General features: G+C 45.8%; 4 protein-coding genes across 5 annotated transcripts in view; 1 reads left to right on the top strand and 3 right to left on the bottom strand.

Annotated features, from left to right (window-relative positions):
• Nucleotides 1-8,195: 8,195 nt before the first annotated feature.
• Nucleotides 8,196-9,272, bottom strand: RNF227 (ring finger protein 227). Its single transcript, XM_069986098.1, has 2 exons — nucleotides 8,919-9,272; nucleotides 8,196-8,739 (listed from the first exon to the last, which is right to left on the bottom strand). Exons 1-2 carry the CDS (start codon nucleotides 9,205-9,207, stop codon nucleotides 8,681-8,683), a joined length of 348 nt encoding a protein of 115 aa, XP_069842199.1. The 5' UTR covers nucleotides 9,208-9,272; the 3' UTR covers nucleotides 8,196-8,680.
• A 27,929-nt stretch (nucleotides 9,273-37,201) lies between these two features.
• Nucleotides 37,202-75,758, bottom strand: KCNAB3 (potassium voltage-gated channel subfamily A regulatory beta subunit 3). 2 transcript variants are annotated; one of them, XM_069985896.1, is made up of 14 exons: nucleotides 75,538-75,758; nucleotides 69,554-69,597; nucleotides 62,184-62,221; nucleotides 61,968-62,047; nucleotides 55,328-55,372; nucleotides 55,201-55,245; nucleotides 54,215-54,258; nucleotides 52,389-52,475; nucleotides 44,125-44,210; nucleotides 43,287-43,407; nucleotides 43,085-43,179; nucleotides 38,449-38,569; nucleotides 38,239-38,327; nucleotides 37,202-37,485 (listed from the first exon to the last, which is right to left on the bottom strand). In XM_069985896.1, the coding sequence occupies exons 1-14, from the start codon at nucleotides 75,756-75,758 to the stop codon at nucleotides 37,396-37,398; spliced, it is 1,206 nt and encodes a 401-aa protein (XP_069841997.1). In that variant the 3' UTR covers nucleotides 37,202-37,395. The 2 variants fall into 2 exon arrangements, with proteins under 2 accessions (XP_069841997.1, XP_069842076.1); XM_069985975.1 differs by lacking the exon at nucleotides 52,389-52,475.
• A 37,899-nt stretch (nucleotides 75,759-113,657) lies between these two features.
• Nucleotides 113,658-125,549, bottom strand: TRAPPC1 (trafficking protein particle complex subunit 1). Its single transcript, XM_069985764.1, has 5 exons — nucleotides 125,067-125,549; nucleotides 116,795-116,893; nucleotides 116,005-116,075; nucleotides 115,572-115,710; nucleotides 113,658-114,291 (listed from the first exon to the last, which is right to left on the bottom strand). Exons 1-5 carry the CDS (start codon nucleotides 125,145-125,147, stop codon nucleotides 114,163-114,165), a joined length of 519 nt encoding a protein of 172 aa, XP_069841865.1. The 5' UTR covers nucleotides 125,148-125,549; the 3' UTR covers nucleotides 113,658-114,162.
• Nucleotides 125,550-127,786: 2,237 nt separating this feature from the next.
• CNTROB (centrobin, centriole duplication and spindle assembly protein) overlaps nucleotides 127,787-144,179 on the top strand; it is a 17,140-nt gene continuing 747 nt past the window's right edge. Inside the window, exons 1-17 of the mRNA XM_069985630.1 lie at nucleotides 127,787-128,167; nucleotides 130,175-130,262; nucleotides 130,346-130,403; nucleotides 131,015-131,159; nucleotides 131,483-131,599; nucleotides 132,507-132,623; nucleotides 133,407-133,505; nucleotides 133,586-133,792; nucleotides 134,426-134,572; nucleotides 134,720-134,853; nucleotides 134,971-135,096; nucleotides 135,288-135,429; nucleotides 135,640-136,945; nucleotides 142,154-142,263; nucleotides 142,473-142,539; nucleotides 143,516-143,570; nucleotides 143,657-143,744. Coding sequence (XP_069841731.1) covers nucleotides 127,805-128,167; nucleotides 130,175-130,262; nucleotides 130,346-130,403; nucleotides 131,015-131,159; nucleotides 131,483-131,599; nucleotides 132,507-132,623; nucleotides 133,407-133,505; nucleotides 133,586-133,792; nucleotides 134,426-134,572; nucleotides 134,720-134,853; nucleotides 134,971-135,096; nucleotides 135,288-135,429; nucleotides 135,640-136,945; nucleotides 142,154-142,263; nucleotides 142,473-142,539; nucleotides 143,516-143,570; nucleotides 143,657-143,744 — 3,369 coding nt within the window. The 5' untranslated portion in view covers nucleotides 127,787-127,804. The remainder of the gene's footprint in view (nucleotides 128,168-130,174; nucleotides 130,263-130,345; nucleotides 130,404-131,014; nucleotides 131,160-131,482; nucleotides 131,600-132,506; nucleotides 132,624-133,406; nucleotides 133,506-133,585; nucleotides 133,793-134,425; nucleotides 134,573-134,719; nucleotides 134,854-134,970; nucleotides 135,097-135,287; nucleotides 135,430-135,639; nucleotides 136,946-142,153; nucleotides 142,264-142,472; nucleotides 142,540-143,515; nucleotides 143,571-143,656; nucleotides 143,745-144,179) is intronic.

Raw genomic sequence — 144,179 nt, 5'->3', positions numbered from 1 at the left:
ATCTCGCCTCCCTTCCTGGCTTACCCTGACTATAGTCAGCCCTTCCCTCTCTACACCGACGCCAGCTTCCAAGGCCTAGGGGCTGTCCTGTCTCAAGTCCAGGGTAATCAAGAAAGAGTTATTGCCTATGCCAGCCGAAGTTTAAGAGGTGCTGAAAAGAATGATAGTAACTACAGCTCGTCCAAATTGGAGTTGCTTGCTCTGGTGTGGGCCGTTACGGAAAAATTCAAAGATTACCTCGCGGCTACACCGTTCACTGTCTATACAGATAACAACCCGCTAGCTCACCTCAATACCGCGCGACTGGGCGCTCTGGAACAGCGTTGGGCCTCTAGGTTGGCCAACTTCAACTTCGAAATCAAGTATCGAAGCGGCAAGGCCAATGTGAATGCTGACCTGCTGTCTCGATTGCCTAGAGGTGAGGAAGCCCCGGAGGATGACGACTGGGAAGATGTAGAGATGCCCCCTTTCTATCAGAGATTCGCTACCCAGAGTACTACCACGGCGGTCAAAGCAGGCGAGACGTCCCCTGACCCGGGGCCCTATCAAGATTTGTCCCGATGGCAGACCATCCAGAATGAGTCCAGAGTTTTGGGGGAAATCTATGACTACTTGTCTACTGGGAGAGTCCCCATGAGAATTAAGAGGCCCTATCCAGACGTTGAACTGAGACGTCTCTGGAGACAGAGGAATCGGCTCTTCCTCCATAAGGGCCTACTTCTGAGGAATTCATTGGACCCCGTCTCTGGAGAACGATGCAAATTGGTGTTGGATGCCTACCACGACCGTTCCGGCCATTTCGGGGTCCATAAGACTGAGGCGACCATCCGTCAACGGTTCTATTGGATCGGGATGCGGGCTGACATTGAGAACTGGTGTGCTGAATGCCCCGCCTGTAACATCTCCAAGGCGGGAGGAAGAGAGGCTCGAGCTTCCTTGCATTCCATTGTGTCTCACCGGCCAAATCAGCTTGTTGCCTTAGACCATGTGAAGTTGGCCCCAACGAGATGTGGATACACCTATGCCCTGACCATGGTCGATCACTACTCCAAGTGGGTAGTCGTGGTACCCGTCCGAGACTTGACTGCAAGGACCACAGCCATCACTTTCTACAAAGAATATGTGAAACACTACGGCTGTCCTGAGTCCCTGCTCACAGACCGAGGCCCGGCTTTCGAATCTCAACTCTTCCATGAGCTGTGCACTTATCACGAGTGCAAAAAACTTTGTACCACGGCCTATCACCCGCAAGGCAATGGTCTCTGCGAGAAGATCAACCAGGTCTTCATCAATATGCTAAGAACAGCTTCGGTGGCAAAGCGGGTGGAATGGCCTCACCTGTTGGATGAGCTGGTGGAGATCTACAAGAACACCACCCATTGCTCTACAGGCTACTCCCCTTTCTATCTGATGTTTGGGCGCCAAGGTTAGCTTCCTCAAGACCGCGCGCTTGGAGTTCAAGTAACTGACACTGTCAACCCTCTGCCTGATACCGACTGGGTCCAAGAGCATCAGAGGAGGATTCAAGACGCCCGAGAGATTGTCGACCAGAAGATGGGAGAGGCCCACCAGCGTCAGGAAGATGCTTATAATCAAGGGGCGCATGCCACACCACTGAGAGTGGGGGACAGAGTCTGGCTAAAAAAATATCACCGCACTCACAAGTTGGAAAGTCTATGGGAGCCTGAACCCTATATCATTTCTGCTATTCCATATCCAGAGACTGACGTGTATGAGGTCAAGAAGCCACGTCTGGCCCCTCAAACTGTACACCGGAATAGGATAAAGCGCTGTGTGAGGGAGGATCTGCAAGGCCTCACGGCATTCTGTCCAGCACCTGTACAGGCACTTCCGCCAGCCTCGGAGGCTCCCTCTAAACCGGCCTCTCTTGAAGATATGTTCCAAACTGAACCATTCCTCATGGCTATTGGCTATCAGGGGATTCCGATGAACACCCCAGTTGTCCCGCCTCCTGCGGCTCCGCCTCCTGCGGTTCCTCCTCCGCAACCAGTTGCTGTCAATGACCCCCAATCTGTTCCAGAGCAAGCTACTCATGAAGCCAACCTCATGCTGAGACGGTCTGAGCGCTCAACTCGGGGAACACCACTGATCCGCTACAGAGACCAAAGTCCTTAAACTGTTTTCCTTTCCAGTTTTGTTTGCTGTGTGAAGTTTGCAACATTCAAGGTTCGTGCCTGGTCCTCCTGACCAAGTTTCCTTATTATCACCCAGCTATGTGCTGATGGACACTCATTGACCAAACTGTTCTCTAGTGCCTGTCCCAGAGCCTTTACATGGACGATGGTGTATATTGCCTAAAGAGACTCTACCACACAGAGACACTTACCCAGTTCTTCCTAAAGCACTTTTCATGATTATGTGATTGTCAGAGGTTTATTATTGTATTTCATGATTGCACTTCAGTAGTCAAAAGTCTATTTTCTTGTCAGAGTCATATATATATATATATATATATATATATATATGTTTTCCTACCTCTGAGTAAGCAGAAAAGTCATTTAGATGGTCTCAGAGTAAAGTGTGTCTTTTGAAAAAAAAAGTATTATTTTTCTCACAGTGTATATTTTCATGTCAGAGTCAGACAGTTTCCTCCTCTGAGTAAAGAAGTCAGTCTACATATTTATATCTATAGCCTCAGAGAAAGTGTATTTTCTAAAAAGTGTATTTTCAGAAGGATCTTCTATTTTCTCCATGTATTGTATTATTATATCTACAGCTGGAAAGATTATTTGAGCCAGTTTTCTTCAGATGTCTTCAGAGTTATTCGAGCCAGTTCTCCTCAAGACCTCGCAGTGTTTGTTGTCTTCTGTATTTCCCTTCTTTTTGTTTCCAGTGTTTGTTCACCTCTGTCTTGTCCCAACATAGTAGTTGCTACACAGTCATACTCAACCTTTACACTTGTCCATACACATTGCACCTTGGATACCTTTTCGTGTGTTCGGCCTATGGAGTGCTTGTGTGGTATGATTGAGTGGTGTGTATGAGGGTACCCAGATGTGTCCTTGCTTTTGTTATTTTCTTCTTTCTCTTTCAGGTGTCCAAGTCACTTCACACAGACGCCCAAGGCAGTACACAGGTCTTCACAGTTTTCTTTCCAGTAGGGTAACTCATTTCCATTGGAAACCTGTCAAACTGACTGGAATATTGAGGGTCCCCCGCCAGCAGTTAAGTTGTCCTGGCTTCCATGTCAGATGGTCCACGCACTAACTACCTGTAACCAGAGTACGTTAGGCACCCCTAGGTGAAGTCCTGCCACTAGGGTTTTCTTTCTCTTCATATCTCTTGTCACCTGTGCCTTGAGCGTGGGAAACACACATCTACATATTCACCCACACTAACATTCCTTCCTCTTGTCTTGTTGTCCTGGTCCTCTATGTTCATTCGGCCACATCTACCTCAACTTGTGGTTCGCCGAGGTCGGCTCATTTCTAGTAGGGAGGTATGCAGTGTCCCAGAACAGCCCTTCTTATGCTCATACTTTTATTATAACCAGTTCTGTTCTGGAAAGCTATGGTCCACTGCAAACTGCGTGTATTGTGTCACCCCTGCAGTATTCAGGTCTGCTATTCCATTCATTTATTGCATGTGTATTCAGGTATCAGTGCCTAATGGTATTATATCGCCTCCTAGTGTTCAAGTATGGTACTTCTCATGTATATTTCTCTGTATATGCCTAATGGTGTGATGATGCAATGACTGGATGTCACGTGACTGTGCCCTGCTTCCATGGTAACACCAATGGTCATCGAGCTTTTGGCTGGGGTTACCATGTGACTTCCTGTGCTACCTCAGTCTATCTCCTGTCCCAGAGGGGATAGGGTGTGTTGCTCTGCTGTTCCTGTTCAGTCGAGTCTTGTCCTCCACCTTCAGGAGACAAGTTGTGGTGTAGTCTATCTCCTGCCCCACAGGAGACCAGTTCTGTGTCCTTCCTTTCTCCCTGCTAAGAGAGAGGCCTGCGTGTGCTCTGCTGCTCCAGGCCACTGGCTGTGTTCTTGTCTCAAGCCTCAAGATTCTCGACTGGGTGTCGATTCTTCAGTCATTCCTCAGTTCACCTCCTCATCGTCTTCTCAAATCATCAACAGCAAGTATTTCATTCAAGTCTCCTTCCATCCAGCATCTCAACTTCAATTTCACTACTACTCCCATCATTCAGCACGCTACTCTCACAGCCTATTGCAGCATCACCCATTACTCTGCTTTATTCAAGATTGCCTTATTCCCGGTTGCATCCGGAGAGACTGTTGCTACTAGTTACCACCGTTACAATAAATATACAACTACCGTTGTTTCTGAACCTTGGCATTGGTGTGATAATTGGTGCCCTGACTAAGGACAACGAAGAATCGCATGCCCAGTATTCCCGCAGGGTCAGGAGCCCGGTTTCGAACTGTATCACCCTCGTGCCTACACCGTGACAACCCTATATCCTACAGCTACCCCGGGTCCTGCCTGGTAGCACCATCTATACTGCGGAGTGGCCCTTAGGGGCCAGGGCATCGCAAAATGACGTCACATGTCCGCAGCGTAGGAGAGAAGTCCGGGCGCCGTGGGGCTACAGCGGTGAGCTTCCAGGCCGGTGTGTAGCCAGCGGCCTGTGCCGGAAGCTCACTGTACTTGCAAGATCAGCTGCCAGACAGAGGGAGATGCTGCTGCAGGATCCAGGACTGGTGAGTGGGTTTTTTTCCCCCTCATAATTGCGGCAATGTGGGGGCTACAAAGGGGCCAATACTATGGGGGGCTACTCAGGGGGAGGGCTATACTATGGGAGGCTATTCCGGAGGAGGGCTATACTATGGGGGGGCTACTCGGGGGGAGGGCTATACTATGGGAGGCTATTCCGGAGGAGGGCTATACTATGGGGGGGCTACTTGGGGGGAGGGCTATACTATGGGGGGATATTCTGGGGATGGCTATACTATGGGGGGCTATTCCAGGGGAGGGCTATACTATGGGGGACTATTCCGGGGCAGAGCAATACTATGGGGGGCTACTCGGGGGCGGGCTACACTACGGGGGGGGGGGGGCTACTTGGTGGGAAGGCTATACTATGGGGCGCTACTCGGGGGGAGAGCTATACTATGGGGGGGCTACTCAGGGGGGGAAATACTTTGGGGTTCTACACAAGGGGAGGGCATTACTATGGGGGGCTACACGGGGGGAGGGCTATCCTATATGGGGCTATTACTATCTGGACTTCTGAGCTTAGGTGGGATTATTACTATGGGGGAGCACAGGGGGGATTATAACTATGGGGGGAAGGACAGCGGGATTGTTACTATGGAGGGGAACTCAGGGAGATTATTACTATGGGGGAAGCACAGGGGGGGTAATTATTATGGGGGGAGCACAGGGGAATTATCACTATGGGGGGAGCACAGGGGGGATTATTACTATGGGGGAAGCACAGGGGGGGTTATTACTATGGGGGGAAGCACAGGTGGGATTATTACTATATGAGGGCACAGCAGGGGATCCTACATACAGGGGGCAACTCACATACCTACTGACTTCACTGCACATGACACAAAAAAAGTGGAAGTTGTCAAAGTGAGGAGCCTAAAATGTTTGTCTGGCAGGTTCAAGAGAAGAGATGAATTATAGCTGGAAGAAATCATCATGGAGGTCTGTGCCAGAAGGAGAGGAAAAGAGAAGTGATGCCTCAGATCAAAGAAGACGTCACCTGTGAGTCACAGAATTACTTTTTTGTGTGTGTGTGTGTGGGGGGGGGGGGGGGGGGGGGCTTTTAGCAAGATTCTCCCTGTAGTCCAAATTACCTAGAAACGGCCCTGTGGGGGGCAATACAATACTGTAATAAAAATTTTCGCTGGACTTCTCCCTTAAGCCACCGTTGGTCCCTATGTTGTGCTAATATTTCCCTGTGTGAGCCCAGCTTCATGTGATGGGAAACTCTGGCTGTGAAATCCCCAGAGAGTGAGGAGAAATCCCCCGTACAGAACATGTTCAGGCCAAGTGCTCCAAGCAACAGTTTTCTGGTGAATAATAAAGTCAGCTGGTTGGCAGCACGGGAGCGGTGAGGTCAGAGGTCATCATAACTAATAGTGACAGATTGTTTCATGAAAGTATTGCAGTTTAGTAGAGGCAGCAATAGTGATCCTGTCCTGTAACACCACTAGACACACCTGCCCCATACACTGTAACACCTCCACTAAACACACCTGCCCTGTACACTGTAACACCACCACTAGACACACCTGCCCTCTATACTGTAACATCACCTCCACTAGACACACCTGCCCTGTACACTGTAACACCCCCACCACTAGACACACCTGTCCTGTACACTGTAACACCACCACTAGACACACCTGTCCTTTACACTGTAACACCACCACCACTAGACACGCCTGCCCTGTACACTGTAACACCTCCACTAGACACACCTGTCCTGTACAGTGTTAGGCTATGTTCACAGTACGCAAAAAAAACACAGCTGCATTTCATAACAACGGTCGTAGTTGCGCAAACAACGGACGTTGTTTGCAAAATAAAGGCTGTTTGCGCAACTACGGTCGTTGTTATGAAATACAGCAGTGTTTTTTACTTAGTGTGGTGTTACAGTGTACAGGGCAGGTGTGTCTAGTGGTGGTGGTGTTACAGTGTACAGGACAGGTGTGTCTAGTGGTGGTGGTGTTACAGTGTACAGGACAGGTGTGTCTAGTGGTGGTGGTGTTACAGTGTACAGGACAGGTGTGTCTAGTGGTGGTGGTGTTACAGTGTACAGGGCAGGTGTGTCTAGTGCTGGTGTTACAGTGTACAGGGCAGGTGTGTCTAGTGGTGGTGGTGTTACAGTGTACAGGGCAGGTGTGTCTAGTGGTGGTGTTACAGTGTACAGGACAGGTGTGTCTAGTGGTGGTGTTACAGTGTACAAGGCAGGTGTGTCTAGTGGTGGTGGTGTTACAGTGTACAGGGCAGGTGTGTCTAGTGGTGGGGGTGTTACAGTGTAGAGGGCAGGTGTGTCTAGTGGTGGGGGTGTTAGTGTACAGGGCAGGTGTGTCTAGTGGAGGTGGTGTTACAGTGTGGGCAGGTGTGTCTAGTGGTGGTGTTACAGTGTACAGGGCAGGTGTGTCTAGTGGAGGTGGTGTTACAGTGTACAGGGCAGGTGTGTCTAGTGGTGGTGTTACAGTGTACAAGGCAGGTGTGTCTAGTAGTGTACAAGGCAGGTGTGTCTAGTGGTGGTGGTGTTACAGTGTACAGGGCAGGTGTATATACTAGTGGTGGTGGTGTTACAGTGTACAAGGCAGGTCTATATACTAGTGGTGGTGGTGTTACAGTGTACAGGGCAGGTGTGTATACTAGTAGAGGTGTTACAGTGTGAGCAGGATATCAGTGTGGTTGCCTCTACTTTCATGTTGTTTTTTTTAACATTTTCCGTAAAATTCACCAGCAAGACAAATCTATGTAAACACCTTATATAATACTCCTGATTCTGCAGGATATGGATCATCCGATTAATTATAACTTGTTTAAAGGGATTTTCCCAGAGACTTTTGTGCCCAGGAGGCTGGCACTATTAGTTTGGATGACCTCTGACCTCAACTCTCCCGTGCTGCCGCCTGCCAACCAGCGGACTTCATTATTCACCAGAAATCTCTCGCTTGGGGCACTTGGCCTGAACACGTTCTGTACGGGGGATTTCTCCACACTTCATATATGTCCTGCAGGAAGTGATGTTTTCTCTCCAGTCTGACACAGTGCTCTCTGCTGCCACCTCTGTCCATGTCAGGAACTGTCCAGAGCAGGAGAGGTTTTCTGTGGGGATTTGCTGCTGCTCTGGACAGTACCTGACATGGACAGAGGTGAAAGCACCTGTCAGACTGGAGAGAATACACCACTTCCTGCAGGACATACAGCAGCTGATAAGTACTGGAAGACTGGAGAGAATACACCACTTTCTGCAGGAAGTAAAATACAAATCTCTGACACCAGTTGATTTAAAAGAAGTTTTTTGCCGGAGTAGCCCTTTAACATTTGTCGCTGCAGAGGCAGGTCCACAAAATCTGCTGCTACCCAGACCGTCATACACCATCGCACCGGCCACACATCTCACTTTACCCGACCACTCACCCGCCTTGGGAGTTGACATTACTGACGCCCCCCCCCCCCCCATATACCTGAACCTACAGCCAGTTAGGGAAGGACACTGAGGCAACTGCTGCGGTTTATATACCTTATTTATAAAGTTATACAAAACACAGACAATTCACATCATATAATAAATACATATAAATAGACAAAAACCAAAGTGCATCATGGGAGGAAACGTTTCATCGTCCCCCGGGAATCACAACGTCCCAGGACGGAGGAGCTCACAGTCTATCAGCAGCAGCAGGGGGCGCTCTCCTTACACAGTAATACAGTGGTGTCCGATGGTGGAGGGCGCGGATACAGCTATATACACAGACATGGCGGCTCCCTGTAACAGCAGCTCAGGGCATGCTGGGAGTTGTAGTCTCACATCAGCTAGACAGCCAAGGAGACATTGCCCTGGAGGACTCTCACAATCTTGGTCAGCCACTATCAGTAGGGGGAGCTCTCCTGGGTGGAGATCCCCTTTAAGCCTTGTCTGGCCATGTGCGGAAGCTTCCGGATCATCAGACTCTGTAGATCTGTGATAGGTCGAGAGGTCAGAGGTGACAGGTCACATGAAGTAGGAGCACATCAGCGCCATGTCCCGCAGATCCTCATTGGCCACACAGCCTGGAGATAGAGGAAGAAAAAGAATAAATTTACTATGTTATGCAATTAATATAATAAAACACACAGTTCCTGTAATCCAGAGTCTGATAATATAGACAATGTGACATTATACAATCATTTTATTCACAACAATCTGCTCCTGTCAATCACAGCCAAAGCCCCGCCCCTTTAGTACTCACCTCTACGTCGAGAGCCCGCCTTCGATTTTCTGTACAGTCTCTTGAACCACTTGAAGCGCCCGGTGACGTCACTCGCCCCCGCCTCCTCCTCGTCGTCGCTAGGCAACGGGGAAGGCGCGCGGCAGAAGGGGCAGGTCACCTCGCCTCCCCTGGCCGCCAAGTGCTCGAGGCAGCTGGAGCAGATCACGTGCCGGCAGGCCGCCAATGAGCGCGGCTTTCTCTCCTGGTCGTAGTCAAGGTAACAGATGCCGCATTCCTCCATGGCAACGTTAGGCAGGGGTGACGTCATGACGTTCCTTCGTACGGCAGCTGAGGACGCTGGTCTGTGTGTGTATTAATGAATGAAGAGCCCTTGCTGTAGCGTAAGCCTTATATAGCGCGGGAAGCCCCGCCTCCGCCGGAAACGAGTGACGTCACGACCAATCAAGAGAAGGGGCGTGGCCAGCGTTGGCAGTCGTCCTTGGAGCGTGGAGTATTTCCCGGAATCCTGTGCGCGCGGTGTGGCCGATGACGTCACTGCTTCTCTCCGCTCCCAGGTAGCTTAGTAACCACGCTGCTGTATAATAGTCGGTCGTTACGTCATTAGCAGTTTATATACTTTATTTTTATGACTTTCTGTTCTTTTTTTTATTTGGTGTTTATCGTTAATAAAAGTTAGGGAGCAAAGCGGCCATGTCCAAGTCAGGGGGTCATGTGACCGGGAGCATCCCTTACCTTCTCTGGCAGTACCACAGCTAGTCACGTGACTTACAAATTAGAGCTATGGTGATTCTTAAAGGGTCCCTGTTAGATGGGGTTGCCGTGGATACGTCCAATACCAGCTGAGTTCCATGCAGGAGCCCTATTCATGAGTATAGAGCACGTACACAGACGGGCTCAGTGTGACTATCTCCGCAGTCGCTTCTTGTAGGCTGGCTACAGTTACATTGTTTTAATAAAGTTATATTATTTTGAATTATAGCTCTGTTCGCAGGCAGCAATAAGGGGCGACACAGCCCCCTCTAATGCCATCAATGTTTGTGTCAGGAACTGCAGGGTTCCCCCCACCCCCGGGTACTGTATATAAGAATATATAGTATCCGGCCGATTACAGTGCTGTGCAGCAGCACCAGAACAGGGGATTGGGAACTGTGGGGCTTAGATAGCCCTGCAGTACCCAAAACAAATGGTGGTGGCAGTAGAGGGGTCCATGTTGCCCCTTAATCTGCCAGTTAGTAGAAGTTTATATATGCACATAGAATTTTAATAAAGGTATATTACAAAGTAATGAATAGTTGCCAACAGTCCCGATTCTGAGGAAACAGCCCTGGCAAAACCATGTCCCGGGTATGTCCCAAGAAGCTTCGCCACCTTCCAGCACCAGTGATGTCACTCATGCAGAGCAGGCAGAAGAGTATGATTAAAGGACAAGTGCCATGAAAAACTTTTTCCCAGTAATTGAAGCACATTACAAAGTTATATAACTCTGCAATGTGCTTCAATCACCTATCTGCCTCCCTTCCCTGTCTTTTCCCCCCTCCACCCGATACCAGGAAGTGTCCTGACTCACACAGACCTGATTACTGTCGTCACCGTCACCAGGCAGCTCCTTCTTGTGGGGATGAGTCATCAGCAGGAGGGCTGCTCTAGCTCCTGTTACACCAGCCCCCCCCCCTCCCTTCCTTGTCAGGTGACTCTGCTTGCTCAGCTTATCTTCTCTAGTGACATGACTCCTTCACTGAGTCCACGGCAGCAGGAGAGAGGGGAGGGGGGAGCTGCCTATGTGCCGGAGTCAGTCTGAGGGAAGATAAGCAAGTGAGATGTGACAAGTGATGGCTTGCAGTTGTTCAGCCAATGGGAGCTGAGCAAGCCTGTCACCTGACAAGGCAGGGGAGGGGGGAGGCTAGTGTAACAGGAGAAGGAGCTGAGAGAAGAGCTTGGTGACGACAGTAATCAGGACTGTGTGAGTCAGGACACTTCCTGGTATCGGGTGGATGGGGGAAAAGACAGGGAAGGGAGGCATATAGGTGATTGAAGCAAATTACAGCGTTATATAATTTTGTAATGTGCTTCAATTACTGGGAAAAAGTTTTTCATGGCACTTGTCCTTTAAGGGGGTAGTAGTATGATGAAGGAGGGGGGGGAAGGATGATGAGAGGGGTAGTAGTATGATGATGTAAGGGCAGGATGATGAGAGGGGTAGTAGTATGATGGAGGGGCAGGAGGATGAGAGGGATAGTTCTATGATGATGGAAGGACAGGAGGATGAGAAGGGTAGTAATATGATGGTGGAGGGGCAGGAGGAGGAGAAGGGTAGTAATATGATGGTGGAGGGGCAGGAGGATGAGAAGGGTAGTAGTATGATGATGGAGGGGCAGGAGGATGAGAGGGGTAGTAATATGATGGTGGAGGGGCAGGAGGATGAGAAGGGTAGTAGTATGATGATAGAGGGGCAGGAGGATGAAGGGGGTAGTAGTATGATGGTGGAGGGGCAGGAGGATGAGAGGGGTAGTAGTATGATGATGGAGGGGCAGGAGGATGAAGGGGGTAGTAGTATGATGATGGAGGGGCAGGAGGATGAGAGGGGTAGTAGTATGATGATGGAGGGGCAGGAGGATGAAGGGGGTAGTAGTATGATGATGGAGGGGCAGGAGGATGAAGGGGTAGTAGTATGATGATGGAGGGGCAGGAGGATGAAGGGGTAGTAGTATGATGGTGGAGGGGCAGGAGGATGAAGGGGGTAGTAGTATGATGGTGGAGGGGCAGGAGGATGAGAGGGGGGTAGTAGTATGATGATGGAGGGGCAGGAGGATGAAGGGGGTAGTAGTATGATGGTGGAGGGGCAGGAGGATGAGAGGGGTAGTAGTATGATGATGGAGGGGCAGGAGGATGAAGGGGGTAGTAGTATGATGATGGAGGGGCAGGAGGATGAAGGGGTAGTAGTATGATGATGGAGGGGCAGGAGGATGAGAGGGGTTGTAGTATGATTATGGGGACCTGAAACTGGGGGACCTAATTCTGGGAGGGTGTAATATACTGGGGACCTAATACTGGAGTGTGTTATGCTTCTTTTGTGTTGTTGTGACTGTAAATTCTAACTGGAAAATTTTGAATCCACACCCATAACCCCACCAGGACCACACCCACATTAGGCCACACCCCTTTCACCGGTAAAGTGTCCCCAGAGCAAACTTGCCTTCTTATATGCTGCTCTATTCTTCTCATTGTCTTGGTTACCGACCACCACTCTTCCCTAAAAGCAGTGATCGGAGTGATATTTATGTACGTATACATAATGTAGATGTATAGTGATATAGTGTGTATATATACTGTATAATATTCATATAAATATGTATACACAAGCCAGATCACTGCTTTTAGAGCAGAGTGGTGGTCAGTAACCTAGACAACGAGCTGTCAATAATGGGAAGGAAGGTGCAGTATATCAGGAGAAGGAGACAAGTTTGCTAAGTGAATTTACATGCAAAAATATTGGACATGATGACTCGTAGAGGTATAACTACATTAGAGGAAATAGGAGTTCCCCTTTAAGACAGGGGTGGGGAGCCTGCCACCCTCCACGATTCCCATCATGCCTGGACAGCCAAAGCTTCACCCTGTTCCCAGTCTCAGCCCCCGTGCACGGCACCATCACTGCTGGGGCAGAACTGAGGACCACGGCTGATAGAAAGTTCCGGGATTCCAGCGCAGCAAATATTTTTTGTTTCTTTCCGGGAAAACTCTGCTATTTGGCAGGTGGAGACTTCCGGGACGTTTGTGGAAGCTCTCCTGGGCCGCTGCAGTCGTCTTTAACCCTGTAAGGAAGGGGCTGGTTATGGCTCTGTGGTCATATTTTTGTACTTCATGACGTCCGATAGCCCAGACTTTTGTTTCCATTTTTGCAGTATGAGGACTGTGGAGGGCTGGAGGACTGTGAAGGGCTGGAGGACTGTGAAGGGCTGGAGGACTGTGAAGGGCTGGAGGACTGGGAAGGGGTGGAGGGCTGTGAAAGGGTGGAGGGCTGGGGAGGGCTGGAGGACTGTGAAGGACTGGGGAGGGCTGGAGGAATGGGGAGGGCTGGGGGGGCTGGAGGACTGGGGAGGGCTGGATGTCTTACTAAAGAAAAAAAAATCTGAAAAGTTCAAGAAGTTCCCGTTAGTTATTTTGGTTTGGCCTATATGGCGACACGTGTCAGATTCAGTGCAGTAGCATCGAGTACAACGATGAGCTCGGCCTTTAGGCTGGGCGGACAGATGCAACATGTAAGGCAATGATGTCATCATACCTGCTGCTGATGTCATTATACTAAGGGGGCATTATACAGTGCGGGAGCACCATTGGGGTTTAATACTGGGGGGGGGGGGGGGGGGATTTAGGGGCATTATACTACTAGGTAGGCTTTATTCAGGAGCAATGGGGGTATAATACTGGGGGGGGGGGCTGTAAGGGGGCATTATACAGTGTGGGGGCATTATGGGGATATAATACAGTGTGGAAGTGTTATACAGTTTTGGTGGACAGTAAGTGGGCATTATACAGTGTGGGGGGGGGGCACTATAAGAGTATAATACTATGTGGAGACCATAAGTGAGCATTATACTTTGTGGGGAACATAAGGGAGCCGGGGGTACTATAGGGGTTTAATACAGTGTGGGGACCATAAGCGAGCATTATACAGTGTGGGGGCACTATGAGGTATAATACTGTGTGGGGCCATAAGCGAGCAGTATACAGTGTGGGGGCACTATGAGGTATAATACTGTGTGGGGCCATAAGTGAGCAGTATACTGTGTGGGGGCCATAAGCATACCTCCCAACTGTCCCGTATCTGGCGGGACGGTCCCGATTTTGGGGTCATGTCCCGCCGTCCCGGTACAGCCCCGATGTGTCCCGCTGCCGCGCACCTCTCCCCAGCTGGACCTGCCTGATTCTGTGGGATCTGGTGCGGAGCGGCAGAGTGAAGGAGCTGTAACTGTCACTCTGTGTACCCTGTAGCAGTGTGGGGGCTGGTGTGATGTGGATGGAGGAGACGGTGTGCTGCGGTGCCCGGGCTGTAGCTGCTTCCTGTGTGACCCGGTCACCGCAGTACACGTGCTGTTGCTGCAGGCTCTATCTGTGGGGGAGCTGAGGAGGCACTGAGGCTGCACAGGTATCTGGCCAACAAGTGTCTCCCCGGGCAGAGCTGCTGGAGGCCAGGGAGCACGGGCCACACTACAGATGGAGGTAATGGGTGTGTAGGGTGGGGGAGGAATGGTCCAGGGCTGGGGGCACACTTACACTTATGGCCGGTCCCGGTGTCTCCCGGCAAGCCCCGCCCCTATTGATAAGCCCCGCCCCCGATGTCACCCGCGGGAGGTATAGTAACTCTTATCACGGACTGTTAGATCACCCAGCTTTCCAGCATCATCTATTGAAGTGAGTATAATGGGGGTCACCCAGCTTTCCAGCATCGCCTATTGAAGTGAGTATAATGGAGGTCACCCAGCTTTCCCAGTATCTCATAGTCAGTATAATGGGGGTCACCCAATTTTCCCAGTATCTCATAGTCAGTATAATGGGGGTCACCCAATTTTCCCAGTATCTCATAGTCAGTATAATGGAGGTCACCCATCTTTCCCAGTATCTCATAGTCAGTATAATGCAGGTCACCCAGCTTTCCCAGTATCTCATAGTCAGTATAATGCAGGTCACCCAGCTTTCCCAGTATCTCATAGTCAGTATAATGGAGGTCACCCAGCTTTCCCAACATCTTGTATAGTAGTCAGTATAATGGCGGTCACCCAGCTTTCTCAGCATCTTGTATGGTAGGCAGTATAATGGAGTTCACCCAGCTTTCCCAGCATCTTTTATAGTAGTATAATGAAGGTCACTCAGTTTTCCTACCATCTTGTATAATGAGGTCACCAAGCTTTCCTACCATCTTTTTTTTTAAAAGATATTTTATTCAAAGTTTACAGAGATACATCTTAAACAACAGGCTGAGTAAATGCCAAGAAGATATCAATCAGGGGCCGATAAGGAACAGTGGTAAGGTATACAGAACATTGTACAGGAACCCCAGTGGCATAATGCATGAGCATGGCTAATTTAGGTACACAGCAAAAACATATCCCAGCCGGGACCTCTCAGCCGAATAGCCCATAGCGAATATATGTTACAAGATCAAAACTAGCCAAATACAGAACATAACGAAAGGAAAAAATAAATAAAATAAGTAAAATAAAATCCAAACTTAATAACATACCGACAGCATTCCCATGTGCGAGTGTCCTGGAGACCTATTAGCAAAGGCTACAATCAACCAAGGCAATAGAGTTAGCATGAGGGAAATATTACCATACCCTGCCCGTCTAGTTTTTAGTTAGCCAGTAGTAGGATGAGCGTACCAGAGGGAGGGGAGAGATAGAGTACCTAGTACCTAGAGATCCCTTCACATCTTCCGTAAGGTACCATGTAGATTGTATAAAGGGTTGCATTATGAATTGGATCTCTGATCGGGAGAAGAATGCTACAATGAAGCTCCTCCACCTACAGAAGAGCGGTTCAGTCAGTTTGTCTTTATCTCTCAAGGCCAGTCTGCGTTCTACATAGAAAAGATGTTGTAGTCTCTCTACCACCGAGGAGAGATTTTGTAAGGTGGGTTTTATCCATTCCTTTAGTAGGCTCAGCTTGGCCATCATTATAATATAATGTGCTAGGGCAGGAAGGTATGAATAGGGCTCTCCTGAATCCTCAGGGTTCAGACTAATATGAAACAACGCTTCCATTGGAGTTAACACGGCATTGAAAGAAGTGACCCTACAAATGAGGTTTGACACCTCCCTCCAGTACGCCTCCAGACGGGGACAGTTCCAAATACCGTGGAACAAATCAGTTTTGGGGGCATTCTTTCCTACCATCTTGTATAGTAGTCAGTATAATGAAGGTCACCCAGCTTTCCCAGCATCTTGTATAGTAGTCAGTATAATGGCGGTCACCCAGCTTTCGCAGCATCTTGTATGGTATTCAGTATAATGGAGGTCACCCAGCTTTCCCAGCATCTTGTATAGTAGTATAATGGTAATAGGTGACGTGGATATGAGGGTGTGGCTATGGGGGCGTGGTTATGGGGAGGGCGTGGCTATAAGGGCGTGGCACATTGCCGTGACTGTCCCTCTTTCCTCTCAGCAAAAGTTGGGAGGTATGCATAAGTGAGCATTATACAGTGTGGGGGCACTATGGGGTATAACACTGTGTGGGGCCATAAGTGAGCAGTATACAGTGTGGGGGCACTATGGGGTATAACACTGTGTGGGGCCATAAGCGAGCATTATACTGTGTGGGGGCCATAAGTGAGCAGTATACAGTGTGGGGGCACAATGGGGTATAACACTGTGTGGGGCCATAAGCGAGCATTATACTGTGTGGGGGCCATAAGTGAGCAGTATACAGTGTGGGGGCACTATGGGGTATAATACTGTGTGTGGGCCATAAGCGAGCATTATACTGTGTGGGGGCCATAAGTGAGCAGTATACAGTGTGGGGGCACTATGGGGTATAATACTGTGTGTGGGCCATAAGCGAGCATTATACTGTGTGTGGGCCATAAGCGAGCAGTATACAGTGTGGGGGCACAATGGGGTATAACACTGTGTGGGGCCATAAGCGAGCATTATACTGTGTGGGGGCCATAAGTAAGCAGTATACAGTGTGGGGGCACTATGGGGTATAATACTGTGTGTGGGCCATAAGCGAGCATTATACTGTGTGGGAGCCATAAGCGAGCAGTATACAGTGTTGGGGCACTATGGGGTATAATACAGTGTGGGGACCATAAGTGAGCATTATACTGTGTGGGGGCCATAAGCGAGCAGTATACAGTGTGGGGGCACTATGAGGTATAACACTGTGTGGGGCCATAAGCGAGCATTATACTGTGTGGGGGCCATAAGCGAGCAGTATACAGTGTGGGGGCACTATGAGGTATAACACTGTGTGGGGCCATAAGCGAGCATTATACTGTGTGGGGGCCATAAGCGAGCAGTATACAGTGTGGGGGCACTATGGGGTATAATACAGTGTAGGGACCATAAGTGAGCATTATACAGTGTGGGGGCACTATGAGGTATAACACTGTGTGGGGCCATAAGCGAGCATTATACTGTGTGGGGGCCATAAGCGAGCAGTATACAGTGTGGGGGCACTATGAGGTATAACACTGTGTGGGGCCATAAGCGAGCATTATACTGTGTGGGGGCCATAAGCGAGCAGTATACAGTGTGGGGGCACTATGAGGTATAACACTGTGTGGGGCCATAAGCGAGCAGTATACAGTGTGGGGGCACTATGGGGTATAATACTGTGTGTGGGCCATAAGCGAGCAGTATACAGTGTGGGGGCACTATGAGGTATAACACTGTGTGGGGCCATAAGCGAGCATTATACTGTGTGGGGGCCATAAGCGAGCAGTATACAGTGTGTGGGCCATAAGCGAGCATTATACAGTGTGGGGGCACTATGGGGTATAACACTGTGTGGGGCCATAAGCGAGCATTATACTGTGTGGGGGCCATAAGTGAGCATTATACAGTGTGGGGGCACTATGGGGTATAATACTGTGTGTGGGCCATAAGCGAGCAGTATACAGTGTGGGGGCACTATGAGGTATAACACTGTGTGGGGCCATAAGCGAGCATTATACTGTGTGGGGGCCATAAGCGAGCAGTATACAGTGTGTGGGCCATAAGCGAGCATTATACAGTGTGGGGGCACTATGGGGTATAACACTGTGTGGGGCCATAAGCGAGCATTATACTGTGTGGGGGCCATAAGTGAGCATTATACAGTGTGGGGGCACTATGGGGTATAATACTGTGTGTGGGCCATAAGCGAGCAGTATACAGTGTGTGGGCCATAAGCGAGCAGTATACAGTGTGGGGGAACTATGGGGTATAATACTGTGTGTGGGCCATAAGCGAGCAGTATACAGTGTGGGGGAACTATGGGGTATAATACTGTGTGTGGGCCATAAGCGAGCATTATACAGTGTGGGGGCACTATGGGGTATAATACTGTGTGTGGGCCATAAGCGAGCATTATACAGTGTGGGGGCACTATGAGGTATAACACTCTGTGGGGCCATAAGCGAGCATTATACTGTGTGTGGGCCATAAGCGAGCATTATACAGTGTGGGGGCACTATGAGGTATAACACTGTGTGGGGCCATAAGCGAGCATTATACAGTGTGGGGGCACTATGGGGTATAATACTGTGTGTGGGCCATAAGCGAGCATTATACTGTGTGGGGGCCATAAGCGAGCAGTATACAGTGTGGGGGCACTATGAGGTATAACACTGTGTGGGGCCATAAGCGAGCATTATACAGTGTGGGGGCCATAAGCAAGCATTATACAGTGTGGGGGCACTATGAGGTATAACACTGTGTAGGAGTGGTATACTGTGTTGGGGGTATAATACTGCTTGTCTAGCCGTCAGTAATCAGGGTTGGGGGCCTTATATAGTTTGGTGGCAGTAAGGCATATAACTGTGTGGGGGCAGTAATAGGGGCATTATACTATGTAGGGGCCGTATGGAGATCTAATAGGGTCGAACAGTGAGAGAATCATTGAGAAATAGCCAGTGAGGGATGGAAATGGTTAACCATGGGTGGGATGTAGTCTGTAGGAGGGGGGCAGATTCAAGGCCATGGCTGGTGTCATGTTGGAAAGTTTCAAAATAAGTTGTTTTTCTAATCGACCTGTTCACGCGCCGGATAAAAGCCGTATATGTAGCTGACACGCCGCTTCAATCAAGCTAAAAATCAGTCTGTGTGTCACGTCTAATCCAATGGGCTCCGGGGGACCACCCCTGCCATCCTGGCATTACGCCTTCTTTATGTAGAGAAGGGTCACAGCTTCAGAGGAAAATTAAAATGCTTTTATTTCTATCCTTAAAAACTTGCAAACAGAATACAACAACAGACCCACACGTTTCGGGACACAGTCCCTTAGTCATTGGCCATGACTGTGTCCCAAAACCTGTCAGCGTGTTGTTTTATTCTGTTTGCAAGTTTTTAAAGAGACTCTGTCAGTGGGGATATGGTGTCCTATCTCAGGGTAGCATAAACTAGTGACAGAGAAGCTGAACAGAATGATGTATCACTTACATTGTTCTGTGCAGCTGATGCAGAGATATCTTCCTAAATAACATGGACAATAAGTGGTCCTTTCCATTATGTGCATGAGCCCAGTAATCCTGGATATTCATGAGAATCAGAAAACTCTGCCCACCAGCTGCTGATGGGCAGTTATCTATCCATGCTGTGTATAGGCAGTCAAGCTGTCAATCAGCAGCTGGAGGGCGGGGGGAGGGGTGTGGCAAGAATCCTATTCTTCTGCATATTAGGAGAACGGCTGAGCAGAATGATGTAAGTAATACACCGATCTGTTCAGGGTTTCTGTAACTAGTTTATGTTGTCTTCATGTGAATCGGAATAAACCTAGTGACAGATTCCCTTGAAGGATATGAAATAAAGCATTTGAATTTTACTCTTGGGCTGTGGACCTTCTCTTCATATTGATTGGTTACACCGGACGGACGGCTATTCCTTCCACAGAATTTGATATCTACAAAAATACCATATCGATAATTCAGAGACTTGAACCATCCAGGATAAAATCATACGCAGAGCATTGCCAGCATAGACCTGTTATGGGAAGAGAAGGGTTAACTAATCCCTCTCAGGTGACAGGAAGATGAGATAATACTATGGTGACTCATGCCGAAAAAATGAGAGAAAGGAGGCAGGGGGAGGGGTGCTGGCCGGGGAACGGTCCCGTGTGATACTCCATGTATAGCACGTACATATCCGCAGCCTAGGGGCATCCCGGATGGGGGTTTCCCACAAACAGATGAGGGGGGCGGTGAGTGGGCGAGAAGAGGTGGAGACTGAATATTGTGACTACAAGGAAGGGAAACAAGCTGAGACGCATGAGAAATGCAGAGAAAGTGCTGAAGTAGAGCAAGTCCGGGCCGAGGGAGAGCGAGTTATGTGGCCGAACATGGGCCGTCACCAGTCACACCAGAGGGTAGTGTCAGCACTGGAAAGTGAGTTTTATAGATCCATGACCTCCAACATCTGTGAGAGTAGTGACTATATACTACCTGGGAAAGTAATGACTATATACTACCTAGGAGAGTAGTGACTATATACTACCTGGGAAAGTAATGACTATATACTACCTAGAAGAGTAGTGGCTATATACTACCTGGGAGAGTAGTGACTGTATACTACCTGGGAAAATAGTGACTATATACTACCTGGGAAAGTAGTGACGTAGTGACTATATACTACCTGGGAGAGTAGTGACTATATACTACCTGGGAGAGTAGTGACTATATACTACCTGGGAGAGTAGTGACTATATACTACCTGGGAGAGTAGTGACTATATACTACCTGGGAGAGTAGTGACTATATACTACCTGGGAGAGTAGTGACTGTATACTACCTGGGAGAGTAGTGACTGTATACCATCTGGGAGAGTAGTGACTATATACCATCTGGGAGAGTAGTGACTATATACCACCTGGGAGAGTAGTGACTATATACTACCTGGGAGAGTAGTGACTAGATACTACCTGGGAAAGTAGTGACTATATACTACCTGGGAGAGTAGTGACTATATACTACCTGTGAGAGTAGTGACTATATACTACCTGGGAGAGTAGTGACTAGATACTACCTGTGAGACTAGTGACTATATACTACCTGGGAGAGTAGTGACTATATACCACCTGTGAGACTAGTGACTATATACCACCTGGGAGAGTAGTGACTATATACTACCTGGGAGAGTAGTGACTATATACTACCTGGGAGAGTAGTGACTATATACTACCTAGGAGAGTAGTGGCTATATACTACCTGGGAGAGTAGTGACTGTATACTACCTGGGAAAATAGTGACTATATACTACCTGGGAAAGTAGTGACTATATACTACCTGGGAGAGTAGTGACTATATACTACCTGGGAGAGTAGTGACTATATACTACCCGGGAGAGTAGTGACTATATACTACCTGGGAGAGTAGTGACTATATACTACCTGGGAGAGTAGTGACTGTATACTACCTGGGAGAGTAGTGGCTGTATACCATCTGGGAGAGTAATGACTATATACTACCTGTGAAAGTAGTGACTATATACTACCTGTGAAAGTAGTGACTATATACTACCTGGGAGAGTAGTGACTATATACCACCTGTGAGACTAGTGACTATATACCACCTGTTACAGTAGTGACTATATACCATCTGTGAGACTAGTGACTATATACCACCTGTGAGACTAGTGACTATATACCACCTGTGACAATAGTGACTATATACTGCCTGTGAGACTAGTGACTATATACCACCTGTGACAATAGTGACTATATACCAGTAGTGAATATAAAACTCCTGGCAGCAGTTACAGTTGTAATTACACCATCTATGACATTAAAGGGGTAGTGCTGCGTTTAATGTTTATTCACTAAATAACACATTACAAAGTTATACAACTTTGTAATGTGTGTTATTTAAAGGGAACCTGTCAGTAGGGATGCCGTGGAGGAGCCCGCCCGACACCCCGGTGAAGCCCGGCATAGGTGAGATGAGCGAACCTCGAGCATGCTCGAGTCCATCCGAACCCGATCATTCAGCATTTGATTAGCGGTGGCTGATGAACTTGGATAAAGCTCTAAGGTTGTCTGGAAAACATGGATACAGCCAATGACTATATCCATGTTTTCCACATAGCCTTAGGGCTTTATCCAACTTCAGCAGCCACCGCTAATCAAATGCCGAATGATCGGGTTCGGATGGACTCGAGCATGCTCAAGGTTCACTCATCTCTAGTAACCATCCCTTGGAGTCCCGCTGCTGGATCCGGTCCCTGGGCGGAGAAATCACGTCATTGGAGCAGTCATTTTCTATGGACGTCAGACTCATCTCTCCTTCTTTGCATAAGGCGCGCTCTCCGCTTCGGGCTGTGATTTCTCCGCCCAAAAACCAGATCCAGCAGCGGGACTCCGAGGAATGGTTACCTATGCCGGGCTCCACCGGGGTGTTGGGCGGGCTCCTCCACGGGATCCCGACTGACAGGTTCCCTTTAAGTGAATGGCCCCCTTCTCCGTGTTCCCCCCACCCCGGAAGTGTGGTGCATTATACTTACTCCATTGCTGTCGACCCCGGACGCCATCTTGGGTCGACAACGTCATCTTTGGGAGGCTGGCCGAACCGCTCCAGCCGTCCCTCATGCCGCCCCCCCTTTTCCATGTTATCAGCTGCTCAGCCGCGATTGACAGTTGAGTAAATGTTAAACGCCGCACTACCCCTTTAATACATTTACCACCTGTTACATTAGTAAATAAACCACCCATGATAGCAGGAAATATACTGTCCGGAAAAGTACTGAATGCCGCCCTACAGCTGCCAGGAAAACTATAGGCTGTATGCATGTTTTCCAGGACTCCCTAGGGCGGCATCCAACTTCTCCAGACGCCTGAAGACAAATGGAGAACTCTCTGGTTCAGTTAAAGGGGTACTCCAGCGGGAGGGGGGCTATTTTGGGATCTGGCCAGGAAGGAGGTGGCTGAGAGAAAAGACGTCCACTCACCTCCCCGAATCCCGGCGCTCTGGTGCCCGGTTCCTGGCCGCTTTCTGGTGTCTGACGTGGGCACGAGACGTGACATCTCGAGTCCGCTCAGCCACTCAGTGACAGAGGTGGGATCTGTTTCAAGTCCGCTCAGATCCCGCCTCTGTCACTGACTGGCTGAGCGGACTTGAGAAGTCACTTCTCTAGCCTGCGTCAGACACCAGGAAGCGTCTGGGAACCGGGGACTGGAGCGCCGCGGTACTGGACCCGCCACTGGATCCGGGGAAGTGAGTGGACGTCTTTTCTCGCTGCCACCTCCTCCCTGGCCAGATCCCAAAATAGCCCCCCCGATGGAGTACCCCTTTAACATTGCCGAACCCGAACATTTTGACAGGTTCGCTCAACACTACCAGGCACATCTGTGCACTATCCTCCAGCATGTAAAGGGTAAACACTTTATTAAAGGCTTTGCTTCATTTAGAGTTTATAAGAACCAAACATATTAAAATGTTAAACTTTCATATACAAAGTATAAAAAGTGCAGTGCTAACGAAGAAAGTCCTAAAAGGTGACAAAACAAAATGATACACAGACAAACAGTTATGAGGCATGAGGTTCCGGCACGAGCGGATCTCCGAGATCCAGTCCATAGAACACCGTCTGGTATTGCGGATCTGTGAAACTTTGGATAGTGTGAACAGCCCTATAGAAATAAGTTACGTTCAAAATTATGGAATGTGTGAATGAGGCCTGAGGGTTCTATTAGATGAGCCGATGGCGGCCTGACGCTCGTTTACTGAGCCTGTTACACAGCTCAATGATTGTTTAGCTAGGGCCGCTTACCCAATCTCTGCCCGGGACCACGTAGTGATGGTTTTGGTGTCAGACCCAAAGACACGGTCAGCCGATGATCATTGTCATTGACTGATCTTAGGCTCTATTTGGCCTGATCCGGCCATTTATCCCTCCGTGTAATAGGGCCCTTACTCTACTCTGCCAGGAGGTAGGACAGAAAATCAGCTCTCAGGTTGCTGAACCTCCACACGGTAAAGCATCGCCTCTACTTGGCCTCAATAACTTCTATGGGATTTCTCTAGCGGAATCCGCCCAAAGGAGATCTCTAGCGGATTCCTGCCATAACAATCCACACGTAAATTCTGTAGCTGACATTGAACAAAACAGGACGTTGCTCTGTACATATTTTACGGCCGGAATTTTAATACGTGTAAAATTAAACACAGATTCTGCTTAAAATTCCTCGATTATTCCTCAGTGTGAACATACCCTAAAGCATTGCCGATGTCTTATACCAGTAACCCCGAATCTAATAGCCACATCTACATATCCATTACTCTCACGGCTCATGGATAATTATCGCCTGTGTAAATGTTACGAGAGGAGACGTCCATGAATAGTAAATAGTGATGTACAGGAGGTGAATCGTCAAACCACGAGGTCTGCGAGTTCTCCGCTTTGAAGTTAAATCCAGGGGCCGATGTGTTAGATGCAACACCCCAACTCTGCACATTTGGTCTCTTTCCTTAGACTTGGTCATTCTTTCCGCTTCCTAAACTTGCAATAAACTGGCGTCTTCCTGTTCCCTGACATCACCAACAATAGTGATTATTTACTGCCTGTGATAGTGATGAATATAAAACCATTGACAGTAGTGACTGTATAGTCAAGTATGGTAGTTGAACTGGCTGGAAATACCCCTTTAAGAAAAGTCGAAAAACAGCCCAAAGGCTAAAAAAAAAGAAATGCTGTAAGAAATGTCTGTAAAAGATTAAGAAAAAGTCCCAGAAACCTGTAGGTGCCCCCAGCCAAGGGGTTGTGACTGTACTTTCTGTTTTAGTTCAAAGACTGTTTGTACCAGTTCTGGGAATCTATCACGTACTTAAGTTCACTCAGCTATGAGATCAGCACATCACGTGACATCATATGAGAAAAGTAAACTAGGCAGGAACGGACTCCAGACCATCAATACTTGTGCTACTGAAACCTCGTATTTTATGGTAGATTCAAGAAAATTCTGAAAATTCAGAGGACTAAATTCTAGGCTGTAGTAAAGGGTGGAGTCTATAGATTTGCTACTGACAGACTTTTCAGCTTTGTTTGCTCTTTAACCCTTTAAGGACGCAGCAAATTTTTCATTTTTGCACTTTCGTTTTTTTCCTCCTCGTGTTTAAAAGGCCATAGCGCTTGCATTTTTTCACCTACAGACCCACATAAGGACTTATTTTTTGCGACACCAATTGTACTTTGCAATGATAGATTTACCTCTCCCATAAAATATGTTGCAAAACCAGGGGAAAAAGGCTGCATTTAAATGGCTAGTTAGACGGGCTTGGCTGATAGCAGCCGGGAGCCACCAGTTAGGAGCGGGGTCATGGTGTGACCCCCTCTGAATTCCCCTTATTACAGGGGCAATGATGTATGGGTACGTCATGGGTCCTTAACCTCTTAAGGACACATGACATCCGCAAGAGGTGTTGAGAGCAGGGCCGCACGGTGACCCCGCTCTGAACCGCCGCGACCCCTATTAGTGGGCACGGTCCGATCGCCGTGCCGGGGTCTTCGCCAAAATGGTGCTGATCCCGGTTCGGCACTCGGATGCTTTCGGCTGCAGCAACCGATAGCAAACGAGTGCCGATCTCATTGATCTTTGCTGTATAAGTATACAGCAAAGATCTCAATGAGAGATCAAAGTGTATATACTAGAAGTCCCCCAGGGGCGAATAACCCTAACCCCAGGGGGGAATAACCCTAACCCCAGGGGGGAATAACCCTAACCCCAGGGGTGAATAACCCTAACCCCAGGGGGGAATAACCCTAACCCCAGGGGGGAATAACCCTAACCTCAGGGGGGAATAACCCTAACCCCAGGAGGGAATAACCCTAACCCCAGGTATAAGTGTAAAAAGAAAAAAAAAAAGTGTTATTAATAAAAAGCCCCCTCCCCTAATAAAAGTTTGAATCACCCCCCTTTTCCCATGTTTTAAATAAAAGTAAATAAATAAACATGTTTGCAATCGCCCGAACTATTAATTAATCACATTCCTGATCTCGTACGGTAAACGGCGTTAGCACAAAAATATCCCAAAGTGCAAAATTGCGCATTTTTGGTCGCATCAAATCCAGAAAAATTGTGATAAAAAGCGATCAAAAAGTCGTATATGCGCAATCAAGGTACCGATAGAAAGAACACATCATGGCGCAAAAAATGACACCTCGCACAGCCCCATAGACCAAAGGATAAAAGCGCTATAAGCCTGGGAATGGAGCGATTTTAACCCTTTGAGGACCAGGCCCAAAATGACCCAGTGGACCACGCAAATTTTGATCTTAGTGCTTTCGTTTTTCCCTCCTCCCCTTCTAAGAGCTCTAGCACTCTCAGTTTTCTATCTACAAGCCGTGTAAGTGCTTGTTTGTTACAGGAATAGTTGTACTGTGTAATGGCGTCATTCATTTTACCATAACATGTATGATGGAATCCCAAATATATTATTTATGAAGATATAAATAGGTGAAATCGTAAATAAGAATGCAATATGGTAACGTTTGGGGGGTTCCTGTGTCTACGTAATGCACTATATGGTAACAGCGACATGATACTATTATTCTATAGGTCAGTCCGAACACAACCATATGCAGGTTACACAGATTCTCTAATGTTATATATATATTTTTTTTTATGAAATCCTTTTTTTTGGCAATTAAATATTACTAAAATGGGCCTATTGTGACGCTTATAACGGTTTTATTTTTTCACCTATGGGGCTGTATGGGGTGTCATTTTTTCCGCCATGATCTCTAGTTTTTATTAATACCATATTTGTGAAGATCGGACGTTTTGATCACTTTTTATTGATTTTTTTAATATATAATGTAACATAAAATTGGTAATCTGCGCACTTTTTCCCCTCTTTTCGTGTACGCCGTTTACCGGTCGCAATGACGCTTGTTATATTTTAATAGATCGGACAATTACGCACGCTATGGTATATTATATGTTTATCTATTTATTCATTTTTATATGTTTTATTTATATAATGGGAAAGGGGGGTGATTTAGACTTTTATTGGGGGAGGGGCTTTGGGGTAGTGTGTTAGTGTTTTGAACTTTTTTTTTTTTACACTTTTGAAGTCCCTTTGGGGGACTTGTACATACATTACTTTGATTTATACACTGATGAATGCTATGCCATAGGCATAGCATTGATCAGTGTTATCGGCGATCTGCTCATTGAGCCTGCCTGTGCAGGCTCAGTGTAGCAGATCGCCGATCGGACCGCATGGAGGCAGGTAAGAGACCTCCAGCAGTCCGTTTCAACGATCGGGACCCCCGCAGTCACACTGCGGGGGTCCCGATCGGTAAGTGACAGGGGACTCCCCCTGTCACTTACACTTAAACGCTGCGGTCGCGCCGCGATCGCGGCGTTTAAGGGGTTAATGACACGCGGCAGCGCGATCGCTGCAGCGTGTCATTACCGGTGAGGTCCCGGCTGCTCACTGCAGCCGGCCCCCACCTGCTATGAAGCGCGCTCCGCTCCGGAGCGCGCTTCATAGCGGGAATAACACCCATGACGTAAGGTTACGTCCAGGGTCGTCTAGGGGTTAAGGAACATATATTTGTTAACAATGGTTTGAATTTTATATAGGCCATCAGATAATATAAAAGTTATACATGTTATATATCGTTGTAATTGTAACGACTTGAGGAACATGCATAACAAGTCAGTTTTACCCCAGGGCGAATGGCGTAATAACAAATACCCCCTAAATAAAAGAAATGCTTTTTTTTGTTCAATTTCACCACAGATTGAATTTTTTGTCCTGTACTGTACAGTGTACTTTATGCAAAAATTCAGCCTGTCATTGCAAAGTACAATTAGTGACGCAAAAAATAAGGGCTCATGTGGGTTTCTAGGTGGAAAAATGCAAGTGCTATGGCCCTATATACACAAGGAGGAAAAAACGAAAATTGGCCCCGTCCTTAAGAGGTTAAAGAGGATGTACCACCTGGTACATCCTCTTTAACCTGAACCGACGGGTCGATCGGCGCAGGCACGGGGAAGCCGGTGCCGCGCTCCGTTTTTCGGACCGCCGCCCGGTTCCCGTGTACGGCGCCGTTTGATCCAGCGGTACCAGCCGGTGCTGAAGCACTGGAGGTCGGCCGGGCCGCCCCCAGTAGGAGAGAATTCCCTCCCCTGTATGACGCTTAGAATGAATGGAGCCGCGTCATACAGGGGACGGAATTCCCCCCCACTGGGGGCGGCCCGGACGACCTCCAGTGCTTCAGCACCGGCTGGTACCGCTGGATCAAACAGCGCCGTACACGGGAACCGGGCGGCGGTCCGAAAAACGGACCGCGGCACCGGCTTCCCCGTGCCGGCGCCGATCGATCCGTCGGTTCAGGTTAAAGAGGATGTACCAGGTTGTACATCCTCTTTAACCTCTTAAGGTTTCCGTTTTTCGGGTGGTACATCCTCTTTAAGGGGTTGAAGGGGTATTCTGACATTTTAAAAAATTTACATGTTGCTGGGGCTGTAGGAGAAAAAAAAAGATATTCTGCTCTCTTTATTCTTCTTCCTGCCCACTGATCGAATTACTGGTTGCAGCGGTGTCCCATCTTGGGCATTGATTGGCTGAACAGGCAGGTCCTGCACCAAGCTCTCCTCTTGTGGTTTCAGAAGAAGCTGCAGGGGGTGTGGGTTAGTTTATTTTTTTCTGTGGTCCAAGCAAAGTCAGATTTTTTAAATGGTTTTTATTATTATTATTTATTTATTTATAAAGCGCACTTAATTCCAGAGCGCTATACAGGCGACAAGGGTAACAAACAAGAACATTACAAGATCAAAACACATTACATGAAGGCAGATGGCAGACTGATACATGAGGAGGAGGACCCTGCAATCTATAATCTATACAATCTATACAATCTATAATCTATAAATGGTTTCACACGTGTTGCAGCGGATTTCGCGATGCTTGATCCATTTATGGGATATTGCTCCTCATTCTTACAGAAGGAAACATAGCTTTAAGGATAGTAAGCCTGAACCACTCAGAAAGTGCTACCAGTTGATATAAGACTTCATCACATGTGTGCTGGAGAGTAATGGAGACAGATTATCTGACAGATTTTTGAAGCCAAATCCAGGAATGGATTTGAAAAGAGGAGAAATCTGTCTTTCCTTTATGACCTGTTCTGTTTATAGTCTGTTCAAGGAGGAACTTTCAGTAACTGCACAACTTTTGCTAACATGCAGATTTAAATTGCTTGGCTCATATACCGTAGTGTTTAAAGGAGAATTCCGGGTAGGGGCATCAGCGCTTACCTCCCTGGCTCCAGCGCTGATGCCCGTATACCGCAGCTCTGGTTCCCTGGTGGCTTTCTGGTTACAGAGAGGACCTGAGACGTGACATTCCAGGCCCACTTAGCCATTTCAGGCCCCCTCTAGGCATGATTCATCAGTACATCATTAAGAGGTGGGCCTCCCCTAGCATATGTTAGGGAAGTGTGCTGGGTGATCTATCCGCACGTTTACCTTGCTTTATATGTGTTTTTTTTTAACTGATTGGTTCCCTTTAATATTCGTCATCATTCAAGGCAGTGATATAGGGAATATGCCCAGTACTGACCTGTATTAAGCTCGAAGCATTGTGGCCTTTTGTCATGACTTGGGGATTTTTCTAGAACTGTGACGCAATGTTTTTTGGCAGCAGTGTTGAGTTCATCGGTAAAGTGTCAATGTAATCAGTGACATATCTATAAGATTACGAAAAAGCTTTAAAGAAATGTGAAGGAATTTGGTTGATTCCCACCAGGTTACTAACATCGCTGCCGTAAGGAACCTTAAAGTGTCACTGTTGTGAATTTTTTTTTTTTTTTGCAGAAATCAATAGTCCAGGCGATTTTAATAAACTTTGTAATTGGGTATAATAACCGAAAAATTATTTTTTATCATAAAGAAGCAGTTTGAAGCTCTTCCCCCTGTCTTTATTGTTCTCCAATGGAGAGAGGAAAATGAGACACCAAAACAGGACAACAAAGAGTTAATTAAAAGCTACATTACCTGCTCTCTCCTCTGATGTCACCACTGACCTATCTGACCTCTGAATAGCTCCCCAGGGGTATAATCCTTTTGTCTCTGCTCTCTGCTGCCGACATTTCTCCTCCGTCTCTCCTCCCCCCTCCCCTCTCCATAGCAAAGACAGGATGCGTCTGATTGAGATTTCCTGATTCTGAGCAGTGAATGACAGAAAGGAGAGGAGGGGGGAGACCTGGGAAAATTCTATTTTAATGCTGATAATAAACCCAATTACAAAGTTTCTTAAAATCGCCTGGACTATTTATTTCTGCAAAAAAAATAAAATAAATCACGACAGTGAATGGAATTACTGGGCAATTCCTTTTCACTTCCTAATCTTTCACTGTGAAAGGTTACCTTTGTTGGGTCTTTATGACTCATTGCCATCTAATCATAGTGTCGATGAAATCTAAGAAAGACTATTCTTCTCTTTTTCTGAGGCCTGTTATAATGAACATGCTCCAGGGACCATGGCAGGATATGGAAACTCTAAAATACATCTATTTTACTATTATGACAAAGAGAAAAACTGATCAAAACTAGGACCAGCATGAATGTGGTTTAATTTAGTTATCTACCGTCATACCCTCAATGTACGGATGATTTGTACAAATTCCAATTAGTAGACCTCCAACAAGGTTATCTTCTGACTAGAGATGAGCAAACTTACAGTAAGTTAGGTTTCACGTGAAGACGGGCGGTTAACAATAGAGTCCAGCTGTCTGTAGTATATGGATGCAGCGGCTGCATCCATTCTTCTCCAAGCACCCGGATTAAAATGCCAAATGTTCCAGTTCATGGGAACCCGAACTTACTGTAAGTTTGCTCATCTCTACTTCTGACTAGAGATGAGCGAACCTGGAGCATGCTCGAGTCCATCCGAACCCGAACTTTCGGCATTTGATTAGCGGTGGCTGCTGAAGTTGGATAAAGCCCTAAGGCTATGTGGAAAACATGGATATAGTCATTGGCTGTATCCATGTTTTCCAGACAACCTTAGAGCTTTATCCAAGTTCAGCAGCCCCCGCTAATCAAATGCCGAAAGTTCGGGTTCGGATGGACTCGAACTCGAACTCGGTTCGCTCATCTCTACTTCTGACGTATTTTCTGTTGGTACCAGATTTCCATACCTGGAATCACCTTCATAGCCTTTCTTCTACATCTCAATTAAAGGGGTTGTCCCATTGAAGAGAACCAATCTTGTGGATTTAGGATTCCGAGTAACAATAATGATGTTCTGAAGAATGCTGCAGAGTTGTTTTTTTACCATATTAACTGGTTGTCTGCCATTGTCGCATCTCCCAAAAAATGTAGTGAGATGAACTGTGACTAGTTGAGTAAGAGAGACACCGCCCACATGACTAGTTAGTGCTGATTTGCATACAGTGCGAGAAGGAATAAAACTACATTTTCGTGGAGACAGAGGCAACGGCAAACAAAACGTTAATATGGCAGCATTGTTCAGAACATCATTATTGTAACTTAGAATCCTAAATCATGATTGGTTCCCTTAAAAGGAGAACTATGAACAGATGAATCTAACCTGCTGATAGAAGGCGCAGAGGAGGAAGGTACGTGTCTGGCCTTGATCCTTGCTGCCGTTCTGGTGCGGTTAGTTGTGTACTCCACGCTCCGGTGAGACTGTTAAGAGCACTGGGGCATCCGTCAGGAGCACTGCCCGTCCCCATAGCGTTGACCCTCCCCCTGTGGCCCGCCCTTTTTAATGATAATCAATAAAGCAAGCCGGCCTAGGGCGCTATGAGGGCGGAGCAGTGCTCCTTATGGTCTCAATGGACCATGGAGCACACGACAACTGCACCAGAATGGCGTCTCCTGTGCAATAGGGACATAGCAAGTTAGATTTGTCTAACCTGCTGATAGTCCCCCTTTAAGATAAAGTAGATCTAAACTGATGCATTATGTGACATGAAACACACTTAAAATATATAGGCATTTCTGACAATATACTGTCTGGGAGATAGAAATGTACTGTTCCCCAATGTTTACCTAGGTCATAACCCATTAAGGTGGGCCAGGTATGCTCAGTTCAACTGCAGTCTCTGAGAAGTATCGGCCATTCGTCTTCACTGAGCCTGCAAACAAGGAGGATTGTGGGAAATTGTGTGCACTGTTGCATGTCAACAGCAGGGTCACAATTCAGAAGAGAAACAGGAAGTGATCATATCCATGAGGGAGAAAAACAGTCAAGAGATGTACGTTATTCTGTAGCCTTGCACATTGGTCTCTGTTCCTAATGGGCTCACAATATCAATTCCAATCCCTCCTCATACCATGTTTTTGGAGTCTGAGAAAAAAATGCAAGAAAACCACACAAACAAGAAGAATAACCATTATGCCAATATTGTTTTTGGCCAGATTTGAATCCAGAACTGCCAGGCAGCAATGCCAACCACAGAGGCGCCATGTTGGAAGTGGGTCATTGAAGTGGGAAACCTCTATAATGATATTGTGAAGAACACAGAGTACTCCAGATACTGGATATGCAAACCAATGACAGACAAGGACTCTCAAAGCACAGTTTTTGGATTCTCAGTTTATTATTATTATTACTATTTATTATCATTATTATTATTATTATTATTAAGCAAGCTTGAGCAATGAGTTCTCTGCCTTCCAGTCACACCATACAATAGTCATCTGGCTTTACGGCCCTCAGACTTGTCATCCCTGCAGACCAAGACAGTTCTTATTATTGTGCACAAAAAGTGGTTATTGCTTTCTGCGCCAAGTCTTTCTACGTCTATACGCCATACAGCCAATAATTAAAAAAAATAATAAATTCTCTGGCCGCTCGTGTGGTCTGATATGAGAGCTATGACCGACCCATAACGCATCTCTACCATATAAGCATTTTATCTCATAAATAATAATAAGCAGCTGTCAGGCATAGATGGAAAGATTTTCCTGGAAGACAATCAGTGTTTTTGGACCAATACAGCATTTCAACATAAAATAAATACCAAAGATTTAGAAAGTCAAGGCTGCTTCTTCACAAAATTTAAACAATTTGCATCAGGTAGTTTAGTATATATTTTGATAAAACGGTACAAGCCCACTTGTCACTTCATGGCCACCTGATTCAAGTGGGTCCCTAACTTAGATAGTGTAGTGCTGGGTGGCGATCCCCATCTTGGGAATTGCCCATAGGGGTGGTGACTTAGTAGTTTGATGCCAGAATAATCCCCCCTGGCTCTTAATAACACCTTCTCACAGCACTGCAGCCACAGTGACCACCACCCACCGAACAGTCTATGATTGTGGGCAAGCCACAGATCACACTCTGCAGTCATGAACCATGATGTCGTGAAGGGGTCTAGAGCCTAGGCTATATGATGACAGATCCTTTTTTTGGGGGGCAAACCAGGTTCTGGCCAAAGACACCGAACATGGTATCCACAGTTGCATCCAATGACCCACATACTTTAATGGGTCCTATACTGTCCCTAATTGCAGATCCACAAATTATCAACGTGTAAGAGGCTTTAGAAAAGCTCAGTATTAACCCATATGCAAAATGGGGAAAGTGTTGGAATCAACAAAAACAAAAGTGAGGGGACGGACTAATATGAATGTACCGCAAATTCTGAAACATGGCTGCACAAGGCAATGGTAACCAGTCAAATAGCTGGAACTCTTCCGACACCATGATTGTCATGATGGATGTGCCCATCGTAGAGCTGAATACCATTACATAAATGGTCACCTCTCTGGTTGAACGAACCGTAAGATTTGCTGAACCTGATTGTTATAAATGGCTGTCGATTTATTTAGTCTTGTCAAATCCTGAAATAAGACATCCCAGAGTCTCATCGCAGACATCAGGAACACATGGAAAGTGAAATTACATTTACAAGTCTAAAGGAATCGATGGCTGATACAGCATATTCGAGCCTTGAAAATCTTACTGTAGGTTCACGTAACTCACTTTCTGGGCTGGCGCAGAACCCTGGAATGGCAATTGGAAGTCTGATGTAATCGGAGGTCTCTACCACACACCAGGAAAGGGTGATCCTCGCAATGGGAACCTCACTAAATAAGTCATCTTTTCTTTTTTATCTGACCTATTAGAGCATTTAGGCCTAAAAGAAGGGATTCTTCCCTTTAGGATCCCTGTATAAACCAGTGTGGGGCCCCTCCAAAGAGCAGCTCTTGCCCTGATAGATTTGACGCATGTTTGTACCCCTGAGACACCCATAGATAGTGAAGAATATAGTTGGTTAGCACCTGTCCTAGCAGGACCAGATACCAAATGGACAATTCCTCGAAATGATATGATGTACTTTACCAAAAGTGGTTGTTCATTTAGAAAAAAAGACCTCCTTCTTCCAGATCTCCTGCAGTGCCGTCTAGATGGAGCATGATCCCCATTGATCAGCACTTTTAACATGGTAAATGCCTTCTCGGGAGTGACCTCAACCACTCGATGGCTAGGCTGGCATTTCCTTGTATCGAGATGAGGACCAGAAAGTACTGATCAACAGGGACTGAGGACCATCAAACAGCAGTGTTGGCTAACAAGCAGGTATCTAAGCCTTTTGAAAAAAAAATTCTAGCTTTGGACGACAATTTGCACACTCTTAAGCCATCTTGCGTTTCGAGTAGCTTATTACATCTTTACTGAACTCCCTTCTATAATTCATTTGGTTATCTCTGCTGCTATCTAATGTTTCAAGTAGTGTATTACATCTGTGCTACTTTTTTTTTTTTTTTTTTTTTGCTTTTGCGTGCTAATTTATGTGAGAATTGCTTTTACACAGTCACATCCTGTAACTTGTAGGCTAAAAAGTTTTTTTGGCAACTCACAAAAGCCCTATAATACTGCCTGAATACAAAGATTTACAAACAGGAATTTACATCCGACTTCATATCGGAGGTTCTCTTTGTGCACCTGACACGATAAGTCATCTATAGAGATATTGTCAGATTTGTCACCTCACTTTGGTTTTAGTTCCTCGGCTTACTGCTTGCATTTCATGCCAGTGGCTACAGCATGCAAATGAGAATCGGTCTACTAGATCAGCACCCTACTAGTGTTAAAATAGAGATGGACCCTGTCAGTGTGCGTGGGGTTGAGGGCTAAAAGAGGGTCATTATTTTTCAGTTCAGTTCTCTTGTCTTACTGCACAGTGGTCTTTTATTAATGGACGGAGCTGACTGTCTTGTGTTATGATGTCTGCAGCGGTAGCATGGCCCTGGCACGTTGGTGAATGGCCATGGGATGGGATGAGTGATTTTTGTGATAATGTTGCAACTAAGGATCATGTCATCAGTGTTGTGGAAATGCTATTGAAATGGCAAAAGTGACTTGTGCTCTTCGTGTTAGGGGGCAAGTGTCTTCCCTTCTGACCAGTGTATTGTGTATAGTGGACAGGGTTGCATTGCATAATTTAATATGGCAACAGCTATGAGTCCTCTCCTCCTTCTGCAGGGTGATACAGATAAAAGGAGCTATGAGTCGTCTCCTCCTCCTCCTCCTGCAGGGTGATACAGATAGAAGGAGCTATGAGTCTCCTCCTCCTGCAGGGTGATACAGATAGAAGGAGCTATGAGTCTCCTCCTCCTCCTGCAGGGTGATACAGATAGAAGGAGCTATGAGTCTCCTCCTCCTCCTGCAGGGTGATACAGATAGAAGGAGCTATGAGTCTCCTCCTCCTCCTGCAGGGTTATACAGATAGATGGAGCTATGAGTCTCCTCCTCCTCCTGCAGGGTTATACAGATAGAAGGAGCTATGAGTCTCCTCCTCCTGCAGGGTGATACAGATAGAAGGAGCTATGAGTCTCCTCCTCCTGCAGGGTGATACAGATAGGAGCTATGAGTCTCCTCCTGCAGGGTGATACAGGTAGATGGGGTTATGAGTCTCCTCCTCCTCCTCCTCCTGCAGGGTAATAGAGATAGAAGGAGATTTGAGTCTCCTCCTCCTCCTGCAGGGTGATACAGGTAGATGGGGTTATGAGTCTCCTCCTCCTCCTGCAGGGTGATACAGATAGAAGGAGCTATGAGTCTCCTCCTCCTGCAGGGTCATACAGATAGAAGAAGCTATGAGTCTCCTCCTCCTGCAGGGTGAGTCTCCTCCTCCTTCTACAGGGTGATATCAACAGAAGGGAGCTATGAGTCTCCTCCTCCTCCTGCAGAAAGATACAGATAGAAGGAGCTATGAGTCTCCTCCTCCTCCTGCAGGGTGATACAGATAGAATGAGCTATGCATCTCCTCCTCCTGCAGGGTGATAAAGATAGAAGGAGCTATGAGTCTCCTCCTCCTCCTCCTGCAGGGTGATACAGATAGAAGGAGCTATGAGTCTCCTCCTCCTCCTGCAGGGTGATACAGATAGATAGAGCTATGAGTCTCCTCCTCCTCCTGCAGGGTGATACAGATAGATGGAGCTATGAGTCTCCTCCTCCTCCTGCAGGGTGATACAGATAGAAGGAGCTATGAGTCTCCTCCTCCTCCTGCAGGGTGATACAGATAGAAGGAGCTATGAGTCTCCTCCTCCTGCAGGGTGATACAGATAGAAGGAGCTATGCGTCTCCTCCTCCTCCTGCAGGGTGATACAGATAGAAGGAGCTATGCGTCTCCTCCTCCTCCTGCAGGGTGATACAGATAGAAGAAGCTATGAGTCTCCTCCTCCTGCAGGGTGATACAGATAGATAGAGCTATGAGTCTCCTCCTCCTCCTGCAGGGTGATACAGATAGATGGAGCTATGAGTCTCCTCCTCCTCCTGCAGGGTTATACAGATAGAAGAAGCTATGAGTCTCCTCCTCCTCCTGCAGGGTGATACAGATAGAAGGAGCTATGAGTCTCCTCCTCCTCCTGCAGGGTGATACAGATAGAAGGGGCTATGAGTCTCCTCCTCCTCCTGCAGGGTCATACAGATAGATAGAGCTATGAGTCTCCTCCTCCTCCTGCAGGGTGATACAGATAGATGGAGCTATGAGTCTCCTCCTCCTCCTGCAGGGTGATACAGATAGAAGGAGCTATGAGTCTCCTCCTCCTCCTGCAGGGTGATACAGATAGAAGGAGCTATGAGTCTCCTCCTCCTCCTGCAGGGTGATACAGATAGAAGGAGCTATGAGTCTCCTCCTCCTCCTCCTGGAGGGTGATACAGATAGAAGGAGCTATGAGTCTCCTCCTCCTCCTGCAGGGTGATACAGATAGAAGGAGCTATGAGTCTCCTCCCCCTGCAGGGTGATACAGATAGATGGAGCTATGAGTCTCCTCCTCCCCCTGCAGGGTGATACAGATAGATGGAGCTATGAGTCTCCTCCTCCTCCTGCAGGGTGATATCAACAGAAGGGAGCTGTGAGTCTGCCCCTGTCCAGGCATGGTAATAGTGTAGGTAGCTTTGAAATTGCTCCTCCCCGATCAGGATAACACGGATGGAAGCTATGAGTGTGCTTCACCCTCTGCTGTTTAGCAGAAGGAAGCCGGTAATCCTTTACATAGAAAATAAGGAATAATAAATATGAGTGCCATGAGTTTGTTCTGCCTTACGTCAGTCCCATGCTTTAGATCTTTCCCCACTGTACAGTCATTAAATCTCTTACCCTCCCCTTGCAGGGTGACATGAAATAATGCAGGTGTTGACCCCATAGTACTAAGCAGGCAGCTGGTTTTCCTCCCGTTATTGCTGGCTAAATGTACTCCTCCCGCTCTCTCAGCACTGCCAGAGTGGGGGACCATGCACCAGGCGAGCGTAATTTCATATGTCCTATGTCCTCAAACTTTGAAGACTCTTAATGGGTTCCAGAATGTGGAGGAGAGGTCCTCACGCTCGGGAATCTTTCTTTATGTTGGGTTTGTTGCCAAGAATCTGGTCTATCTCCGCTATGATCTGTGGCGTAATCTGTGATAGAATCTGGAAGCAAAACATAAATAACATTAGTAAAGTAATCAATAAACAAAAATGCCAAGTACTCTCTATATATCATTTGAAGAAAGAAGTCCCTCCAGGGTCCCTGCGACCATGGCTTTCTGCTTTATTTTTACAGATGCCATGTCCATCAACCAACCTCTCTGTGCTATTTTACAGTGCTGATTGATCTCATGTGTCAGGTTCTCTTGATGCCTTTGAGATCCAGTGTTTTACATTGAGGCAAAAAGGCATAAAAGACTATCATGGAAGCAGTATTCATTGTCAGTGGAAAAGCCAAAGACAGTTGAGTATCGTAGACAATGAATGGAGCAGAGGTCAAGTAGTTACACTGTCGCTTCACATTCAGCTTCGGTGGGTCCAGTTCTGGAGATTGTGGATAGGTACCAGTAGTTGAACAACCCCAAGATCAAACCCTTTCCACCTATCCTGTATATAGGGGAAATATATATCCATGGTGCCAGAATCTCTTTAAGGGACAGATCTACCATTGGCCACCAGGAACCTGGCAGTTTCAGAGAAACAAAGTCTTGGCGATGGTTGTTTCTGCTATCTATATTTTTTATATATATATTATTCTCCTTTACTTGAATTTGTCAACCAAGATGGCTCTCAATACTTCTAGGTAGACACCGGTGTTCTTTGATTATCGACTGTTGTCTACTCTCTCAACAAACAATGTAAACGTAAAATGCTATAATTGGGTTAAACGGGATTAGTGTATATCAATGATCTCACCTGGATGGACCCCAAATTCTCTATGAGCTGGTCACAGTTGGAGACACCCAGAAGTACAGAACTCACTCCCTCGCTGCGCAGACACCATGCTGGAAGAAGAACATAATGAGAAAGAAGCTGGTCTCAGGAAATGTAAGTTAGTTCTCCCTATTGGTTTGAGCCGGCCATACTTCTATAATAACTGTATAAAGTAAAGGTGTGCGGTCTTACCTATAGCTAGTTGGGTGACTGTACAGTTGAGGCGCGCAGCAATGGGATGCAGATCTTTCACCTTTATGTGCTGCTTTTTTCCTTCTTCACTTACAGCTTTTTCTTTCAGCCAATGATATCCCTGCAAAAAAAAAATGGGAGCATTCAACCACAGTTAAATGAATGTTATCTCCCAGTGTTTGTGTATTGTAGGGAGAAACCTATTTCATATGAGGCCTCTGGCCATATTAGACGGCCTGATATTTAGGAGCAAGCGAGCACCAACCAATCTGGTTAGTGATCGCTTGCTGTTCACTGCTCACTGTCTGTGCTATTACATGCACAGACATGGGGGGGGGGGGGCGCGCAGGGAGCTGCAGGATCATATTTAGATCATCCGGGTGGCCCATAGAAGAGGGCGGTGGTCTGCTCCCACCACTTCTATTACACAGAACAACGGCCCGCAGACAGTCACTATCGGGATAGGGATTTTAGTTCATGCTTTAAAACAATGATCAGCTGATCCTTGCCTTTGAGCATTTGAACTTTTGAACTATTACACTAAACGGTTATTGGCCGGAACGGCCAGTAATCGGTCAATTACGGACGATAATCATGTGGTGTAATTTTTGGATTTCATGGTCAGCTCACAAGATGCGATCAACAACACAAATTTCCATTAGTGGTTTGATTGTTGTCTGCATGCACATCGAAAGATTATCGCTTATATTCAAACTATATAACAACCTAATCTTTCTGTGTAATAGGCACTTAACCTGCAATCAGTTGTTAGCTACACATCCCTTATTATTCTACGGGATGATGTGTAGTTGATGATTTCCAGACATGTGGATGATTTCCAGGCATATTCTATTCATTCCAATCCATCCATTGTTTTCTATGGCCACAGGACATGCTGTAAAGCATATCACTAAAGTTACTATTAGACTGGCCGATATGAGGATCAAGAGAGCACCAACCTGTTAGCTTTGTGCTTGTTCCCTGCTTGCTGTCTGTGCTGTTACATCAAGGGGGAGGGCGCAGGGATCTGCAGGAGGGGCTGTCCGGATGATCTAATGACCTATAGAGGATGGCGGCTGTCTGCCGCCCCTATGACACAGAGTGATGGCCAGCAGACCAACTATGGCCGATAATCGCTTTGTAAAATACTACCGTAAGTGCTGTGAAAACATCCCAGACAAGATGGCTGCCTCATAATAATGTCCCAATATTTTTTTTAACCTAATTAGAAAATAGAACATGTTTTAATATATGACTCTAAAGGCCGTATTACATGGCCCAATTTTTGGGAGCAAGCAAGCCCCGACCTGTCAGGTCAGTGGTTGCTTGCTTCTCGTTCCCTGCTTGCTGTCAGTGCTATTACACGCACCAACAGCGAGTAGGGCGAGGGGAGCTTTTTTTAGATTGTCCGGGGAGACCGTAGAAGACACAGACAGCAGATTGTCACTATCGTTATTCTTTTTTAACATAATTAAATGCATGTCAGCTGATCCTTGCCTTTGTACACGAGCTATTAAACCAAATAATTTTTTGCCGGAACAGCCGGTAATCGGCCACATGCGGCTGATAGTCGCTCGATGGCCAAAATAAACCTTTTATGCACCAGACTGAGGAGAAGAAGATAGAAGGTGCGATAACCAGTGGTAACAGTTTGGCTCCATGCACAGCAGGGGAAAGGAAAAAACTCTGCTTGTAAAGCTCAAACAAGAAGGTGCTAAATAGATCAATGTGGCTATGTTTTAGCTGTGCGGTGCATCAAGTACTCAAGTACAACATGTTAAAACAAGATAAAGTAATGCATTAAGATTTAACACTATATTATTTGAACATTATAAATGAGGGGCTGCCAACACTACGTACATTACAGACATGAAGAGAAAGGAGACACTAATGCCTCTCGGCTACATTTAAAAACCAACGCCAGGATGTTGGTATATAATTTGATCAAACCATATTGCCTCATGCACCACGTGCAGGTCCCCTGGTTCACATGAGTCCCTACACTAAATAAACAGTGTCGGTCAGCGACCACCGACCCTGCAAAGCGAGTGCCAAAGGGAGGCCACGGAATGGCCCTTTAACCCAACTGTCACAGGACCAAACCCCAAGGGCCCCCCAAACCCAGCAGGCTCCACCGGCGGAGAAAACGGCCACCAAGCAACACAAGTGTGAACAAGGTCTTACTGCTCACCACTGCATTGAATGTAGAATGGGAGAACTAGGAGGTACTTACTATGCGTGCACAGGTGCTTCCTGCTAATTGGGGTCACATGCGTCTTACAAGGAGAAGTGCTAGCCACTCAGAAAATGGAGAATAGTAAAATACGGGGAAGGAAAGAAAGGAGCGCTTCACCTCACACCAATGGCTGACACTAATGCCTCTCAGCTACAATTAAAAACCAATGCCAGGATGTTGGTATATAATTTGATCAAACCATATTGCCTCATGTACCACGTGCAGGTCCCCTGGATCATGAGTCTCTACACTAAATCAACACTGTGTCGGTCAGCGAACCCCGCAAAGCGTGCACGGGCAGGGAAGGGAGGCCATGGAATGGCCTTGCAACCACAATGTCACAGGACCAAACCCCTTCTCTGAGTGGCTAGTACTTCTCCTGGTAAGACCCATTATCAGGAAGCACCTGTGCACACATGGTAAGTACCTCCTATTCCTCCCATTCTACGTCCGCTGCAGTGGTGAGTGGTAAGACCTTGTTCACACTTGTGTTGCTTGGTGGCCGCTTTCTCCGCCGGCGGCGCCTGCTGGGTTTGGGGGGGTCCCTTGGAGTTTGATCCTGTGACAGTGGGGTTGCAGGGCCATTTGGGGGCCTCCCTTCCATGCTTGCGCTCGCTTTGCAGGGTTGGCGTTCGCTGACCGACAAGGTGTTGGTTTAGTGTAGGGACTCATGTGGGCCAGGGGACCTGCACGTGGTACATGAGGCAATATGGTTTGATTAAATTATATACCAACATCCTGGTGTTTGGTAGCCGAGAGGCATTAGTGTCAGCCATAGGTGTGAGGTGCAGCGCTTCTTTCTCTCCTTGTCCGTGCAATGTACATTACACTATCTGTATGAGGCAGGTCCTGGTCGGTATCTGTATGGGCCGGTCCTGGTCGATCATTTATGGAGCATTGTGATTACAGTAAATACAGCTTTTGAGTTAACTGATATCCAGTGATATAAGAGATTGAACATATTGTTGCATGGGAATACAGACAACGATCGAAAAAATCGTTCACTTTTCTTTGATCGCATCTTTTAAGCTAACCATAAAATCACTAATCTTTCTTGTATGTACACATCGTTCTTTTGCTGGGATCAGAAGGAGTAGACGATCTTAGTAACGATTGTTCTGTGTGTTATGGTGAACAATTTTAGGTCCTCCCCAAAAATGTTTGTTTGAAATTGTTTATCGTTAAACGAAAAATTGCTTTGTCTAATAGACCCTAAGAAATTGAATTGCTAAAGTGAAGCTTTGTGCTTTCGTGTTTCTATTGGTAATTTGTATAGGCATCTGTATTGACATTTCAACTACATTATATGTTTCTGTGTACAAATTTTGATTATTAATTAGTCAATAGTTAACTACATGTAACAGATTTTGGTTCCTCTGGTCATTCATGTCCAGAATATAAGAAATGTGCGCTATTTTACCAGGATTGCCCAATGCAACTGAACTTTGGCAAAATAGCATCAGAATTGTGGCAAAAACTCATCATTATTGCAAAATAAACACCATTTATGAACACAGCCTAAAGGCCCTACTACACGAAACAATTATCAGACGTATTCGGCCTAATAATCGTCTTTTGTAATAGAAGACAACAATCAGCCGACATGAACGATGTCAACTGATCGTTGCAGTCGTTTATCTTTCAACATGTTGAAAGACAAACGACTAATAAAGCAGCAATATGCTGCCGTCTCTCCATGGAACAAGAGGGGCGGCAGCAGACCGCTGCCATCTGCTATGGGCTGTCCGGATGATCTAGCGATCACCAGGGCAGTCCCCCCCTCCCCCCGCAGCTCCTCCTGGCCTCCCCTGTACTCACCCACTCGCTGCTGCCGCATGTATTAGTGGCGGCAGGGAGAGAGGAGCAGGCGAGCGCTGACAGCACTTTTTGCCCCGTGTAATTGTACAATAAGAGTCCTCTTACAGGAATATTGACAGGCAGGAATCCTCACTAATAACCAACCATCTTAAAGGGCCAATGATCAGAAATCATGAGGTTCATAGGCTGCACAAATCATCCAGCTGTAGTCTGTGTCGCCTGGATGCGTAGTGTTTGATCGGGCTTTGCATTGATCTTGTTGATCGGTGCTCGCTAGCAGTATTGTGCTGGCCCATGTAAAAGGGGCCCAAATTGATCGAGGGGTCTCCTATTGCTTTTAGCCAAAGAATAAAACTGCTGCTAAGAGCATCTTTCACTTTGGAGGACCTATTTCAGGCCTTTTCATGAACAACCCATTAACGTCTAGCGAACACGGTGTAATGCTTTATTTCTCCTGTGGTGGTGCCACTTGGACATTGAACAGATTCATCTAGAGCCGGTCACTCCCAGCAGCAGTAAACCTGTGATCAGCACATGATCTAGTATTGTCTATAGTCATAGTATACTTATCCATGGTGTTACCTTGAAGGAGGCTCTAGATTTTTCAGGAATACAGTCAGTATATTTCCCAGTAATCATGCCACACGCTAAAGGAGACCATGTCATGGAGCCGACACCTGGTGAAAACAAAACAGCTCGTGGACAACCAAAAAGATGGCGACGTTGAACATGACCTACGACTGGAAGTCAACTGCAGACTGCTGTCCCCGGATCAAACACTCACCAATCTTATGATAAAGCTCGGGGAGCTGAGTCTCTACTTTTTCCCGTTGGAAGAGGTGATATTCCGCTTGTTCACACACGGGAGGGATGAGATTAAACTGGCGAGCTACAGAATAGGCCTCCTAGCAACACAAAGATAATAGATAACAGTTACAAATACATACAAAACTCATCCTTTCCTTATTTTTTCCATCTCTTAAAGGAACACTTCACATTAAAATGATAGTTTAAGACAAACTTACCAACATTGTTTGGCTTTCTACAATGAAGACTGGCTCTAAGCTCACCCTAAGCTGTTATTAAAGGGTTATTCCACTCAAACATAACTTTTGACATGTTGCTGCCCATAGTCAGACTAACAATTCCTTCCATACTAATCTATTTAGTCTCCTTCCCCTAGTTCTCAGCTGCTGCTTTCTGCTGAAAACCCAAAAATCTGGGTGTGAGCCTCTTTTTCTGTCTCCATTCTGAGACAGCTGATGTAAACAAGTGCCTGGCAGGCTTTATCTGCAACATTGTAGCTTCTTTGTAATGCTGGGAGGGATAATCACAGTGAGTTCATTAACAACTTTACCTCAGATTAACCCTCCCAGCATTACAAAGAAGCTACAATGTTGCAGATAAAGCCTGACAGACACTTTTTTACATCATCCGTCTCAGAAGGGAAGGGGAGACAGAGAGAAAAGTTCACACACAGATTTTTGTGTCTTCAGCAGAAAGCAGCAGCTCAGAACTGGGGGGAGGAGACTGAATAGATAACAAGTATGGAAGAAATTGTTAGTCTCATCATGGGCAGCAACATATCAAAAGTGAATGCCCCTATTACATAGCTTACATACCATAATTTCCATTGCGCTCCATCGGGAAGTGCCCCAGTACATGGCCATCCCCTGGTTAATCACAAAGGTCATGGCTCGTACAATTTCTGCAGAGAAAAAGAGAACCTCATAGTAAAATGATATCCTAAAGTTCAACCGATCGTGAAATCCTGCAGATAACAGAGCCGTATGAAACGACTAAACAGTTCAGCTTCTCCTATGTATAGAAGTATAGACGGCTGACATCTACATCAGCGTATACGCACGGAGAAGACAGATTGTACTGTATTATACCCTGATCTATATATAGATACATCCATCGTACATTGGACCCAGAAACTATACATAAACCGGAGGGCTGTCACACTTCCATATAATCAGATTGTCTCTGACAGCTTCCGTCCTTCCTTCCCTCCTCTGTGCCAGAAATCTTTTATTCCTGTAGATATATTCAGATAAATATAGATTTGTCTATATTTAGGACACTGTTCCCGTGTCCGTCTGTAGAGGGACCCGCACGCTGGAGATGAGATGCAGTTTGCCGAGGTCATCAGAATTGTAGATGTGGGGGATGGGACCAGGAGGAGGCTTTCAGCCGAAATTAGACAGAGGTGCCCCGTCACATAGACACCAGGCGAGATGAGGATGTCTATAGAGACAGGTGTAATTTTCATTTTAGAAAAAATAATGCAGCAGAATATACCAAGTGAACACATGGGGGGGGGATATATCAACATTAACCCAGCCTGGCATACAGATACATTAGTGCCTTTTTCCCAACATACACCCCGCTCACCTGCCGAAAGGCTGAGAGGGGGTGTAGATTTATCATGATTTAGGCCAGCTGCCAGGACTAAACAATGGCAAAAAGCTACACTGGCTCCAGAGCGGGTGTAGATTCCGGTGCATGCCGTGTGCCTTCCACAGAGCCGCCGGATTTACTAAGGGCCCTATTACACGGGACGAAAAATCATTATATTGTTCAAATTTAAATGATAATTGCAGGCAACGATCGAAAAATCGTTCGTATGTCGTTGATTGTTGATTTAGATCTGAACCTAAAATTATCATTCATCGTTCGCTGTAATTCCACATTCGTTCGCTCAAGTTCCGCATTTGTTCACTAATCGTTCAGTGTAATTGCACATTGCCCATTGTTTTGCTGCAATCAGAAGCAATAAACGATCGTAGTAACAATCGTAACTAACGACCTTCATTCTGTGTATTATGGTAAACGGTTTCAGGTTAACGATAAACAATCTCGTTTGCGATCGTTTATCGTTAGTCGTTAAAAACCACTCCGTGTAATAGGACCCTAAGAGGCATGCGCCTCTTAATATACATGATGTGGGGCATGAGAGCGGGGCTTTCCCTGCCAATCCCTGTCTGCAGCTCTGTCCCACCTCAGTCTGTGATTGGCTGAGCGAGCTGTCACTGCCAAGATGTGTCCGGCTCGGAAGCAGCTGCCACAGTGTTCAGTGGTCCAAAGACTTTCTGTATGCATTATACTTTTACACACACACACATACACATGTATACACATGTTCCAGAATATGAGTATATACAGGCCATAATATGCTACATTCTCTGTATATACTATTTTCTTGAAAAACCATTGTCCGGCTCTGTTTTTAGGCCATGGGGTATGGATTCATAAAACAATAAGAATCTGGTAATTCCAGAAAGCCTGACCTTTGTTGGAGGAGTTACTATATAAGCAGATAGAGGGGCATAAGGCCATATCCACATGATGCATACTTCATCAGTATAAACAATCATACACTCCATTAAATTATATAGTATCATTGGCGTATGACGGTGTAAATCACTCCTTTGGTTTATATGTATAATCGGGACCTTGTAAATATAAGCCTGGCGTCAAGGAGACTTAATGTTCTGCTCACACCTTGAACAAAACTTAATGAACCCATAAAAAGATCAATACATGGGGGGGGGGGGGCTCTGTCAGCCCCTATAACCTCTATAATGTCTATAGATCCAGGGACACTCATATTTCAAGTGTCACTGTCAGTTAGAAACATTTTTTTTTTACAGAAATCAATAGTACAGGCGATTTCAAGAAACTTTGTAATTGGGTTTATTAGCCAAAAAAATGCATTTTTATCATGAAAAAGCAGTTTGAAGCTCTCCCTCCTGTCTTCATGGTTCTCTTATGGAGAGGGGAGGAGTGGAGGGAGATGAGGCACCAGAACAGGACAACAAAGAGTTAATTTACAGCTACATTCCTGGGCTATCTCCTCTAAAGTTAGCACTGACCTCTGATACCGGCTTTCACACAGCTCCCACTGTGTAATACTTTGTTCTCTGCTGATGACTAATCTCCCTCCTCCCCCCTCCCCTCTCCATAGAACAGACAGGGCACGACTGATGTAAAAGAGTCGAGATTTCTTGATAATGAGCAGTGAATGAGAGAGGAGGGGGGGGGGCCTCTTTTTGAATGCAGATAATTGTATATTTGCCTAATAAACCCAACTACAAAGTTTCTTAAAATCGCCTAAACTATTGATTTTTGCAAAAAAAAAAAAAAAAAAAAAAAAGCTGACCGTGAAACTTTAAAGAGAATGCCATAAAGCAGACAAAAACTTGTGAGAGGATTCAAGGAAACACTGAGATGTCCTACAAATCCTGTTGGATTCCGTGTATCTGTTAATATTCTCCCTTAGGTGCAGTACTGAGTAGTTTGCGCAAACATTTTTGCCTTTTCGGTCGTGTACGCCAGGGGTGCTTAGAAGAAGCTGAGTTTTCTAATCTAGTGTTTTTCTATCTATATTATAACATAATCCTGATATCTTGCACTTTTCATTCTCACCACTGGGGCTAAGACGAAGCTGAGACTTCCTGTTGTGTCTGTGGTGATAAGGAGGAGGCTGCTGTAAAGTGATGTGTACAGCATTGCAGTGTCATGTGACAACAGTAGATAGAGGAGACTATTTCCCTGTGGAATGACCTCTTCACAGGTCACAGAGTGCGCTCAGTAATGTCTCACATTCATGGCAAGGGGACAGGGTCTGTTTATTGTCGTCTATATCCATGAGTCTTGCTGTAAAGGATGTCACTAAATGCTGTTAAGAACAGCCCAGGCAATATGTCAACCCTCATAACAATGTACAATTAAAGAAATTTAAAAAATTAAGTTTGAAAATAGAAACATATTAGAATAAAAGAACAAGTTTTAGTATCTGACTCTAATCAGTAAAAGAAAATTTAGGTGACACGTTCCCTTTTAAGGGGTTATCCAGCGCTACAAAAACATGGCCACTTTTGCCCCTCTCGTGTCTCCAGTTTAGGTGCGGTTTGCAGTTAAGCTCCAATTACTTAAATGAAACTGAGTTTCAATCTCCTTCCAATCTGGAGACAAGAGTAGGGGGAAAGTGGCCATGTTTTTGTAGCACTGGATAACCCCTTTAAGGTCATTATATTATGCCTATACTTACTAGTCCACCGATATGATGGAAGAGGGCCATATAAGTTAGCAGATATATTGGCGCTTTCCATTTCCCAATGGAAGCAAAAGGCATAAGGTGAGCCACGGTCGGAGCATCTGGCACTGCCTACAGAAGGTAACGCCATCCCTTGTATTGTCACGGCTCTTAATTCTTAATTAATTCACTTTCTACTACAGAGAGAGAATGAGTTGTATCTGAAATCAATAAGATAAAGAATGTTTTGTCTACAGTTTGCTGACAGCCGACAAGGATTATCGACTTCCTGACGTCACTGAACGCACCGCCGAAGATCAACAATCGTAAAAGGAAGTCATCCAAGGAACGCCTAAATCACGGCCATTTTATGGTAGAAATATTTCAATAAATATAAGGATAGGATTCATTTATCACTTTCATCAATTGTCACTTTTGCGTTTTAGTTTTTTCCTCCTCGCCTTCTAAGACCCATAAATCTTTCATTTTTTCACCTACAGGGCCATGTGAGGGCTTGTTTTTTTTCAGGAACAGGTGTACTTTGTAATGGCATCTTTCAATCTGCCATAAAATAAATGACGGAACCCCCGAAATATCATTTATGAGGTGAATTTGGGTCAAAAAATGTGATTCCGCAAATTTTCGCCGTTCACCGCACCGAAATAATAATGTTTTATTTTAAAAGATCGGACAATTACGCACGCTATGGTATATTAGATGTTAATTAGCTTTATTATTTTTATGTGTTTTATGTATAAAATGGGAAGGGGGGGTTTCACTTTTATTGGGGGAGGGGCTTTTGGGACATTTTTTAAAAACTTTTATTGATTTATTTTATCACAAATTTTTAGTCCCTCAGGGTTTAGTAGGTAAGGATAGTGATATAGGAGAAGGGTTGGTAGGTAAGGATAGTGATATAGGAGAAGGTTTGGTAGGTAAGGATAGTGACATAGGAGAAGGTGTGGTAGGTAAGATAAGTGACATAGGAGAAGGTTTGGTAGGTAAGAATAGTGACATAGGAGAAGGGTTGGTAGGTAAGGATAGTGACATAGGAGGATTGGTAGGTAAGGATAGTGACATAGGAGGATTGGTAGGTAAGGATAGTGACATAGGAGACGGTTTGGTAGGTAAGGATAGTGACATAGGAGGAGGTTTGGTAGGTAAGGATAGTGACATAGGAGAAGGTTTGGTAGGTAAGCATAGTGATATAGGAGAAGGTTTGGTAGGTAAGATAAGTGACATAGGAGAAGGTTTGGTAGGTAAGGATAGTGACATAGGAGAAGGTGTGGTAGGTAAGATAAGTGACATAGGAGAAGGTTTGGTAGGTAAGGATAGTGACATAGGAGACGGTTTGGTAGGTAAGGATAGTGACATAGGAGGAGGTTTGGTAGGTAAGGATAGTGACATAGGAGAAGGTTTGGTAGGTAAGGAGAGTGACATAGGAGGAGGTTTGGTAGGTAAGGATAGTGACATAGGAGAAGGTTTGGTAGGTAAAAGATAGTGACATAGGAGAAGGTTTGGTAGGTAAAAGATAGTGACATAGGAGACGGTTTGGTAGGTAAGGATAGTGATATAGGAGAAGGTTTGGTAGGTAAGTATAGTGATATAGGAGAAGGTTTGGTAGGTAAGGATAGTGATATAGGAGAAGGTTTGGTAGGTAAGGATAGTGACATAGGAGAAGGTTTGGTAGGTAAAAGATAGTGACATAGGAGAAGGTTTGGTAGGTAAGGATAGTGACATAGGAGACGGTTTGGTAGGTAAGGATAGTGACATAGGAGACGGTTTGGTAGGTAAGGTTTGCCAATGAGACAAAGAGGGACAATTACTATGATGTGCCCCTGGTGTACACCACAAAAAAAGCGGCAGATTTGGCAGTCATATCCCACGCTTGCCTGATGGGGGGCGTGGTAAAGCAGGGAAGAGGTGTGGCCTCCCTCCTCCTGACCAGGTGTAGATTTGTCTCCCAATGCCTGTGCTAGGCGTACGCCTCTTAGTAAATCTGGGCGGGGCTTTATTTAAGACTGCTGTATGACTACGCCAATCTTGATAAACGCTCCCCAGTGTGTGCAATATGGTCGATTATACCTCGAGACATCTGTAATATGGAAAATTATTGAACGTTACTAGATAAGTAGTCAAAACAATGGAAAGCACAGTTCAATGAATGTTAATGTGTTACCATAGATGAGAAAGATATAGGGGCAGGGATTCCGGTGACCATTTGGAGGCGCTGCTGCTTAACTAGAGTTATAAGCAGAAAATTGTATCCCCACTGTATGGAGCTCCAGGAAGAACACATCTGGAAGACTACTTAGTTCTGGAGACCTCATCCACATAAAGACTGATGAAATAGAACGCGTCCAAAGATGAGCTACAAAAATGGTGTAAGCATAGAGCAATGAGTGGAAAGGGCAAACAAGATGAAAATTCTGTAATGAGGTTCCAACTGGGCCATACTACTTACTCTTTTCCTCTTAACAAGATTTAAATCAGAGGTTTTTAGACATAAACTTTTCCTGCCATAGAGTTCTGGTCAGGAAGCAGCCAAGACTGAATTCGAAGCAGAATGTGTTCCTTACTCCGCACCATCCATGTACAGCAGTATAAGAACTCAGCATAAAATCTGATCACATCGATCATAACAGAAAGAACAATATGTGACCATTGCAGCCGCTCAAATCAATTCCGGTACCTATTCACATTACACCAGAATGTAATTCTGACAGTATGACCTTCACGCAACCGACCACACAAAACACAAGTATAGTGGGACGCTGCGGATCTTATCCGTTTTCTCGACCTGAATGTAGTAGAAATCTTCTTGTATACTAAATTCAATGCAGTGTACAGTGGTAGAGAGAATATAAGAAATGAATAAATGGTATACCTTACAGATACATGATATAAATGCAGATATAGGCTGGGTTCACACTACGTATATTTCAGTCAGTATTGCAACCAAAACCAGGAGTGGATTAAAAACACAGATAGGGTCTGTTCACACAATGTTGAAATTGAGTGGATGGCCGCCATATAACAGTAAATAACGGCCATTATTTCAATACAACAGCCGTTGTTTTAAAATAACAGCAAATATTTGCCATTAAATGGCAGCCATCCACTCAATTTCAACATTGTGTGAACAGATCCTTTCTGTGTATTTAATCCACTCCTGGTTTTGGTTGCAATATGAGGACCACAATACTGACTGAAATATACGTAGTGTGAACCCAGCCTCAGCAGTAATGCAGTCTTTGTTTATGGTCTTTCAATCGAGCCTATAGATGTCCATGTGATTATAGCTCTATGCTACCACTGGTGTGTAAATGGGTTCCAAATATATATATATGTATGTATTGTAATACCTCTGTGTTTGAACGCTTCGATATTCGAACCACATTTCCCCCTAAAGTTTTGTTCGGTATTTGAACAAAATCAGGGGACAGTTATTGAGGTGTCTGGGCACCAAGGTTTCAGGAGCAGGGATCCTTGTCGTAATGATGAGAATCCCCGCTCTCAATGGATGGGCAGCAGCCAGAGATAGGCTCATCGCTGGGTATTTCTGGTGACCCGGTGCTCCTGCACAGTGATGTCCTCCCTCCCCAGGAAGGAATGAGGACGTCATCATGCAGGAGCTTCGGGACTGCTCTCATTCTACTCTTGCACAAAACTGCTGGACTGTCGGTAGTATGATGGGGGATGCACTTGGGGGATGTTGTTTGTATATTGGGGTGACCCGAGCCCAGGCACAGTGACGTCCTTCCCAGGCGGCCGGCATGTCTCCTATGCAGCTGAGCACGTTGGCCGCCTGGAGAGGGAGGACATCACTGTGCAGGAGATCAGGGTCACCAGAAATGCCCAATGGGGAGCCCCTCTCTGGCTGCCATGAAGGGAATTCCTGTTCCTTTACAGTAAGTAGTAGTGCCCATGCATCTGCTAGTCCAGAGTCCTGCACTTGACCTACAGACTATAAAAACCAATTAAACACATTTACAACTTACAGCTCGGAACTGCTCAGTTCTGGAACAGCCTTCCAGAACTGACTGTGTTCCAGAAGACTTTGGAGACATTGTCATTATTTTCTTCATTGACAGTGGGCTAGTCGCGTTATATGGAGTATTCTACTCCATTACAAGGGATGGCTACTTGGCCTTTGTAATTTCTATTCAACATGTGGACTGCACCTCTGAGAGCCTTCTATGTCATTTATTGTCATGTATGAACATAAAGCAAGGCTGGCCACCCCATCTCTGGTCAAGGTAAATTCTGACTATTTTCGAATACACAAGGTGAGGAACATATCTTCAGTCAGATTTTTCTGTTCCAAAGAGTGGCTTACCTCCATCTCAGAGACCCTCAGGTATGGATGATGAATGGGTGGAATGGAAGGAGAATAGAAGAGGCACTGCTTAATGGAAGTAGAACTCTAAAAGCTCAAGGAAAACTTGAGGAGTGAAGATCCTGATCATCTTGACCTTTCCTTTTCTTCATGGTAAAATTGGATCATATTTCTAGTATATTCTACGTTGCTTGTTATATCCCTTGATAGCAGCTATTTTAAATTGATTTGAAATCAATGATCACATCTTTACATATTCCTGGAAACCAACAAAACACAGTAATCACTGAACTCAAGGAGAACAGCGAAAAAAATTCCAATGAAGTACTCAATCAAGAGTCTCCACTGATGCCCCCCCATGTCTCCACATATTCCTGGAAACCCCTGATGAAAATTCTTCCTAACACGACTAATAGCTGGTTAGGAACATCAGGTATGACCTCACGTCAGAAGAGAAAGAGACATACGAAGAAGAAAGGTAGAAGGAAGGAAGAAGATGAATGTACCTTCCATCGGACTATTGGCATCCATACGATTTGCAAATACAATATCGACATATTCCAACTGCAGCCTTTCTAGAGACCCCCGGAGACCTGGTGGACAGGGAAGATCAATTAAAGTTGTTTAGAAAGGCAGGGGAGAAAAAGTCATTTCATACACGGAAATGAGTGGCAGTCTTTTCCCTTACTATTAATAGTACATAATAGAACATTTGTCATTAAATGGCGCTCAATTATAGATTCTTCTGTCATCGGGATTGGAGCGATGTGGAGAGAATACCAAAAGGACAACCCCCCTCCCTTCTTAAAATGAGACTTCAGGTATTGGATGGGAGGTCAAGATGAAAATCCCAGAGGAACCTGAGAAGGCACTTACCCCCATCCCCCATCTATCCTTTCATATCTAACAATTACTCAGGTTCTATAGACATTTTAGGTAGCAACATAAAAGGGAAACCTTATCAATACAACAAAAGACTCCAAGTTGTCTGATCCTCGATGGAAATGCAAATTTCAAATTTAGCAAATTATAAAAGGCGGCATATTTTCACTATGCGACCGTCCTACATATTGCAGCTTAATTTAGGACAGAGACAGATTTGAAGGTTAAAACAAGGTTATACATAAGTTTTAAAGTTGTTTTTCACTGTTGCATGTCTTCTACCACTGCGTCAATATAGAATGGGTTTACCATTTCTAAGGGTAAGGACTACAGTATTAGTCCATGTTCAGACGCTGTAAGAGAACGGACGGCCTCAGAAAAGATCATCCTGGCCGGTACTGCAGTACCTGCCGGATGATCTTTAGCGCCGCTGAGTTCAGAACTCCCCACGGCACGGCGTGCGCCGCTAGGGATCCCGGACGGAGTGTATACTATGTGTATACACTCCGGACGGTATTACCTCAGCCTGCAGCACTACGTAAGTTCTGCACTAATCACGGCCGTTGCAACAACGGCCGTGATTACTGCAGACCTTACATTGTGGGAACATGGCCTTAGAGTTTTTGGACAGCACCACCTTCAATGTTTCTTCTTTGAACCATGGTTATTCTAATGATGTTCAAAGGTCACACGTACCAACATTCTGCTGTCTAATGGTCTCCATACATAGTGAAAATTGGCCAAACCCGTATGGTGGTTTCCGGACTATCCCCGACAGATAAAGTTACGGGAAAGAAGAGTCAGATATGATGGATTTATAACTACTATAATGCAAGAATATAACTCCTATAATCACAGTGGAACAGTAGCCGGCACTAGTGAACCTATACCATCTGTAAAGCGGAGCTTGTGCTCATCCTCAGCATATCGCTAACAGCTGATAGATTCCCTTTAATAATAGTATGGACTTAAAGTGTGACTGTCATTTTATTTATTTATTTTATTTTTTTGCAGAATTCAGTAGTACAGGCAATTTTAAGAAACTTTGTAATTGCGTTTATTAGCCAAAAAAGAGTTAATTTACAGCTACATCATCTGGCTATCTCCCCTAAACTCAGCATTGACTGAATACCGGCTTTCACACAGCTCCCACTGTGTAATCCTTTGTTCTCTGCTGGTGACTACTCTCCCTCCTCCCCCTCCCCTCTCCATAGATTACACAGGGACCGACTGATGTAAAAGAGTCTAGATTTCCTGATAATGAGCAGTGAATGAGAGAGAGGAGGGGGGGGGAGTCTTTTTGAATACAGATAATGGCATATTTGCTCAATAAACCCAATTACAAAGTTTCTTAAATCGCCTGTACTATTGATTTCTGCAAAAAAAAAAAAAAAAAACGACAGTGGCACTTAAAGAACATTGGAGCTTGTTTGAATTGCTGGATACTCACCCTCAATAATATGCTTTCGGGACAACCCCCGCTCAGTTTCTGCTCTATGAAGGAGTGACAGAAAGAGAGAGAGAGAGAAAAAAGTGTTATTCCTGTGTGCCAATGGGTCTGACCTTGTTTACTGATGTTCAGCATTGGATCTAGGTCTTCATATTTTACTTTCCAATGGAACTAATATTGCCTGAAACAGTATTACTAAAGTTTGTTTTTGGTTTTTTTTTTTGTTTTGTTTTTTTAATCAGAATCTTTGGCTGTAATGTTTATATCCTAATAATGGACCTGGACCGCTCCATAGACTTGCACTGCGAGTCCGTCCAGGTCACGTGACACAGACAGTAGTGAACTTCTCTCATCTCGTTCAGCTTTGCTCAGATCACCCCAAGATATATAACTTACTTATAGGGTAGCTTCACAAGTACCAGATTTGTACCCAGTAAAATTCCACCACGGGTATGTAACCCCATTGAACTTCACAGTACAAGGCTTCGCAGCGGATTTTGTTGCAAACTTAAAATCCGCTGTGAATCCTTGTACTGTAAAGTTCAATGGGGTTACATGCCCGCGGTGAAATTTTCCTTCTGCTTCCAGTATGTAACCTGGCCCCTTTAACAAGTCAACCCACAGAACCAACATGCCACAGAAAGAGCAGCAGACATGGATTACAGCAGCTGTTACAGGCTTGCTGTATGGAGAGATAATCTGCCATGTAGAGCAATGTTCTGTAGGTCGAGAACTGGAAGGAGTGCTGTGGGAAGTGAGTGAGGAGGGTGGGAGGGCTGAGACAAAACAATGCTCAAGCAGGATGCACAGTGATTATCTCTGACATTGGAAGAGACCCTCGATTACACAATACAAATAGAATTGTGGTGGTTTCATTGGAGACAGGTGGGCAATGCTCTATGTTGCTTCAGTATGATCATTTGGAGTAGCTCTCTGAGCTATGGCCTAATAATCCATACTGCTTAGTATGACCGTGTGACACTTACTGGCCTCCCCAGTAGATTTTGGTTGTAACCACGTAACTGGAACGTCTAAAAAAAAAAAAGATGATATGACAGTAAATCGTATTTTGTTAGATATAAGATGATAGATAGGTATGGTGTCGCTACTTACCTCCATTCTTTCTTTTTAAGGATATTTCCCAGTGTCCTCTCTGCCCTGTCGAGAGACCAGAGAAAACGCCATAATATTAAGCAATAAATAATAATAAAAAAAAAAGGAGCATACTACCCTCAAGTGGCATCTGCCCTGGCATCTATATGTTTTAACTTCACTAAACAGCCTAGCACATGGCTTAGTTCTCCCTGTGATGGGGTAGATGGCAGGGTTTTTGCCTTCTTCTGGATCAACACAGTAGGGTTTCTGTAGGTTGAACTTGATGGATTCTTGTCTTTTTCCAACCTTATTCACTATGGGGAAGATTTATCAAACATGGTGTAAAGTGAAACTGGCCCAGTTGCCCCTAGCAACCAATCAGATTCCACCTTTCATTTTCCAAAGAGTCTGTGAGGAATGAAAGGAGGAATCTGATTGGTTGCTAGGGGCAACTGGGCCAGTTTCACTTTACACCATGTTTGATAAATCTCCTATGTTACTATGGCTAGATAGCGCTAGTCATCAGGATTATGGGCAGACTTATTTAATTTCAGCAGTCCTTTTCACTGCCAAGATAAGCCAGAGTGTGTTCCCCAGCACAGCAGTTGCCCAGGCAAGTCCAGCCAATGACCTCTTTATTTAGTGGCCGTCAATCAAATGGCATAGGTGGATACAAGTGGGCTAGTGGCCTGGGCTCTTGCTGGGCTGGGGAACGCCCCCTGGGCACTGAAAAGTGTGGTTCACTATAAAAAAAATAATTTTCAATTAACGAGTGCCAGAGATTTGTAATTTACTTCTACTAAAAAATCTCTAGTCTTCCAATACTAATCAGCTGCTTTATGTCCTGCAGGAAGTGATGTATTCATTCCAGTCTCGAGAGCAGGAGAGGTTTTCTATGGGGATTTTCTGCTGTTCTGGACAGTTCCTGACATGGATAGCGGTGGCAGCAGAGAGCACTGGGTCAGACTTGAAAGAATATACCACTTCCTGCAGGACTTACAGCAGCTGATAAGTACTGGAGGACCGAAGCTTTTTTTTTTAATAGAAGTAAATTACAAATCTCGGGCACTTTCTGCGACCAGTTGATTTGAAAGAAAACATTCTTTGGTTAACAATCTCTTTAAACCTAATTATCATAATATCAAAACAGACTTCTATCTGGCAATGTAGAGGGCCTTTGAAATAAAATAGGTTATGTCCGTATGATAACTTAGCCCCGTCTAGCCATGCGTTAGCAGCACTACTGTTTTTCTGCTGACGGGTCCACTTTAGTGGAAGCGTTGCCGTAAATCTATGTTTATTAAAGATTTGTTTTTAACACAGAAGAAGCAGAACGGCGGAAGACAAGTAATAATCAATGAGAAAGTAACAGCAAGGAAAGAAACAAGGGCAAAGAGTGCACAAGGCAATAAGAAGGCGAGAGGGTAGTCACCCGATGAATGGTGGGTTTACACGGAACGATTATCGTTCGCATTTTTGGCGATAATGGGCTTGTGTAAACACAGCGAATGATCAAGCGACGAACGAGAAATCCTTCATTTTGATTTTTCAGCATGTTCTCAAATCGTCGTTGATCGTTCGCTAAAAATTCGCAGATCGCTTAGTGTAAACAGTCTTTCACCGATTCACCCTGTGTGTGAGATCTTAAAACGATCGCAATAACGATTTTTCCAAACGATATATCATTCTGTCTAAACTCTGATCGTTATTAAAAACACATAATTATTTCTAAATCGTTAATAGTTCGATTGGGCGAATTATCGCTCCGTGTAAACGCAGCATAAGCCATTCCCATAAGAGTGTATAGATCACAGGTGTCACACTCAGGCCCTCCGGCTGTTACAGAACTACAACTCCCATCATGCCTGGACCCGGGAGCTAAAGATTTGGATGCCCAGGCATGATGGGAGTTGTAGTTCTGCAACATCTGGAGAGCCAAGGTCACAAAGGTTTATATACGTTCCTGCTGCATGAAGCATCAGCAGCAGGAACGTATATAGCCATATTGTAGACATGAAGGGGTTAAATGTCAGCGGTGTGATGTTAGGACACCGCTTCGCGATCACTGACTTTCTTCCTTGTGTTCCTCAGCCCAGGCACACAGATACCATGTCCTTCTATAGGTGCTAGTGATTCAGCATTATAGTTTTTGCAGGTAACGGCCATTGGATAGCGATGCGCTGATTAAACACAAATCGCCAGGAACCCCGGTCATCATTTAATATGAATCCACTCAGCCACATGAAAATTCAATTTAGGAGTCTGAGACGTTCCTGGCCGCCTAACAACTTGGCAGAATATGTGGATCTTCATCATCTTATTATTACAGTCAGTCATTGGGCTGGCTGAGAAGCTGGACAAGGAGCCGTCTGGCAGAAGGGGCCCTTATAATACCAAATAGGGAACAACCCTAGAGATACTAAGAGATTTGTAACAAAAAACAATCGCAAACTAGATTGTTCACCGTATTACACAGAACAATAGTTGTTAGTTATGATGGTTACTACAATCTGTAACTCCATCTGATCCCAGCAAATGAAGGAACAGTGTGGAATTACACCTAACGATTATGGAATTACAGTGAACGATTACTGAACGGCTATGGAATTACACCGAATGATTAGTGAACGACTATGGAATTACAGTGAACGACTATGGAATTACAGTGAACGACTATGGAATTACACCGAACGATTAGTGAACAACTATGGAATTACACTGATTAGTGAACGACTATGGAATTACAGTGAACAATTAGTGAATGACTGTGGAATTACACCAAACCATTAATGAACGACTGTGGAATTACAGAGAACGATTACTGAACAACTATGGAATTACAGAGAACGATTAGTGAATGATTATGGAATTATAGTGAACCATTAGTGAACGACTATGGAATTACACCGAACGACTAGTGAACGACTATGGAATTACACCGAACGATTAGTGAACGACTGTGGAATTACAGTGAACGATTAGTGAACGACTATGGAATTACACCGAACGACTAGTGAACGACTATGGAATTACACCGAACGATTAGTGAACGACTGTGGAATTACAGTGAACGATTAGTGAACGACTATGGAATTACACCGAACGACTAGTGAACGACTATGGAATTACACCGAACGATTAGTGAACGACTGTGGAATTACAGAGAACGATTAGTGAACGACTGTGGAATTACACCGAACGATTAGTGAACGACTATGAAATTACAGTGAACGACTATGGAATTACACTGATTAGTCAACGACTATAGAATTACACCAAACGATTAGTGATCGACTATGGAATTACAGTGAACGATTATGGAATTACAGTGAACGATTATGGAATTACAGTGAACGATTAGTGAACGACTATGGAATTACAGTGAACGATTAGTGAACGACTATGGAATTACAGTGAACGATTAGTGAACGACTATGGAATTACACCGAACGACTAGTGAACGACTATGGAATTACACCGAACGATTAGTGAACGACTGTGGAATTACAGTGAACGATTAGTGAACGACTATGGAATTACACCGAACGACTAGTGAACGACTATGGAATTACACCGAACAACTAGTGAACGACTATGGAATTACACCGAACGATTAGTGAACGACTGTGGAATTACAGTGAACGATTAGTGAACGACTATGGAATTACAGAGAACGATTAGTGAACGACTATGGAATTACACCGAACGATTAGTGAACGACTATGAAATTACACCGAACGATTATGGAATTACAGTGAACGATTATGGAATTACAGTGAACGATTAGTGAACGACTATGGAATTACAGTGAACGACTAGTGAACGACTATGGAATTACACCGAACAACTAGTGAACGACTATAGAATTACACCGAACGATTAGTGAACGACTGTGGAATTACAGTGAACGATTAGTGAACGACTATGGAATTACAGAGAACGATTAGTGAACGACTATGGAATTACACCGAACGATTAGTGAACGACTATGAAATTACACCGAACGATTATGGAATTACAGTGAACGATTATGGAATTACAGTGAACGATTAGTGAACGACTATGGAATTACAGTGAACGATTAGTGAACGATTATGGAATTACAGTGAACGATTAACGATTATTTTGGTGTCAGAACCAAACAAACATTTTCTCCACAGTCATTTGAACGTTGCTGCATTTACCCCCCAAAATTTTTTTTGATGGGGCATCCAGGGTTCCATGTGATCCAAATCATTTTATTTTTGAGATGTTAAATTGTACTTAATGGTGTGTTTACACAGACAGATTTATCTGACAGATTATTCAAGCCAAAGCCAGGAACAGACTATAAATGGAGAACAGGTCATAAAGGAAAGACTGAGATTTCTCCCCTGTTTAAAGCCCCTATTACACAGGGCAACGGAGAGGAGCAAGTAAACGCTGTCAGCGCCTTTCCAGCTCACTGCAGGTGCTTTACACGCGGCGGCAGCGAGCAGATGAGTACAGGGGGGGGACGCGGGGAGCTGCGGGGGGGCTGCCCGGGTGATCGCTGATTGTCCGGGCAGCCCATAGGATATAGTGATGGTCTGCTGCCGCAGATCACTGCTATATTAGTCATTTGTCTTTCAACATGTTGAAAGACAAACAACATCAATGATCAGCCGACATTGTTCAGGTCGGCTGATCGTTGCCTTCTATTACACAAGACGATTATCGGCCAATATCGGCTGAATATGGACGATAATTGTCTTGTGTAATAGGGCCTTAAATCCATTCCTGGCTTTGGCTTCAATAATCTGTCAGATAAATCTCTCCGTGTAAACGCACCATTAAGTACAATTTAACATCTCAAAAATAAAATGATTTGGACCACATGGAACCCTAGATGCCTCATCAAAAAAAAACCTGCCCACTACTAACTAAAGGCCGTATTACACGGGACAATTATTGTGCTAATTATCGTTATATCGTTCATCTGTAAACGACATTTCTAGCACTCACAGCTGCTGTCTCTTCTCGGACGTTGCAATGCTGCTCCCCCTTCTGCTGTAGTTCCTGGTCTGGCCTGTAGGGTGTGCATACATGTACTCTCCCTTCTAGGTAAAGGGTCAGCCTAGACGTTCCTAACCTGTCCCCCACCTAGCCTATCTAGTGTTATTTATGTAGGGCTGCTCCACCTGCTCCCGTACAGGTACTATTGTGGTTTGGCCCCTCGGGAAGGCATTCTGTGATCACAGGCCATGTCTGACCTCCTTATTCTGCCTTTGTCTGACCCTCCTCTTCCATATTATGTCTGATATGGACGGTGACCCTGACTCCTTCGGCCTGGTCCTATCTATACCATCTTGCTGCCTGCCATGACCGATGCCTGGACCCTGACTAGCCTCGCCTGTCCCCTTGTTGCCTCACACCATTGTCCAGCCGCTACCCACCCCACAACCACTGGTTGGTAGTAACCTTGTATCCTCTAGATACATCCAGGAGAGGGATAGGGAGAGAAAACCCAGAGGTTACGTAGATATCACTACAAGGTTTAGCCCAAAGACAACATGGTTAGGTAGCTCAGTGAGATCGGGGCTTTACTATTTTTTATCAATTAAAGGCTTTTTCCCAAATCAACTAGAGGCAAAGATCTGTAATTTCTATTAAAAAATCTTAAAGGGATAATCCAGCACTAAGAAACCATGGCCACTATCTTCTAGAGACAGCTTGTCCCCAGTTTGGGTGCAGGTTTTGCAACTTAGTTCCATTGGAGTGAATGGAGCTTAAAGGGGTTATCCAGCACTATAAAAACATGGCCACTTTTCCCCTCTCTTGTCTCCAGTTCAGGTGTAGTTTGCAATTAAGCTCCATTTACTTCAATGGAACTAAGTTACAAACCCCACCCAATCTGGAGACAAGAGAGGGGGAAAAGTGGCCATGTTTTTTTAGCGCAGGATAACCCCTTTAATTGCAAACCACACCTGAACTGGAGACAAGAGTGGTGCTGTCTCTGGAAGAAAGTGTCCATGTTTTTATAGCGCTGGATAACCACTTTAAGTCTTCAGTACTTATGAGCTGCTGTATGTCCTGCAGGAAGTGTTGTATTCTTTCCAGTCTGACACAGTGCTCTCTGCTGCCACCTCTGTCCATTTCAGGAACTGTCCAGAGCAGCAGCAACTCTCCATAGAAAAACCTCTCCTGCTCTCCAGACTAGAAAGAATACACCACTTCCTGCAGGACATACATCAGCTGATAAGTACTGGGAGACTGGAGATTTCTTAATAGAAGTAAATTACAAATTTCTGGCACCAGTTGATTTGAAAATAAAAAAAAAATGTGGGTGAACAACCCCTTTAAATAGCATCTGCACTAAATGAACCTTGGAAAGTGCCAGTCACTAATCCAGAAGGTTATAGCTCTGTCCCCATGTGTCTTATTCCAGATGGATGGAGACCAGAGCGGTGGTATCCAACCTGTGATGTCACCCTCCAGCCAATGGCTGTCCAGGCATGATGGGGGTTGTAGTTTTGCAACAGCCGGAGGGCCACAAATCAGACAAATAATGGAGAATTTTTAGTGATAGACCATTGAGAGAATCTCTGCTCCTTCCTCCTATAGTCATCAGTATATAATCCTGTGTAAGTGACTGATCTCAGCGACTGTCGGTTATAAATAGCTGAGGTCAGCTCCTCACCTGCCAGCCGCGTACACCTCCGCAGTGTCAAACAGATTGACCCCATGTTCATAGGCAATTGTCATGAGATTTTCAGCAACCTGGTGGAAATATAAAACAGTCAGGGTCAGCAAGCTCGGCCATTGTTCTGCAGCCGCCGCCATATGTCTCCCACCTGTCCCGCTGCTGACCTCTCCATCTTTACCAGTCACCACCCCCTCCAGCTGCTTTCCTTACCTCATCCGAAATCTGAGATCCAAACGTTACCCAGGTTCCTGCAGACAGGGTGAGAGGGATGGTTAGTGGATGGATTCTACCATTCATCTATTAATAACACAATGTACAAAGACTGTGGTTAACTCGTCATTCCGACTGTTCTCCTTTACATATATATATGTGTGTTATACATCTTTTCTTTGTGAAACAACCCCTTTAAATCATGGGTTCTTCAGTTTACATTATAAACGGAACACAGACAATTTAAAGCCCTTTTACACAGGAAGATTATTGGGCAAATGTCATGAATGTTCCTGTTGGAACCTTGGCGCAGTCCTCAGTTCGTAAGATACGACCGAGACTGCGCTTTTGGCCATGATTCTGCACTTTTATGTTTGTATTTCATTTATGTCTGAACCTGGTCTGAACACTGTCTTATTCCAGCCCTTGCTGGGTGGTGATTAGCAGGCTTCCACCACACCCGTGTCCACCTGTGTAGCTCTCTGGCAGGTTCAGAGTTAAGCTTTCTTGCTCTGGTTTCTCTGTGATTGAGGGATCTTATAGCCAGTCAGTTTCCTTGTTATCAGCTGTGCATGCTCTGCAGTCAGGAGGCTGCTCCAATGGGATTCTGGACCGGGCTCTGATTCACTATAAGTTGTTCTCAGTATCCCAGTTCATTGCTGGTTATTCAGTATTGCTTCCCTGTCCTGTATCCCAGCTCTGCCTGCATCTATCTGTGTTACCTCTGGTTTTCTGTCCCTTGCCTTGTTTTCTGACTACACTTGCTTGCTGCCTGCCCCTGACCATATTGCCTGTTATTTGACTACTCTTTTGGATCCTGATTTTGTACTTTTGCTGCCCGATTGTTGTGACCCGGATTGCTGACCATTCTTCATTGTGTTTTGTCTGTCTGTCTTGTCTTTGTGTCCCACCTAGCCAGTGCAGGGACTGCCGCCCAGTTGCTCGCCGCCATCTTAGGGCGGATTGTGGCAAGTAGGTAGAGGACAGTGGGCGGGGCTGAGCTTAGGGCTCACTGTCTTGTCTTGTCCTGCTGTCCGGTTCCTAACAGCAAATGGCAATTATTGTACCGTGTAAAACAGTGTTTCTCACCACCAGTCCTCCGGTCACCCCAACAGGTCATGTTTCAAGCTTTTCTCAGGATATATAATTATAGTCAGTGTATCAAGTCTTTGTATGGGATATCCTCTAATCATAACCTGAGGACTGGAGTGGAAAAACAGTGGTGTAAAAAATCCATTGATCAGCAAATGGATGAGTAGACCTTCGTCTGCTGATAACTGGGATCATACATCACAAGAAACTCCTCATTTGTCAGCAGCCCATAGGAAATAATGTAAACGAGTGGCCCTACATTAGAGTAATGAAGCCATTGATAAGCTTCCTCTTACTGAGCTCTAATCAACTCGACAGGTGCTCCTGTCATCTGCCCAAGTAAATGGAGCCTGAGTATATAAAACAACACTGCAACTTCCCCAGCTGTGGCCCCTGAGACTCATGCCCCCAAAGACATGAGGCAACCTCAAACATATAGGAAATAATGTAAATGAGTGGCCCTATATTAGAGTAATGAAGCCATTGATAAGCTTCCTCTTACTGAGCACTAATCAACTCGACAGGTGCTCCTGTCATCTGCCCAAGTAAATGGAGCCTGAGTATATAAAACAACACTGCAACTTCCCCAGCTGTGGCCCCTGAGACTCATGCCCCCAAAGACATGAGGCAACCTCAAACATATATCATCTGTGCGCCAGATAGATGATAAATACCTGATCAGTCAGGGTTTGACTTAAAGCCCTATTCCATGGGCCGACGAGAGGAGCAAACAAGCGTTGTCTCTTTGTTCCCTGCTCGCTGCCGTCACTTTTCCACGTGGCTGCAGCGAGCGGGTGAGTCCGGGGGCGGCTGCGGGGGAACTGCCCGGGTGATCGCTGATCGTCCGGGCAGCCCATAGAGGATATCGGTGGTCTGCTGCCGCCGCTCCTATTCCCCGGATATCGTTGCTCTCCAGGTCGTTTGTCTTTCCACATGTTTGAAAGACAAACGACGCAACGATCAGCCAACATGAACTTTGTCGGCTGATCGTTGCCTTCAATTCCACAGGACGAATATCGGCCGAACACAGACGATAATTGTTCTGTGGAATAGGGCCTTAACTGTCCTATTTCACAGGCCAATCGGGGCCCAATCAATAATGTAAATGAGCACCGATCTGCTAGATCAGTGCTCATTTACTGGGCCTATTACATGGCCTGATAATCGTTACCGATGTCCTTGCAGCCCTTGTTTAAACACCATACATTACCTAAGCATGTTGCAGGTCTTCTCCTTCGCTTCTTCTTTCTTCCTGTCCTGAGCGCAGCAGAGCTTCGGTGTGGCCTGTCTGAGCTGACAGACTGCTCAGCCAATCACTGTCCGCGGCGGTCCTGGCCAGTGATTGGCTAAGCAATCTGTCAGGTAAGACAGGCCGCACCAAAGCTGCTGCTGCGCTCGGGACCAGGAGGAAGAAGGAGCGAAGGAGAAGACCTGCAACATGCTTAGGTAATGTATAGTGCCTGTGAAATCATCGGTCGCCCGCAGTGCATCGCTATTCCACGCAGCGTTGCGCGGTCGGTGCCTGATGATTTTAAGTTTGAAAGATGGACTCTTAAAGGAGAAGTCTGGGCTCTGACTTTTTTTTTTTTTTTTTTTCTTCAAAAGAGTCGGAGAGGAGGTGGCTGAAGATAACAACAAGCACCTACCTCCCCGGCTACATCGCTGGGGTCTGATATCCTCCACTTTGGTTCCGCTAAGTAGCGGGATCCCGTCTTGGCCACTGACTGGCTGAGCGGGCCTGACATTTCACGACTTGGGTCCCCACTCAGACCAGGAAGTGGCTGGGGGAACGGAAACCGGAGACTGGGAGGTAGGTGTATGTTGTTATGTTCAGCCACCTCCTCCCCGTCTCTTTTGAAGAAACAGTCCAAGCCTGGACTTCTCCTTTAATAAACCTACCATTGTGTTGGAGGGATTGTGCAGGGAGCAGAATATTCATGATGTCTTCTGCTCCCCGGCGCTGTTAGGGGATGGGTGTCCCGATCATCACGTCCAGGTAAAACCACGTCTGCATGCAATGTCCAATATCTATACAATGTCACCGATCAGTGCCACATGCCAGGATCGGGACTTATCGGGACCACCTTCTCCATCTTGGATGGTTTACTTGTAAAACATGGGAAGAGCAGAAGTGTGGGGGAGCAGATCAGCCATATCCTACTCCCTGTACAACCCCTTTAAGTGGCAGATATTGCAACCCCTGGAGGCAGATGTACCAGCACTACTAGCTAAGAGCTATCATGGCTTTTACCTGCGGTTTCTTCAACCACGCAAACAACAGACATGACCTTATTAAGTGTGAGAATCCCGGGATCTCGGTAGTGTTAGTCATTATAACAACCCCCTTAACGATAATAAACTGCTACATTATAGAAATGATTATTGTCCGTCTCCTCGTCCGTTCACATTAAATAAACCATTGTTTTTGCCGGTGGGGAGGGGGCTCCACATTGCCTGAAGCCACATCAATCATGCACCGGGGGCTGCTGAGCTGCACCGCTTCTGCTCCACCATAAAACACTGCAGTCAGCAAAACAAGAATAATAAATCTCGATGGAACGGGGTTATGTAGTCCTCGGGCGTCAATATTTATTCCTTAGTGTAACATAATGTAAGTGATCATCATTCTGCAGAGGGTTCATGGGGAAGGAGATGACCCGCGCATTGTTCTGTATGAAATTACTAAGACGTGAGGATCATGCGACGGACAAGGGGCAAGCAGTCTTGTGTAGGGATGAAAAGTGACCTCCAGCTATCTCGGTGGATGGAAAACCCACAGGTAGAGCGATTTTCAAGCATATTGGGAGTTCTGAGAAAAGAGTAGGTTGGCATGCACAGCCCAGGCACTTCAGATTACTTTTCAAGGGGTTATCTAGCGTTAGAAAAACATGGCCACTTTCTTCTAAAAACACCATCGCTCTTGTCTCCGGTTTGGGTGCAGGTTATATAACTCAGTTCCATTGAAGCGAATGGAACTTAATTGCAAACTACACCTGAACTGGAAACAAGAGCGGTGCTGTCTCTGGAAGAAAGTGGCCATGTTTTTCTAACGCTAGATAACCCCTTTAAGAGATAGGGTCCTATTAGACAAAGCGATTTTTAACTATAAACAATTACAAATTAGATTGTTTATCGTTAACCTGAAATCGTTCACCATATTAGGGTCCTATTACACAGAACGATGGTCGTTAGTTACAATCGTTACTACGATCGTTATTGCGATCGTTACTATGATAATTTATTCCTTCTGATCCCAGCAAAATAATTAACAATGTGCAATTACACCGAACGATTAGTGAAAAAATTAACGATTAACGATAATTTTAGGTTCAGATCTAAATCAACGACATATGAACGATTTTTCGATCGTTGCCTGCAACTACACTGAACGCATATTGTTTAAATTCGAAAGATATAACAATTTTTCGCATGATAATCGTCCCGTGTAATAGGGCCCTTACACAGAACGATAATTGTTGATTACGATCGTTTACTCCATCTGATCCCAGCAAAAGAAGGAACGACGTGCAATCACACTGAACCTTTAGTGATCGAATGCGGAATTACAGCGAACGATTAACAATGATTTTTGGGTCCGATCTAGATCAACTTTAAGCGAATGATTTTTCCATCGTTGCCTGCAATTCCACTAGACAATTATCATTTAAATTTGAACAATATAACGATTTTCCGCACATTAATCGTCCCGTGTAATTACCCATATACTAAGTATTCTTATTGGGCCCAAGGATTGCAGATGTTTTGTTGGCCAAATACATTAGTCAACCAAACCCAGGATCAGCTCATATCTAATTTGAATGGGCGCCCCCAACCCCCCCCCCCCCGACAGTAGTTGGCAGGTGTTTTCGGTCATCTGCTACCTCCCTTGCACCATTAGGAGTTTGTGGCGAGCGTGCATGTCCTGCTGTGTGAGTGTGCACCAGGATCGGGGACTAGCGTTCAGCATGAGATATGTTATGTCCTCTATAACCTCCATCCAGAGAGGTTCCTGTTTCTTGTTATCTCCTAATTGTCCAGTTGAATTATTGGAAAGATGTGTTTAGCGGCAACGGGAGACCGGTACACATGATGGGGGAGATTTATCAAACCGGTGTAAAGTAGAATTGTCTTAGTTGCCCCTAGCAACCAATCAGATTCCACCTTTCATTTTCCAAAGAGTCTGTGAGGAATGAAAGGTGGAATCTGATTGGTTGCTAGGGGCAACTGAGCCAGTTTCACTTTACACCATGTTTGATAAATCTCCCCCATTGTCTCCATTTTACTTAGGGAGAGAAGAAATATTTATGTAATTATATAAAAGAGCTTGTCTGATATCCATAAAGGAGCTAAACACCTCCTGAAACTGTCAGCCGGGTGACCATGTGATTTACAGCAATCGTTCAGGGTCCCCCAGCCTAAACCGAATGTGTATGTGTTCTCTATGGTACGGCTGACAAAGTATAAGACGTATGGGGAAATAAGAGACAATGGGGAAGATTTATCAACCATGGTGTAAAGTGAAACTGGCTCAGTTGCCCCTAGCAACCAATCAGATTCCACCTCTCATTCCTCACAGACTCTTTGGAAAATGAAAGGTGGAATCTGATTGGTTGCTAGGGGCAACTGAGCCAGTGTCACTTTACACCATGTTTGATAAATCTCCCCCTATGTCGGCAGGTTTAGGCTGTACTATCTAAGGGTAGTATAAACTAGTGACAGAGAAGCTGAGCAGGATGATGTATCACTTACATTGTTCTGTGCAGCTGATCCAGAGATCTCCTCTTGAATAACATGGACAATAAGGAGTCCTCTCCATTGTGTGCATGAGCTCAGTAGTCCAGGATTTTCATGAGAATCAGAAAACTCCGCCCACCAGTGCTGATGGGCAGTAACCTGTCAATCAGCAGCTGGGGGGCGGGGAGACAGGTGTGGAAACAATCCTATTCTCCTGCATATTAGGAGAACGGCTGAACAGAATGATGTAAGTGATGCACCCATCTATTAATCTGTTTATGATGCCCTTATTTAAGGCGGCATAAACCTAGTGACAGATTCCCTTTAACATACATAATATACATAAGTTCCTGCCACAATCGGTCATTGTACTATATGGGCAGTGTAAGGTATAAGCCGAGGTGAATAGCAAGGAAAGAGTCCTAATTGGCCTCACAGATGTTAAGCGCTCGGGTCTCCAGAGTGCGTTACACACGGATGCGGCCCTGTAACACTGACTCATATTCCCCATTAGTTCTCAGCTAATAAAGGGGGATCCTCTGTAACCTAGCTGACATCCTGTGCCTCCATGGCTCTGAGGACCTCTTCTCTCCTGTTTCACTCAGACAACCTATTGATTTAAGTCGGCACTGTGTAATGCTTAATTTCCCCTGTGGGGGAACTGTAGGGAAATTGACCACTTATTGTCAGGTTTCCTCACAGAGTACAGTGGATCCCGGGGGGTCCCAGTAATAGGACATTTTGTGATCAGTTGTTGCCAAGGGACCCTGTAACAAGCAGTGAATGGCTAATGCGGACAAGCCCTTTAAGGTCACTTGTGTGCTGTGACTTCTCCGGAATGAATGGCTGAGAGGGTAGGGGCGGACATGGCAATCTGAATACAGGATACCTCACTGCTTTCTTGTTATACTACAGCATGACTATAGCATCTCATCTATACATCTATCTATGACTATAGCATCTCATCTATACATCTATCTATTACTATAGCATCTCATCTATACATCTATCTATGACTATAACTACTCATCTATACATCTATCTATGACTATAGCATCTCATCTATACATCTATCTATGACTATAGCATCTCATCTATACATCTATCTATGACTATAACTACTCATCTATACATCTATCTATGACTATAGCATCTCATCTATACATCTATCTATGACTATAGCTTCTCATCTATTACTATAGCATCTCATCTATACATCTATGACTATAGCATCTCATCTATAAATCTATCTATGACTATAGCATCTCATCTATACATCTATCTATTACTATAGCATCTCATCTATACATCTATCTATGACTATAACATCTCACCTATACATCTATCTATGACTATAACATCTCATCTATACATCTATCTATGACTATAGCATCTCATCTATACATCTATCTATGACTATAACATCTCACCTATACATCTATCTATGACTATAACATCTCACCTATACATCTATCTATGACTATAGCATATCATCTATAGCATAAATCTTCCTTCTATAGGGTATAACATACACATACACTCACCTAATCCCAAACACGAGACACGTAATCCAGACTTGCCAAGATTCCTAAAAAGCAAAGAGAAGATTTTTCTTTACAGGATGTCAAAGGATAGATAGATAGATAGATAGATAGATAGATAGATAGATAGATAGGAGATAGATAGATAGATAGATAGGAGATAGATAGATAGATAGATAGATAGATAGATAGATAGATAGGAGATAGATAGATAGGAGATAGATAGATAGGAGATAGATAGATAGATAGATAGATAGATAGATAGATAGATAGATAGATAATAGATAGATAGGAGATAGATAGATAGATAGATAGATAGGAGATAGATAGGAGATAGATAGATAGATAGATAGATAGATAGATAGATAGATAGGAGATGGATAGATAGATAGATAGATAGATAGGAGATGGATAGATAGATAGATAGATAGATAGATAGATAGATAGATAGGAGATGGATAGATAGATAGATAGATAGATAGATAGATAGATAGATAGGAGATAGATAGATAGGAGAGAGATAGATAGATAGATAGATAGATAGATAGATAGATAGATAGATGATAGATAATAGATAGATAGATAGGAGATAGAGATAGATAGATAGATAGATAGATAGATAGATAGATAGATAGATAGGAGAGAGATAGATAGATAGATAGATAGATAGATAGATAGGAGATGGATAGATAGATAGATAGATAGATAGATAGATAGATAGATAGATAGGAGATAGATAGATAGATAGATAGGAGATGGATAGATAGATAGATAGATAGGAGAGAGATAGATAGATAGATAGATAGATAGATAGATAGATAGATAGATAGATAGGAGATAGATAGATGATAGATAATAGATAGATAGATAGATAGATAGATAGATAGATAGATAGATAGGAGAGAGATAGATAGATAGATAGATAAATAGATAGATAGATAGATAGGAGATAGATAGATAGATGATAGATAATAGATAGATAGGAGATAGAGATAGATAGATAGATAGATAGATAGATAGATAGATAGATAGATAGATAGGAGATGGATAGATAGATAGATAGATAGATAGATAGATAGATAGGAGATGGATAGATAGATAGATAGATAGATAGATAGATAGATAGATAGGAGATAGATAGATAGATAGGAGATAGATAGATAGATAGATAGGAGATAGATAGATAGATAGATAGATAGATAGGAGATAGATAGATAGATAGATAGATAGATAGATAGGAGATAGATAGATAGATAGATAGATAGATAGATAGATAGATAGATAGGAGATAGATAGATAGATAGATAGATAGATAGATAGATAGATAGGAGATAGATAGATAGATAGGAGATAGATAGATAGATAGATAGATAGATAGATAGATAGGAGATAGATAGATAGATAGATAGGAGATAGATAGGCGATAGATAGATAGATAGATAGATAGATAGATAGATAGATAGATAGGAGATAGATAGATAGATAGATAGATAGATAGATAGATAGATAGATAGATAGGAGATGGATGGATAGATAGATAGATGATGTGAGTGATGTAGAAGAACAGCCTCCTAGGCCCATAAATTTTTATCTGTTCCCTTCCTCCCCATACACATGAACATGGCTAAACGTCTATGTGTTCCGTATGGCTCTGGTGTCAGCTTATTCCTCCTTGCACAATAGGGTCGGGCATTAAATATCCATCAAATTGGACCCTTTTTTCCAGCAACATCATCTGTCTGTGGAGAGTGGAAGGGCCCCATAAACCTTATACTGTCCCCGCCCATAGTGAGGGGTTAGGCCGACCTTGGTATAAAGGCTTACCCCTTACACTTACTTATTCTGGCTGAACCCGCTGCCATCAATGTAAAGTGTATGGGGGTCTCCCGAGACTCCACCGACAGATGATGTCAGTGGAGAAAGGGGTCAGGTGTGATGAATTTTCACTGTCTGACCCCTTTGTTCCAGAGCTGCCTTACCCCTCCCCATAGAAAACACAGGAAGATTTGGCTGTGCCAAACGCTTATGTGTAAGAGGAGGATGGGAGAGATCACTTTCCACTGAATGATCTGCATGTCCTGCAGGAAGTGGTGTATTCTTTTCAGTCTGGAGAGGAGAGGTTTTCTATGGGGATTTGCTGCTGCTCTGGACAGTTCCTGACATGAATGGAGGTGGCAGCAGAGAGCCGTGTGTCAGAGTGGAGAGAATACACCACTTCCTACAGGGCATACAGCAGCTGTAAAGTCCTGGAAGACTGGAGATTGTTTTTACAGAAGTAAATCTCATTTCAGGTGGCTCTATAATAACATTCCCATTCCTATAATACATCATGACTGGCTCTATTTACGGCATGATCTATCTTTAATAGTTTTACTAAATTGAATTTATCCCATGAAATATTCAGCAATATGTTAGTTATTTATTTAGTGCTCGCTGTCAGGACGCATCTGTTTATTTTATGCCAGGACCGCAGACGTAATTGGGTCTCGGAGATTACCGGCCGATAGTATACCCCATCCTGTCTATAGAGGGCACCATGCCTCTATGGGCACACTATGGGGGAGATTTATCAAACATGGTGTAAAGTGAAACTGGCTCAGTCGCCCCTAGCAACCAATCAGATTTCGCCTTTCATTCCTCACAGACTCTTTAGAAAATGAAAGGTGGAATCTGATTGGTTGCTAGGGGCAACTGAGCCAGTTTCACTTTACAGCATGTTTGATAAATCTCCCCCATAGTCCTTGTGTCATGCTCCGCCCTCTCCACACCTACATCAGGTTTACCAGAGTGCGACAGTGAGAATCCCTTTAATAGACCTGCCAGCACCAGTCGTGTGTCCATTCCGTAGAGTCATCCACCTTCTATAACTTTTTTCTATACATTATATTAGGCCTTATATAGAATTAACAGAACAGAGTCCCCCCTTGGATCCCCCCTCTATTATCCCAAGTGGATTGTTCTGGAAGTGGCAGCGTATTGGTGCGTTCAAGTGGAAATCATAAAATGCTAAGTATCCTTTGGAGCTATACTTAAAGGGCATGTATCGCCTCGGTTTGTAGATCCAGATACTGAAACATGATTTTTTTTTTTCTTCTCTAATCTGTTTCTTTTTTCTCATTGTAATTTTTGTGTACATTATTATGGAGGCAGCCATTTTGCCTGAGCAGTTTCTTGCAGTATTTAGTTACATGCTTTACGGCAAGCCCCAAGGACATAGACACAATGAACGTCTCCAGGCTCTGCTCCATGTAGGTGTTTGTAAGCATGCTCTGTAACCTGGGGAGGGGGAGGCTGAGCTGGGAATATTAACTATTGTCTCCTCTATCTACTGGTGTCACCTTTCTATGTATTGCTGTACAGATCACTTTACAGCAGACTCTTCCTTATCATCACAGACACTTAATTTTTTTTTTTTACCCCTTTTTTTTTAGCCTTGAGGGTCCTTGCATGCCCTGCCATCCTTTCACAACTCAACTTAGTTTTAAGCCTAGTGGCCATAATGAGAACTGCAAGATTTCAGGATTGTTTTAAACTCTAGACAGTAAAATGTAGTAGCATTATGAATATAGGGGATAGCTGCCTTAGTATTTAGCATGGCTCAATCGGTGATATTGTAGATTGAGCAGCAGCTTAAATACAGCAACTTAGACTGTGCCAAGGAAGAAGCAACCAGGGTACAAGTTGTGGGGCGGTCCAATGGTCATGTCTAGAGATGAGCGAATCGGGTTCGTGTTCGAGTCGATCCGAACCTGAACGTTCAGCATTTGATTAGCTGGGGCTGCTGAACTTGGATAAAGCTCTAAGGTTGTCTGGAAAACATGGATACAGCCAATGACTATATCCATGATTTCCACATAGCCTTAGGGCTTTATCCAACTTCAGCAGCCACCGCTAATCAAATGCCGAATGATCGGGTTCGGATGGACTCCAGCATGCTCCAGGTTCCCTTATCTCTAACTGAGATTTCTCCTCTTTACAAATCCATTCCTGGCTTTTGCTTTAAATCTTTGGCAGATAATCTGTCAGATAATCTATCTGTGTAAATAGACCCTTAGTACTAGCTCAGGTGTAACTAAAGTGTGTCTCAGGTGTATATCAGGAATAAGTCTATATTAGCAACAGCTTAGGCGTATGTCAGGTATATCTCAGGACTATAACAGGAATAGGTCAGGTCCAATTCAAAAGTAGCTCAGGAATAGCTCAGGTGTATGTCATGTATAGTCCAGGGATAGCACAGGTGTATCTCCAGTATATCTCAGGAATAGCTCAGGTGTATCTCAGGTATAGCTCAGGTATATCTTAGGTATAGTGCAGGTATAGCTCACGTGTATCTCCTGTATAGTCCAGGGATAGCTCAGGTGTATCTCCAGTGTATCTCGGGAATAGCTCAGGTGTATCTCAGGTATATCTCAGGTATAGCTCAGGTGTATCTCAGGAATAGCTTAGGTATAGTGCGGGTATAGCTCAGGTGTATCTCAGGAATAGATCAGGTGTATCTCCGGTGTATCTCAGGTATAGTGCGGGTATAGCTCAGGTGTATCTCAGGTATAGCTCAGGTATATCTTAGGTATAGTGCAGGTATATCTCACGTGTATCTCATGTATAGTCCAGGGATAGCTCAGGTGTATCTCCAGTGTATCTCAGGAATAGCTCAGGTGTATCTCAGGTATAGTGCAGGTATAGTTAAGGTGTATCTATGGTGTATCTCCGGAATAGCTCAAGTGTATCTTAGGTATATCACAGGTGTATCTCAGGTATAGTGTGGGTATAGCTCAGGTGTATCTCAGGAATAGCTCAGGTGTATTTCAGGTATATCTAAGGTATAGTGCGGGTATAGCTCAGGTGTATCTCAGGTATAGTGCGGGTATAGCTCAGGTGTATCTCAGGAATAGCTCAGGTGTATCTCTGGTGTATCTCAGGTGTATCTCAGGTATAGTGCGGGTATAGCTCAGGTGTATCTCAGGTATATCTCAGGTATAGTGCGGGTATAGATCCGGTGTATCTCAGGAATAGCTCAGGTGTATCTCAGGTATATCTCTGGAACAACTCAGGTGTATCTCAGGTATAGTGCGGGTATAGCTCAGGTGTATCTCCGGAATAGCTCAGGTGTATCTCCGGTGTATCTCAGGAATAGCTCAGGTGTATCTCAGGTATATCTCTGGAATAACTCATGTGTATCTCAGGTATAGTCCAGGGATAGCTCAGGTGTATCTCAGGAATAGCTCAGGTATATCACAGATATAGCTTAGGAATAGCTCAAGTATATCTCAGGTGTAGCTCAGGTATATATCAGTAATAGCTCAGGGGTATATCTGGTATATTTCAGAAATACACTTAAGTTAGGCTTAAGCTATCTCAGAAATAACTCAGGTTTATCTCAGGTATAGCTCAGGAGTAGCTCAGGTATATCTCAGGAATAGCTCAGGTGTATCAGGAATAGCTCAGGTGTATCAGGAATAGCTTAGGCCTAACTCAAGTGTATCTCCAGAATAACTTAGGTGTATTATTCGGAATAGCTCGGGTCTCCATCAGCTGTATATGTAGGGATAGGATGGCCGATGAGAGTATACAGTTGCCGATTACTATTCAAGCCATAAAACTATAGAGGCTCCCACCATCGGGGTCAGAGCACAGTTGTATACTGGTATTAGTAAAGGGTCACTCCAGTCCTCGCAGTCCCACCACCACTACCACCACCTCCCATGTACTATAGAGGGAAGAACTGTATGACATGAACAGCAAGGGTAACGCCACATCATTAGGGTCACTCAAATTGCCGACAACAAAGACTGAGTATCACTCCTCTAGAATCTAGAGTCGAGTCTGAGGTGACCTGCCTGACTGGGCCCTTTGCATTGAAATCTCGATCTATAGTTGAATGAGCTATACATTGAGGAGCTGCGTAGTCTGAAGAGCACAACACAGTGACTAATACATGGGACATGAGGAAGCGGCATAGATGGGTAGATAGATACAGAGGCTCTTACCTGTATTTCATGCCAGTGGATTTCCCAGTAGACTCCCGTAGGATGTTTGAGAGGAGGGGGATCACCTGATTAGGGTGTTTTGTCCCCATTGGGGGTGTGCGTTGTTTCGTCTGTCCCCCGTTCCCCCCATTTTGCCCACCAGAAGGACGATTGGGGCAAAGACGGTCCTCACTGGTCCTACTTCTTAATGTCTGCTCCGTGCAAGCAAAAGAAACTTGCATATTGAGAGCGAGAGAGAAAAGGTGGGATATAAGGTTTAGTAAGGGGGGTGGGGGGCTTTGTAGATGTCGATAGCTCCAAACCTGTCAAGGGAAAGGGTTGAGGAGTTGCAGGAAAGAAACAAGAAGGGATGGCAGAGGACCAAGAAGAAGGGGGATCAGGAAGGACCACACAGGAGAAGACGATGAAGATGTGTTTGGATACCGGAGAGGTATGGAGAGGGTAAGAAAGAGGAGGATGGAGAGAGACAAGGGAGGAGGGACGAGGGGGATGGGACAAGAGGAAGACAAAAAAGTGAGTGGACCAGGAGGAGGTATCGAGAGAGTCAGGATGCTGCGTGGGTTTGGGCAGAGAGGAGAGTGGTATGGATACCCGGAGGGATGGTGGGAGGGTGCGGATTTAGGTGGGACTAATGACCATGGAGGAGATGATGGAAGTGTAGAGCCGATGCCCTGTGTGCAGTGGTGGGACAGCTCTGCAGTTATCCAGGGGGGCACTCCACATCCCTCCCTGCTCCTCTCTCTCTCCTTCTCTCGCATCCCTCTCTGCACTGATGCAGCTATCAGGAGCTCCTCCTCCTCCTGACTCTACTCACACGCTGGATGCATAGACTTTATGTACACAACCCCACATAGTGCTAATGAGGCACACACCAACCTAAGCCGGCTCGAGATGGGATCCAGCCAAGGAAGGAAGGGGGGGAGGTGGTGACGCTCCGCAACCTCTGTCTGGAGTCAGTCGCAGCATCGAATTGTCTGCAGGGCTACGACAAAAGAGGTGCCGAGCAGAGGACTAGGACTGAGGGTAAAGAATAGAGACCGGGGCTCTGCAGGTGGTATGTGTGTGTGGAGGCGGGGGGGGTATAGGCAGGTGTGGGTATTACAACCATAATGCTGTATAGGTGCCAGGCCAAGGTGGTGGTAAAACACCAGGTAAGGGGGGAAAGATGGATATGTCCTTCAACAACCGAGTAAGGAACTTGTATGGTTAGCAGTCGGTACCAGGCTGAGAAGGTGGTAAGGGGTGAGGACAAGGAGATATAGATATTTATGTCCTGCAAGAACCAAGTAAGGAAGGGTAATAAAAACTAATGCTCTGTGGGTACGTATGGAGAGATATAGGACCAAGAAGGGCATTAAGACTATTAAGAGTTACTTCACAGGTACCAGGTCAAGAAGGTAGTTATACACCAGGTATTGTATACCCTTCAAGAACAGTGTGTGTGTGTGTGTGTGTGTGGGGGGGGGGGGTAAGATAGTAGTGATACAGGATGCAGGTATCAGGCTAAGGAGGTAGTTGTACACCAGGTATTGTATACCCTTCAAGAGCAAAGTGTGTGTGGTGGTGGTGGTTAAGAGAAGATAGTATTGATGCAGGTATCAGGCCAAAGAGCGGAGAGGACACCAGATAATATTGGAGGAGTGTAGTGTCCTAATGTCCTGTAAGAACAATTAGAGGATGTTGATCCACAGGTACCAGATATAAGGTACAGAGGGGGAGATTTCTCAAACATGGTGTAAAGTGAAACTGGCTCAGTCACCCCTAGCAACCAATCAGATTCCATCTTTCATTCCTCACAGACTCTTTGGAAAATGAAAGGTGGAATCTGGTTGCTAGGGGCAACTGAGCCAGTTTCACTTTGATAAATCTCCCCCAGAGAGTATAGATACTACTACCTTGCAAGTAACGAAGGGCATAAAGTGTTTGATACTCTGCAGAGGCCGATGTGAGGAGGAGGAGGAGGTATGAGCTTTAAAACCAATATTCTGCAGGTACCAGCCAGGGTCGGCACTAAGACCACCATCTAACATCTTAACGCTGACAATCTGCAAGTCTCAGATAAGTGAGATGCTAAAACATCAATGTATTCCCACAGCTCAGAAATGGGATTAACAACACTGCTGCTTTGCAGGATCTAGTTAAGAGGTGTTAAGACAGCGAGGATCTTCAGGTACCAGCGGACTGGGTGTTACACTGCTTCTCTGTAGCTTCCTCTCAGCAGAGCTCTTAAGTCGTAGAGGATCTGAGGGTCAGATTAAGAGGGAGAAGGGGTTAAGCAATAATGCTCTGCAGGTCCGGGATATGTTTACACAATGGTGATTTGCAGGTTCCAGACTAGACTAATGTTGATCCTCAGAAGGTGCCATATTACAAGGATGTCGATGCTGTTCAGGTACCATATTACAAAGATGTCGATGCTCTGCAGGTACCATATTACAAGGATGTTGAGGCTGTGCAGGTACCATATTACAAGGATATCGATGCTCTGCCGGTACCATATTACAATGATATTGATACTCTGCAGGTGTGATGTTGATAACACATGGATGCTATGCAGGTAACCGCTTAGGGAAGAAGAGAATGTCTTAACAGGTCAAAAGTAGTACCCTCACATTGAAGGTGAAGAATTTGGCCAAAAGCTGAAGATCAGGGTTCACGATTGTGTTCAAGACTCAGAATCATGAACAGAACGTCCTAGGATGGCCCCAGTCGAAGAGGTCAGGGATCCCAGGCTGGACCTTCTGAAGAACAAATTTACTCACAGTTATTGTACGAGTCTTTGGCATCAGAAGATCAATAATGTAATGACGCACCTGCAGAGTCAGCTCATTCTAACACCTTAGAAATTAATCCTGAAATTGTGCTTTAACTCTACAAAGAAGACTTGATATATAGAGGAAGAGAAGGGTTAAATAAACAGGAGCATCAGTAACTTAAGAGTGAAAGTTTGTAGTAGGAAGGATGGTGGTGGCAGCGACGGCGGCAGTGGTGATGGGGGGGGGGGCTGCGCGCTAGAAAGTGAGCGAGATGGATGTGTGAAGAGATTTAATGCAGCACACAGAGAACTGCAGCATAAAGCACTGCCACACAGAAAATTCTCTGACTCAGCATGTTGTGACGCAGGCCGAAAGAAAGAGGGAGATAAAGAGACCCAACGAGACAGAGAGAGAGTGAGACAGGTCCAACCAGAGAGACACCGAGACCTCACCAGAGAGAGAGAGACATCAGATGCATCAGGAGGTATAACTGAAATATCAGCAAGACGGAAGTTAGCAGACAGAGACAGAGAAACTGGGGCAGAGCCAGAAAGAAAGAGACAGAGGCCTAACGAAATAAAAAGAACGAGAGAGAGAGAGACCGGAGACCATGGGGCCAAAGCAAAATAAGACCAAACCAGAGACCTTATAAAAGAGAGAAAAAAAACAAGCCTGATATAGAGAGAGATGTGACCAATGATACAGAGGCCGAGCTTAGAAGAGAGAAAGATTGGACTAAGAAAAGCTAGGAAGAAAAAACAGAGATCTAATGAAAATTAAAAAAAGAAGGCCAAGAAGCCACACCAAAAGAGACTTAACTAGACAGAGACTATATAAAATGACCCTATGAAAGAGACAAGAAAACCCAAGGCTGATAGAGATAGAGATGGGATCAATGAGAGAAAAAGATTCAACCTGTAAAACATGGACAAAGCCAGGAAGAAGGAAACAGATATAACGAAGTAAAGAAGACTCTCAAAAGAACAATGTTGACCAAGGGGCCAGACCAAATGGGACTTTACCAGATAGAGACCAGATAAAGTGACCCCATGGGAGAGGCTACAAAAAGCAGTCCTGATATAGATAGAGATGGGATCAATGATACAGAGAGCGAGCTTAGGAGAGAAAAAACATTGACCAGTAACACTGGGACAAAGCCAGAATGAAGAGACCGAGATCTAAGGAGAAAAAGAGAACTAAGAGAGCTAGGATCCTATTAGACAAAGCGATTTTTAGTGATTAACGATACTACTTGAAGAGCTACTTGAAGTCATTCACCGTATTACACAGAACAATAGTCATTAGTTACGATGGTTACTACCATTGCTTACTCCATCTGATCCCAGAAAAAAAACAAACGATGTGGAATTACACTGAACGATTAGCGAACAGCTAACAATGGTTTTGGTGTCAGCACATAATCAACAATCAACAAAACATGAACCATTTCTTGTTGGTCGTTTGATCGTTGCCTGCATTTACACAAAACTATTATGGTATAAATTTAAACGATATTACAATTTTTCACATGATAATTGTCCCACGTAATAGGGAAAGACCAAGCCTGGTAGAGACAGTAAACCAACCAGTTAGACAGGGACGAAACCAGCAATGGAGGTAGGAGAAAGCCAAAGGCTAGTATTTGAGGAGTCAACAATATGACCAGTCATGTATAGACTGAGCCTGGTAGAGCCAGAAATGTGACTGGTGATGAAGACTGGTAGGAAGAGAGATCAAACCAGTGAGACAGGGACCAAACCAAGAAGAGAGACGGTTAACCAGGGAAACCTTATGAGAAAGACAAAGGCCAGGACCAGAAGAAACAGTAGTCTGCCAAGTGAGAGAGACCAACCACCAAGAAAGAGAATTAATATTGGAAGATCTAATCAAAAAGGTAACAATACAGAATAAACTAATACAGGAAGATTGAGGAAGACCCAAACAGAGAAACTGGGATGAAGTGGGAATGGAAATGTCTTAGAAAGATCTCTCGACAAAGATCCAGAGATCAATCCCAACCAGACACAAATTTAACAGGATAGAGAGACCATGTGTAAGAGACTAAACAAGGAAAGGATAAGAAAGACAAAAGTTGGAGAAAGAGATGCAATTAGTGACACAATTGACAAGATACAGAGAGACAGACCCAACTTCAGAGAAATAACTGAAGTAGCGAGAGAGAAGGACCCAAATCGAAGTGACAACAGACCTAAACAGATAGAAATGGATACAATGAGGGGTTAGGGGAGATATGACAAAATGAGAGACAAGAAACACAGGTCAGGAAAAGCTGAATAAACCAGATAGAAGTGGGAAAACATAGTCCAGATAGAGCGTGAAAGAAGACCATTTAGAAAGAGAGAGAGAGAGAGCAGAGACCTGGTCACAGTAAAGTACAAAGCTAAATTAAAAGAAGCTGACAGAGAGATCTACCCAAACCTGACAAACCATATAAAAGAGACACGAAAGAAAACCTGGCCCTTAAACTCAGACGCTCAGAAGAACGCCCCGATTCCCCCAAAGACGTGAACGTTTAGCGTGGCCAAGTGTGCTTGTTATTTCAGTAGAGCAGGGGTGATAAGAAGCCACCAGACAAAATAATCCATCTTCCGCTAGAGATCAGCCCTCGGGTAAGAGACTGTCGGCCTCTATATACATTAGATTATCAACGGACTATGGACTATGGAGTACCTAACGTCTATAGACAGAATACAATAGAACCCAACCAGAGACTGGGAAAGGAAGGTGGAGACAGAATGTGACAGAGAAAGGGTCAGCTAAAGTTCTATCATAGTGGGGTTCAACAAGACTGGAGTATCCTCAAGGAGGTCAATGAATCAAGAGGATGCTGCCTGAGGGAGACCTCGAAAACATGGATACAGCCTATGTTTTTCTGGCAGCCCTAGTGCGGCATCCAATTTCTCCAGATCCCGAGAGGGGAATGCCGAGTGCACAGACATTTTCCAATATTTGCTCATCACTAGTGAGGTATCATATTTGGTAAATTTTGTGATTTACAGAAATGTTGGGGATCACATAAGGCAGCATCTAGTGGGAAGCCAACCATTTAATGACCATTTAGGACACCATGCTTGGTGTCAATATAATGGTGGCACTAGGAAGTTGGCGCTAAAAAAAGACAACTATGAGCCTGGCCCAAAGAGCCAATAATAAAGCTGGCATTATATGAGGTGATATGAGGGCAACTAAAGGCCCCCAGTAGAGAAAAGGTTGGCCAAACCTTCCTTTACTTGCCATTACCAGCAGTAGACCACCAACACTACCCCAGAGATTATGTTGTAGGAAATAAGAATTCGGGTTGTTGGATTTTAATGCCGAGCCCTTTGCTCTCTTTGGAGATAAGCCACAGCCAGAGGTGTTTGGCAGCAGGTTCTCCTCATCTGTATGAGTATGTGAGGGTTCGGTGGAGTAGCCGTTGGCTGAATGACTGCTTGACCAACAGCTATTGAAGATGTACGGCCACCTTAATGTTTTATGTCTTCTAGATATTTGAGTGGTTCTTGACTTTTGACTTGCGCTGTATTTATCCATTGACATTAGTTATTTGCAGTATAGTTAGTGGTTTATTATCTCATTTCTCCCATATGTTTAACAGTCTCTTACAAGGCTGAGTGTGGTGGAAAGAGGCGCCATTAATCCATTAAGCTGACCATTGAGTTCATCTACCTTCCATTAGATCCAGTGGCTTTTGGCCTTTACTATAGCTCCGTGCACATGAGAAAGAACGCTCCTCGCTTCCATTACCACCTATTAAGTGTGTCTAATCTTGTCCTTGGCATCCCACTAATCTATCATTCATGACCGCTGAAGGAAACATTAGGGATGCATCAGTGTAGCCTCTCCGCCTCTTCTTCTGCCGTAAGGTCATCTGTGCAAGGAACTATAACCAAATCCTATCACTGTGGTGTCTTCATGATAGGATAACAAAGGGGGGTATCTACTAGTGTGGTGACTGCCCTGCCAGTGAGCAGTGACAGATAGCCGGTCTCAGGTTAGATGGAACAGCGTTACCCCACTGGTGTGGTTGGCTGAGGTATAGCCCTGTCCGTTGGTGTTATGTAGTCGTGACGCCAGTGCCGGTTGGGCATACTGGTATGCTGGCACACCTGCTTTTATTTTAAGTAAGCTGGGTATACCTTTTCCCCTGTGGACAGTGACTCGCCAGGCTGTTGCGGGGTCCCTAGGGCAATTATCACGATGGTCCGGAGTGGAGTAGTGACCCACCCGGACTATTGGCACTGCCACCCACAGAAAGGGGGAATAACCCAAGGATTGCTCTGAAGGTCTCTGTAGGTGCTTGGTGAAGAACCGCAGAGTCCCGTTATAATAAATTTAATCTTGTTTACTGTGAAGATACTTGATACAGGAAATACAGTATACTTTCGACTTGATAAGTTACTTTTAGACTTGAGGAAAAGGAACAGATCTGTACTGAGAGTGGAGAGAGTAGTACAGCCGTGCTGGCTGGGTTGCGTACTGAGAGGTAGAAAAGTTCAGAAGAGTAGAGAGGAGGATGTCGAGAGAGTCCCAACCCAAGTAGTACTGTGCTCTGCCGGAACTTTGGAGGTAGAATTAGTAGAATACTTGAAAATAGGGCGAATACTTTTGACTTCTTGGTCTTTGCACCACCTATTGCCCACCAGTGTCGGGTGACCTGTCCTACAGGGTGACACAAGCCCCAGACCTTGTTACCTGGGATGAGCAGAGTGGTCATAGTTCTCTGATTACACCCGGGCTGCGAGATAGAGTGCTTGGCCTTCTAGCAACTTTGCTCTATCCGGATCAGTTCCTTTACTTCTTGTTGATACTGTCCTGCACTGTGTTGAGTTGTCCACGGCGTGGGCTGGGGTAATCCCTGACTTGTCCTCCCTAACAGTAGCTTAACACTGCATATAATAAGGTTGTTTGAGGAAAAAATGTGTCTAGGTCTCGCATATACATGTTCTCTGCTCAACGTCAAGACCACAACTTAGGCTGAGGACCTGGCAGGAGCCAGGGCCCAACTTGACTACTGCAGGGAGCGTCCTTGTTTGCGTCCTTCCCCTACAGAATCCAAGGCAAGAGACTTCACACTTCCTCTACCCATGTGACTTCCTTCCTACATCATGTGTAAACTGTGCTGTGAGTGGGTGAGGAGTGCGTGTGTAAGATATAAAGAGAAAGCTGATTAGAAGAAGAAAGAACTCTCATTGGTGTACAGATCCATGTGGTACACGGGAAAACAATAACCCTTTAGCTCCTACAGCTGTGCAATATCTGAACATACATACTAATAACAATGACAGTGGTACTGTCAGGATTGTGCTGTAACCTGGTGTGAACTGAACCTGTTTTTGCTTCTGTGTGCCACACCTGCTTGCTTCTCAGCTATCTGGCAATGCGGGAGTTAATCTGATTTACTAGGAGACTTGATTTTTCCAGCTGAGTAGGTCTTTAGACTGACAGGAATCTCTGCCTATCTGGAACCTGGATATCTGAGCGCCGGTCCAATGGGGATTCAGACTGGGCTCTGGTTCAGTATAAAAGGAAGCTAAGACAGAGTCCCAGCGCTGGATATTAGCTAAATACCCTGATCCCAGATTCCCTTGTCTACTCCTGCGATCCCCACTCCTAATCCCTCTGTTTTGCTCAACTTGTAACCTGACCTCCTGCCTGACTTTTTGACTATCCGTTTGCTTGCTGATTTTGTACTGCTTTGCCTGTTTGGATTTTTGACCCGGCTTGTTTGACTATTCTTTTGTGTTGTTTGTCCGTCTTGTTCCGTGTGCACATATTTAGCGCAGGGAACGTCAACGTGGTTGTCCACGGCCGCCTAGGGCCGACTGAGGCAAGCAGGTAGGGACAGTGGGTGGGTTCAGACCTAGGGCCCACTGTCTTGTCGTGTCTGTACCTCCCTGTCCTGACAGGTACTAGGTACCACTACATTACCACTTACACTTAAAAGTACAGACTTTTGAGAAGGGTGTAAGCAATAGCATCACCCATAGTGGGACACCACACTAGGAATTACCCTCTATGAACCACAGTGGGGAGCCACTGAGTAAGACCTGGTAGATCTGTTGTGTAAATGTGTGGACAGACTTGACTATCCATGTGGAGCTGCCACTTTACAGATTTGGGCTCTTATGTCTTTTGTTCTAGCCCCTCCCATTCACTAGGTATGATTGCAGGCAGTTTCAGTGAACAATATACTCATGAGAGACTAAACTGTCAACTGGGTGGTCAGCACAGCTCAGTTCTCAAGAAGGAAAGCACACAGGATCACTTCCTATTGACAGCAGTGGTGACCGCCCCTTTGACAATACATAGACTACTGTGGTGTCCATAAACCGTCAAGAGGGTGGTTACCACTGCTCAGTTGTTAACCGAACCTGAGAAATTACCCCCTTGAGAACTAAGTGGTGGTGTCTGCCCCATTGACAGTTTAGGCAACCAATAGCATAATGGATACCGGAACTAATTGCGTCTATAGCTAGCGAATGGGAGGGGCTACAAAAAAAAGGTTCTAATTTGTAGATGTGTGTGTGTGTGTTTTTGGAGGAGGTAACAGGTTCTCTTTTATTGAGTGAATTTGTGTTCACTCTGCCCCTAGGCTGAAGGTGTAACATAAAGGGGACTCGTCAGCTGAAAATCAAAGGTGTGAATATTTATACAGCTCAGTAGGGCTTCTGAACAAAAGAGTTGGCGAAATATTTTTTTAAAAACTGTAATATGCAAATTAGGCTCAAGTGTCCAGGGGGCGTTTCCCAATATGGTAAGAGCAATTACCTCATGCAAGACTACAATTCCTATCAGCCACTGACATCTAATGGTGAGGTGTTATATTTTTTTGTTCCTTATGACATTCGATAGAGCTTGTGTGAATTTTTTGTGCTACCACTATTCTGTCCTACCCATAATTCCTGTGGGTATCTGAATATTAGTAGCCATTGTTAGGACCCAGGAATATATAATTATATAAGAATATATTCTCAAATTGTCACTGTCTTTTCATATTTATTAAGAAAAATAACTCCTTACTGCAGAAAAAAAAACACATCTAAAGTCTTGGCCACTAGGTGTCTCCTTTCCCTGCAATCTGCAGTCCACTCTCTATTGTCTGGAGAAATCTGTCTCTAGTAACAGCCTCAGCAAGATGGAACACAGAAATAGTGGGTGGAGAAGGGGAGGGAGAGACTGAAAACCTGCAGTGTACCTGCAAGCTGTGAGCCTCCAGATGATCTGCACTGTCCATACAAGATACTTTAACCCTTTGCTATAACCCTTAAATATTTGTGCTCCTGGGAATGTCCCTGTACTACAGATAGGTTGCTGGATTAGTTCCCCCTGATTCCGATGGCCGCTGCCAGTCCTCCAGAGCAATGGACAGACGTGCCCCATCAATCACTACACGGGTGCACACATAACCACAAGTACAAGTTGCCTCAGTGCATAATCCCTCTAATAAAGGGAAATCTGTCTGAAAGGTCATCTTCCTCACAAACCACCGACTTCCTGTGTATAACCAGAAGGGCAGCAAGTGACTCCTGTAGGTGTGAGCCGGGGTGCCTGATCTACTGATCATTGTGTGATATAAACGTCCTGCCAGGAATTAGAGGAAACGGCCGCTTGGGCCCTTTTAATTAATGGGATGGATTCCTGTAATTACAGGAGATGATAAATCACAGGATGGAGATTAGTGTGGAACCACAGCAATGCCTGGAAGTCACCAGCAGATGGCAGTGAAGACACATTGTTCACTACTATCCGCATCCTCCGCCATCATAACTGTGAGGCACTGACAAGGCTGGGAGCTGGGGGTCAGATCCTCCAGGAGGCTGCGGCCGTGTACAGGTACATGGCTGCCTGTATATACACTGATCTGACCTGTATACACAGTTGCTAGTACATACACTGACTTGTATACATGGCTGCTTGTACACACACTGACCTGCATACATACACTGACCTGTATACATGGCTACTTGTACATATACTGACCTATATACATGGCTGCTTGTACATACACTGACCTTTATACATGGCTGCCTGTACATACACTGACCTGTATACACGGCTGCCTGGACATACACTGACCTGTAAACATGACTACTTGTACATGTACTGACCTGTATATATGGCTGCTTGTACATGTACTGACCTGTATACATGGCTCAGAGATCACCCCAACCCACGCCATAAACATTTCTAAGAGAGCAGGACAGTATCCTGAAATAAGAGGAAATGATCTGGATAGAGCAAAGTTGCTACAAGCCTACGTGCTCTATCCCGCAGCGCGGGTGTAACTATAAATCTGTACAAACTCCTCTCTACTACTCTGAACTATCAGTACAACTTCCTATCTACTGTTTACAGCTCTTCTACTTACATGGCTCTTAGCACAGATTCTGTTCTGTTACTTCTACAGTTTATGATCAACTACTGTACAAAGTATTCTTACAAGTAAAGAAGATTTATTGTATGATAACAGGACTCAGTGGTTATTGCTCAAGCACCTATACAGTAGACACCACATCCTTGGGCCATCTCCCCTTTCTGTGGGTGGCGATACCGATAGTCCGGGTGCATCATAAGTACCCAAGGGACCCCCTCACAGCGGCAGGTCACCCACCAAAGGGGAAAGGATATAGCTCGCCACCGTAAAATAAAAGCAGGTCTGCCTCCATATCTGTGTGCCCAACCGGCACTGGCATCACAACAGTATACCATCTGGCTGAGCTATATTTTGACCAACCACCATAGTAGTGGCGTCACACACTACCATCTGGCAAGTGACCGGTTGGCCGTAGTGCACCACATATGTCCTGTAGGAAGTGGTGTATTCTCTCCAGTCTGACACAGTGCTCTCTGCTGCCACCGCTGTCCATATCAGGAACTGTCCAGAGCAGCAGCAAATCCCCATAGAAAACCTCTCCTGCTCTGGACAGTTCCTGATATGGACAGCGGTGGCAGCAGAGAGCACTGTGTCAGACTGGAGAGAATACACCACTTCCTGCAGGATATACAGCAGCTGATAAGTATGGGAAGACTGGAGATTTTTAAATAGAAGTAATTTACAAATCCATATAACTTTCTAACACCAGTTGATTTTAGCTGGAGTTTCCCTTTAAAGTTATGTTCACCTCATAGCCACCAGACGATATGGTAACTATGTATACAGCCGTGCCAGATGAGTCAGGAGTAAGCTAGGTTGGGACATTTGGAACTGCTACTATTATTAGGATGTTCTCAAGTTTGTAGGGGAACACCAGCTGGAGGACCATTTAAACCAAAGACTATCTACAGACAAAGGATTTGGAGGAACGTGGCTTCCGATGAGGCAGGTCCACCAATAGGCCCAAAGACTTGGTGTGGGGGACCTATTCAGGACAGGGCCGCTTTAACCAGAGGGCACATGGTGCACGTGCACCGGGCCCACTGGTTAAAGGGGCCCCCCCGAGCAGGCCGGCCATTGCTATGTGCGACCAATGCGGTCGCACAGGGCTCCGGCCACCAGCCTGTCAGGGGGGAGCGCCATGGATGGGTAATCTACTTACCCCTCCATGGCGTCCCCTGCAGGGCCCCCCCGGCGTTCGCCGCTGCCCCCGCCCGCTGCTGCTGCGGCGCTTCAGTCATTCAGCCATTGGCTCCCTCCCTGTCAGTCCCTCTTGTGGCCGCACTTCCTGCAGTCACAAGAGGCCGCAATCTCCCTCTAGCGCCCGACGTCACTGGAGCGTCGGCGCGAGGGTAAGGGGAGTGCAGCCTCTTGTGACTGCAGGAAGTGCGGCCACAAGAGGGAAGAGAAGAGGAACGCGAGGACCTAGGTGAGTAAGTGTTTGTTTTTTTCAATGTTATATGGGAGGGGAGCTATATACTATGGGGGGGGGCACAGGGGGCTATATACTATGGGGGGGGCACAGGGGGCTATATACTATGGGGGGGGCACAGGGGGCTATATACTATGGGGGAGCACAGGGGAGCTATATACTATGGGGGAGCACAGGGGAGCTATATACTATGGGGGGGCACAGGGGGCTATATACTATGGGGGGGCACAGGGGGCTATATACTATGGGGGGGCACAGGGGGCTATATACTATTGGGGAGGACAGGGGGCTATATACTATAGGGGAGGACAGGGGGCTATATACTACTGGGGAGCACAGGGGAGCTATATACTATGGGTGAGCACAAGGGGCTATATACTATGGGGGAGCACAGGGGGCTATATACTACTGGGGAGCACAGGGGGCTATATACTACTGGGGAGCACAGGGGAGCTATATACTACTGGGGAGCACAGGGGAGCTATATACTATGGGGGAGCACAGGGGGCTATATACTATGGGGGAGCACAGGGGTCTATATACTATGGGGGAGAGCACAGGGGGGCTATATATTATGGAGAGCACAGGGGGGCTATATACTATTGGGGAGAGCACAGGGGGCTATATACTATTGGGGGGAGCACAGGGGGGCTATATACTATTGGGGGAGAGCACAGGGGGGCTATATACTATTGTGGGAGAGCATAGGGGTCTATATACTATTGGAGAGCACAGGGGGGCTATATACTATTGGGGGAGAGCACAGGGGGGCTATATACTATTGTGGAAGAGCACAGGGGGGCTATATACTATTGTGGGAGAGCACAGGGGTCTATATACTATGGGGGAGAGCACAGGGGGGCTATATACTATTGTGGGAGAGCACAGGGATCTATATACTATGGGGGAGAGCACAGGGGGGCTATATATTATGGAGAGCACAGGGGGGCTATATACTATTGGGGAGAGCACAGGGGGCTATATACTATTGGGGGGAGCACAGGGGGGCTATATACTATTGGGGGAGAGCACAGGGGGGCTATATACTGTTGTGGGAGAGCATAGGGGTCTATATACTGTTGGAGAGCACAGGGGAGCTATATACTATTGGGGGAGAGCACAGGGGGGCTATATACTATTGGGGGAGAGCACAGGGGGGCTATATACTATTGTGGGAGAGCACAGGGGGCTATATACTACTGGGGAGAGTGCACAGGGGGGCTATATACTAATGGGGGAGCGCACAGGAGGGCTGTATATAACTGGAGGAGCACATGAGGGGCTATATACTACAGGGACACCTTAAAACTATGGAGGCACAGAGGGGTGTAACTATGTAGGGGTACAGAGGGGTGTAACTACTGTATAGGGGTACAAGGGACCTAACTACTGTATGTGTTGGAGCCTAAAATATTTGTCTGGCAGATTCTGGAGAGAAGATTCACAGCCAGGAGAAGACTTCAAGGTGGCCCAGGCTGGATGGAGAGAAAAAGAAAAGGTGACAGACTCTGATCGGAGAAGACGCCCCCGGTGAGTCACTGGATGTAACTGCACTCTGTTATAGGGTTGTAGTGTTAGGGGTCATGATGTGGCGGTATTATGTAATGGTATCATTGGTGATATCTTTCTGTTTTGTTTAGCGCAGTTTTTATGTAATATGTAATCACTGTATGGTGGAAATAGTGTTATAAGGTAACTACTGTATGTATTGGGGCTCTTGATACAGTGTGGGGGCAAATTCAGTACATTATACAATGTGCCGAAAGGGAAGGGGGGGGGGCGGCCCACTCTTGAGGGCTGTGCACTGGGCCCACCAATGTATTAAAACGGCTCTGATTCAGGACCAGGATTACCCAATATGAGGCGCTGAACAAATGACCCATTTGCTGGCAATACCCATTTATAAAAGCTCTAATGAGTACTCTCAAAAATTTACTCTGACTCTCAGTACTGTCTTATCCCAGGGATTCCCACAGTTGAGGTTATCCTGGTAACCTAGAGCGTTATAAAGGGGGTAGCTACTTAGTCATCTTCCCTTCGAATTAGTTTGGAATTAGTTTCACTCTCTTGAATATGTTTCATTTTCAGAGTCGCAGAAATGTACTCTTTCTAAAAGAGTAAACAATTGTGCACATTGATGTGATTACTATAAGGAAACAACGTCCGCTGTAGAGGAGCTTAACGTGTCCCGAGACCTTCTCACAGTTAGTGTCAACCATCGGCACCATTCTTGCTTCCTGCCTCTGTGATGGTCCTGAAAACTCATTGCACGGACACAGAGTCCAATGTCAAGTTTGTAAATCCCATGCTATATCCTCTTACCGAGTCATCCCGTATATAATCTCTGTGACTATAAAGGCAAATTTTGCTCTATTTTTCCCCAGAGCAGATGTTTGTGACAGACTGAACACCACGTACACACATATGTATACTCAGATATCGCCTCCTTCCCAAGGTTACTCCCAATCCATCCTGCCCTCCGTACGTGCTCTGCCTAAGGGCAGCATTGCAGTCTCGGCTGTCTATTTACTGTGACTGTGCATCTATGGTGGATATAATAGAGGTCACATTTGTGATAAAACACCTACTTCAAGTCAAGAGAGAAACGAAAAACACTACATCAATACATCAAAAACTGGGAGGGTATAAAAACAAAATGACGGTGTTTTTTAAGGCTACATGGTGGCATGGAAACTTTAGGGGTGGAGTAGTTTTTACGAGGAGGTTGGTGCTTTTTTAAACATGTAGGACATGGGGTGGCCATTGTTGGGGAGCATATTTGGGGCCAAGCTTTCATTCTAGGGGCATGGTATGTGGTATATTTTTTAGATAGGGGGCACAAACTTTTCCAAAGTTTGGTTGGGCAAGTTCATGAATTTTCCATGTAAAATTTGGATTAGTCTAAACCCTAAACAAACTGCACTAAAACAACTAAATAATTGCAGGTGTTCAGCAGTTTCCAATCACTGTCTGAAGGACAAAACCTTGGCCAGTGATTGGCTGTGTGGGCTGTAAACAAGAGTGACAGCCCGCTCAGCCAATCACTAGCTGCAGCTCTGTCCGATCTCAGTCAGTCAGTGATTGGCCGAGCCGGGTGTCAATACAGAGATGATAGTGACAGCCTACTCAGCTAATCAGCGACTGATAAGGGACAGCGTTGGGTCAATGATTGGCTGAGCAGGCTGTCACTCTCCAGACAAGAATGACAGCCTGCTTAGTCAATTACTGGCCGCGATGCTGTCCCATCTCATTCAGTAACTGGCTGAGCGCGCTAGTCACTGAGTGAGGTGGCTGATGACACTATAAACACAGAGAGCACTGGGGGAGCACGAACAGGTCAGCATACAATTTTCTTTGTTTTTTTAAGTGTGTGGCCACCAATATTTAACTATTATTTTTTTTTAATTGCAAAATTTGCTTTGTTAACTGTGCTAATTTTTGAAAACTCTGCTGCAGTTCCAGCATCGCTCATCCCTAGTAATAAGGTTGATTCTTGTGCTGTATGTACACTCACCGGCCACTTTATTAGGGACACCTGTCCAACTGCACGTTACCACTTAATTTCTAATCAGCCAATCACATGGCGGCAACTCAGTGCATTTAGGCATGTAGACATGGTCAAGACAATCTCCTGCAGTTCAAACCGAGCATCAGTATGGGGAAGAAAGGTGATTTGAGTGCCTTTGAACGTGGCATGGTTGTTGGTGCCAGAAGGGCTGGTCTGAGTATTTCAGAAACTGCTGATCTACTGGGATTTTCACGCACAACCATCTCTAGGGTTTACAGAGAATGGTCCGAAAAAGAAAAAACATCCAGTGAGCGGCAGTTCTGTTGGCGGAAATGCCTTGTTGATGCCAGAGGTCAGAGGAGAATGGGCAGACTGGTTCGAGCTGATAGAAAGGCAACAGTGACTCAAATAGCCAACCGTTACAACCAAGGTAGGCAGAAGAGCATCTCTGAACGCACAGTACCTCCAACTTTGAGGCAGATGGGCTACAGCAGCAGAAGACCACACCGGGTGCCACTCCTTTCAGCTAAGAACAGGAAACTGAGGCTACAATTTGCACAAGCTCTTCGAAATTGGACAGTAGAAGATTGGAAAAACGTTGCCTGGTCTGATGAGTCTCGATTTCTGCTGCGACATTCGGATGGTAGGGTCAGAATTTGGCGTCAACAACATGAAAGCATGGATCCATCCTGCCTTGTATCAATGGATCAGGCTGGTGGTGGTGGTGGTGTCATGGTGTGGGGAATATTTTCTTGGCACTCTTTGGGCCCCTTGGTACCAATTGAGCATCGTTGCAACGCCACAGCCTACCTGAGTATTGTTGCTGACCATGTCCATCCCTTTATGACCACAATGTACCCAACATCTGATGGCTACTTTCAGCAGGATAAGGCGCCATGTCATAAAGCTAGAATCATCTCAGACTGGTTTCTTGAACATGACAATGAGTTCACTGTACTCCAATGGCCTCCACAGTCACCAGATCTCAATCCAATAGAGCATCTTTGGGATGTGGTGGAACGGGAGATTGGCATCATGGATGTGCAGCCGACAAATCTGCGGCAACTGTGTGATGTCATCATGTCACTATGGACCAAAATCTCTGAGGAAGCTTCCAGCACCTTGTTGTATCTATGCCACCAAGAATTGGGGCAGTTCTGAAGGCAAAAGGGGGTCCAACCCGTTACTAGCATGGTGTACCTAATAAAGTGGCCGGTGAGTGTATGTAATAAGCTTTGTCCTGGTGCTGTATGTATGGTATGAGCTTTGTGCTGGTGCTGTATGTATGGTATGAGCTTTGTGCTGGTGCTGTATGTACAGTCATGGGCAAAAGTTTTGAGAATGATACAAATATTAATTTTTACAAAGTCTACTGCTTCCGTTTTTAAAATGGCAATTTGCATATACTCCAGAATGTTATAAAGAGTGATCATCTTAACAGCAATTACTTGCAAAGTCAATATTTGCCTAGAAAATAAACTTTATCCCCCAAAACACATTTCAACATCATTGCAGCCCTGCCTTAAAAGGACCAGCTAACATCGTTTCAGTGACTGCTCCATTACCACAGGTAGAAAGATTGCACCTCAATCAACAATCTATCGCATCATCAAGAACTACAAGAAGAGAGGTTCCATTGTTGCCAAAAAGGCTCTAGGGCGCCCAAGAAAGACCAGCAAGCGCCAGGACCGTCTCTTAAAAGTGTTGCAGCTGCGGGATCGGGCTATCGGCAGTGCAGAGCTTGCTCAGGAATGGCAGCAGGCAGGTGTGAGGGCATCTGCACTGTGCACTGTGAGACTGCGGAGACTCTTGGAGCAAGGCCTGGTCTCAAGGAGGGCAGCAAAGAAGCCACTTCTCTCCAGAAAAAACATCAGGGACAGACTGATATTCAGCAAAAGGTACAGGGAGTGGACTGCTGAGGACTGGGGGAAAGGTACAGGGAGTGGACTGCTGAGGACTGGGGGAAAGGTACAGGGAGTGGACTGCTGAGGACTGGTGTAAAGTCATTTTCTCTGATGAATCCCCTTTTCCTGTTTGGGACATCTGGAAACAGCTTATTCGGAGAAGACGAGGTGAGCGCTACCACCGGTCTTGTCTCATGCCAACTGTAACACATCCTGAAACCATTCATGTGTGGGGTTGCTTCTCAGCCAAGGGAATCGGCTTTCTCACAGTCTTGCCTAAAAACACAGCAATGAATAAAGAATGGTACCAGAACGTCCTCCAAGAGCAACTTCTCCCAAACGTCCAAGAGCAGTTTGGGGATCAACAATACCTTTTCCACCATGATGGAGCACCTTGCCATAAAGCAAAGGTGATAACTAAATGGCTCAGGGAACAAAACATAGAGATTTTGAGTCCATGGCCTGGAAACTCCCCAAATCTTATATATCCGATTGAGAACTTGTGGTCAATCATTAAGAGACGGGTGGATAAACAAAAACCAACAAATTCTGACAAAATGCAAGCATTGATTGTGCAAGAATGGACGGCTATCAGTCAGGATTTGGTCCAGAAGTTGATTGAGAGCAGCCGGGGAGAGGTCCTGAAGAAGAAGGGTCAATACTGCAAATATTGACTTGCTGCATTAACTTATTCTAAGTATTAATATAAGCTTTTGTTACTCATAATATGATTGCAATTATATTTCTGTATGTGATAAAAACATCTGACAAACACATAAAAACCAGAGGGCAGCAGATCATGTGAAAATATAATATTTGTGTCATTCTCAAAACTTTTGGCCATAACTGTATGGAATGATCTTTGTCCTGGTGCTCAGTGGCGTAGCCACCAGATAGGGTAGGCAGTTGCTATGGGGCCCATGCAGGAGTGGGGCCTGGGGGAGAAGGTAAGAGCCTGTGTCCTTCTGCTTAACCCCTTATGTACTGCAGTAAGTGTCCCAATGTTTACACACATGCTACAACACAAAAAAGGGGTAACAAGCGGAAGACAGAGATCTCTGCTTCACTGCTCTGATAACCTCTGACCTTTGTTCTCCAGCTGGCAATCAAGTAGGAAAGGAAAATGTGCAGAGCTCCATGCAGAGGTCAGGGGTTATCAGTGTGCCAGCAGTAAAGCATATATATATATATATATATATATATATATATATATATATACACACACACACAGTGCTTTGTGTTGTGCGTAGGGGGCCCCTCAAAAATTTTTGCTATGGGGCCCCGTGAATCCCAGCTACACCCCTGCTGGTGCTGTATTCATGTAATGAGCTTTGTCCTGGTGCTGTATGAATGGTATGAGCTTTGTACGGGTGCTCTATTTATGGTATGAGCTTTGTCCTGGTCCTGTATGTACGTAATGATCTTTGTGCTGGTGCTGCATGTATGGTATGAGCTTTGTCCTGGTGCTGTATGTCTTTTATGAGCTTTTTCCTGGTGCTGTATGTATAGTATGAGCTTTGTGCTGGTGCTGTATGTATGGTATGAGCTTTGTCCTGGTGCTGTATGTCTGTTATGAGCTTTTTCCTGGTGCTGTATGTATAGTATGAGCTTTGTGCTGGTGCTGTATGTATGGTATGAGCTTTGTGCTGGTATTATATGTATGTTATGATGAGCTTTGTGATAACATACTGTATTTATGCTTCTGGTGCTGTATTTATGTTGTAAGCATGGTTCTGGTGCTGTATGTCTGTAATGAGCTTTGTCCTGTTTATGTATAAATTTTTTTAGCTTTGTCCTGCTGTAATGTGCTGTATATAAGTTATGTGTTATGCAGAAATTGACAGCATTGACAACACTTGCTAGCAGTAATTTTGATCTTTCCTCCTTTTCTCCCTTAATAATAAGCAGCCCCAATGACCCCAGCAGTATAACTTACTGCGGCTCCCCTCACTGTCCATTACATGTAACCCATAAGTGGTCGCTCACGTTACTTTGTTCTCCTACACTGATTTCTATCATTAGTGCAGGATAGAGAATAGGAGATGCCAGTGCATCCGGTGCGCCGGTCCCTGTAACAGAAGGACTGGCAGCTGCATTATTCTGTATGATCAGCATTGTCATCCACCTCTGGGCAGGCACGCCAGCTGTACTGCAGGAGGGAAACCCTTCCTGGGAAACCCCTATCAATGAAGCTGTTAGAGATTGTCTATAAATTGTCTGTCTGCGGAGCCTGTGTGTCTAAGCTGTATATGGCAGCAGTACAACAAGGCCGCTCCTACTGATCACAGGGAAGATTTTGGCTACGACCTGCAGGGCTGACTCCATTCCATACTGTATACCTCCCTCCCCCATCTATAGTTCTTCCCCCATACTGTATACTTCCCCCATTTATAGTTCTTCCCCCATACTGTATACCTCCCCCATACTGTATACTAACCCCATCTATAGTTCTTCCCCTATACTGTATACCTCCCTCCCCATCTATAGTTCTTCCCCCATACTGTATACCTGCCTCCCTATCTATAGTTCTTCCCCTATACTGTATACCTCCCTCCCCTATCTATAGTTCTTCCCCCATACTGTATACCTCCCCCTATCTATAGTTCTTCCCCCATACTGTATACCGTCCCATCTATAGTTCTTCCCCCATACTGTATACCTCCCCCCATCTATAGTTCTTCCCCCATACTGTATACCTCCCTCCCCATCTATAGTTCTTCCCCCATACTGTATACCTCCCTCCCCTATCTATAGTTCTTCCCCCATACTGTATACCTCCCCCCATCTATAGTTCTTCCCCCATACTGTATACCTCCCTCCCCATCTATAGTTCTTCCCCCATACTGTATACCTCCCCCCATCTATAGTTCTTCCCCCATACTGTATACCTCCCCCATCTATAGTTCTTCCCCCATACTGTATACCTCCCTCCCCATCTATAGTTCTTCCCCCATACTGTATACCTCCCTCCCCATCTATAGTTCTTCCCCCATACTGTATACCTCCCTCCCCCCATCTATAGTTCTTCCCCCATACTGTATACCTCCCTCCCCATCTATAGGTCTTCCCCCATACTGTATACCTCTCCCCCCATCTATAGTTCTTCCCCCATACTGTATACCTCCCCCCATCTATAGGTCTTCCCCCATACTGTATACCTCCCTCCCCATCTATAGTTCTTCCCCCATACTGTATACCTCCCTCCCCCCATCTATAGTTCTTCCCCCATACTGTATACCTCTCCCCCCATCTATAGTTCTTCCCCCATACTGTATACCTCCCTCCCTATCTATAGTTCTTCCCCCACACTGTATACCTCCCCCCATCTATAGTTCTTCCCCCATACTGTATACCTCTCCCCCCATCTATAGTTCTTCCCCCATACTGTATACCTCCCCCCATCTATAGGTCTTCCCCCATACTGTATACCTCCCTCCCCATCTATAGTTCTTCCCCCATACTGTATACCTCCCTCCCTATCTATAGTTCTTCCCCCATACTGTATACCTCCCCCTATCTATAGTTCTTCCCCCATACTGTATACCTCCCTCCCTATCTATAGTTCTTCCCCCATACTGTATACCTCCCTCCCCATCTATAGTTCTTCCCCCATACTGTATACCTCCCTCCCATCTATAGTTCTTCCCCCATACTGTATACCCCCCATCTATAGTTCTTCCCCCATACTGTATACCTCCCCCTCCCCCCATCTATAGTTCTTCCCCTATACTGTATACCTCCCCCCATCTATAGTTCTTCCAATATACTGTATACCTCCCTCCCATCTATAGTTCTTCCCCCATACTGTATACCTCCCTCCCATCTATAGTTCTTCCCCCATACTATATACCTCCTCCATCTATAGTTCTTCCCCCATACTGTATACCTCCCTCCCATCTATAGTTCTTCCCCCATACTGTATACCTCCCTCCCATCTATAGTTCTTCCCCCATACTATATACCTCCTCCATCTATAGTTCTTCCCCCATACTGTATACCTCCCTCCCATCTATAGTTCTTCCCCCATACTGTATACCGTCCCATCTATAGTTCTTCCCCCATACTGTATACCTCCCTCCCCCCATCTATAGTTCTTCCCCCATACTGTATACCTCCCCCCATCTATAGTTCTTCCCCCATACTGTATACCTCCCCTCATCTATAGTTCTTCCCCCATACTGTATACCTCCTCCATCTATAGTTCTTCCCCCATACTGTATACCTCCCTCCCATCTATAGTTCTTCCCCCATACTGTATACCGTCCCATCTATAGTTCTTCCCCCATACTGTATACCTCCCTCCCCCATCTATAGTTCTTCCCCTATACTGTATACCTCCCTCCCCATCTATAGTTCTTCCCCCATACTGTATACCTCCCTCCCCATCTATAGTTCTTCCCCCATACTGTATACCTCCCTCCCCATCTATAGTTCTTCCCCCATACTGTATACCTCCCTCCCATCTATAGGTCTTCCCCCATACTGTATACCTCCCATCTATAGTTCTTCCCCCATACTGTATACCTCCCTCCCCATCTATAGGTCTTCCCCCATACTGTATACCTCCCCCTATCTATAGTTCTTCCCCCATACTGTATACCTCCCCCATCTATAGTTCTTCCCCCATACTGTATACCTCTCCCCCCATCTATAGTTCTTCCCCCATACTGTATACCTCCCTCCCCCATCTATAGTTCTTCCCCCATACTGTATACCTCCCTCCCCCATCTATAGTTCTTCCCCCATACTGTATACCTCCCCCTATCTATAGTTCTTCCCCCATACTGTATACCTCCCCCATCTATAGTTCTTCCCCCATACTGTATACCTCCCTCCCCATCTATAGTTATTCCCCCATACTGTATACCTCCCCCCATCTATAGTTCTTCCCCCATACTGTATACCTCCCCCTATCTATAGTTCTTCCTCCATACTGTATACCTGCCCCTATCTATAGTTCTTCCCCCATACTGTATACCTGCCCCCCCATCTATAGTTCTTCCCCCATACTGTATACCGTCCCATCTATAGTTCTTCCCCCATACTGTATACCTGCCCCCCCCCCCCATCTATAGTTCTTCCCCCATACTGTATACCTCCCTCCCCCTCTGTACTTGAGCCGTGTACTTTCCGTCCCCCTTCTGCGCATCTTCTTACCCCTAGTGCCTCCCCTGCATCTTGTGTTGAGCAGTTGGGGGCAGAGCACAACAAGTCTGGCACTGATTGGCTGATATTCATCCACCCAGTGTCAGGGATCTTGTCAGCTGACTAGGTCTTATTTTGGGGTGGGGCTTACATCTGAAGCCTACTCCAAAGAATGCAGAATGAAGCTAGGTCTTTTCAGGGTAAGTCTTTATTTCGGAGAAACACTGCAATATAGGAAGCAGCATAGATTTATAAAATCCCAATGGACACCAAAACCAAACAGAATGCAGTCTTATAGAAAGGAACTGCATCTCCCTCTCCCCTCTCACAGCATGCAGTGCTATATAGAGAGAAACTACAGTATAGAGGGTGGTCTGGCCATGTAAAGGGAAATTAGGGGAAGGTAAGAAGAGTCTAACTTGCTGCTATGTACTTGTTGGGCAGGGACGCTCTTGAATGATCATGTGATCTCTGCCAACCATGATTGTCTGCAGTTACATGTCTATGTCCAGAAGAACCAAAAAATGCAGAGGCTGATGGGATATGGGGTTTGATCATTGAGGTGTACAGGGAAGGTACAGGGAGGAGGAAATAGAGGATGCTGGAGGTGGGGGATATAACTGCTGAAAAGTTTTCTCTACGGAACAGGAAGTGTTAGCTTATTATTAGGCTTAGTGGCCAGAATGGAAACTTTGTGTATGAAACACAAAGTTTCATACACTCACGCATACTATACCAATAAAAAAAAACACACACACACATTTCAAGTATATTTGTCCATGAAAAATACAACACATTAGGTACAATTATCCTCTCATCACACAGAACTGGTTCCAAAGGAGATTAAAGGGTTTTCCCTGATTAAAAAAAACATTGCTTTCTTCCAAAAAAAGCACCACCCCTGCCCTCAGGTTGTTTGTGGTATTACAACTCTGCTCCATTCACTTTAATGACCATGTCTATCTAATAAAGGGCTCAGGGACCGTTATAGAAGAAGGATCTGATAATGCACCTATGGCAGCGGATCATTGTCAGCGCCATCTTGTTGGCCTGTAAATTTGAATGTTCCTACTCACAGACAACAATGGTAAAGAATTGGAAAGGTAATGTAGGAAAAGGTTTCATTTTACAATCATTAAATGGGTTTTCCAATGAAATATTTCTTCTCCCCTATACACAAGATACAGCACATATCTCTCTCCGACAGCTCCATAGAGCAGCGGGTCACATGTCGAGCCATAGCTCCATTCACAACCAAGTAATTGGGTGCCCTTCTAGAGATCCCCAGGGGGCCCAGACGTTGGACCCCTGGATCTCATACTTGTGGATAGGGGACAAGTAATATTAAATCGGAAAACCCCTTTAATATGAAACTAGTGCAACCATTTAAAAGAGTTCTCTAAATAGCAGCCCACCACTCCAGTCTAATGGGAAACTTGGGTCACGCTTCTCAAGATCACACAGGATCTCAACTCGGGGATAAGTTTGTCAATAGACGACCCGCCATTCCAGTCGAACGGGAGACTCAGGTCCAAACAGTCGGACCCCCTACAATCAGATGCGGAAAAATCCCTTTAAGAAAAGTAAGTATAGCAGATTAAAGTAAACAATAAAACGCTATAGATCACCGAACAAACGCAAAAAAGGAAACAGAGCTGATCTAGAAATCTCTACGCATGATTGGCACTTCTTTTCAAGGAGTCATGGACACCAACTCCTGGGGTTTACCTGTATCTCATGTTCTTCTCAGTCACCGAAACCCCATGTGTCCTCATGAAGCTCTCTATCCCACGATCTACCTGCCGATTAGAGGCCCAGCGATTAGGTGGCGAGATAGCCTCCCCCGATCCAGAGCCCAAAACTCTTCGTTTCCATCCTCCTCCACCCTTGCGATGAGGACTCCCAAAGATATCGTTGCAAGATGCTTTATAGGCGTACATGACAAGACTCAGGAGAAGACTCGGGAAGAGAGATGGTACATAGAAGACTCAGGATGAGAGATGGTACATAGGAGCCTCAGGAGAAGACTCAGGAAGTGAGATGGTACATAGAAGGCTCGGGAAGAGAGATGGAACATAGAAGACTCAGGAAGAGAGATGGTACTTAAAAGACTCAGGAGGAGAGATGATACATAGAAGCCTCAGGAAGTGAGATGGTACATAGAAGGCTCGGGAAGAGAGATGGAACATAGAAGACTCAGGAAGAGAGATGGTACTTAAAAGACTCAGGAGGAGAGATGATACATAGAAGCCTCAGGAAGCGAGATGGTACATTGAAGACTCAGGAAGAGAGATGGTACATAGAAGATGATGAGCAAGGGAGTTGGTACATAGAAGACTCGGAAAGAGAGATGGTACATAGAAGACGAAGAGCAAGGAAGAAGAGATGAAAGTAAGAATGAGTTAAGAAGGATAGGGATGAAGAATAATAGGTTAAAAAAAATGATCACGAAAAAAAGACCATATGAGAAGAAGAGAATAGACAACATTAGGGGTGGAAGCTTTGTGTTAAGTGAACGCTGAAGAGATGACGCATTAGTCTCGCCTGAGATCTCTCACAGACACACGGAGCATGACATCCGTGTCCCTTCTGTGTCTGAGAGCCGGAGGGGGCACAGCTGAGTCAAACAACTGTGCCGGGGAGCGCGGACCGAATGAAAGGATGAGAAAGGGGAGTCAGAGGGCAACGGGGAGAGAGTGAGATTAGAATAGACAACTCAACATGAGCGGGGTTAACCAGGAAGGAAAAGAAGAGGCAGGGACAGATGTATGAATCGTAAAGAGACTGGAGAAGAGTGTTTTTTATATTCAGGTATTGTTCACAGTAGTTCATGGGTGGTTTTCTGCAGATGCGGCCTGAAGATGTTTGGAAATAGACAATAAAGTGGATCCAACCAATATCAATGGGACTTTTTGGTAAAATTGTCCCTAAATTAATCTATCGTTCTTTGTGATACAGGACAATTGTATCCAGAAACAAAGTCAATAGGATCCATTGTGATATTGGGCTATGAAAAAAAAAACTGAAGCTGGTGTAATCGGCAACAAGTGGGGCTACTGAAATCTGAGAAATTTGTCTACTTTAAGTTAAAAAAAAAAAAAGTTATTTGGCGATGCACTGGGGGGCTACCTATTTAATTACTACAAGATAACAAACAGGTTATATAAATAAGGTACAAAACTAGCTAAGACCTCCAGAGTAACCCTGATACAAAAAGTTAATAGAGACACTGTTACACCCATAAGCCCCACTGGGAAAACATTGATGTGTCTATGCCAGCTGGTCACAAGAGCTGGGTTTTTACCTACAGCATTTGGCTCCCAGCACTCAGATAACCCCAGGACTTAATATAGGGCCAAAAGTATAACAAACAGGACGTCACAAGAAAAAAAAAACATACAAGGCATATTTAAAGTTGTATTCCCCTAAAAGATAACTTTTGATATGTTGCTGCCCATGGTGAGACTAACAATTGCTTCCATACTTGTTATTATCTATTCAACCTTCTTACCCTAGTTCTCAGCTGCCGCTTTCTGCTGAAGACACAAAAATCTGTGTGTGAGCTTTTCTGTTTCCCCCTCCTTCCCCCTCCCTTCTGAGACAGACAAGTTCCTGACTGGCTTTATCTGCAACATTGTAGCTTCTTTGTATTGCTGGAAGGGTTATTCTGAGATCAATTTGCTGATGAACTTACTGTGATTATCCCTCCCAGCATTACACAGAAGTTACAATGTTGCGGAAAAAGCCAGCCAGGAACTTGTTTACATCAGCCGTCTCAGAAGGGAGGGCGGAGGAGGGGGAGACAGAAAGAAAAGCTCACACACAGATTTTTGTGTCTTCAGCAGAAAGCAGCAGCTTAGAACTGGGGTAGGGAGACTGAATACACAATAACAAGTATGGAAGGAATTATGAGTCTCACCATGGGCAGAAACATATCACAAATTATGTTTGAGTGCAATACCCCTTTAATACTGGCAGGTAAGAAAAAGCAAGACTAGCAGCTTCTCAATAGATGGCAGGAACCAGAGATGATGGAGTGATTGATGACACAAGGACATGATGGCAGTCAGGAATGATGAATGAGAACAGATATAGACTGACCCTACCTAGCTGTCCCTAATATTTCCCTACATCTAACTCCAAACTAACCTTACTGTCCCTACAATGTCTGTATGGAAACCCTGTACCAACTCACTGAGTTGAGCTGAGAAGAAAACAAGAGATTACAGTAAGTATAGCTGTTATATCGCTGCCTTCAGGAGACTGGACCTGGATACAGTAAGTATAGCTGTTATATAGCAGCCTTCAGGAGTCTGGACCTGGATACAGTAAGTATAGCTGTTATATAGCAGCCTTCAGGAGTCTGGACCTGGATACAGTAAGTATAGCTGTTATATAGCTGCCTTCAGGAGACTGGACCTGGATACAGTAAGTTTAGCTGTTATATAGCAGCCTTCAGGAGACTGGACCTGGATACAGTAAGTATAGTTGTTGTACAGCTGCCTTCAGGAGACTGGACCTGGATACAGTAAGTATAGCTGTTATATATCTGCCTTCAGGAGACTGGACCTGGATACAGTAAGTATAGCTGTTATATAGCTGCCTTCAGGAGACTGGACCTAGATACAGTAAGTATAACTGTTATATAGCAGCCTTTAGGAGTCTGGACCTAGATACAGTAAGTGTAGCTGTTATATAGCTGCCTTCAGGAGACTGGACCTGGATACAGTAAGTATAGCTGTTATAAAGCAGCCTTCAGGAGACTGGACCTGGATACAGTAAGTATAGCTGTTATATAGCTGCCTTAAGGAGACTGGATCTGGATACAGTAAGTATAGCTGTTATATAGTAGCCTTCAGGAGACTGGACACCTGGATACAGTAAGTATAGCTGTTATATAGCTGCCTTCAGGAGACTGGACCTGGATACAGTAAGTATAGCTGTTATATAGCTGCCTTCAGGAGACTGGACCTGGATACAGTAAGTATAGCTGTTATATAACTGCCTTCAGGAGACTGGACCTGGATACAGTAAGTATAGCTGTTATATAACTGCCTTCAGGAGACTGGACCTGGATTCAGTAAGTATAGCTGTTATATAGCAGCCTTTCAGGAGACTGGACCTGGATACAGTAAGTATAGCTGTTATAAAGCAGCCTTCAGGAGACTGGACCTGGATCCAGTAAGTATAGCTGTTATATAGCTGCCTTAAGGAGACTGGACCTGGATACAGTAAGTATAGCTGTTATATAACTGCCTTCAGGAGACTGGACACCTGGATACAGTAAGTATAGCTGTTATATAGCTGCCTTCAGGAGACTGGACCTGGATACAGTAAGTATAGCTGTTATATAGCAGCCTTTCAGGAGACTGGACCTGGATACAGTAAGTATAGCTGTTATATAGCTGCCTTCAGGAGACTGGACCTGGATACAGTAAGTATAGCTGTTATATAACTGCCTATAAACCCCTGTCCCCTCACTCTGCCCTCCCCTCTGTGAAGCTGCTACATTGATTCTAATAGAGCAGCTTCACAGAGGGGAGGGAAGAACGTCACACTGGGGGTCGATGGGCCTGCCTCCAGTGCTTTAGCCCAGGCTAGCGACCGGGAAAAGAATTACGCCGTACGCAGGATCCAGGCCGCGGTTAAAAAAAAGGACCATGGCACGGGCATCCCTGCATCGTGACGGTCTATTGATGTAAAAGTCTTAAAGTGATGTACCTGCTAGTACATTCACTTTAAAATGAAAAAGTTATCGTACAGGTCCAGATGAGTATGGGAATATGTATTGTGTATGTTGCATGTGTTTGTGTGACTTTACATAAAATTTGAGTCCTCAGGGGACGGCTTTATTTTTTAAGATTTTTTGTTAACGTTAGGTAGTATTATCAATACATCATACATGTACCTTTATACCCTAACAGACAGGACCTGATTAGACAGCCTTGGATTGTTGTTTTTTATGTTTGTTTTTTATTAGGCCGTAGTTTTTATAGGTTCTGCAGTCAGTGAACAACTCTGTTTTTGTCTTCTTTATCCACTTCTGCTTCTTCTTTTGTCAGAAACACAGAAATAATCGGTTGAATTTCACATACTTTTTTTTCCCTCCCTGAAATTTTTGATATAGGTATATTTAGCCTTTTTTATGGCCTTGAGCATTAAAGATTTTAGTTTTTTCAAATTTAGATTCCAAGGGCAATAACTTTTGGATTTTTTATTTTATTGTTTTACAGGACAAGCCATACAAATGGGGGAATAGAAACTAAATAGCATTTGTTTATGTTACTCTCTGAAGGTTTTTTTGCCAGTTCTGGATAAGATAGTTCTTTAAATCTTTTCATTCTCTTTTCGATGCCCTCTGTCTATCAGATAATATAAGGGGTTAATTGGTCGGGATCCAACTGTAAAGATGCAGCCCAGCTGTCAGCCCCAGCCAGACTCCCATGATGATCCATCCCAACAGCACAACATCTGTGCCGGAATCATCCCCAGGATCTGCCATCCCATATGCGGGAAGGGGTTAAAACTGAAATTCTGTCCGATTCGGTGTCCTCAAAAATAATGAAAATGTAAGTTTAAAAAAAGTCAACTTAAAATAGGATCCTGAAGAAGAGGAAGGGGGGAAGCAAAATCTGAATGAGCTAAAGAACCTTTAAGAAAGAGAGAGAACAAGGGATAAAGAAATAAAGATGGCAGCACAATAGTAAGGAGGCGAGAGGGAAACAGGCTGGGATAGAATCGGGAACCTCGGAGTGTCTCCTGCCATGTCTAACAACCTCCGACCCTGCACGGGTTCTCTTCTGAATGCACAGAGATGAATTGTGGGAAGATGACAAATGCGCTGGGGGCATACATTGTCCTGACACTAACAGTCCCTGACACCTTTTAGGACACCACATCCTCCCTCCCTGTGTGAGTCACATGGACGTTCATAATAACCCGCAGCATTCTCAGTTTACATATAACCCCCCCCCCCCCCCCCTTCTCCGGCCTCCGTCACTGAAAACAATGGTGGAAGGCACAAATATAACCAGAAGTAGGGATTGTTATTGTCTTCTATTATCAGCGTTAAATCACTGTATAAACTGGCGGTGGAATCAACCTACGTAGGTCTGACCCCCATCAGAGGAGAGAGCTGCACTTTATCCCAGCCTCTGATAATATGTCAATCCATGCAGATTACGGGAGCCTTAGATGCTTAGATCTCCTGCTTAAAATGCAGCAAGGAAGCATGACCTCTTAAAGATGAATGCTCTGAAGAGTCACTTAAAGGGTCATTCCAGTCTCAGCTTGTTATGCTTTATCCACAAGTGGTTGGACCCTCTCGCCAACCCTGAGAACAGGGACTCAAGTCCCCCGGCGGAATGGAGTGGTAGGACACCCATGCTTGTTGTACTCGCCTATCTAGAGAAATTCCATAGAAAATGATTGGAGTAGTGACGCGCATGCATGTCCCACCGCTCTATTAGTTTAGGTCCCCATTGTCGGGATCAGTGGTTGGACCTCCATCGATCAGCTTAATGGGGTTGTCCACTTCTGCTGTCCGGTTTATAAGCTAAGAGTGAGCTTCATAATCACCCCCACCCCAGATTCACACCCACTTAGACTCATAATCACACCCCCAGAACATGATATACACCCACAGAGACTAATAATCACACCCCCTGATGCAACATAATGCGCATGAAACACGTTGGATTTTGTAGCACCTATTTGAATATGAAATAAAGACTTTAATTTATGTGAATATTGGAGTGCATAGACCATCACTTTTACTATTGTTCTATTGAGAGCTGAGCTGAATTTTTTTCTGTATTTTTGCTTGTAAGGCTGGATTCACACTACGTTTTTGCAATCCGTTTAACAGATCCGTTTTTTTTTGACAGACACAAAAATGAAGTCGAGCACGTTTTGTGTCTGTCAAAAAAAAAAACGGATCCGTTTTGATCCTTTTTTATCATGGAAGTCAATTTTTTTTTATAATGGAAGTCAATTTTTTGTAAAAAGTTTTTTAAATGTAGTAAAACATAACAAAAACTGGGTATGATTGTAATCGTACTTACCTGAGGAATACGGATAATATGTCTATGTCAGCACAGGGTGAACGGCATGAAAGACAATCCCTAATATCCCAATTCTTTGTCTTTTGTGGATGGCGGATTAGTGCAAACAAAGCAGATGAACATGAAATCTGCAGAAAGCCGAACTCCCGGCCGGTACTATCCCCTGACCTGGGAATCCCAGCTCTGTCCTAAGCACTGTGTGTCACATAACCCTGAATATAGATATAGATGAAGAGGTTGGTAAGTACCAGGACGCATCAACCCCTATAGCAATGAGTTGCCTTTTCTAAAACTTGCCCCATTACCCAATTTTATTGTATATAAAACTTTATACATGTCACAAACCTTATTGTTCAGGCTTTCGAGACTAAACAAGGTCAAAAACGAAAATTAAGTAAAATTGGGGGGAAAAAAATTTAGGAGTTACTCACCTGTATCTCATGCCGCTTGGCATTCCTTGGCCCTGGTGTTCTTGGGTTTGGGAGTCCCGAGAGGTGGAGAAGAGTTGGGACCCGGCGGTGCCATTTTCTCCTCTCTTCTTCAGATCTAGTCGGGGCTTCAACTTCTTGGAGACATTAAAGCCATAAAGTTCGTCGACACTGAACCTCCCAGCTCGCCCCAGGTTGCCACGAGGAGGATGGGAGAACATCCCGGGAGATAGGAGAATGAAGAATAGAGATGGGATCAAAAATGAGGTAACGAAAGATAAAGAGGAGAGGGATAAACGAAATATATGGACGGAGAACAAGGAGGATAGAAGTGATAATACAGGTGGAAGAGGAGGATGAGGAATATAGAGGATAGCCCAGGTGATAGTGGAGGATAAGGAATATAGAGGATAATACAGGATGTAGAGGAGGATAAGGAATATAGAGGATAATACCGGATGTAGAGGAGGAAGAGCAATATAGAGGATAATACAGGTGGTAGAGGAGGATGAGGAATATAGAGGATAATGCAGGTAGTAGTGGAGGATAAGGAATATAGAGGATAATACAGGTAGTAGTGGAGGATAAGGAATATAGAGGATAATACAGGTGGTAGAGGAGGATGAGGAATATAGAGGATAGCCCAGGTGATAGTGGAGGATAAGGAATATAGAGGACAGCCCAGGTAATAGTGGAGGATAAGGAATATAGAGGATAGTCCAGGTGATAGTGGAGGATAAGGAATGTAGAGGATAGTACAGGTGGTAGTGTAGGATAAGGAATATAGAGGATAATACTTGTGATAGTGGAGAACAAGGAATATAGAGGATAATACAGGAGGTAGTGGAGGATAAGGAATATAGAGAATAGTCCAGGTAATATTGGAGGATAAGGAATATAGAGGATAATACAGGATGTACAGCAGGATAAGGAATACAGAGGATTATACAGGTGGAAGAGGAGGATGAGGAATATAGAGGATAATTCAGGTGGTAGTGGAATAAAAGGAATATAGAGGATAGTCCATGTAATAGTGGAGGATAAGGAATATAGAGGATAGTGCAGGTGGTAGTGGAGGATAAGGAATATAGAGGATAATGCAGGTGATAGTGGAGGATAAAAAATAAAGAGGGTAATACAAGTGGTGGATGGAGAATACGCGTAGTAGTAAAGATGGAGGACAGTACTGTGGGTAGTGATATTACAGAAGAGGTAAGTGACACAGGTAAGTGAATTATCGCACAATGTAAAGTGATAAATGAAGTGTGAGCTCTGAGGACAATGTGATGCTCCCGGGATCCTTCATCTCCTTCTATCTTATCTCCATGGTAGGTCTTGCTTTCCCTATGTTGTGTCTGTCTTCTCCCTCACATGGCGGAGGAGCCCCTCTATATATACCCAGCCCCATCACCTCCTGGACTCCCTATGTCACACCTGTAGCTCTGCCTTCTCCCTCTCTCATCCATGTAAGTCACTGTCACTGCTCCCCCCTCCACTTCTTACTCCAGATTAGTAGAGCGATTAGCAGCTCACATCCAGCCAGACAGATGGTATGCAGGGCATCGTCTTTTCTGCATCCTGCCAGGGCCCTGCAGAGCATCGCTCTCCCCATCCTCTGCCAGAGACATATAGGACATCATCCCATCCTAGCCCCTGGCATAGCACCTCTCCCAGTGACGGAATCCTTTCGGATCCCACTGCGCGGAGCACATCTGTCGCTTTATATTGCCCAGGGGTATAACTGGGGATCGTGGAGAATATATGAGCCACATTTAAGTAAATGTCATTAAAGGAAGAGCAGCCATCCGGAAGTGAAGCAGTACGGCTCCTATGGCAGCTGTCTCTGGGGGTCTTCTGGGAATGCTCCTGAATAGGGGATTCCAGTATGGCACCTCTATGTCTCTGACCACAGCCAATCCTCTGGGGGTATATAACTAGGCTGCCAGGGCTTGTAGTGATGAAGCTCCGGTAGCCTCCGATGGCGGATCCAGTAACGCGGCTATCTAAGAGTAATACAAGACCGGCGTTGTATACGTTTGATAATAAGCATAAGGTTACCCTCCACATATCAATGTACAGACATCGGATCCTGGGCCCATCACCGCGCAACAGTCAACTCATGTATAACTCCTGCCATCTTATCTAGTCTGGACTGTTTGATATTTTTTATGGCTGATATGGGAAGTTAGTAAGTGGAAACCTGGGACAGCATCGAGAATGAGGCTTATTCATTAATTAGAGACTACAGACATTACTGAGAAAGACGCCCAAAGGTTCACCAGAGGGTGCCCATTCATCAGACAGGGGTGACATCTCTCACAGTGCAGCCTGCCCATTCACCAGACAAGGGTGACCTCCCCCACACTGCAGCCTGCCCATTCACCAGATAGGGGTGACCTCCCCCACACTGCAGCCTGCCCATTCACCAGATAGGGGGGACCTCCCCCACAGTGCAGCCTGCCCATTTACCAGACAGGGGTGACCTCCCCCACACTGCAGCCTGCCCATTCACCAGATAGGGGTGACCTCCCCCACACTGCAGCCTGCCCATTCACCAGATAGGGGTGACCTCCCCCACACTGCAGCCTGCCCATTCACCAGATAGGGGGGACCTCCCCCACACTGCAGCCTGCCCATTCACCAGATAGGGGTGACCTCCCCCACACTGCAGCCTGCCCATTCACCAGACAGGGGTGACATCTCAGAGTGGAGCCTGCCCATTCAGCAGAGATTAGTGATCCGGCAGCCTGTCCATTCACTAGAAATATGAAGATGAAGCAGCTGGCGTGCGGCCTGTCACATGGTGTCTGAGGGATTCTCTCCCCGGATAAGTGGTTTAGAGACTCTCACATCTTTATTTGCACATTACAGAACGTCCCCACATCTGACAAGGTTGGACCAGAAATCACTGACAATAAGAACGCAGCCTGAGGGCAGTCACATTGCCTATACAATTACCTGACAGCTAGGACAGGGCTGAAAAGGTCCATAAGACCCTCACTACAGACCAGTGACATCTCAGAGTGCAGGCTATACATCACTACACACCAGTGACATCTCAGAGTGCCGGCTATACATCACTACAGACCAGTGACATCTCAGAGTGCAGGCTATACATCACTACACACCAGTGACATCTCATAGAGTGCAGGCTATACATCACTACACACCAGTGACATCTCATAGAGTGCAGGCTATACATCACTACAGACCAGTGACATCTCAGAGAGTGCAGGCTATACATCACTACAGACCAGTGACATCTCATAGAGTGCAGGCTATACATCACTACACACCAGTGACATCTCATAGAGTGCAGGCTATACATCACTACACACCAGTGATATCTCATAGAGTGCAGACTATACATCACTACAGACCAGTGACATCTCATAGAGTGCAGGCTATACATCACTACACACCAGTGACATCTCATAGAGTGCAGGCTATACATCACTACACACCAGTGATATCTCATAGAGTGCAGGCTATACATCACTACACACCAGTGACATCTCATAGAGTGCAGGCTATACATCACTACAGACCAGTGACATCTCAGAGAGTGCAGGCTATACATCACTACAGACCAGTGACATCTCAGAGAGTGCAGGCTATACATCACTACAGACCAGTGACATCTCAGAGAGTGCAGGCTATACATCACTACAGACCAGTGACATCTCATAGAGTGCCGACTATACATCACTACAGACCAGTAACATCTCAGAGAGTGCAGACTATACATCACTACACACCAGTGATATCTCATAGAGTGCCGACTATACATCACTACAGACCAGTAACATCTCAGAGAGTGCAGACTATACATCACTACACACCAGTGACATCTCATAGAGTGCCGGCTATACATCACTACACACCAGTGATATCTCATAGAGTGCAGACTATACATCACTACACACCAGTGACATCTCATAGAGTGCAGACTATACATCACTACACACCAGTGATATCTCATAGAGTGCAGACTATACATCACTACACACCAGTGATATCTCATAGAGTGCAGGCTATACATCACTACAGACCACTGATATCTCATAGAGTGCAAGCTATACATCACTACAGACCACTGATATCTCATAGAGTGCAGGCTATACATCACTACAGACCAGTGACATCTCAGAGAGTGCAGGCTATACATCACTACAGACCAGTGACATCTCATAGAGTGCAGGCTATACATCACTACAGACCAGTGACATCTGAGAGTGCAGACTATACATCACTACAGACCAATGGACTCTCTGACGCTGTAGCATCTGTCCCTGCATTTCCCCCCGTACCAGTATACAGTAACACTTTCATCACCGCTTCTTGCTGATAAACTTGAAGAAAACACAGAGGAGGAAGCAGAGAGATGTGAGAGAAGCTGAGCTCCATCTGGTGGCTTCACGTGAAGTGTGAGGAGTAGGATATGTGTGTGTGAGGGGACGTTCACATGAGGTCTATATGCTGCAGATTTCAAGAAAATCAGCAACCAACAAGAAGAGATACGACTCGTCTCGAGCATTCATTGATGTACGTCACTATCTCAGTGATGTCACAGGTCTCTGATGGATACGCCACTATCTCAGTGATGTCACAGGTCTCTGATGGATGTGCCACTATCTCAGTGATGTCACAGGTCTCTGATGGATATGCCACTATCTCAGTGATGTCACAGGTCTCTGATGGATACGACATTCTCTCAGTGATGTCACAGGTCTCTCTGATAGATCCGCCACTATCTCAGTGATGTCACAGGTCTCTGATGGATACGCCACCATCTCAGTGATGTCACAGGTCTCTGATGGATATGCCACTATCTCAGTGATGTCACAGGTCTCTGATGGATGTGCCACTATCTCAGTGATGTCACAGGTCTCTGATGGATGTGCCACTATCTCAGTGATGTCACAGGTCTCTGATGGATATGCCACCATCTCAGTGATGTCACAGGTCTCTGATGGATATGCCACCATCTCAGTGATGTCACAGGTCTCTGATGGATATGCCACCATCTCAGTGATGTCACAGGTCTCTGATGGATATGCCACCATCTCAGTGATGTCACAGGTCTCTGATGGATATGCCACCATCTCAGTGATGTCACAGGTCTCTGATGGATATGCCACCATCTCAGTGATGTCACAGGTCTCTGATGGATATGCCACTATCTCAGTGATGTCACAGGTCTCTGATGGATATGCCACTATCTCAGTGATGTCACAGGTCTCTCTGATAAATAGGTACGCCACTATCTCAGTGATGTCACAGGTCTCTGATGGATGTGCCACTATCTCAGTGATGTCACAGGTCTCTGATGGATGTGCCACTATCTCAGTAATGTCACAGGTCTCTGATGGATACGTCACCATCTCAGTGATGTCACAGGTCTCTGATGGATACACCACTATCTCAGGGCGCAGATACTCCCGTTTGTATTTTGTAAGGACAATAACTTGCCGAACGGACCCCAGGACAGATCTTGGATTAAAAGCCGCTATCCAAGGGTACAAGTGGTTTGGAGGGGTCAGATTGTGGGTACAGAGTCACTTTAAAGGGGTACTCCAGCACATAATCTTTCAAATCAAATGGAGGCAGAAAGTACCAGAGATTTGTAAGATACTTCTATTTAAAAATGTCCAGTCTTCCAGTACTTATCAGCTGCTGTATGTCCTGCAGGAAGTGTTGAATTCTCTCCTGTCTGACACAGTGCTCTTTGCTGCCACCTCTGTCCATGTCAGGAACTGTCCAGAGCAGGGGAGGTTTTCTATGGGGATTTTGCCACTGGTGTGGACTGCTGAAATGCCTACTGCTGAGATAGCTTACGTACAGCCTATGACATCACCCCCTACGTGCCTCCTAATTGGCTATGTCACGTTCCCGCTGGTCATGTGATCTCAACGTCTTCTTCCTGGTTTCCTGCTCTGCAATGTATCCAACGCCATTTTGCCATTGCAAGTTCTCCACAGCGAACTGGGTACGCATGTCAGGCCCCCTGCCCCACTTCCCGTGGAACATGGCTGGACCGGAAGTAGGCCGCACGCACAAGAGGGAGCCCGACATCTGGACGCACTGCCGGAGGGGAGAACCAGAGGCCGAAGCACAGTAATCAACAAGAAGAATGGCGCGCAAGCGGGCCTCTCCTACCTCGATCCCAAGGATCACCAGCAGCCTTCAAAGAAGGAAGAGGATAGACCCGATCGATCCCACTGGTAAAGGAAACTTCATCTTCTGGGGATCTCCTCATCTTCACACGGATCCCCCGCCTCTTGTGCCTGCCCTTCAGGGACAGGAAAAGCACTGGTGATAGTGGAAAGGGGAGGGGCTTTTAACCTCTCGTGTTGTGCTTTTCCTGTCCCTAGGGTAAGAGTGGTGGTGCCGTCATAACGGTGAGGAGAAAAAACTCGATTAAACCAGTTATCTCATCTCTCCTTGAGACTCTTTGTTCCCCCCCCCCCGTATACATGTTGCTATATATACAGTAATCCGAGTAGCTTTAATGGACACGTAACATTACATCCGGTCCCCACCCTGTCCCCCTCAGTATACATTTAGATAGATATACAATAGATATACAATAGATCACAGGTAGTATATAGGTAGTATACATTGACACTAAGCAGGTGATATCACAGGAACATTTCTAGCTACTTTGTGTTGGTTCTGAATCACTGAATCCTTTTCTATCGACAACTGTGGAAATAGCTGGAAACTCTTCTTCTTACTATATGCACAACGACTGACCATTGTCCACAGTCGGGTATAACATGCGTGTGTAATCGGTCATACATGTAAGCAGGCGGAGACTCCATGGTGCTACAGAACCTCTGGAAGGCTGACAGTGTACAGCAGGTGTCTCCGCTACTGATGCACGCCTCACTGCCATTGAGGTTGGATAGCCGAGAGACCCCAAGGTAAGTCATCCAAACGTGAGGCTCGGGTAGGTGCCCAAGACTAGCGCGGCATGCCCTATGGACTGGGTTTAGCCAGCCCGGGCAGAGAAGTAGGGAAGACTCCGGATAAAGCTGTCCAGTTTGCTTTTGAAAAGTTCACTTTGTATGGGCTCATTGAGGGAACAGAGCGAATTCTTCACCACATATTCCACGTAAATCTGAGGGAGAATGGAACATTCCAGATTAGGGGCGGGAAACATCCAGGTTACGTCATCAAACAGCGTAAATAGAGAGGTCTGCAGAGGCCTGGACCCCAAAGAGCTGTATAAGACCATCAATGTCCAATAAACTGGTGGTCATGGAATTTACTAAAACTACCTCTTAGAGGGAATGTATCGCCTAGATTCTGTTTTTACTGAATACTATACACCCAGAACATGATCTGGAACATGATCTTTTTTTTCTAATCTAATTGTAATTTTATTTTTTATTTAATTTGGAGCCACCATCTTGCCTAGAGTATTTAGAGATATACTTTACAGCAAGCCTCATGGACATAGATGACAATAGACGGGAGCTGTCTTTTTGACATGAATGGCAAACATTACTGAATGTATTCTGTGGCCTTTCCACATCTAATGGTGTCTCCTTTTACTGTAATTCTGTACAGTTCACTTTACTGCAGCCTCTTCCTTATCATCACAGGCAGAACAGGAAGTCTCAGCTTGGTTTTAGAAGCTGCAAGATGATTTCTTTTATAATTTAGATAGTAAAATTAGTAATAATATAGACAAGGCAAATTAGAATATATTTCACTAACCTTTAAAAAAAATCTATGTTTAACATAAAAAATCTGAATTAAACAATGGATAATTTTCTAATGACACATTCCCTTTGAAGAGAACCAATTAGCACGATTGTGCTGATAAGTTTCCTTTAACCTTGAATAAGATCTGCTCAAGCATATAAATGATCACTTAATCTTGGGTCTTCATGGGACCTTTGACCAGCCAGCCAAGCACAAGCAGAAAGATCTCCAGAAGTGTCTGCCTGGACACAGTTAAAGGGGTATTCCCCCTCAAAATAAGCTTTTAATATGTTGCTGTCCTCGGTGAGAACATAACAAGCAGCCTATTCTTGCTTTTCCGCTCTCCCCCGATGTCCTCCTACGCCATCTTTGTGTTTATCTTGCATTCAATTTCAAGATGGACTCATTCGAAGGTGACGTCTGCTCAGCCAATCAATGGCTGAGACGGGAAATCACCGTGGTCAGCGATTGGCCGAGCATGCAGTAAAGTTCGTCTTGGAAGTGGAGGCGGGATTGTTCGTTCACTTGGGACCAAAAGATGAAGTCGAAGCACACCGGGGAGAGCGGAAACGTAAGAATAGGCTGCTTGTTATGTTCTCACCAAGAACAGCAACATATTAATGGTTAATTTTCAGCGGGATACTCCTTTAATCCATATCCTCCCCTGAATCACTGCCTATAGTGTCTCACCGTGCTGTAGATCTGATGAAGGACATCCCGTGTGCTCCCCACGCTCAGATCCGTGTTCATCACCATCTTCAGACCACTCGGAGTCTCGTAGTAGTGAAGCTTATACTTGCTAGTTTGGAAGGAAAGGAAGCCATCTTTCCTGCATGATGATGGTTAAGGAATATTATGCTTCTTCTGATTATCTGTGAAAAATACAATTAATTTATTGCAAACCCAGCCCTACCCCCTGTCCTCTGGTTGTCTGTGTTATTGCAAATAAGCTCCATTCTCTTCAATGGCATTAAGGGGTAAAACCCCACAAACTGAGAAGAGGGGAGGTGCTGTTTCTGCAAGAAAGCAGATGTGCTTTTCTTAGCCTGAACAACCCTTCAATTCTGTCATTCTAGATCTCAAGATCACAAAGATCTTCCACAAGGGCAGGAGGTAAGGATACATATCCACGGGGCTCATCTTACTGACAAAGGAACGGATGGAGAAGAGCATCCCATACATCAGCTTGTATTCCTGGGAAGGAGAAGGGATAGGAAGATATTAAAGGGGTTATCCAGCGCTACAAAAACATGGCCACTTTCTTCCAGAGACAGCACCACTCTTGTCTCCAGATTTGGTGTGGTTTGCAATTAACCTCCATTTACTTCAATGGAACTGAGTGCAAAACTCCACCCAAACTGGAAACAAGAGTCGTGTTGTCTCTAGATGAAAGTGGCCATGTTTTTTTTTAAGCTGGATAACCTAGAAGAAGTAGAAGTAGTAAAGCAAAAATAAAAAAAATCACCGGCAGATGGGGGGTTGGTAACATCATAAAGAATGTATACTTACCCATCCCCGTGCCCCCATAATACTGCCTTACCGCTCTCTGACAGCTGCTGGCCTCCTGTAGCTCCCGCAACATCACAACCCATCCTGTGGGTTGCCTGCTCAGCCAATCGGTGACTGGGTTGGGACACCAAAGCAAGCAATCCGTCAGCCGAGTTGTGACGTTGCAGGAGCCGGGCCATGACGTACAAGGAAGCCGGAGAAGATGACATCTGGCAGCTGAAGGGAGTGGTGCTGCCGAGGGACAGAGACAGGTAAGTATACATACTTTATTATGCTTCTGCATCCCCCCTGCCTGCAGGTTAGTTTATATTTTCGCTGGACTACTCCTTTGGGAAGAGCAAGCAGTCCATCAGGAGATGGGGGCAATAGGAGTAAACAATGAACAATTCTTTATCCGGCATCACCTCATCTTTAGAGATCCCGGCCTGTTTCCTGCGGTTCCACTCGCTGTAGTGTAGACAGATGCCATTCCGGTCAAATATGTACAGGTTGTGGATAGTCATCTGGGGACGGAAAGTAAAAAAAAAAAAAAAAAAACACTATATAGGATTAGGCACATAAGGTCTCTTTATGTTACATCTATGTGAGGGTACATGCACATGGCGTGATTCTCGCGGAAAACTGCTGATTGCTCCCACCGGAAGTTCCTGCCATCACATAGGCTCCATTATATGCTCGGGCCGATTCCGTCGTCCGCTCAAAGAAATGACATGTTGATTCTTTGAGCGGACAGCGGACTCCTCCCAACCATAGAATGGAGTCTATGAAGCCAGCAAAAAGGGAAGCGGGAGCGCAGGGACGGGTGGCGGATTCAGCACAGAGTTTTCCTTGAGAATTACTCCGTGTGCATATACCCTTATGGTTCATTTGCAGTGATGGGGCTGGTGCGTCTGTCAATCACCTGCTGCATTTGTCTATCTTAGGGAGGCCATAGTAAAGCTTAAAGTGACTGTACCACCAGGCCCAGGCTGAAGCACTGGAGGCGGGCCGACCCACCATTAGTGGGAGGAAACCCCCGCCCCTCTATGATAGGGTTCCATTGATTCTAATGGAGTTACGTCATGGAGGGGCGGGGGTTTCCTCCCACTAATGGTGGGTCGGCCGCCTCCAGTGCTTCAGCCTGGGCCTGGTGGTACAGTCACTTTAAAGAATCACTATCATTAAAATAACTTTTCACATGTCATCCGGTATTTCAAAAGTTATTGATCGCAGTGGGTCTCAGTGCTGAGAGCCGCTGCTGTGACCAGGAGATAAAGCCGGAGAGAAAGCGCATCAGAAATACAATCCACTCCCCGGCTGGTCACTAATTCTACAGTTTAGACTCATAGGGGGAAATTTATCAAACATGGTGTAAAGTGAAACTGGCTCAGTTGCCCCTAGCAACCAGATTCCACCTTTCATTCCTCACAGACTCTTTGGAAAATGAAAGGTGGAATCTGATTGGTTGCTAGGGGCAACTGAGCCAGTTTCACTTTACACCATGTTTGATAAATCTCCCCCATAGACTATAATGGAGAAAAAAAAACGTCAGAATTAGAGAGCGATTAGTAAGTGGATGACATGGCGCCCTCTCCCCGGTTATATCTCCTTATCACAGTGGCTTTCAGCAGTGAGACCCGCTGTGCTATAGACCAGTGATTTTCAACCTTTTTTGAGCCGCGGCACACTTTTTATACTTAAAAAATCCCGGGGCACACCACCAACCAAAATGGCACAAAATGACACTAAAACAGTACATATTATACATATAGTTAATAATATAGATTCTAAATGTATTTATACTCACTCAGTGTGAAACCTGGGCCTGTTTTCTTCTCCCCCCTGTGCTTCTCTCCACCATACTTCTCTCCTGTGCTTCTCTCCACCATACTTCTCCCCCCTGCTTCTCTCCTGTGCTTCTCTCCACCATACTTCTCCCCCCCTACTTCTCCTGTGCTTCTCTCCACCATACTTCTCCCCCCTGCTTCTCTCCTGTGCTTCTCTCCACCATACTTCTCCCCCCCTACTTCTCCTGTGCTTCTCTCCACCATACTTCTCTCCTGTGCTTCTCTCCACCATACTTCTCCCCCCTGCTTCTCTCCTGTGCTTCTCTCCACCATACTTCTCCCCCCTACTTCTCCTGTGCTTCTCTCCTGTGCTTCTCTCCACCATACTTCTCCCCCCTAATTCTCCTGTGCTTCTCTCCCCCATGTTTCTCTCCTGTGCTTCTCTCCACCATACTTCTCCCCCCTGCTTCTCTCCCCCATGCTTCTCTCCACCAAACTTTTCTCCCCCCCATCCCCATGTTTCTCTCCCCCATCCCCAGGTTTCTCTCCCTGTCTCTCCCCCCCCCCCCCATTTCTCTCCCCCATCCCTAGGTTTCTCTCCCCTATTGTTTTCTCCTGTTTCTCTCCCCCCCTTCCTCCTCACCTCCTTCAAAATGGTCACCGGTGCTGTCCGCCTCACCTACTGGCCGCCCGTAGGGCCCGGATGTGCTTCTCCAATCAGCCGAGACCAGGAGCGTGGTGCGCTGTGGCGGGCCGTTGCGCACACGTTGATTGGATGCGTGCATCACGACCCGCCGCAGCACACCACGCTCCCGGTCTCCGCTGATTGGATAGAAGGAGCACATTGGGGCGCTACAGGCGGCCAGTAGGTGAGGCGGCCAGCAGCAGCGGGCCGATCTGCAGGGGCTTCATAGTGTGGGGAACTTTCCCGCGGCACACTGGTTGAAAATCACTGCTATAGACAATGACTGTGAGATTACATGTAGCACTGATATAGGAGGCCATCCTTCCCATGAGTCAGTGGGTGACACACCTGATCTGGTTCATTCACCCCGTCACCTTAGTTATTACTATGAAGCATCTAGAAGCAGGAACAATGATTGTATAGTTGTTTCTGATGACGGCCTGGCTACCAATTAAAGCGCAGATACCAATTCACTTACTGAATTTAAAAAAACGACCTGGTCTGCACCGACGTGGAGATCCCGGCGGCGCGGCCCATTTTTCAAAATGCCCATTTCCGGTGATCAGCACTGTGTCTCTAAGCAGTGGTGGCGGGCCCGGCTACCCCAGTGTAATGATATCCCCTTCCCTCGGGGACGCATCTCCATTAGGATAAAGTCTGGCTGTGTCACCGAGGGAAGGGGATGTGGTTACACTGGGGGCGCCGGGCCCGCCACCACTAGGGTATAGGGTAGCCGGAAGTGCACAGAAAGAAACCAGTGCTGATCACAGGAAACGGGCAACATATTGGAAAAGGGGCCGCGCTGCCGGGATCTCCACGTCGGAGGGAAAAAAGGTAACCAAGGGATGGAGAATAGACAGCGAAAGACGTATAGGCTGAGGGCACTCACTGCGAAGTTGCAGTATATCTTTATTTCAACGTGAAGTTACAGGCTTCGGCAGTACATATCGCTATTCGGCAGACCACTTCAAATGGACAAACTAGACATGACGGCCATTTCGCGCGCATGCACACTTCATCAGATGGAGACACTTCAGGCCTCTGACTGTTGCAAAACTACAACTCCCATCATGCCTGACCTAATCGCGGACCGTCCAAAGCATGATGGGAATTGTAGTTTTGCAACAGCTGGAGTATGCATGGTGCGTCCATCCCGTGGGATCGCGTGATGTCACAGGACGTACGGGAGAAGGGAGCCATCATTTCTCTGTTACCATGACAACCATGTTACATGGAGGCTATATCCAGCCCTTATCGCCAGCTACATGGCGGTGTATGTAATATTCTCATGGCACCAATGGTGGACAGGATGAATATCAGAAACTAATGTGTTGTATTGAATGACAAAGGCCTCTAAGTAACAGAGACCAAGATATACCAATAAACATAGCAAATATTAGAGTGAGGACTACAAGTCCCAGCCTGGCAGAGGATCACATGACTGTAATCTATAACCCAACCATGAAATAATGGTAGATGCTAGAGTGTATCCTCTCCTTTGAGGTGTGATGTCACCAGGAGGGGCGGGGCCTCGACCGGAAGTAGGAAGTAGTGAGCTGCTGCACCATTCACTGTGCAGAAACAGAGTGAAGGAAGCTGCAATATCCATAGTAGCATGGAGGGGTATACAGGGGGAGAGGACTGGTGTGTGGGGTCTGTATACAGGGGGAGAGGACTGGTGTGTGGGGTCTGTATACAGGGGGAGAGGACTGGTGTGTGGTCTGTATACAGGGGAGAGGACTGGTGTGGGGGGGGGGGGCTGTATACAGGGGGAGAGGACTGGTGTGTGTGGTCTGTATACAGGGGGAGAGGACAGGCATGTGTGGGGTCTGTATACAGGGGGAGAGGACTGGTGTGTGGGGTCTGCATACAGGGGGAGAGGACTGGTGTGTGGGGTCTGTATACAGGGGAGAGGACTGGTGTGTAGGGTCTGTATACAGGGGAGAGGACTGGTGTGTGGGGTCTGTATACAGGGGAGAGGACTGGTGTGTGGGGTCTGTATACAGGGGAGAGGACAGGCATGTGTGGGGTCTGTATACAGGGGAGAGGACTGGTGTGTGGGGTCTGTATACAGGGGGAGAGGACTGGTGTGTGTGGGGTCTGTATACAGGGGGAGAGGACTGGTGTGTGGGGTCTGTATACAGGGGAGAGGACTGGTGTGTGGGGTCTGTATACAGGGGAGAGGACTGGAGTGTGTGGGGTCTGTATACAGGGGAGAGGACTGGTGTGGGGGGGGTCTGTATACAGGGGGAGAGGACTGGTGTGGGGTCTGTATATAGGGGGAGAGGACTGGTGTGTGGGTTCTATATACAGGGGAGAGGACTGGTGTGTGGGGGGTCTATATACAGGGGGAGAGGACTGGTGTGTGTGTGGGGTCTGTATACAGGAGGAGAGGACTGGTGTGTGGGGGGTCTGTATACAGGGGGGGGAGCACTGGTGTGGGGGGTCTGTATACAGGGGGAGAGGACTGGTGTGTGGGGTCTGCATACAGGGGGAGAGGACTGGTGTGTGGGGTCTGTATACAGGGGAGAGGACTGGTGTGTAGGGTCTGTATACAGGGGAGAGGACTGGTGTGTGGGGTCTGTATACAGGGGGAGAGGACTGGTGTGTGTGGGGTCTGTATACAGGGGGAGAGGTCTGGTGTGTGGGGTCTGTATACAGGGGGAGAGGACTGGTGTGTGGGGTCTGTATACAGGGGAGAGGACTGGTGTGTGGGGTCTGTATACAGGGGAGAGGACAGGCATGTGTGGGGTCTGTATACAGGGGAGAGGACTGGTGTGTGGGGTCTGTATACAGGGGGAGAGGACTGGTGTGTGTGGGGTCTGTATACAGGGGGAGAGGACTGGTGTGTGGGGTCTGTATACAGGGGAGAGGACTGGTGTGTGGGGTCTGTATACAGGGGAGAGGACTGGAGTGTGTGGGGTCTGTATACAGGGGAGAGGACTGGTGTGGGGGGGTCTGTATACAGGGGGAGAGGACTGGTGTGGGGTCTGTATATAGGGGGAGAGGACTGGTGTGTGGGTTCTATATACAGGGGAGAGGACTGGTGTGTGGGGGGTCTATATACAGGGGGAGAGGACTGGTGTGTGTGTGGGGTCTGTATACAGGAGGAGAGGACTGGTGTGTGGGGGGTCTGTATACAGGGGGGGGAGCACTGGTGTGGGGGGTCTGTATACAGGGGGAGAGGACTGGTGTGTGGGGTCTGTATACAGGGGGAGAGGACTGGTGTGTGGGGTCTGTATACAGGGGGAGAGGACTGGTGTGTGGGGTCTGTATACAGGGGGAGAGGACTGGTGTGTGAGGTCTGTATACAGGGGGAGAGGACTGGTGTGTGAGGTCTGTATACAGGGGGAGAGGACTGGTGTGTGGGGTCTGTATACAGGGGGAGAGGACTGGTGTGGGGGGGGGTCTGTATACAGGGGGAGAGGACTGGTGTGGGGGGTCTGTATACAGGGGGAGAGGAGTGGTGTGGGGGGTCTGTATATAGGGGGAGAGGACTGGTGTGGGGGGTCTGTATACAGGGGGAGAGGACTGGTGTGGGGGGGGGTCTGTATACAGGGGAAGAGGACTGGTATGTGGGGTTTGTATACAGGGGAGAGGACTGGTATGTGGGGTCTGTATACAGGGGGAGAGAACCCCTGTGCACAGACACCCCACACTGGTCCCCTCTCCCCCTGTATACAGACCCCACACACTAGTCCTCTCCCCCTGTATACAGACCCCCCCACACACACACCAGTCCTCTCCCCCTGTATACAGACTCACACCAGTCCTCTCCCCCGTATACAGACCCCCCCACACACACCAGTCCTCTTTCCTGTATACAGACCCCACACACACCAGTCCTCTCCCCTGTATACAGACCCCACACACACCAGTCCTCTCCCCCTGTATACAGACCCCACACACCAGTCCTCTCCCCTGTATACAGACCCCCCCCCCACACCAGTCCTCTCACCCTGTATACACCCCCCCCCCACACCAGTCCTCTCCCCTGTATACACCCCCCCCCACACCAGTCCTCTCCCCTGTATACAGACCCCCCCACACCAGTCCTCTCCCCTGTATACAGACCCCACACACCAGTCCTGTTCCTTGTACACACAATGGTGTATTACACCAAAGGTTTCCTGGCCGTTACGTCTGATAATCATTTGGTGTAATAATCCATGTTATCAGCTGATTGTGGTCTTCAAACTGGTCGAGTAATCCAGATCACGATAGTGCTGCTGTCTACAATGGGCAGCTTGAACAATCTAAGGATTTTTTGGGCTGCCCCTCCCGCAGCTGCCCGCAGTTCCCCCAGTCACTGTCTGTGTGTGTAATAACACAGAAAATGTGCAGGGAACAAAGGGGAAGAAAGCACTGGCCTAAAACATCGCCGCTCGCTTTCACCTCTTAATCATGCTGTGTAATATGACCCGCTCAGGGAGAAGCTCAGAAGAGAGGATACGCTCAGAGGAGAGGATACATACTAGACTGTATACCCTGCAGTTAGAAAAGAGAACATTCTAGACCAGAGATGTCAGACTCAGGCCCTCCAGCAGTTGCAGAACTACAATTCCCACCATGTCTGGACAAGTAAGGCATGATGGGAAATGTAGTCTGTAACAGCCGAGGGATGAAGTCTGACACCTGTGGTCTAGACCTTTCAAAACTGCACTTGCTAGAATGTATGCCCTCTCAGAGGAGAGGATACACCTAGTGGAGATGCCCTCTCAGAGGAGAGGGTACACCTGGTGGAGATGCCCTCTCAGAGGAGAGGATACACCTGGTGGAGATGCCCTCTCAGAGGAGAGGATACACCTGGTGGAGATGCCCTCTCAGAGGAGAGGGTACACCTGGTGGAGATGCCCTCTCAGAGGAGAGGATACACTCCAGACATTTCAGTACTAAACATTCTAGAATGTATGCCCTCTCAGAGGAGAGGATACTCGATGGACTTTACATTACTAGGCTATGTTCACACATAAAACACAGCACTCGGTTTTGGTCGAAGAAAGAATGACCGAAATACTATGTGTGAACATAGCCCTAAACATGCTAGGATGTATACCCTGCAGTGAGAAACTCAGAGGAGAGGATACATTCTAGACACTTCAGTACTGAACATGCTAGAATGTATCCTCTCCTCTGAGTGTATCCTCTTTTCTGAGTTTCTCACTGCAGGGGATACATTTAGCATGTTCAGTACTGAAATGCCTAGAATGTATCCTCTCCTCTGACTATATCCTCTCCTTTGAGTTTCTCACTGCAGGGGATACATTCTAGCATCTTCAGTACTGAAATGCCTAGAATGTATCCTCTTCTCTGAGTATATCCTCTCCTCTGAGTTTCTCACTGTAGGGGATACATTCTAGCATTTTCACTACTGAACATGCTAGAATGTATCCTCTCCTTTGAGGCTCTCACTGTAGGGGAAACATTCTAGCATGTTCAGTACTAAAATGGCTAGAATGTATCCTCTCCTCTGAGTATATCCTCTCCTTTGAGGCTCTCACTGTAGGGGATACATTCTAGCATCTTCAGTACTGAAATGGCTAGAATGTATCCTCTTCTCTGAGTATATCCTCTCCTCTGAGTTTCTCACTGTAGGGGATACATTCTAGCATTTTCACTACTGAACATGCTAGAATGTATCCTCTCCTTTGAGGCTCTCACTGTAGGGGAAACATTCTAGCATGTTCAGTACTAAAATGGCTAGAATGTATCCTCTCCTCTGAGTATATCCTCTCCTTTGAGGTTCTCACTGTAGGGGAAACATTCTAGCATCTTCAGTACTGAAATGGCTAGAATGTATCCTCTTCTCTGAGTGTCTCACTATAGGGGATTCATTATAGTGCCTAGAATGTATCCTCTCCTCTGAGAGGGTATATATTTTAGACATTTCAATACTAAACATAATAGAATGTATCCCCTGCAGAAACTCAAAGGAGAGGATATATTCAGAGGAGAGGATACATTCTAGCCATTTCAGTACTGAAGATGCTAGAATGTATCCCCTACAGTGAGAAACTCAGAGGAGAGGATACACTCAGAGGAGAGGATACATTCTAGCCATTTCAGTACTGAAATGGCTAGAATGTATCCCCTACAGTGAGAGCCTCAAAGGAGAGGATACATTCTAGCATTTTCACTACTGAAGATGCTAGAATGTATCCCCTACAGTGAGAAACTCAAAGGAGAGGATACATTCTAGGCTCTACCATGAAATAATGCACTCACCCTGTCCAGTCCAGTCAGCGGCGCTACTTCCGGCTTATAGGCCACGCCTCTCCTACGCGTCACCTCAGCGGCTTCGCGCATGCGTGTACCTCATTGCGTCATGACGTTTTACACCATAGTATCGTACGGGAGAGGGTTAGGGCGGAAGAGACTATTTACAAGGGACACTTCAAAGATGGCGGACGGCGATCCACCCCCAGCGACTGTTGCCATGGTGATTCGTTTAGCTGGGGCGGCGCAGGGCTGTGACGTCACACGGCGGCCCTGGAAGCGGGTTTCAAAGACAGAAGACGTTTATAGAGTGGGAAAGCGGCAGCCGGGACTGTGAGGTGAGTACATGGCCTCTGTGTATTATATCCTACGGGTGTGTTATAGCTTATTATTACGTCACACTGATGGAGTTTATACCACATTGAAGTCCTGGTGTGCAACCCCTTTAAGATCATATTATGGGACTTCATATAAAAGTGACATCACGTGATTAATCTGGGGACCAGCTCCGGTCCGGAGAGGGACTGGTCGGTCGCTGTGATGTCATCAATGTGATCGTACCACCTCCAATCCGGAGAGGGAATGGTCACTGTGATGTCATCAGTGTGATCGTACCACCTCCAATCCGGAGAGGGAATGGTCGCTGTGATGTCATCAATGTGATCGTACCATCTAGATCCGGAGAGGGAATGGTCGCTGTGATGTCATCAATGTGATTGTACCACCTCCAATCCGGAGAGGGAATGGTCGCTGTGATGTCATCAGTGTGATTGTACAACCTGAGATCCGGAGAGGGAATGGTCGCTGTGATGTCATCAATGTGATTGTACCATCTAGATCCGGAGAGGGAATGGTCGCTGTGATGTCATCAATATGATTGTACAACCTGAGATCCGGAGAGGGAATGGTCGCTGTGATGTCATCAATGTGATTGTACCACCTCCAATCCGGAGAGGGAATGGTCGCTGTGATGTCATCAGTGTGATCGTACCATCTAGATCCGGAGAGGGAATGGTCGCTGTGATGTCATCAGTGTGATCGTACAACCTGAGATCCGGAGAGGGAGTGGTCGCTGTGATGTCATCAATGTGATCGTACCACCTGAGATCCGGAGAGGGAATGGTCGCTGTGATGTCATCAATGTGATCGTACCATCTCCGATCCGGAGAGGGAATGGTCGCTGTGATGTCATCAGTGTGATCGTACCATCTAGATCCGGAGAGGGAATGGTCGCTGTGATGTCATCAGTGTGATCGTACCATCTCCGATACGGAGAGGGAATGGTCGCTGTGATGTCATCAATGTGATTGTACCACCTGAGATCCGGAGAGGGAATGGTCGCTGTGATGTCATCAATGTGATCGTACAACCTGAGATCCGGAGAGGGAATGGTCGCTGTGATAGCACATAGCGTAATTCAGCAGGCAGAATAGAGGATGGTAGAGTGACCAGTATAGATCCGCTCACCAACCGGGCACGGCACCGCCAGTAGCTTCTACCCATGTTCGGCCATCTGCTGCCCTACCACAGAGAGGAAGGAGAAGAATCGTGGAGATGTGGGTGCTGAGCGGCATGAAAGGATTCACAGGATTCTGGATGAAATACAGGAACTGATGGAGAGGGTTCCCCCTGATGGAGAGGGTTCCCCCTGATGGAGGTGTTTCCCCCTGATAGAGAGGGTTCCCCCTGATGGAGGTGGTTCCCCCTGATGTAGAGGGTTCCCCCTGATGGAGAGGGTTCCCCCTGATGGAGTGGGTTCCCCCTGTTGAAGAGGGTTCTCCCTCGAAACACGTAGTGTACCCAAAGAATACATACTACTTTCCTACGGCTCGTCCCATTCTCTGAATGCTTTGATGCTGTTCAGCTCTTTCATCTTGCGATATTCTTCTCTTGCATTACTAAGCTACACTAGGAACACCAGACTTCACCAGGTTCCCATAAATCCGGTGATCCGGCATAGTTACTGTCAGTGGTTGTGTGAGAAAATGTCACTTACATTGTTGTTTGTTTTATGCCTGAGGGGATCTGGCTCCTCCATCTGCCGGGGGGCGCTGTGCCCCTTTATAGCCAATGTCTACAACCACTCTCACATTTTTGGGCAGTGCTGTCAATTTCCGTGCAAAGTCAGGAAAAGTTGCAAATTTGCTCAAAAAATAATGACAGTATTTCACCCAAATCATAACAGCCGGCGGGTGAGTGTCTGAATCCTTGTTCTTTCTGGTACTGCAGCTATATCATTTTAACGTAGCATTAAACCTGCCATAAAAGGGGTTGTTCACCCAAATTCGTTTTTTTAATATCAACTGGTGCCAGAGATTTGTAATTTATTTCTATTTAAAAAAAAAATCTCCAGTCTTCCAGTACTTATCAGCTGCTGTATGTCCTGTAGGAAGTGGTGTATTCCTTCCAGTCTGGAGAGCAGGAGAGTTTTTCTATAGGGATTTGCTGCTGCTCTGGACAGTTCCTGACATGGACAGAGGTGGCAGCAGAGAGCACTGTTCCAGACTGGAAAGAATACACCACTTCCTGTAGGGCATACAGCAGCTGATAAGTACTGGAAGACTGGAGTTTTTTTTTTTTTAATAGAAGTAAATAACCAATCTCTGGCACTTTCTGGCACCAGTTGATTTGAAAGAAAACATTTTTCTGGTGAACTATCCCTAACAAAAAAAAACCCGCTGTGACCTGACTGACTAATTCCTGTTCCTCCTCCTGTCTCCTTCAGCTCCTCCCACTTGTCTCTTCTCATGGCTCTTCCTCATGCCTTCTCCCTCCAGGACGCTTCCCTCCTCAGCGGCATAGAGCCCCTTCCCCTGTCCTCTCCTGCATCCCCCCACCACTCCCTCATCGACCTGTCCTCCTCTCCACCTCTCCTCTCTTCCCCCTCTACCTCTCTCAGACGCGCCGTCTCCTCCGAAGTGACCGCCCAGCTCTACGCCTCCCTGAGACGCAGCCAAGAAGCGGATGAAGAAGAGGAGCCCCAGGAGATCCATAGGGGCTCGGGGAGGACGGAGCCGGCCCAAGGTTCTACCATGGCGTCTGAGGTGGAGGATCTAGCTGAGGAATTGTCCAGGAGGCTCCAGGAGGGAGTGGAGGCCTCTGGGAGAAAGGTACGATGCATGGTATTGTCTCCACTGACATGGGGGACATGAGACGCCATCAACACACTGATCTCTATGGGAAGATAAGGCCGGTCTATTGTCAGAGCCATGTCTTATATTCTTATATGGCAACAGACACTAACAGATGGTCTACCGGTCCCTATACACAATACATTGCCATCAGGGACCACCGAGGTGTAATATCTACGGCACAGGTGTCAAACTCTGGCCCTCCAGCTGTTGCAGAACTACAATTCCCATCATTAGCTAAAGCTTTGCCTGTCTGGGCATGGTGGGAATTGTTTGACCCCCTGATCTATGGGATTCAGCCTTGTATAGCATTTCCTGCCTGGTGCCTCTAGATGGCGCTGCTGTTCTTTGTTTGAATCCTCCTCAATATCCACACACGCCAGATAATGTTGACTCCATTGGGAAGGGTCTTGTTTCCTTTCACTAACAAGTGGAAGAGCTCAAGGGGGTATCCGGCGTTAGGGTCCTATTACACGGAGCAATTTTTAACGACTAACGATAAACGATCGCAAACGAAATCGTTCACCATATTAAACAGAACGATGGTCGTTATTTCGTTTGTTAGGGCCCTATTCCACCGGACGATTATCGTTCAGATTATCGTTAAATCGTTCGAATCTAAACGATAATCGTTCGGTTGAAATGCAGTTAACGATTAACGACCGAACGAGAAATCGTTGATCGCTTTATAAGATCTGGACCTATTTTTATCGTTGCTCGTTCGCAAAACGTTCGCAAATCGTTCGCATTGAATAAGACATCGTTCGGTCGTTCGCAATAGATACAAACGCAATAGCGAAGAAATAGCGAAGAAAAAACTATCGCAATTACGATCATAAGTGACGATTATCGTTCCATGGAAATGAGTGAACGTTTTCAGGTCTTTTGCAATAGCGGTCGTTTGAGATCATTAATCGTTAACGATTATGCAAACGATAATCGTCCGGTGGAATAGGGCCCTTACTATGATTGTTTACTCCTTCAGATCCCAGCAAAACAATGTGCAATTACACTGAACAATTAGTGAACAAATGCGGAACTTATGCAGAGTGAACGAATGTGGAATTACAGCGAACGATTAACGATAATTTTAGATTCAGATCTAAATCAACAACATACGAACGATTTTTCGATCGTTGCCTGCAATTACACAGAACAATTATTTGATTTTTCGGCATGATAATCGCCCCCTGTAATAGGGCCCTTAGACACTTTGATATATAATGCTGCCCCATGAGAAAACCTAATAAACATGTTATACTTACCTCTCCATGCTCCCCCGGTGTCCTGCTGCTGTGACTCTGGTTTTCCCCTCTTACTGCAGCCGCAGCCACTTCGGAGACAAACTAGTCTCAGCAATGACAGCCTGCTCAGCCAATGACTGGCTGCGACGCTGTCCCGTCTTAGTCAGTGATTGGCTGAGGGGGCTGTCACTCCGGGGGTAAGTTCATCTCGGATGTGGCGGGGGGGGTTAATCCTGGACTATCCCTTTAAATGTGAATAATCGGACATGTCAGGAGTGGAGCCTATAAATGGGTATGTGTGTGTATGTATGTATATATATATAGATATATATAGATATATATATATCCAGGTCAGTGATGCTTTGCTTATGATGTGGTTCCCTTTTGTTTAACAAAATGGCAGTGGTGTTAAAGGGGTTATGCATAATTAGAAAAAAAACATCCTTTCTTGCAAAAACAGCGCCACCCCCTGTCCTCAGGTTGTGTGTGGTATTACAATACAGCTTAATTCACTTCAATAGAACTGAGCTACAATACCACACACAGCCTGATGACAGGAGAGGGGCTGTTCTTTAGCTCATTCGTATAAATGCCCAAGTCCTCCATAGTGGGTGCCTATGATATGACTGATAGAGAGGGGTCCCATGTGGGGATCTGTGTCTGTAAGCGACTAATGTGATATATGGACCTGTGTTACCCCCTCGCTGGCGCATTGTTTGAGTCTCTATGTGATGCTCCACAGGAGCCGTCTCCATACATCACCCAGATGGAGTCTCTGCGGTGTCACCTGAAGAACATGCTCACCCTAAGCAGCACCGTCACCTCGTATGGTAAGTGGGGTGTACACCAGGCAGCATGGGGGGAGCCCTAGGGGGGTAGGAAGCTTCATCTCAGATGTTTCCTTATGTTGCAGGGGAGGCCCCCGGAAAGAGACTGGAGCAGCAGAGCGACACCACCAGCACCCTGCTTAGGTACCGACCTCCATTCACTGCTACCATGTGCAAACCATATGCTTTCTATACTGGGGTGTAGACACTCTGAATCCGGGGGGGGCAAAGTCATGGCCCTCCAGCTGTGGCAAAACTCAGCAAAAAAATATTCAAATCAACTGGTGTCAGAAAGTTATACAGATTTGTAAATCACATCTATTTAAAAATCTCCAGTCTTCCAGTACTTATCCGCTGCTGTATGTCCTGCAGGAAGTGGTGTATTCTTTCCAGTCTGACACACTGCTCTCTGCTGCCACCTCTGTCCATGTCAGGAACTGTCCAAAGCAGGAGAGTTTTTTTTTTTTAAAGGGATTTGCTGCTGCTCTGGACAGTTCCTGTCAGCAGAGAGCAGCAGAGAGCACTGTGTTACACTGGAGAGAATACACCACCTCCTGCAGGACATACAGCAGCTGATAAGTACTAGAAGACTGGAGATTTTTAAAATAGAAGTAATTTACAAGTCTGTATAACTTTCTGACACCAGTTGATTTGAAAGAATTTTTTTGTCAGAGTTCCCCTTTAAAACGGAGAATGTTGGGCCCTGTAGTCGAATGGTCGTTGCCAGTAATGCAGGTTTCTCTGTCTTCTGTTAGCGCACACCCTGGCCAGGACATCTCGCCGCCCTTGTCTCTGGTTGGCTTGGAGGGGCTCTTCCCCCGTTATTCCACCTTGTATAATGCCCCTCTGCCCGATCTACAGCTGAGAGAAGCTCTAGAGAAGGAGATGGCGCGTCGTAAGGTAATGCTGCCCGCAGCCCCGGACCCTGTATGTATCACTCGTCCTATGGGCTAGCTTCTCAGTTAGTCTCTTTCTTGCTCTCACTCTCCGTCTTCTCTCCTCTTCCTTACCTGTCCCCTCCGGATCTCCCCCAGTGACTCAGTCATCTGTCATGACTCTGGATCAGCGGCTAAGCCTCCGTGTGATGTAATCCTGTTATTGTGTCACGTGGTGACCAGTCCAAATTAAAACCAGCTCAGCTTTCCTCTAATTACCCAGAATCCCCTCCTCCACCCCCACCTGGCACCTTCCCCCCCAATGGCCGTCTGTGTCTCCCTCCACAGCACCTGGAACGTCACGTCCAGAACCTACAGAACGAGATGCTGGAGCTCCAGCAGAGGGTGTCCGTGATGCTGGCGGCCGACCGCAGGAAGGACAGTATGATCCAGCAGCTGGACCAGGTGACCTACATGACATCACAGCATGCCTATGGCTACTGTAGGCAGGTCCTGCTAGTATATAGTCACATGACCACCGCGGAACGTCCACCTGCTTCTACACTGCGTAACAAATAGTAACACATCTGCTCCTGGAGAGGCCTGTAACATACTGATGCATTCTGGGTTTTATATGTTGGTGACCCCTATACTATGGTTTACAGACAGTCTGTGTTCTTTAATTGGGTTGTCCGGGCTTAGTAAAACATGGGCACTTTCTACCAGCAACAGCACCTCCCATGTCCTCAGTTGAGGTGCGGTATTGCAATTCAGTTCCATTAAAGTGAGCACAGCTGAATTGTAATACCACACACAACCTGAGAACAGGGGTGGCGCTGTTTTTGCAGGAAAGTAGCTGCATTTTTTTTTAACCTTGGACAACCCCTTTAAAGGGCTATTCCAGTCTAAAGCATTTTTCTCCGACCCACCGGATGGGTGATAAATATTATATTATTGGGGGGGTTCAAGTGGTTGGACCCCACTGATCACTAGAATTGGGGCCGTGTTTTTCCCCCAGTTACAGGACCACATTTAGGAGGTTATTGAGTGGCATCTCTTCACTTACAGTTGATGCCATGACAGCCCATTGACATAACAGTAGGGATAGGAGTTATCTCCAGTCTCGGCCATTGCAGCGGGAGTCTGGCTGTCACTCACAGCTAGGCCTATGTACCATAGAAATCATAGTGTTGTACAATGCGTAGCTTTCCAGCATTTTGCATTGAAGAAAACCTTTCAGGTCTCTGGTGACTTATACACCGGCCTCAGGACCTGAGAGATGAATGGATCAGTATGCTAATGCCCGCCATCTTGGTACTCCTAATACTCCTCTACCAGGTGTCTGCATTCACACAAACCTTTCTGTCCTCAGACTCTGGCCTTGGTAGTCGGGGGCTGGAAGCAGCAGGAACAACAGAGAGAAGAATCTCTGCGTCTTTTCCGTCAAGAGAAGGAGGCGGCGGAACAGGCCCGGAGCAGAGACCAAGAGGTGAGCAGTGTCATAACTTTCACGGAACGATAATCGGCCACATCGGCCCTATCCGGCTGATTATTGTTCCGTGTAATAGACACAACGATCAGCCGTTGATTTAGGTTAGGACCTATAATTGTCGGACACCAATGACGTGTAATAGCGGTGCGCGGCCGGCGGCTGACGATTTGCAAAGTGCATACATTACCAATCCATCGTCCTGGGCTCCCCCTGCGCTGTGCTTCTCCCCGGGTCCCGCGCTGCTGCTTCAGAGCGGCCTGCAGCTTCAGACCGCTCTGAAGCTGCAGGGCGCAGGACCCGGGGAGAAGCAGAACGCAGGAGGAGCCCTAGACCATGGATAGGTAATGTATGCTGTTTAAGCAAAGGCTGCAAGGACATCGGTAACGATGTCCCCGCAGCCCTTGTTAAGCAATTATTGGGCCGTGTAATAGGCCCAGTAAACGAGCGCCAATCTAGCAGATCGGCGCTCGTTTACAGTTATTATCAGGCCCCCATTGGCCCGTGTAATGACACCCTAACACTGCCCATACAGATCAACATTGTTCAGCCACTGGGTCTGTTCTCGGCAATACAAAGGATCAGACAGGGTATTATATGACCCGTTTTTCCTAATACGGGATAGTCAGGCTGTCCTTGTACATTATAGATGATTGTCAGGAGTTCTGGGAACCCTGGGAAACTGTCATGGAGGATTGAAAGACACCTCTAATGCTCAGAGTAGGAAGCTGTGACCCTTGTGCCTGTGTCTACATATGATGTAATATCTCCCATATCCCCCAGACCCTGACACAAGTGGAGCGACAACTGTCCGAGGCCCTGGAGTCACTGGACCGGGAGAAGACCGCGACCAAGGAGCGAAAGATAGAACTGCAGAGACTGGTGAGAGCTTAGAGCAGCGTGGTGTGAACACCGTACCATCGGGCCAGGTGTACAGGCATTGAGCCATGTCCGTCTTACAGGTGGATGAACAGACGACTCGTGTGTCTCAGCTCAAAGAAGAGCTGGAGGCAGAGGAAGAAGCCAGAAAGCAAGAAAGACGAGAACTGGATACGTTGCGTCACCGTATGCAGGAACAGCAGAGATCCTGGGAGGAGCGGGAGCAGGAGCTGCAGGAGGAGTGCAGACGGGTGCAGGATGAGGGGAGGAGGGAACTGGAGAAGGAGAAGGTAACGGCACAACCTCCGCTACATACACCTCCTCCTCATTGTAGTGGGCTCTGGTAACGGATGGCTCCTTAGATGTCATATACTTCATATCCAATAGGCCAATATGATGATGACTCCTATAGGATAGATATTTTAGTGCCTAATATTAAGTGATGATTCTATAGAGGAACACGATATTACCAGCAGTAATACATAGCACTAGCAGCTGTACGTAACTGGCTCCTAGAAGCATAGTACAAGGTATCTGTACAGTATACATATATCATTGTCACTATGCATACACCAATAGCATCAGGGCAGCAGCGTCTGCAGGTTCGAGTCACCCAACCTTCCCAGGCTGCTGAATGGCAGGTATGCTTAGTTATACAAGTCATTTGGCCTTACAGGAGCTTTGAAAAGCTAAGTAACACTGATCTCTATAGACACAGTGTGCCTATGTCTACTGACTCCCTGATTCACCACAATAGGAGTGTAGTGCATGTGGGCTATGAAGCTGTATTATGTGGAGTGGTGTTTAGGCCACTGGGATAACAAGCTTGCACCTGTAGGGATTGGCTGGCTATATGTCCTCCTTGCCTTCTTTCCTTCCATCACTTGTGCATAAAGGTTACTTCCTCCCCCTCCTCCTTTCAGGCAATGTCCCAGCAGGAGATGCAGAAGTCTCAGCAGTTACAGCTGGCTCTCGCCGCCCTGCAGGGAGACATCATGCGCTTGGAGTGTGATCTGCAGACATCGCACAGGGAAAGAGACACTCTGCAGATGGAGCTCAACCTAGAGAAGGTAATGACCTTCTACAAACTTTATGGCCACCTATATCAGTGTGGCCCAGTTAAAACAAGTTCCGATACTTCTATTACAACTTTTAGTATAGTGTTCGGTTCACCCTAAACCATTGTCCTTCATTTTACCTGCACCTTCTCTCTGTAGGCGCGGAATGAATCGGAGAAAGTACGGGTTGAAAGTGAACACAAAATGAGGCTGGAGGAGGTGATCACGGAGAGACTGGGCGCGCTTCAAGAAGAGAGCGCCCAGCACTTGTGCTCTGTTAGGGAACAGCATAGGTACTGACGTGAGCGAGTGCCGCAGCATGAACCGGACAGTCTGAGCTTGTAAGTGAGGAGACACGGCCATCTTCCGGGCCATCCTTGTGAGTTTCTGTCCGCTTTCTTAACTTTCAGGAAACAGCTACTAGAGCTCACCTCTCAACACGAAGCGGAACTGTGCAGACAGATGTCCCAGTTCAAGTCGGAATTACAGGAGCGGGAACGGCGTCACCGAGACATTGCTATGGACTATGAACAAAAGTGAGTCTGTTACACGGTAGTATCCTGTCATGGGCATCTTGTCTCTCTACAACAACAATTTCCATTCCCCTAGGCCAGGGGTGTCAGACTCACAGCCCTCACAATTCCCATCATGCCTTTGCAGCTAAAGCTTTGATGGGAGTTGTAGATTGTGGGCCTTCTGTCTGTCATTTTATCCTTTCTCTTTGCAGGCTGTCTCATTCAGAGGAACGCTATCAAGAGTTGTCTCGGTCCCTTCGCCGGCTGGAGAGCGAGAGGGCAGAAATGTTGTCCCAGCTTCAGGATGTTATGAAGAGTCACTGGAGTCAGGCCCTACGAGTTCTCACTGCCAAGGTATTTGTTTTATTGTATATATGAAATGACAGTGCTACCATCCATTTTTTTATACTGCTCAGTCACATGCCGCCCACACCACCCCTGATATACTCTGTGCTGCTTGGGGACCCCATTCCTTTCACTATCAACTTTGTTGGAACAAACATTTGTTATATTGTCTCATCTAATCAGTTTAGAAGCTATAACCTGTATTTCGTCATTACATAGGTCCCGTCTGAGCACTCCTCAGTTGCTATACCCCATCAGCAGACAGAATCGTCTGAACAGTGGACATCCCAAATAACAAGGGAAGGCGTCTATGGTGAGGAGACCAGCACCGATACAAGGAAAGGGATAGTTGGAGCCGACAACCTAACTGGCATCTCCAACCAGCGCCTGAACGAAAGTCAGAACGAGACAGACACACGTGTTCACAGTAGTGGCCTGCAGACCATCGCAAGTGGTAGCCAACATCTAGGAGATCAGGAGAGCAGACGGGCTGGCAGCAGAAGTCTTACAGATAGCAGGGGCTCAGACTTGATTAACTTTAGCCGAATTATGGATGAAAGAAGCCAAAGCCTCATTGGGTCAAGTTCTGTAAAGGAACAGAGTCTCAGATTCATGGGAGATGGAGCACACATGAGTACCAAGGCTGTCATCGCTAACAAAACTGGCGACAATGCTGCTCCAAGTGATACCCAGCTGATGGTCAATTTCAATCAATCAGACAAAGCCCCGGGAGCGGCAGATACTACCGGTCTGTTCAGTGGCGGTGCATTTAACACAGGCGACATCCGTACAATCCAGGAAATTATGACTAGTGACTCAATAAGGAAATATATAGCTAGCCAAAATATAAGAGAGCCCTATGGTCAAGTAATGGTGGAGAAAAGCCAACACTTGTTTTATCCGGAGACGACCGGCTTAAATATCCTTGGAACTGACAAGAGCAAGAACACCAGTGGTCACTTTGTTACTAGAAATGAGAACCATATAACAAGAGATGGTAGTAGTCACCAGATACTCGGAATCCAGTCATCTATGGGAAGTAGCCAACAAATGCCATTTTTGGAGAACAGCATCTTAAGCCATGCTGGCACTGGCCATTTCAAGAACTCAGGTGCATCCTCTTTTACTAATGCTCCGAGCCAATCTCTGAACCTAAGAAACAGCAATACTGTCCAAATCCATAACCACTATAAGGACGATGCCAACTGGACTACTGCTGGTGCCAGTAGTCAGATAAAGGAGTCTAGTATCTCCGTTATTCACCCTAGCCTAGATCGGGCTCCATTGACTGTTCCTAACCTAAGTCCGATATCCAAGTTCTCTATCCAAGGACACAGCCATGAGTATAGTATCCCTTCTGCATATCGTGAGAACCCAGTAAGTGGCCGCCAACCAAGTCACAGAGTCCCTGAACCAGAAGAAAGTTTCTACCCAATGCAGGTCGAAGAACTGAGTCAAAGTTTCAGTAGCCATCATGGCTTTTTTCCTCTGGAGCCACACCCAGATGGCACAATGACTGGGACTGGTGAGTATCATCTCAATTGCAGGAATTACCTCTTAAAAGTTACTTTAGTGTTACATGCACCCAAGACGTTATTGTTACCAAGACGTTACCAAGAAACATTGGCCAAAGAGGTTATCGATATTGTTTTTGATCTCTAGTGGGTGGAATGGCTCCATTGTCCGTTACATCATTGGCCTCTAGCGGATAGATACCCGAAAGAGACATTATTGCCAGGTTGCGCAATTACAGATTACAGCTTATTACGGGGTTTCCAAGTAGCGAGATCAGATTAACATTGGCAGAGAACACATTGTGCATGGCAGAGAACCCTCTTAAGCCGTGTCACTACACCCTCAATACCTAGTGGCTGCTCTTCATTAAAGGGGGGATTCTGGGCAATAGAAATTATTTCAGTCATGGTTTTTTTATAAATAATATTTATATTATAACTTGATTAAAGTAAGTGTAATTTTTTAAAATGAATTTTAGATTGACGTATAAAATGTATTGAGGTTGTATCAATCTGTAACAGTTTGTAAAAACCCCTCACTAGCGCTGCACTGTTATGCTGCCGAACACAACAGTGAACACCCGTGAATATGGCAATAAAGAAAATACAAAGGTGACGTTCAGCGCAAGAATGGGTTACCCGATGTATAATGCTGACAGTGGAAATATGAAAGTACGGTGGAAGTATGGTGAGTATGGTAGTAGTATGGTGAGTATGGTAAATGATTACAAAACGCAAGAGTAAATGGAGTCAACGGACTCTATTACCTGTTGGTTAGCAGTGATCGTTCTTATCTGTAGCGTTGTCCGTGATGCCGGTTGATTGTCCCAGTATGGTGAATCCAATCCTTTAAAGATGTACTTGAGTGCCTGTGTTGTCGGCATACGATGAAACTAGAATGTAGCTCCCGTCAGAGGTGCCCCGGCCTGTGGCACAACTCCGCAGTGAACTACGCTGACAGTTCAGTTCAAATTTTCCCGGGAGATTCAGTGACGTCACTCGTGGTACGGGTGCTTGGTGAAGCCAAAATAATCAACGCTGCGTTGATTATTTTGGCTTCACCAAGCACCCGTACCACGAGTGACGTCACTGCTAACCAACAGGTAATAGAGTCCGTTGACTCCATTTACTCTTGCGTTTTGTAATCATTTACCATATTCACCATACTACTACCATACTCACCATACTTCCACCGTACTTTCATATTTCCACGGTCAGCATTATACATTGGGTAAACCATTCTTGCGCTGAACGTCACCTTTGTATTTTCTTAATTTTAGATTGAGTGGCAGCAGTAGGGGCTGTGTGGGGAACTGCAGGGCTGCTTAAAGGAGAAGTTCAGCAAAATATTGTATTGCCCCCCAAAAGTTATACAAATCACCAATATACACTTATTACAGGAAATACTTATCAAGTGCTTTTTCCCCTGCACTTACTACTGCATCAAGGCTTCACTTCCTGAATAACATGATGATGTCACTTCCTGGATAACATGGTGATGGCATGACCTGACCCCTAGAGCTGTGCGGGCTGTGGCTGCTGGAGAGGATGATGGCAGAGGGATGCTCAGTGTCCCTCCAGTGCCCTGTGTCCCTCAGTGTCCCCTGCTGTCATCCTCTCCAGCAGCCACAGCCCGCACAGCTCTGGGAGTCGGGTCGTGACATCACCATTATTCCAGGAAGTGACATCACCATGTTATCCAGGAAGGGACATCACCATGTTATCCAGGAAGTGACATCACCATTTTATCCAGGAAGTGAAGCCTTGATACAGTAGTAAGTGCAGGGGAAAAAAAAACACTTTATAAGCATTTCCCATAATAAGTGTATATTGGGGATTTGTATGACTTTTGGGGGGCAATACAATACTTTTAATAAAAATTTTCACCGGACTTCTCCTTTAAGGTCCTTGACAGGTTACATATGGCTAGTGTTGCTGCATGCTGTGTTAGATACTAAATCTCCCCTAATGTCTTCAAAAGCTGTAGGATAAGACTCAGTTTGGTAGAATGACATCCTTTCAAGTGTTTTTATGAGGTAAAAGGGGAAACGGTAAAGATGGCGTCTTCTATGGGGGACCAAGAATTGCAGGGGATGGAAGGCCGGGCGTAGGTCAGTATGTAAAAGCGTTCCTGTAAGAATCAGAGGATTTTAAAGCTGCTACTCCGTATATGCTTTACTTGCTGCAATATAGCTGGCTATTGTCTTTCCTGGAATAGGAGTGCAGAGGACCTCACCTGTCCGTTGCAACATGATCCAGCAGTCCAATAAAATCCGGTATTTATTGTCTATATGCATATGCTGTGATCAAGGCTCAGAGTGGGCCGAAATGCGTGTAGCATTTTTCTAAGTTTTTTGTATGTAACAATTTAATGGAATGAACACAATAAATACCAGATTTTATTGGACTGCTGGAATACGTTTCCATTTTTCCATACTCTGTCAATGTTTTCAGAGAAATAGAGAAAGAGTTCTTCCATATGAAGGATATGAGCGATTTCTAGGGTTGGGGGTTCAGGGGATCTTCACCATCGGGTATGACAGTTTTAGATGCCTGCAGCATATGGCGTGTAATGGCCCTATTCCACGAGTCGTTTGGAGGAGCAAACGAGCGCTATTAGCGCTCGTTTGCTCCTCGTTCCCCGCTCGCTGCCGCCGCTATTCAACGCGGCTGCAGCGAGCGGGTGAGTGCGGGAGGGGCGGCAGGGAGCTGCTGGGGGGGCTACCCGGGGGATCGCTGATCGTCCGGGCAGCCCATAGGATATAGCAGCATCTGCTGCCGATGCTCCTATTCAACGGAGCGACGGCAGCAGATCGCTGCTATATCAGTCGCTTGTTTTTCAACATGTTGAAAAACAAGCGGCTGCAACGATCAGCCGACATGAACGATGTCGGCTGATCGTTGCACTCTATTCCACGGGACGAATATCGTTCGTAGCGGCCGATATCGGCCGAATACGAACGATATTGCTCCTCTAAACGACCCGTGGAATAGGGCCTTAAGAGTGTTCTTTGAAATGAGACTGCGCCATCGGGATCGTAAAAAAAAGTAGAGCCTCTAGGGTGTTAAGTATTGAGGTCCCTGTAATCTCATGGGATTAGGGTTGTCTTCCAAAAAATCAGCAAAAGTGGACCACCCATAGTTCCACCTGCCCTCCCACAATGCCAGCATTCATCTGGAACCATTTGTGAAGGGTTGCACCATTAGTCTAAGGCCTATCACCTATTTCATCATGGTCTTGGCCTCCGTATTTCTACCTCTCTAAATGACTGCTATAAATAAAGCCTGGTAAAGCCTTTCCAGACAGGGACTGATTTCTTTGAAAAGACAAGTGAGAAGAGGATGAACATAAGGCAACTGCTGAACATAGATCGAGTTAAATAATCCTTAGCATAGGGAAGCCTGGAGAGTTTTCTGGACCTTCCCCCAATGCCCTGGTTTCTGAGCGTGCACAGTATCTACTCTTGTTAATTCAGTATTATATGACATCACAGTCTTTCCCGTAAGAGTTGCTTCCAGTTTTCAGGACATAGAAAATCCAGGCTAAGCAGAGAGAGAGGATTTGCAGGGGGGATGGAATTGCAGCCACACTGCCGTCTTCTGACCAGTGTCCCATACATTACGTTCTGGGTTGTTAAGTCATCATTTTTGGAGTCATGCCATGAATCTAAATCTAATAATATAGTGATTTAAAAAAATAAATAAAAGCGGAAATCCTGTTAATTGTCCCAAAAAAAGCTGTTAAACCAACCCATGCTAAATTGACCAAAAATTTACCTAACCCGAACATCCTGAAAAACCCAGACGTACATTGGTTATAGTGCTTGTGATTGCTCTTAAACGTAGTATAAAGAAGTCTATTTAAAGGCGTTAGCGTAGCATAGCGTAAAAAAAGAGTCCTGGCCAGATAACCCCTTTAAGGCATGCTTTGAGGTACCCCTGTTGCCCTCTAGATCCGTGACCTCGAAAGCATTCATTTCAAATCTGTAATCCTTTACCACGTGGGCAAGGCCTTCTTGTTGTTCCTCCTTTTTGGCTTTTTAAGTGAATGTCTGTAGTTGGGGAACTCCTTCTATAGCTTACATGAGCAGACAACCAGTTTATAGGGAACCTGTCTACACTTTCATGCTGCCGGAAACATGTGTCATCGGTGTGTCCTTCGATAGGGGCCTATTCCATGGAGCGATAATCCACCGAATCGGGCCGATTATCGTTCCGTGGAATAAAGAGAATGATCAGCCGATGATTGTGTCATCGGCTGATCGTTTATTTAGGTTCAAACCTAAAATCATCGGTCGCCACCCGCGCATCGCTACTTGGAATAGCGGGCGACCGACGATTTCTAAACATCATACATTACCTGTCCAGACGCAGGTCTTCTCCTCCTCCTGATCCCGCGCCGCAGCAGCTTCGGAGCAGCCTGTCTATGCTGAAAGACCGCTCAGCCAATCACTGGCCAGGACCTCCACGGCCAGTGATTGGCTGAGCGGTCTGTCAGTTCAGACAGGCCGCTCCGAAGCTGCTGCGGCGCGGGATCGGGAGGAGGAGAAGACCTGCGTCTGGACAGGTAATGTATGAAACAAGGGCTGCAAGGACATCGGTAACGATGTCCCTGCAGCCCTCGCTAAACGATTGTCGGGCCGTGGAATAGGCGCAGTAAACGAGCACCGATCTAGCAGATCAGCACTCGTTTACATCGTTGATCGGCCCTGCTCGGTCCGTGGAATACCACCCTTAGATTTCTTTATTAGGATCTAGGGAGAGATCCATTGCAAGATCCAAGCAGAAGCCACTTGTTGGTTTAAGGTTCAGGCAGCATGAAAATCATGACTGGTTAACTTCATGTCAATATGTGTACAGGTTTGGCAGGTTTTTTGGCCTCTTATCTGCATTTGTTTATATAGTTTATAAGAAAACCCCACAATCCATGAATATCAATTTAGATTTTAGGGCAGTTCACAATTGGGGAGTCTTGCATCATCGACGTCTGTTGTAAAATGCTGTGTGTGTCACTGTGGCAAGGAATAAGTTAATTCATAGAACTGGAGGGGAATTATTTATTAACAAGGCATGGCGGGGAGTCGGGCTAATGAGCAGAGACAACTGCAGGGGGTTTTATTGCATCAATGGGGTGGGGGCCTAAATAAAAGATCACTCTCTTCATTCATACTTGTATCTCTCATCTCTCCTCCTCCCTCCGGGTCCACAACCGACTCCAGAGCACCCCCTTCATGAAGAGTCATCCATAAGCATAAAGGAGGCCCCATCTATCTGGGCAGGACAAGACCAAGCCACCTCAAATCCGGTTCTGCAGCACTATATACGTATGGTGAGGACCCATTGGTATTAGTGTATGGAAATCAGGGGTGTCACACTGTGGCCCTCCAGCTGGTTCATAACTACAATTCCAATCATGCCTAGACGTGATGAGGATTTTAGTTTCAGTTTCTGAAGGGCCACAGTTTGACAACCCTGGTGTAGACTATGGTAGAGTGTGAACACTGTCTATTATTTACCCTGACATTTTTTATCACATAGTTACTTGATCGCACTCCAGGAGACCCCCTGAATGTACCAGATAAAGGTCTGTTTCACGAGAACCCTGGTAAGTGGAATGAGACAGTAAGGGCCCTATTACCCGGGACGATTATCGTGCGAAAAATCGTTACATCGTTCAAATGTAAACGATAATCGTTCGTTAACGTATGTTGATTTAGATCTGAACCTAAAATTATCGTTAATCGTTCGCTGTAATTCCACATTCATTCGCTTAAGTTCCGCATTTGTTCACTAATCGTTCAGTGTAATGGTGCGTTTATACAGACAGATTTATCTGACAGATCTTTGAAGCCAAAGCCAGGAACAGACTATAAACAGGGATCAGGTCATAAAGGAAAGACTGGGATCTATCCTCTTTTCAAATCCATTCCTGGCTTTGGCTTCCAAAATCTGTCAGATAAATCTCTCTGTGTAAACGCACCCTTATAGCACACTGTTCATTGTTTTGCTGGGATCAGAAGGAGTAAACGATCATAGCAACGATCGCAATAACGATCATAGTAACGATTGTAACTAACGACCATCGTTCTGTGTAATATGGTGAACGATTTCAGGTTAACAATAAACAATCTCGTTTGCGATCGTTAGTCGTTAATCGTTAAAAATCAGGGTCCATTTACACAGAAAGATTATCTGCCAAAGATTTGAAGCCAAAGCCAGGAATGGATTTGAAAAGAGGGGAAATCTCAAGCTTTCCTTTATGACCAGATCTCTGTTTATAGTCTGTTTCTGGCTTTGGCTTCAAATCTTTGGCAGATAATCTGGCAGATAATCTTTCTGTGTAAATGGACCCTTACTCCGTGTAGTAGAACCCTAAGATGAAGGGAATTATTTTAGGAGTTATAGATTGGCCATAGATGGGATATAGATGAAGGTGTCTTCTGTAGGTAATAAGGATTTCCCTATTATAGTTAGTGTATATATATATTTATATATATATATATTTCCCTATATAGTTAGTGTATAGATGAAGCAGTGCTACTGTGCACATGTCCTTGACTAATAATTCTCTTTTCTCTTAGATGTGATTGCATTGTCACAGTCTCTACAGAGCAGAGGAGACCATCCCCTTCCCAGGTAATCTTGCTATGTAATTTTTTCATAGTATTGTATAATTTCCTTGTATTACTTGATTTGATCTCTTGTATCACTTGTCTCTTCAGATCAAACAATAAAGAACAAGGGGTCTCCAAATTTCCGACCAGTCCCAAGAAAAATCCAGCTAAAGGCCCAGAAGCTGTAAAAAAAGAGGTGAGTGTCCAAGGGGTCCTTAAAGGGGTTGTCTCTGCTCTCTGCTGACATCTCTGGCCGAGACAGGAACTCTGTCTCGGTTTTCTATGAATCCCCACAGAAAACCTCTCCTGCTTTGGACAGTTCCTGTCTCGGCCAGGGGTGGCAGCAGAGAGCACTGTGTCAGACTGAAAATAAAACAACATTTTCTGCATGACATACAGCAGCTAATAGGTATGGGAATTTTTAATAGAAGTAAATTACAAATCTATATAACTTTCTGACACCAGTTGATTTGAAAGAAAACGTTTTTCGCTGGACAACTAGAGATGAGCGAACCGGCCGAGGTTCAGGTTCGTATGAACCTGAACTCTCGGCTTCTGATTCCTGTTGTCTGCCCGCTCCGTGGAGAGGGTGGATACAGCCTGAGGACCGCCTGGAAAACTGGGATAAAGC

Source organism: Dendropsophus ebraccatus, chromosome 1, assembly GCF_027789765.1.
Source record: "Dendropsophus ebraccatus isolate aDenEbr1 chromosome 1, aDenEbr1.pat, whole genome shotgun sequence".
Lineage (NCBI taxonomy): Eukaryota > Metazoa > Chordata > Amphibia > Anura > Hylidae > Dendropsophus > Dendropsophus ebraccatus.
The sequence above is the reverse complement of the archived record's forward strand: the minus strand, read 5'-3'. Positions and strand labels throughout refer to the sequence as shown.

Bases quoted from the DNA above. Each gene is read 5' to 3' on its own strand.
- KCNAB3 (XM_069985896.1), bottom strand. From the start codon at position 75,758: ATGCAAGTTTCTTTTGCTTGCACGGAGCAGACATTAAGAAGTAGGACC. The intron at 43,408-44,124 runs GTATGTAAGCTA...TTGTGTTGCTAG, and splicing joins GGAGCGCAATGGAAATTATG to GAGGCCTATTCTGTAGCTCG. The intron at 38,570-43,084 runs GTAACACCATGG...TTTTTTTTGCAG, and splicing joins AATCTAGAGCCTCCTTCAAG to GGATATCATTGGCTGAAAGA.
- RNF227 (XM_069986098.1), bottom strand. From the start codon at position 9,207: ATGACGTCACCCCTGCCTAACGTTGCCATGGAGGAATGCGGCATCTGT. The intron at 8,740-8,918 runs GTGAGTACTAAA...CTCTATCTCCAG, and splicing joins GGCGGGCTCTCGACGTAGAG to GCTGTGTGGCCAATGAGGAT.
- TRAPPC1 (XM_069985764.1), bottom strand. From the start codon at position 125,147: ATGCGCGAAGCCGCTGAGGTGACGCGTAGGAGAGGCGTGGCCTATAAG. The intron at 116,076-116,794 runs GTGATGCCGGAT...TCTCCTTCCCAG, and splicing joins CCGGGATCTCTAAAGATGAG to GAATACAAGCTGATGTATGG. The intron at 114,292-115,571 runs GTGAGACACTAT...ATTCTCCCTCAG, and splicing joins TTCATCAGATCTACAGCACG to ATTTACGTGGAATATGTGGT.